The sequence below is a fragment of the Enhydra lutris genome, unplaced genomic scaffold, assembly GCF_002288905.1.
Source record: "Enhydra lutris kenyoni isolate GAN:26980312 unplaced genomic scaffold, ASM228890v2 scaffoldscaffold22, whole genome shotgun sequence".
NCBI lineage: Eukaryota > Metazoa > Chordata > Mammalia > Carnivora > Mustelidae > Enhydra > Enhydra lutris.
The window spans coordinates 17,244,386-17,382,524 of record NW_019154106.1 but is presented as its reverse complement, the minus strand read 5'-3'; the positions used below and the strand labels follow the sequence as shown (position 1 = coordinate 17,382,524).

The 138,139-nt window shown below is 55.8% G+C and overlaps 5 protein-coding genes across 18 annotated transcripts in view; 3 read left to right on the top strand and 2 right to left on the bottom strand.

Annotated features, from left to right (window-relative positions):
* The first annotated feature begins 34,078 nt into the window (after window positions 1–34,078).
* LOC111150050 (cAMP responsive element binding protein 3 like 1) lies at window positions 34,079–68,650 on the top strand. The gene is made up of 12 exons (XM_022507376.1): window positions 34,079–34,286; window positions 52,831–53,059; window positions 55,428–55,612; window positions 58,757–58,835; window positions 60,546–60,703; window positions 61,393–61,542; window positions 61,700–61,758; window positions 61,948–62,016; window positions 63,891–63,990; window positions 64,926–65,052; window positions 67,592–67,859; window positions 68,048–68,650. Exons 1-12 carry the CDS (start codon window positions 34,185–34,187, stop codon window positions 68,082–68,084), a joined length of 1,563 nt encoding a protein of 520 aa, XP_022363084.1. The 5' UTR covers window positions 34,079–34,184; the 3' UTR covers window positions 68,085–68,650.
* A 7,574-nt stretch (window positions 68,651–76,224) lies between these two features.
* Window positions 76,225–117,827, top strand: LOC111149433 (diacylglycerol kinase zeta). Of its 8 annotated transcripts, none has more exons than XM_022506498.1 (31): window positions 76,225–76,436; window positions 105,851–105,959; window positions 106,397–106,492; window positions 106,812–106,886; window positions 107,988–108,044; window positions 108,446–108,514; window positions 109,441–109,512; window positions 109,621–109,737; window positions 109,837–109,908; window positions 110,144–110,239; window positions 110,521–110,603; window positions 110,706–110,766; window positions 110,869–110,982; window positions 111,079–111,219; window positions 111,782–111,860; window positions 112,034–112,089; window positions 112,280–112,342; window positions 112,447–112,520; window positions 112,609–112,720; window positions 113,057–113,256; window positions 113,427–113,527; window positions 113,626–113,705; window positions 113,794–113,863; window positions 113,994–114,034; window positions 114,494–114,633; window positions 115,435–115,466; window positions 115,678–115,721; window positions 116,207–116,327; window positions 116,422–116,455; window positions 116,656–116,755; window positions 117,052–117,827. In XM_022506498.1, the coding sequence occupies exons 1-31, from the start codon at window positions 76,225–76,227 to the stop codon at window positions 117,166–117,168; spliced, it is 2,838 nt and encodes a 945-aa protein (XP_022362206.1). In that variant the 3' UTR covers window positions 117,169–117,827. The 8 variants fall into 8 exon arrangements, with proteins under 8 accessions (XP_022362206.1, XP_022362209.1, XP_022362208.1 ...); XM_022506501.1 differs by lacking the exon at window positions 76,225–76,436 and adding an exon at window positions 85,321–85,496 and having other exon boundaries at window positions 106,400–106,492; window positions 106,809–106,886; XM_022506500.1 differs by lacking the exon at window positions 76,225–76,436 and adding an exon at window positions 87,627–87,796.
* Window positions 117,828–118,505: 678 nt separating this feature from the next.
* Window positions 118,506–121,191, top strand: LOC111149716 (midkine). Of its 2 annotated transcripts, none has more exons than XM_022506951.1 (5): window positions 118,506–118,668; window positions 119,452–119,528; window positions 119,675–119,842; window positions 119,957–120,118; window positions 120,824–121,191. In XM_022506951.1, the coding sequence occupies exons 2-5, from the start codon at window positions 119,453–119,455 to the stop codon at window positions 120,847–120,849; spliced, it is 432 nt and encodes a 143-aa protein (XP_022362659.1). In that variant the 5' UTR covers window positions 118,506–118,668; window position 119,452; the 3' UTR covers window positions 120,850–121,191. The 2 variants fall into 2 exon arrangements, with proteins under 2 accessions (XP_022362659.1, XP_022362658.1); XM_022506950.1 differs by lacking the exon at window positions 118,506–118,668 and adding an exon at window positions 119,060–119,142.
* A 1,265-nt stretch (window positions 121,192–122,456) lies between these two features.
* On the bottom strand, window positions 122,457–123,893 carry LOC111150135 (cholinergic receptor muscarinic 4). The gene has a single exon (XM_022507512.1). The coding sequence runs from the start codon at window positions 123,891–123,893 to the stop codon at window positions 122,457–122,459; it is 1,437 nt and encodes a 478-aa protein (XP_022363220.1).
* A 9,317-nt stretch (window positions 123,894–133,210) lies between these two features.
* The window catches only part of LOC111149427 (autophagy and beclin 1 regulator 1), a 176,429-nt gene continuing 171,500 nt past the window's right edge, over window positions 133,211–138,139 (bottom strand). For all 6 annotated transcript variants that reach the window (XM_022506469.1, XM_022506472.1, XM_022506470.1 and 3 more), the window contains one exon: window positions 133,211–134,782. In XM_022506469.1, coding sequence (XP_022362177.1) covers window positions 134,286–134,782 — 497 coding nt within the window. In that variant the 3' untranslated portion in view covers window positions 133,211–134,285. The remainder of the gene's footprint in view (window positions 134,783–138,139) is intronic.

The window sequence follows — 138,139 nt, the reverse complement described above, 5'->3', positions numbered from 1 at the left end:
GACCCCAGTGTGGCTAGAGCAGAGGGGAAAAAAGGACTGGAGTTGGAGATGATGGGGGTGGGGCATGTGCACAGACCATGCAGGGCCTCCAGAGCCATCTTGAAAGTCAGGTCTTTACCCTATGAGGAAAGCAACAGAGATGGGAAGCTTTGGGTCCCTGAGAGACTTCTCTTCCATAGATAGCAGAACAGGGAAGGCATTCCTGTCAGAGGTGACTCATATCTTGAGTTGTGGAGAATGAGTAAGAGGAAGCCAATTGGGGAAGGAGAAGGAGGGAGTGAGGTGCAAATTCCCTGGAGAGGGACCAACAGCAATAAAGACACTGAGGGCCTTCCATAGAGTGGGTAGACCCAGGACTACCTCCGGACATGCTCAAAAATGGCAGACAAGAGTGTCCATGAAGACAGAGGGTTTGAGGTCCCAGGGTGGGCAGACAGCCTCAAGCCGGGGTAGGCATAGCCAGACATGGGTTGTAGGTGGCTGGCTTTCGTAGTGCGTGGAGGACGGATGTGAAGGAGGCTGGTGTGCAGACAAGGAGACCTTTGAGAGGAATATGTCAATAGCCCAAACCAGGATGGCTGGAACTAAGAAGCCATCCCGGAAGAAGTGGAGAGTGCCCAGAGTGGTATTTAGGAGGGAAGGTGAGACATATAGGACGGTGGGTGGGAGCGCTCCGCCGTCATGGGCAATAATGAGGGCAAGGCTCGGCGAGTTGGAGGTGCGTGCTGGGCAAGTCTACTGGAACCTTCCAGCGAGCAGCGGGATGAGGGCGCGGGGGCCACAAGCTGGGACCTGAGTCGCCTCCTGGGGGCGGCTGCTGACCACTCCCAGCAAAGGAGCTGGTTGGGAAGGAGGGCAGAGGAAGAAGAAAGTGAGCAGGTCTCTCCGGGAAGACAGGGAATGGGACTGGGGCGGGCGGGGGAAGAGAAGGGTGGGAGGGGGAGGACCACGCAGACGCGGAGCGGCCGCGGGGAGACCAGCCCCGTGCCGGCTGGGCGGGCCTGGCATTGGCCTCCGCGGCCTCCCCGCGGGGTGCGGGCGGAGCCCGATGGCGCACCGCGCGGGCAGGAGCGGGGAACAGCCTACCCCGGCCGCGGACTCCCCGCAGCTCCCGGAGCAGCATCGGCCAAAGCCGCCGAAGACAGCAAGGCACCGCGCGGCCGCGGACATCTCCTGCAGCCGGGCGGCCGCCCCGGCCACCCCCCGCCCCCTACCCAGGCTCCCCGCGTGCCCAGGCCGCGCCTCCCCAGCGCCGGGACCTGGCGACGTCACTGCGGCTCTGACGCGCGCTAATGGAGGCACGGGCGGAGGCGGCGCGGCGCGGGTGTCCCCCGGGGAGGTCCCGGTCCTTGCAGCCCGCGGCCGCGTCCTTGGTCCTCCTCCAGGGGAACCTCGATTTTTCCAATCTCAGGAAGGCCGGCTGTCCTTCGGCTACTGATAAGGACGCGACCGCATGGTAAAGATTTTAACAATGCCCGGAAAGACATAGCCGGACCCAAGAAAGAGACTAATAATAGCAGCCCGCTAGCGTTCTGCTCGTGTGCTCAGCGCTCTTACGAACAATAATAACGACAACAACCATAAGAGCCACCATTTATTGAGCGCTTACTCTGTGCCAGGCACTGTGTTAAGCGTTTTGCAGGCAACAACCCTCGGAGGTAAGTACCGTTATTATCCCTATTTTAAGGAAATTGGGGCACGGAGAGGCTAAGTAATTTGCCCCAGGCACACAGCTAGCTGATGTCAGTGCCGGAATTCCAACCCAGGCTGTCGGATCCCATGTAATCCTCATCTCAACCCATAAGGTCGGGATCATTCTCTCCATCTTAAAGATGAGGAAATTAAGGCACATGGAAATTTAAGTACCTTGCCCAAGGTCACCTAGCTGGAAAATGGATGAGGCAGAAAGCGAACCCAGGGCTCCTCTCTGTCCGCAGAACCCGCGGTCTTGGCCATAGGCGATGCCACTTCCAAACCACCTCCAACAGCCCAGCAGGCTTTGGCCCCGGGTCCCAAGAGGCGCAGCCTCTGCGGGGTTTGGGTGGGCTCCCGCAGCCTCCGATCCCCAGGTGAATCGGACGTTTCCGAGCATCGTCTCTGCTCAGCCCGCAGGCGTCTGATAGGGACGCGTCTCCCAGAATCCGGTCGGGACCTGGAGGCGCGGTCCTCAGAAGGCATGCAGCCGGGGCGGAGGCTGCGAGAGGGATCCCTGGTCCCACCTGCAGAGCGGCTGGTCGCCGACTTGCTCTGCGCGGCCGGCAGAGGGCGCTGTCGCACGCGCTTCGGGTCCCATGGTCACCAAACCCCGGGGCGGCAGCCTCGGCCCGGCGGAAGCTTGGACTCAGAACTCCCCAAGTGGGAAGCTTTCTTACCTGGTGACTGTCACCCCTCTGGCCCCTTATCTCAGCCCTGGGCCTGCTTTCCCTGATTACTCTCCCCCATTTTCTGTGGTCCTGCTATCCCACCGTGGGCCTTCAAGGCTTCCCCAAGTCCCTGCCCCGCTGATTTGGTCTCCTCTTGGTGAAAGGCAAGAACACTGATTTCACTCCATTAAAAGGCTCACGCGTTTGCAAGGTCAATCTCGGTTTTGTTCCCCCTCTCATGGGCCCTTTGGTGATGTAAAATGGGGATAAATCATCGACTTGGAATAGATAACTGATTTTCTTCTCCAAAACAGGAGGAGGAGCTTGTTTAAGGAAGGAGCAGATTGGTTGAAAGGATCTGTTTTTAATAGCTACTGTGTCTTAAGAGCCTGTTTTGTGCTGAGCCCTTTATGTGTCTTGACTCCTCAATCCTCATGACAACCCTGGGAGGAGTACACCATTACTCTCCTTTTGATAGAAGAGGCCACAAGACTGATAAATGGTGGTCTGGGCATCCGCCAGGAGGATCTGACTTTAAAGCCGTGTTCCCATCCCCAGAATGTACAAGCCGAGCCAACTAAACAGAAGAGGTAAGATACAAACAGAGCAAAAACAACCCAAAATCTACTCTTAGAGTGCTCAGAAATACCACATGTGAATTAGGGGCTTTCAATTGCTCCCTCAAATGTGTGAGAAGGAAAAAGAAAACCTGAAGGTGCAAAGAGAGAGAATAGGAATAAGGCTTGTAGCTTTCCCTTGGAAGAGCATCACTTTCTATGACTGCGCTCTGAGGAAATAAAGGTGGTTCTAGGAAAATCTGAAAAATATGAGAAGGGGAAAAAAATGCCTTCTGTGGTTTTTTACTTTAACCAAGCCTCATTTCACTATTTGTGTTTTATTTTTAAATTAACGTAGCTCTCCCCACCCTTTAAATTGGCACATAAATAGCAAAAACAGAAGGAAGGCCAGCTACAAACTTCAATCTTGGTGGGTTTCTCAGGAAGGAGATGCATGACTTGAAATGGAAATGAGGACTGAATGAGGTGCTTTAAACATTTGAAAGACAGACTTTCCACAAGGAATTTAGATCATAAGCCCTTAGAACGGGAGCTTTGTCTGGGTTTGGGCTCTGTATAGTGTCTAGAATCGGTGAGTGCCCGAGAAATGTGGAAAACGAATCACACTTTTGGTGTATGTCTGCATCATCTAACCATCTGGGTCACCACTTTGCTTATGGTTTTAGAGTGTGGCTTCTGGGGGATTTTCCTGTCCCCTGGGTCTTAGTCACACACCCTGCCTCAGACCCCTTATTTTCCCAGAAGTTCGCTCTGGGAATTGAGTCAAGGTGAGGCAATTGTTATTGATGATGATGTCACTAGGCTTGGTTAAATACAATGACTGCTCAGCTCTGGAGTCACCAACTGGAGGCCTTTCCAAACAGGGAAACCAAGGCAGAAGGGACCTCGGAAGACTTGTCACTTCACAGTTCTGATTCTCTTGCCCTATGTCTTTGAACTACAAGGACTCCCCTCTTGCACAACACAAAAGAACCCTGGGCATGCCAGGAGGCTTCTTGAAAATTCTTGGACTTCTCCGACCTTACCTCTCTCTGCTCCTTCCCTCATTTTTTCAGGGCATTCATTCTAGAAACATACATTGACAGCCCACTGTGTGTAAGCATTGTGGATGCAGCAGAGAAGCTAACATGAGCTCACAAGCTTACTTTCACCAGTTCCTACCCGGCTCCTGGCCTCATGGCTCCAACGTTCATGCCCCACAATAGTCAATGACTTGCTTCTCTAGGTGGGGGACAGTTGCTCAGGCATATCTGACATTCTGGATAGCTCCAGGAGGCCACACTCTGTGACCCCAGGATACCACCTTGGTGACATCCATTGGGCAGGAGGTTTGGGCCCTGAGATATACCCTCAGAAGCAGGGCCTGGAAATGTACTTGCCCATACTCCTTCCTACCCTTCCCCAGCTGGCATGCCTTCAGCTCATATGATCATTGTGGACGACCTTAATAGCTTGGGCCATATTTATGAAGAATCGGTTACATCAACAACAAAATCCCATAGTGCCATAATACCCCACTGTTCAAAGGACAGTGTTGGCTTAAACAAACTACGGTGACGGGCTGGCAAGTGGATATGTCTTTCAGGTCATTTTGTTATCGAACCTTGGGATTGACTGATTCAAAATAATGAGGGGAAGGAAGAACACTAGCCCTGTTTCAGCTTTCCAGATTATTCAGATGGAATAGATTTTCAACATCAACACCCTAGTAAAGACAATGCTTAAGGTATACATTGTCAGTTTTTGTCTTTTTGGAAAATCCGTTAATACTCAATGAGTTGGTCCTCACCCATTCCAAAAAAAAAGAGTGTTGAACCCCAGGGTTCAGGTGATCTCCCTGGGAATCCCTTTAGAGAGTAGACTCCAAATCACATTCATTCTTCTTGAATTTCTCACCCCCCCCCCCCGCCCATGACTGTCCCCTCCCTGCTAGCTAGCTACAGCATCATTTTCTCTCCCCTTGAGGAAGGCAGAGGCCCAGAGATCAGAACGATGCGGGAGTAGTGAGGAAAACTTTCCCTTACCTGAGTTGCAGAGTCACTTGAAATCTAGACAACTGTTACATTTGTGCTGTGTCTGTGTGAGTTCGGGGTTGTGCATTTTCTGGCTGATGTCCAAAACGTCCATAACACAGGGGCCTGAGAGACTCTAAAACGAAGGCCCGTCTGTGAAGGACGTGTGTCCACCCGCCAAGTTCTTGGTGGTCAGTGTCTGCACGTCCAGCAGCTGGGTGAAGAGCTTTGGAACCACTGAACATTCCTGCTGGGATCTTTCCAAGCCCTTTTGGGAACCGGCAACAGCGCTTGTCTGGGGAAATTAGTTTTGCACTTTCACAGAGTGAGAAATTCCTCAGGGGCATTCTTGTACTTGGGAAGAGAAATCCAACCCAGCTCATTCCTTCAGGGCCCATGCCATTAATAAAACAGGCCGAGTCCGTTCGGTCCGCCCAGCCTGCGGCCGTGGAGTGCAGGCAGAAGCCGCGGGGTTCGAGCGACTTTCACCTGTGGCTAAGGCCCTCCCCGGACTGGCGCAAACTTGAGGTTTCAGGGGATCGTGTTATCAGCGTGTAAACACCGTGAGTGACAGCCAACGCTCCCATTCGACCAGAGAGGACCTCAAACCCTTGCTATCTTCCTAGAAACCCTGGCTGCCCGGCCGGCTGCTTGCTGTCTGATGCAACAGTTTGCAACGCTTAGTTCTGGGAGCCGAGCCTGCCGCTGGGCGCTGGGCGCCCTGCTCACGCGCATGCGCGGGCTGAGGCCCGGCCCGGCGGGGCGGGGGAGAAGCTTTTCACCAGATGTGCTGGGGAAGGGGGGGGAGGCGGGGTGCGGGCGGGCAGGGAGACCTTTGGCAGCTCACGCCGGCGATCTGAGCTTAATTAAACTTCTCCCGAGGCATTGGCTGACTGATTGACCCAGTGATCCAAAAAAATCAGAGAGGCCTGAATCGCCCTGAACGACGGGAGAGAGAAGTTGGGGAGTTGGCTTTCTGTTTTCAGAGCTGGGCCTTTGGATTCTGCCTGCCATCCCCCACCCCAGCCCCACCAGCCACAAATCTATCGGGGTTCCAAGACATTAGGGCGTCAGGCCTCGCTTGTCAGTGCCCTCCTACCGATTTCTCAAAAAGGAAACAACAGTGGTTGGGGGGGCGGGGCGGGGGGTGGGGAGACAACTTTCTGATAGCGTCTTGATCGGTATCTTCCTGCCTCATTTCTTCACCCATGTGCCTTAGAAGGTTTTATTGGCAGAAAGCAGCATGGATTATTTTCCAATTTTTTCAGCCTTTCAGGAATTGCCTGCATGGTTTTCTTCCATACCCACATTCCATCTATATTATATATTTTTAATTGACTTCTTTTATTAACTCTCCTTTTTCTCTAAATTAACTTTAAATCGATTCCCTTTTTCTACATAGCCTTGCCCTAAGCAATAACATTAGCGAAACCACAGTTTGACATGTTAGTCATATATTTTAATACACTTGAAAATAAATTCAGAACTGTTCAAATTTTAAAAAAGAAAAATGTGTATGTTAGCTAAAAAGTTTCTTGCCTACGGCATTTGGAGAAAAACTCCAGAGGTAATAAAAAAAAAAAAATAGCTAACATATGTTGAGTAATTGCCAGTGTCCCAGGCATTTTATTATCCGGCCTTATGACACCTGAGAAGTGGTGCTGTGAGAAGGTTTGGGTCCTGATACATACCGTTCCATTTTACAAAGGGAAAGTACACAGAAGGAAATTACCTTTGTAGTAGATCACAGAGCCAGAATGCAAATCCTTACTAGCCTCACTCTAGAGCCTCTACTGCTGGCCTCCTCTGAAATAGCCAAGTGAGTGACCTTTGGAGATCACCCAGGGGTTAGTATAGTCTTAATTTGAACCTGAGTCAGTCTGACTCCAGAACTGAGCTTTTAACTACTGTATGGAACACTTCCCTAGTTCCCCAAATCTCACCTCATACAGCCTTTTAAAATCTGTCTGCCTCCTTTGGAATTCAAAAGGTGCTTCCAAGTTCTTTCTTTCCTCGCCCCCTACATCCCCACACCCCCTCCCACCCCTGTAGGTAGGACGGAGGTTCTCATTGAACGGTTTCCTTCTTTCCTCTGAACTAAAAGCAACCCATAAATCTCTCGTGATATCCATGAGAATCCCTACTTTAAAAGTCTACCCACTCTTCTCCACGGACCATGGAAGTTCCACCTACCAGCATGGTGAAACTACGTTTCCCAGCCTGCTATTCTCACCTGGAAAGAGAACAGAAATCCTATGTCAAACCATGTGGCTCCTATTTTGGGGTTGGAAAATCTGGTCACTAGCTTGGATGAAGATTGGTATGCCCATAGACTAATTCTTCTGGCCCCAGGCAGCCATGAATTTCCCAGGCCTCGGTGATGGGGCAAGTTATTTCAGAAACAAAACCTTCAATTAGAGGCATAAATGAAGACTTGGCATAAGACTTCTAGAAGATGGCTGACCCCTGCCCAGGAGGTATATTTTCTTTTCTGCGACTGCCCTTACCACCACCACCCCTTCCCTCTCTTCACTTCCTCTTCCTTCCCTTTCTTCCAGATTCTTCTTTTAATTGTACCATTGTGCCACTCCCTTGTCCCCCCCTCAACCCCCATGCCCACACCCACTCTTTAACTGTTTAGTATAAAATCCAGCCCACCAGACTGAGGTTTTCTTCGACCCAAATGTTATTTTCAGAAGGAGCCATTGAGGTTGGGGTGTAATTGCAGCGTTGGGCCTGTGCAAGCCAAGCTGAAAATAATCAGTGAGGCAGATGGGGTGGGAAGAGAGTGTGGTGGCCGCTTCCACCAAAGAGCAAGAGAAACCCAATGGAGTGAGTCAGAAAGGGGCAAGTGCCAGGCTGGTCTGCTGGGCTTAAGGCCGGGAGTTCAGTTAAGGGGAAACTGCCCAAGGTTTTGGGACTTTTGACTGAGGCCCAATCCAAGGTGGTTCCTGGCTGCACATCACAAGTCCATATTTCTTATGACAGCCGCTAAGCTTCTCTTGCTCTCATTCAGTTGGGCCGTAGCAACCAGCAGGCCAGATGGGAACTTAACCATCCAGTTGGCTCCCCAGTCTCTAGAGCGGGATTTCTCAGCGTCAGCAGGATTGGCATGTTGGGCTGCATTAGTCTTGGTTGTCGGGGGCTGTCTGGTGCACCGTAGAATGTTTAGCAAGATCCCTGGCCTCTACCCTCTAGATGCTAGTAACACACACACATACACACGTATGAGTCATGACTATCAAAAATGTCTCTAGACATGCCAAATGTCCTTGGGAGGCAAAAAATGGCCCCTAGTTGAGAACCACTGGTCTGCAGTGATCCAGGTCTTCAACTAGATCACGCCACCTGTCCCCACAGTGGCCTCATTGCCTTGCATCATGTCTCAGTGGGCCCTGACAAAAACTACCGGCCAACTCCTATGTCCAATGACAAGTGTTGAATACTTCGAGCGTGAGTGCCTACGGGGTGCCAGACACTATCCACTGTTGAGAAGGAAGGGGCAAACAGACAGACATGGCCCCTGTCTTTATAGATCTGACAGGCTGAGTCAGGGGAGACAGACATTCAACAACCCCGAGCATGAGGCACGTAAAGAGAAGAAATGGCGGCGTTCCATAAGATCATCGAAGAGGGTTTGTCACATGGGTGGGGTGGGGGAAGGGGGCCAAAAAGGGCTCTTGGAGGGAATGAGGAATGAGCCAGGTGGACATTTGAGGGTGAGGGAACGTTTTGTGGAGTAGGGACAGAGTGTTCAGAAGCCCTGAATTAAGAGAGTATGTCATATATCCAAGGGTCCCAAAGAAGCCTGTCATGAACCAGGCTACAGATGGCGGGAAGCCGTCCTCTGCTCTCACCCCCGAACTTACTTCTCTTGTGTTCCTTCTCCGGGTTTCTAGTACAAGCATATACACTTAGGATCGTGTCTAACCATATTTAACCCCCCCACCTTGTTCCCGCTCAACCCCCTCCGTCACTCAGCTACCAAGTTCTGTCAGTCCTACCCCCAGACTCCCTCTCATCTAGCTCCTTGTCTCCATTCCCAGCACCACAACCCCAATGCAGGCTCTCCTCATTACTCAGCCGAATTTATGAAATAGCTTCCTAACGAGTCATCCTCCCGTCTCTACCTCCGAGAAGGACAGAGACAAAGCCCACATCTCTGCTGGGTTAAAACAACCCTGCATGGCTTCCAGAGGCCTGTCAGACAGGCTGCTTCCTCCAGTGACTTTCGTGACTTTCGGGTTCTCTTCATTCCCCGCTCCCAGCATACCTCCCTCCCACTCTCCAGCCACACCAGACCGCCAGCCCCACCCTGCACGCCCCCACGGCTCTGCGAGTTTGCTGTTCTCTTTGTCAGAATCGTCCTTCCCCAGCCAAAGTCATTTGGGGAATTCCCACCTATCCTTTGAGACCCAGACAAAATGAACTCATTATACTCCCCCACCCCTTCTTAGAAGCCTTCTCTTAATTCTCCCCTCTGTTTTCATTGGGATTTATATATAGCTGCTAGTTTACCATTTGTCACGTTGACCCATAGTTATCTGATTGAAGACATCTCTTCCCCCACCCAGAGGCAGAGGGCCTCCAAGCCAGGTCATGCAGTGTGCACTGCTGGTTGGCTACCCAACACCCACTCTCTCCCTTCCTAAAAGAAGCCAAAGAAATGCAAGGCACAGTGTCTTATTTAGCATACAAGCTAAGCCACTCTAACAAACAAACCCAGAGTCCAGAGGCAAGCCTGTGTGCCTCAGTGGAAGCTGACCCCATGCCTGGCGCCAGGGGTCAGCCCACTGCCCCTTCCAAGAATTAGTTCAAGAACTTGGGCCTAAACTAATCTGGTTTCCCAACATCAACATCAACAGTGCCCTTCTATAATAACAGAACTCCTGAGTTTTGGCTAAGCAGGTGGCTGGCTCGTAAGAGCTCCATTTCCCAGCGTCCCTTGTAGCTTGAGGTGGCCTTGAGTCTCACCACAGACTGTGGGCAGAAATGAGTGTGCCACTTCTAGGCTGTGCCCTCAAAAGGATTGTGTGTGTGGTTCCCTGACCCTTCCCTAGCCCCTCCCCCTGACTAGGAGGTGATGGAAATTAAAGCAGTCTCCCTGGGGCGCCTAGGTGGCTCAGTGGGTTAAGCCTCTGCCTTTGGCTCAGGTCATGATCTCGGGGTCCTGGGATCAAGGCCCGCATTGGGCTCTCTGCTCAGCCGGGAGCCTGCTTCCCTCTCTCTCTGCCTACTTGTGATCTCTCTCTCTCTGTGTCAAATAAATAAATAAATAAATAAATAAAGCCTGCGGTCTCCCCGGACAGAGGGAGGGAAGGCACATTTGGAGGATGGCGGAGCCCTTCTCTCAGTCTTGGATGACTTCTCTCTGAACTCTTACAGGATATCAAAGTGACATAAATTTCTATTTTGCTTACTCTTCTGGATTTGAAGTCTCTTTATTAAAGCGACTTTTCCCATGCTCTGCAAAATACACAACGCTTGGCTTCCCCGGGCCTCGGGGACTCGTTCAAGACAAGCCCTGGGACCCAGTTAGGGCCAGTGAGACAAAAGGCAAGGTTTTCTCTGGGGGGCAGTTCTGGGAAAGAGCTCTCCTGTTGTTATGAGAGAGATCCTGGAGCGACCTTCTCTCTCTTCCTCTGGACATTGCTTGGCCTGGAACGATGGCCGTCCTCTTGCTACCGGCCTAAAAATGGGGCCACACCTGAGGGGAGAGCTGAGAGAATGGCAGAGAAATGGAGTCAGAGTTTCTGGACTGAACAACCCTGAGCCCGCTGTTGTAGTTGGCTTGCCATAACAGAATATCACAGATTCAGGGGCTTAAACAACAGAGATTTGTTTTCTCACAGTTCTGGAGGCTACAAGATCCATCAGGGGTGGTTTCTGGTGAGGCCTGTCTTCCTGGCTTGTAGACAGACACCTTGTCATTGTGTCCTCCCTCTGTGAGCTGTGAGTGTGTATAGAAATTCAGCGCTGGTGTCTCTTCCTCTTCTTTTAAAAGGACACCAGTCCTATTTGGATTCGGCTCCGTCCTTGTGACCTTATTTAGCCTCCATGACCTCCTTAAAGGCCCTGTCTCCAGATACAGTCACACTGAGGGTTAAGGCTTCCACATACCGAATATGGGGGTTGGAGGACCATTCAGTCTGTAACACCCACCCTGCCTCTGGGCCTCCAGTTAGGTGAGCTGACAAATACCTTTTGTCTAAGCCAGCTTGGGTTGGTTTTCTGTCACATCTTACCTTATGGGGTCTCACTCCTCTTCTCATCCCTGCTGGGCCTCACACAGGAGTCAACAATCACTAGTGGAATGAACGCCCCATCTTTTTTTTTCTCCTCTTACCTGTAATGACTAACCACCCCCAACCCCACACAGATAAGCTCTAAGCCCTTCTCTTTCTCTCTGCCCCAGCTTAAACACCTAAAGTAGTCATGTGGACTTCATCTCTAGTAAATTCTTCTCAGAACCTCCGCTCCCCTCCCCCAGCTATTTATACAGGGAGCTGAGGGTTCGACTATAAAATGAGAGAGTTGGATTAGCTACATCTAGTCCTTGTCCTGCTCTCATGTCCCATGGCTCTGCCTGAGGCTTGTTCTGAAGGAGTCATTCCATGCTCAGACTGAAGACCCGTCTAGCACGAGCCACAGACCACTCCTGTGGTCCCCCAGGAGGCCCCTTCCAGCACTGTCTAGGGTTCTGTTTGATGTCTTTTCAAGCCCTGAAGGCCCACAACACTATAATACTCTGCACAACCCAAGAAATTTTTGACTGGCTGCTAGACCTCCAGCCAAGCACAAAAGATAAAGGCTTAGGGAGGGCTTAGACCATTCCAACGTTGTCCTTCCAGATGAGACCAGAAACACAGACAGGCGGCAGGGAGGGGGCCTTGAAATGCTCAGACGTTCAGTAGGTCTTGCCACAAGGACACTCAGCTTCCTGCACCCAATGCCCAAGCCTCCAGACTGCCATTAGTGCTGCACAAAATGGGAGTGCAGGCCAGTTCCGGGCAAAACATCTCCTCCTTCCAGCCATGAGAACTCTGTGAGACCGGGGAGAGAGCTGTCTCGTTCCTCAGCCCCCCAGAATGTGGGAGACTTAGCTCTCAAGGAAAACAACCAGCAATGGACCCTGGTGGCCAGGACCTTGAGGGTCCGGAGGTGCTCCCTCCTGAGTCTGCAGTGACTCTCAACGGTCCCTTCCCATGGTTTTTGAAGTTGCCATGTATAGGACACTCACTGAGAGCCAAGCCCTGTGCTCAGCACTCTTAGTGCATTAGCTTATTTTTTTTTAAGATTTTATTTATTTATTTGACAAACAGAGATCATGAGTAGGAAGAGAGGCAGGCAGAGAGAGGTAGGGAAGCAGGCTCCCCCCTGAGCAGAGAGCCCCATTCGGGGCTCGATCCTAGGACCCTGGGATCATGACCTGAGCCGAAGGCAGAGGCTTTAACCCACTGAGCCACCCAGGTGCCCCTGCATTAGCTTATTTTATCTTCACAGCAGTTCTGCAGGGATGTATTGTTGCTGGTCCCCTTTTGCAGATAAGCAGACTGAGGCCGAGAGAGGCAAGATCACTTGCTTGGAGTCTGTAAGCCACAGAGCTGGATCTGACCTCAGGTTCTTAACCAGAGTGTCTGGTGGGAGACTCTAGGGAGCATCTTCTCTGGGTCTTCTAGGTTGGACAGGCAAGGGGAGAAAGGCAGTCACTGGAGTGAAGGACAAGGCAGATGAAGACCACCCGCCAGTCCCAGTCAGACATGAGGAGGGTGGCCGGCTCCACGGGACCCAACCAGTAGTGAACAGAGGTCTTCTTTGTAAGGGGGAGTATGGTCGTCAGCATCAGGAGCCTGCCTGCCTGCCACCCCGCAGGAGCCCTACAGCGGCTTGGGGTTGGCCACAGGAGCAGGACGTCACCTTGGAAAGGTCTGGGTCCTGCTCGCTTGTTTGTTGTTTGCTGTCACATCTGTTCCTTACCTTTCTCTGTTCTGCTCAACATCTCAGAGGGCAAAGGACACATGCCAGACTTCCCTGCCAATGGGCTTCTGACTAGGTTCACCCAATGAAAGGTGTCAGAGGAAGGGGAGCGTGGGAAAAGAAGAGAAGTCCGGGTGTTTCTCTGCCCCCCACCCCAGCTTCAGGCAACACCTCCAGCCTCGGCCTCTCCGTGGGCAGCCCCAGCCCTGGGCTCTCTACCCACCCCTCTTCCCTTTGAGTTTCCTCCTCCCCACAGCCACGAACCCACATGCCTCCCCACTCCCACACCCTCTTTCCGCACTTCCAGCTCAGACCGGGTCCTCACCTCCTACCCTAGCTGTGGATGGGGCAGTCTCCCTGGGCATAGCAGCAGGGTCTTGGTCTGCTGGGCCACTAGGACAAAAGACCACAAACTGGGTGGCTCAGACACAGAAATGTCGTTCTCCCAGTTCCCAAGTCCCGACGTCCAAGATCGGGGTGCCAATATGGGTCGGCTTCTGGCGAAAGCCGTCTTTCAAGTCGCACCCTGCCGACTCCTTGTCCTGTCCACAAGTGGTGGAAGGGCCAAGGGGCTCCATGGGGTCTCTTTCATAGGGCACTAATCCTATTCAAAGGGTTCCACCCTCGTGACCGGAACATCTCCTAAAGGCCCAACTTCTAACCCCATCACATTGGGCATCGGGATTTCAAATACGAATTTAACCATAGGAGGTTAAATTGAATTCAGGAGGCAGGCAATTCCTGAGCATGGGGGCGATAGTTGAAGCCTATCCTGCAAACCAGGCCACCAGTGAGCAGAACTGAGCAGCCCTCAGCAGGACCCCGTGGATCCCAAACCAGGAGCTCTGTCACCCAACAGGGTCCGGACATGCAGAATGTCTTCCCGCCCAGCAGGCTCCATTCATCCACTCACGTCTTCCCAGCCTTGAGACAGACTCACGTGGGCCACTGCCTCCGTGATGACCGAGTCACTTGACCCCTTTGGATCTCAGTGTCCTCGTCTGCGTTATGGGGACACTGGGGTCAGTAACCCGGAGCCACGTTCATCCTGGCCGTGAAGAACAACGTGAGCAGCACTAGGAGAAAGAATCGTAAGTGGTGAGGGTCTTTGGAGAGCAGGGGCAGAATAGACACGGTCACAGCCACTGTGGGGCCGTCAAACAGGGAAGCGGCGGATTGGGAGTAGTGCTGGACTCCCCGCTCGAAGGACCGGGACCCGTATCTTTGGTACCTCAGACTTGACCGCAGTCAAGTCAGCTCCTCAGACGTGCTAGCTGCCCCAGTCCTGAACAAGGGACTACCCCATGCCTACGAAGGCAGTGGAGGAGGCCTGGGGCCTCCCCGGCCACTCCAGAGTGAAGACTGGATCCCTGGACGGGGTTGGGGGTGGGAGAGACAGAGGGCCACGAAAGTATCAGATGCTGCCACTGGGCATTTGCCATCTGCCAGGCTCTGTGCGCGACACCCAGACACCACTGCGCACTCTTGGGCTTCCTGCTCCGGCCGCTAGAAGAGGAGGTGGGAGTCTGTTATCACCATCAACCAAAACGTCCCCCCAGTCGATTAAGGCATGGAGCCTCAGAGAGGTTAAGAAAGCCGCCCAAGGTCACACAGCCAGAATGTGGCAGAGCCACAGTTCCAACCAACTCGATCTGTTAGAAGCCTCCAGCCTCCCCAGGATGATTTCATGTCTCACCACCCCTGGCTCTGGCACTGAGAGGGGACTAGTCCTGGCATTTAAGTCAAGGAAGTAGGCGATCCACAGAAATGGGCGGCTTGCAGAGCCTGCCCATCACCCAGTGTGGGCCTCCAGGCCTATGCCACCTTTAGGGTGTGTGCCAGATGTCGGAGACAAGGCAATGGCCAAAGAGGATGGTCCACTGGGAGGTTGCCTCTGCTGATGCTTGAAGGAAGGCGTGTGTGTGTGTGTGTGCATGTGCACACGCATATGGACACACCAGCCTAAACTCCATTTTGGTGCAGGAGAGGATCAGGGAGAACTCTGCATTTGGTAAGTGAGGAGAGAAGGGCTGGGTGGCTCCACGGTCATCCCCATCTCCATTCCCAGGGAAAGACTCTAATATTTTCCTGGAAAGCTGGCCACCAGCCTGGAGGCTGCTGGTCTCTACAAAGTCAAGAAGAAAGGACACCAGTAAACTCTTCTCCAAAATCAGTTCCAACTTTATCAGCCCCTCTTACAGAGTGGGGGGTACTCATGCCAAGTGAGGCCAGGCTGTCTCCAAGCACTTCATCCCCAGACGCCACTGCCTCCTGAAAATCAGCTTCTACATGACCCCACGCCTTGCCCCGGTCTCCGAGCAAAGCAGAATGGCTCCCTCGTAATCGCCCCATGGGACTCAGCCCGGCGTGGTGTGGGGAGCATAAACCTTGGGCTCATCTGAATCTCAGCCTGGACCTCAGTCCAGGAGCCATGAGGCCCAGGGCAGGGGACCCAATCCTTCTGAGCCTCTTGCCTCTTCTGTAAAACAGAGGTAATAACTACCCGTGGTCGTAAGTGCAGTCAACATGAACATTCCTGCCACTTCCCTTTTCCCCTTCTTCCTTCTGGATCCCCTTAACCTCCACTGACCACTGTACCACCTCGCTTCAGGCCCCTCATTTCCCAGCATCCTCCCAGCCGCGGCCCAGCTTCCAAGCTTCGCAGGAGACAGTGGTTTTGCCACCCTTTGCTTGTGGCCTGCCATGGGCCAGCTCCCCAGAGAGCAAAGGCCTCAGAGCCCTGTGCCTGGGGGACCCCACCCTCTTTGTAAACACCCGTTGGGCACCAAGTCACCTCAGAAGGGAAGTGCTTCACCGGGACCCTCCTCTCTCAGCCCTGCCTGCTGCCGTATGTTCCAGAGGCAGCGCCAGGCAAATCTGGTACCCTCGCACCCAGGCCACCTCCGTCCTGGAAATAGGCACTTGGAGCCAAACCCTCAGCTGAAGGTGGAAGGAAGTCGGAGTCCCTGAACGCGGCTTCTCGCCTGCCCTCCCACAGCCCCGCCCTGGGCCATCCCAGAGGGGGCGAGTGCTCTCACACGAAATGTTCTTCCAGGATCCCGATAGACATCCCTGAGGAGGGCTCTCCTGTTAATCCTTGTTTCTTAAAAACAAAGACAGGAATTAAATATAATGAAATAGGGGCGCCTGGGTGGCTCAGTGGGTTAAGCCTCTGCCTTCTGCTCGGGTCATGATCCCAGGGTCCTGGGATCGCAGCGTCAGGCTCTCTGCTCAGTGGGGAGCCTGCTTCCCTTCCTCTCTCTCTGCCTGCCTCTCTGCCTACTTGTGATTTCTCTCTGTCAAATAAATAAATAAATTCTTTAAAAATATATATAATGAAATAGTGATCATTTTCATTCTGGGCAGTGGAGATGGATGTGTGTGTTTTACTGCTCTCTGTCACATCTTTTTCTGTATTGTTAAAATTGCTCTCAGTAAAAACATTTTTCTAAGATTTTAAGTAGTCTCTACACTCAACATAGGGCTCGAACTCACAACCCCAAGATCAAGAGGTGCACGCTCTATTAACTGAGCCCGCCAGGCACCTGTAAATCAAAATACTTTTAAGTCAATAAGATTCATGCAGGTTTATTGAGAAATTCAGGGGATACCAAAAGGTAGAAAGAGAAGAGAATCACCAGAATCTCTTCTCAGCAACCAGACCATTTATCCATTTGACTTATATCCTGGTCCTCATATCTGGTTCTTTTTCTAGCATGTATTCATGTCCTTTTATTCTTTTTTTTTTTTTAAGATTTTATGTATCTATTTGAGAGAGCGTGCACAAACGGGGGGAAGGGGCAGAGGAAGAGGGAGAAGCAGACCATCTGCTGAGCAGGGAGCCTGATGTGGGACTCGATCCCAAGACCCCGGAATCACAACCTGAGTCAAAGGTGGACGCTTAACCAACTGAGCCACCCAGGCACCCTATTCTTTTTTTTTTAATTGAAATATAATTGACATATAATATTGTATTTATTTTAGGTTCATTTTATTCTTGCTACCCAAAAAATGCCTCTATATTGTTTCATTGTTTCCCCTTCACAATATATTTTATATATATATTTTATATATATATATATATATATATATATATATATATATTTCCCCTTCACGATATATTTTGAACAGTTTCCCACGCCCTTGGATCTTAATCGTCAGTGCACTTCTCTTCATTTCAGCTTTTTTTCCCATGTAATCATGAATAAGATATATTTCTTATGATTGCGATCTGTATAGATCCCATTAGGATCATACAATTTACAGCATTTATTAGTTTTTCTTACCCGAAAAGTAATACACTTTTGTTGTGGAAAAGTTAGAAAATACAGACAAGCAAACAAGTGAACACACAAAATCCTTACAGCCCGCTAAAAAAACCCTTGCTAACATTTTTGTGTTGAACCATCCTGTCCACATTTTCAGGTACACAGGTAAATATACAGAAACATACATTTTGCAATAACATTGGAATCCTATGATTCCTACTATTTTTAGCTCACATTCTGTTGTTTATTTAACAATACATCTGACATCAATTAGGATTGTTTTAGCTACAAATGACAGAAAACCCAAAGGAACAGTGGCTTAAACATGTTCGTTTCACTCTCTAGGAACTGATGTCTGGAAGTAAGCAGCCCTGGCCGGTATAGCAGCCCCGTGACCATCAAGGGACCCAGGCCCCTTCTACTTGGGGCTCTCCATCGTCAGCGCATGCCTCCCACTAGTGCCCCAGGACGGCTGATGGAGTAAAGAAGAGAGACCCCCCCTTCCTCAAAGGGGCGCTTCCTGGAACTCACATGCATCACACCTGCTCGAAGCACCTTGCCAGAACTAAGTCCCACGCCCCACCACCACCAGGAAATAGGATTTATCTGAGTTGAACTCTTATTACTATAGAAAAAAGGAAGAACAGATTTTGGGGGGCTAACTGGCTTCTCGGCCACATTTTACAAACATCTTCCCAGGGCACCTAGTTGTATATCCCATTTTTTTCTCTTTTTTTTGGTGAACGTTTGACAACATCATTAAATATTCTTCCATTTTCATGGCTGCTTCATGTTCCCTAATACGCAGGTAGCAGTGCTCATAGACCCAACGCCCTCTTCCTTGATATTTGGGTGTTTTGCTCTAGCAAATAAGGCTCTTCTGTGGTTAAAACCTGTCAGAAGAAGAGATCCCAATCTTTCCTCTATACCCTGGGGGTGACCGCCAAAGACATTTTGCTGAGGTGTCAGGATAGTGTCTTGAAAGCTGGCTTACCAGTCTAAATTTGTTTCTGCAAAAAAAAAAGTGAAGCTTTTTGACAACAGGTATACAACTTTGTTCCCCTTGCAGAGGAAGTCACGGTGCAGGGGGCAGAGGGACAGGGGCACAGGCTGGTGGGCAGTTCTGCCCCGGGAGAGAGGAAGATGGGGTGGAGGACAAGGGGGTTGGCGGCTGGGGGTAAGGAGTGAATGGGAGGGGACTGTGGACTCTCAGGAGCCAGGGGTGGACATGTTCCTGTAGAGGCAAGGGAACTTCATGGGGCCCAATTCATTCTTTTTTTTTTTTTAAGATTTTATTTATTTATTTGAGAGAGAGAGAGGGCATGAGCAGGTGGGAGGGGCAGAGGGAGAGGGAGAAGCAGACTCCCTGCTGAGCAGGGAGTCTGTGGGGCTCGATCTCAGGATCCAGGATCATGACCTGAGCCGAAGACAGACGCTTAACCGACTGAGCCACCCAGGCGCCCCCCAATTCATTCTTCCCTCAAGTTCAACCAGTGCCTTTTGTGTCCCTACTCGGGGTCATGCCCTGCACCAGTCCCTGGGGATGTCTCAGGGAAGACATGGTCCCTGCTCTCCAGGAACCCAGTCAAGTCTAAATTTTCAGATGTTAGAGTTCAGCCGGCTGTGTTGCCTCAAATACGGAATCCTCAAGCCCATACCCAAATACCTGAAGCAATTAGTGTTGGGAGGCCTGGAATCTGCATTTCTTCCAGTCTCCCTGGGTGACCAACAAGCGTGATCAGGAACCATTTCGGTGGAGGACTATCAGTCAGTCTAGGCGTTTGGAGGTCTCTTAATCAGGCACACCTGGAGCCTCTGTCGGCTCGTCTGTGTCTTGAGTCTTGATTGAGTGTTAAGCTGTAACAAAATAATGAGGACACCTGTCAGACACACCTGAATCCAAATAGCGGCTCCATCCTTCCGTAGCGGAGTGATCTCGGGCAAATTATTTAAACCTCCCTGAGACTCAGTTTACCCATTTGTAAAACGGGAAGACTCCTGCTCCCCCTGTGAAAACAAATACCGGTGCTTAGCAGAGTGTCTCTGCAGGCAGTAAAAGCTAGCTATTATTAAATTAATTAAAACTGCCTCTAGGTAAGTAGAGCCAGCGACCGGAGACAGGTATAGAAAGCTTTCTTATAGGCTGCCTGGCTCGGATGCTAGGCCTTCAATTCACAGCTGTTATTATTACTATCATCCTTACGTTCGTTTTAATTCTAGGCTTATCCTCACCTCGAGCTGTACCGGCCACTCAATCTTATCCTCCCAACAGAAATCATGGATGGAGCCATGGACCCATGGCTCTGAATTGTGGGCTTCTGGGGTACCCCTAGAGCCTGCTCCAGGATGAAAGAGGTTTTCTCAGGACCTTCCAGAAGGACGTGCAAGCCACAAGCAGTTCGGCAGGAATGGGGACCTCAAGTCCCCACTTTCAACTCCCTGCTTTTTGGGAGAGCCAGGCATAGCCCTGGGCCATTCGCCCAGTACCCAGGATCTGAGAACTGTGCAGCCCAGGGCTGCTCGGAGGCCAGAAGGAAGTGGCGGTGTCACTGTTGATAATTACATTTTCAAGTGTTCCATGGATGGAGCAGTTACCATGGTGACGCTGAGCGGAGCGGCAGCCTCTCTCGAGTTGTGAGTCAGGTTCAGCTTTATTTATTTAAAAAGAAAACCAACGCCCTGACCTGTGAAGGACAAAGCAACACGCAGGTAGAGGCTGGGGCGTCCACTCGGGGCGGGGGTGATTCAGCACGCCACTCGCAGGCCACCGGTGTCCTGACGTCAGTTGGCCCAGCTGGCTCCCGGGGCCTGGAAAAGTCCACAGAGGTAAGTGGGGGAGGCCGGCATTTCAAACTGGCCCAGGAGAGGAAGCACAAAAGGAAGCCACATGGCCAGTGGACCCGTCGGAAACCTCTTAATGGGAAGAATATCCCATTTGCTCAGCTCTGGCCCGAGGGCGGGGCTCCTTCAGGGGACGCTTCCAGCCCTGGCAGGGCAGTCCTCAGGGCCCAAGGAGAGAGGTGAGGGCCAGGGTCTCAGGATGACCCACCCCTCAGTGTGTATACACTAGCTGTGGCCCCTGGGTGGGGGGGCGGGGGGCAAGCAGCAGAATCCTGGAAAGGACCGCAGAAATGTTCTTCCTGGGGCGACGGGGCCTTTAACTAGAACTCCCGCAGGGGGAGAGGGATCCTAATAGCACCCATGCACCAGGGACTCTGAGGATGAAATGCGATAGTATTTGCAAATGTTTAACGTAGAGCTGGGCTGGCATACAGTCAGCTCTGGGGACTGAGGGCTATTGTTAACTTCTGTTCAGGCCCTTATCTTCGCCCACATGGTTAGAACCGAAGCAGCCTCCTAACTCCACGGGCTGGTTCTAGTCTTACGCACCTCTGATCTGTTGTCCACACCACCGCAGAGCGGTTTATTGAAAATGCAACCCGATCATGCTATTTTTCTGCCCCCGAAATCTGCCAGTGGCCCCATTTGCCTTCAGGATAACGCTTAGAATTCCTTGAAAGGGCTTAGGCCTTGAACGATCTGGCCCTTGGCCGCCCTCCCCAGCCCAGTCACTCACCATGCCCTGCCAGCCTCGATAAGTTGGGGCCAGTACCCCAGTACCGGCATTCTCCCCAGGGTGCCAGGCTCTGTCGTACCTCCAGGATCTTTGGCATGCCATCCCCTTGGCCCAGAAAGTCCACACTAACAAACACCTGCTTCTCCTCCAAGACCCACATCAAGGACGCCGTGTATGGGGAAATCTTCCTGTCCTACCATCCAATGCAGAGCAGGCCCCTGCCCACTCTGAGCCCCTTCGGCACCCTCCGTAGAGACATTTCTCACTTTACACTGCAATTCTTGCGACCTGTGCCTGTGACACCTTTCAGCTTCTTGAGAGCAGCACTGATTCTAAATAATGTCTGTTTGCCCAGAACATAGATAGTACCCTAACCTTCACAAGGGAGGACTGCAAATGAATGAATGAATGAATGAAGACAAAAATCCATTTCTAGAGAAGGAAACTGAGGCCCAGATAGGAGGAGTGACTTGGTTAGAGTCCTGAGGCCCTCTGACTCTAGGACCATCTGATTCCAGAGACCAGGGACCATCCATTCATGGCTTACTAAACACCAACCACCCAGCAGATACAATCTTGTCCCTGGAGTAGCCCTGGCCCCCAGGACCCCACAGACAGGTGAGATAGAATGACAGATATACAGACAATTCCCTCACTTTTCACTGTGAGCTGGGACAGAGGATGTAGGAGTGATGGGAATTCCGGGGACCACGATATGGATGGAGGTAGAGGGAGGTCCTCTGGGTCTGTGTCTTCTACTCCCTCTGTGCCCGTTCTGGAGCCCAAGTTCCCACAGACAGCCAGCCCAAGGCAGCAGCCTTCCAGGTGCTGCTAACACAGGTAAACAGACATCTACACGGGCACACACATACCTCAGAAAGGTGACATGGATGCTCAGTCACAAGGACACATTTGCACCCCTCAGCCATCAGGTCAGGGGCCATCCAGGAGCAAAGACAGATGAAATCAGAATGCAGGGCATTCTTGGGTACTTCACACTATGCCTCGCCCTTTCGCACACCAGGTCCCAGTGGATCCCCACCTGGTGAGGTCCTCCGGGCAAGACAGATAAACTGTTTTCTCCCCCATTTCCAGATGGACAAACTGAGACTCCGAGAGATTTAGCTGACTTGCTTCCCACGCCCCCAACCACCACCACCGGGTCGTGGAAGTTCTGGAACTGACCCATCATTCTGCAAGCATTTGCAAGCCTTTAGTCTGTGCCAGGCCTTCTGCGGGGTTCAGGGCATGCCGAGGCGAATTGGCCACAGCCCCTGCCCCTCGTGGGAGATGACAGCCACGTCTAGCCCCAAGATCTGAATCTGGGTGTAGCCAGGTGAGCCTGAGCTCCTATTAGCCTCTGCAACTTAAGAGTTTTGAGTCTCTGATTCAAAACATAAATGAGATCAAACCTGTCCGATGCTCAAGCCCTCCCATCACACCCATTGCGCTCCGCAGTACCAGACCTGACCCAGCTCTCTTCTTATCACCGCCCACCTCTTGTCCCACTGGCCTCCTGGCTGTGCCCACAGCAAAAGAAGGACCTCCGACCTCCGACCTTCGCACCTTCTCTTCCCGCTTCCGGACACGGTTTCCTGCAGATAGTCACAGAGCGAAATCCCTCCTGCTGCTCCCAGTCTCTGCGTCTTCAAGCAGCAGGACACCACTGAGTCCGAAACGATGGCCCCATGCTTTTCTTCAAGGTACTGTCTTCGTATGACAATTATGTGTATTTGACCATTTACGACCTCCTGGTACAGAAGGGTAAGAATGTGCCCACTGTGTTTACTACTATACCCTTAGAGCCTAGAATGGTGCTGGGCGCATAGCAGGAACTCAGGAAATTTTGATGAACAGGAATGTATCAATCATGCTGTTTCCTCCCCTTTAAAATGACGCCTGGAGCACCTAGCTAGGAGGACTAATTATGTTATACACGGAAGATGCCGAGCCCGGCGCTGGGTGCTTCGCTGCGCAGGAGAACGCTGGTATTTGCTTTGCTCTTGCTGTTATCACTGGGGGGCATATGGGGGAGCAATGGGGGTGACGGGCATGAGGGTAAGTCACACGCTGTGGTAACGAAGCTCTTGTTTCTGAACACAGTCCTCCACTTTGGGGCCCAGGCAGCAGCCCCTCCATGGGCCTGAAGATCAGGGACCAAAGCTCCTGCCCTCTTGCCTGCGGGGGTCATCCTCAGGGTCTTGTCCGGATGGCCAGGAGACCTCTGGGCCCCGCCTGGGCTGGGGGCAGTGGGCGGCGTCCCTGACCAGGCCTAGGAAACCCTTGATTTCCACCCCCCTGGGAGCAGGCCCCACATCAAAGCCAATCTCAAAGGGGCGAGGCCTCGAGATAAATGGAAGATTAAAGAAGGCGAGGTCTCCACAGGCCACAGGGAGAGGCAGCAGGCAGGCGACCACAGAGGGGAGGCCCTGACACAGCCGGGGCAGCAGCCATCTTGGGGGGCAAGAGGTGAGAGGGGAGCCCAAGCCTAGGCGAGTGGAGTAGAGCAGGGATGGGTAGCTCAGCCTGGGCCTGGCTGCTCCCCCTACCCCGGGCTTGGCCCTCCCACCCCAGCATTAGACTTGGGCCTGTTCCTCCAATCCATGTCTACTTCTTAACCCTTTCCCAGCCAGACAGCAGCAGGGAAGTGCATCAGAGGAACCCCCAGGCCTCTCTTCAAGAGAGTTTGTTTGGTCATTGGGTTCAGTCATTGGGGTTTGCTCCCTCCAGCAAAGGAGCCTGTAATGAAGCCCTCCTGGTCCCAGTCTTCCTCCCCAGGAAGGTCTGTAATTAGTGCAGGAGGCGAGGCTGGGAAAGCTCAGACAATGTCATTTGAACCAGGATGAGACAGGGCTCAATTGCTAGTCTGCACATTTTTTTTTTCTGGTGCCATTTCATATACAAAACTCCAGCAAGCTTAACCCTTTCCTGGCTGGGCCCTGATGCTGGGGTTTCAGCCTGGCATATCACCCATCCCTGTACCCAACGTGTGCCTGTCGCGCCTGTCCGCCATGCAAGCCCCAGTGCAGGAGAGCCATGATTTCCGGCTTCTCTAATGGCCAACGTGGCCGTCTGACAGCCCATCATCCAACAAGACTTTGCTGAGTGTCACCGGATGCTAAGCACGGAGGAGAGAGGACCCAGAGGGAAGTCTATCATCTTGCCATCAAGGAGATTACAATCCTCTGAGCAGTGGAGGAATGCAGACCAGCAACAGGTGGTAATCGATGCAAGACAGGATAGAATCAGACGGTGAGGACCAGCAAGGGGCAGGGAAGGACGTCGCGTGCAGTCAGAGTGCACAAGACGGGAGGTTTGCGTGTGGTAAGCATTCTGTAGATATGGACTGACAGAACCATCTTCCTGGAGCCGAGCATTTCGGCAATCAGGGTGTGAGGGCTGAACTCACAAGGACAAGGGAGGCAGACAAAGCCTTAGCAGCTCTGAGCCAGCCCCAGATGGAGACAAATGTCAGAGTCTACTGGGAGGCACAGGCTACCGCTTCCTCTCCCATGCCCTGAAGCACTCATTCTGAATCCCTGAACTACAGTTCATCTCACACTGACGTACAACCTGTCTGATTACAGATCTGAGACCCCACCGGACTTTGAGCAACCTAAGGTCTCTGGTGCCTAAGCACTGAGCCTAGCACTCAAGAGGTACTCAGTAAATGCTCATTAAATAAATGACTGAGTTTTGGATGGTAGGATGGAGGTGTGAGGAAGAATCCACCTTCACAGCCTTTCCCAGAGGGGATGCCAGCTGTGGCCTCACTGCCCTTATCAATCGTAGCACAATCTCCCTAACATATAAAGAGCTTCTAAAAATCAATAAGACAAGACCAACCACTAATTTTGAAAAGGTCAAAGAATATGAACAGGGTCTACAGAAAAGAAAACTTAAAGTGTTGTTGGGCATCTAAAATGACTCTCAGCCTCACTAATAGAAGAGAAATGCAAGCCGGAAACCATTCAAACGTTTACTGATACCCTTTATTTCAAAGACAGTAGAGAAAGCAGCACTGCTGTATAGCAGTAGTACATTGCTGCTCCGGGGCGTGAATTGATATGAACCAGTTGACACTATCTATCGACATTACATTCTCTTTAACCCAGTAATACCTTGCCTGAGAATTTACCCTACAGATACACAGTGCTTGAACAAGACTATCATTACAGCATTGTTTGTGATAGTAAAAACTTGGAAACAATTCAAATGTCCATCATCTAGGGATAGATAAGTAAATTATGGTACAGTCATACAATGGGTAGCTATGCAGCTACTTAAAAAAAAAGAATGAGGGGGGCGCCTGGGTGGCTCAGTGGGGTTAAGCCTCTGCCTTCAGCTCAGGTCATGATCTCAGGGTCCTGGGATCGAGCCCCACGTCGGGCTCTCTGCTCAGCGGTGAGCCTGCTTCCCCCTCTCTCTGCCTGCCTCTTTGCCTACTTGTGATCTCTCTCTCTCTCTCTGTCAAATAAATAAATAAAATCTTTAAAAAAAAATAAATTAAAAAAAAAACAAGAATGAGGAAGTTCTCTATGTACTAATATAGGCAGATCTCCAAAACAGATAAAATAAGGGAAAAAAAGATATAGAACAATGTATATAATAACCCTGTTTTCAGTTAAAAAGAGAAAGAGATGGGTGGCTCCATGGGCGAAGTGTCCGACTCTTGATTTCGGCTCAGGTCTTGATGTCAGGGTTGTGAGCGCCGTGTCGGGCTCCACATGGAGCATGGAGCCTGCCTAGGATTTTCTGTCTCCCTCTGCCCCTCCCCACCACTCTCGCTTTCTCTCTCTCTCCAAAAAAAAGAGGGGAAAAAATAGATAGATACATATGCATACACACACACAAACATACACACCCCAAAGAAGAGTACCCAAGGAAGCAATCAAATTGATTGTATGTTGGTTAAAGGGTGAAAATGTAGCCATGAGGATGGAGGATATAGGAAAGGGAGGATTACCTCTTATTGTATTCCTTTTTTTAATGTTTTGAGTCACGTGACATATTATCTACTCAACAAATTCAAAAAGACCAAAAAATAACAATAATAATAAAAAAAAAAAAACAACCCTCCAAAGCCATCTACCTAGATATTGGGGGTTCTAGGCTTTTTCCCAAGTTGCTAGGTAGAGAGCATCCTACCTCACTTTCCCTTCCTGGGCCCTGCCCTATTTTCCCGAGGCCTTGGGTCCCGGTCTGTGGTGGCTGTTGTCCCAAGCGGTACTTCACATAAGGGCAGGCTACGACAGGGGTCCAAGTCACCGTGTGAGCCCCAGGAAAACAGGATAATCCTGGTATCTGCCTCCGAGGGCTGTGATAAGACTTAAATGAGGCTTAACTAAGAAAAGGCAGAGAGGGGCGCCTGGGTGGCTCAGTGGGTTAAAGCCTCTGCCTTCGGCTCAGGTCATGATCCCAGGGTCCTGGGATCGAGCCCCACATCGGGCTCTCTGCTCAGCAGGGAGCCTGCTTCCTCCTCTCTCTCTCTCTCTCTCTCTGCCTAAATAAATAAATAAATAAATATTAAAAAAAAAAAGAAAAGGCAGAGAACTGCGTAGCATAGATCCTGAGACGTGATAAATGTTACTGTAAAAATGTACCAGGCCCACTGTTGGTATTTTTTGCCAATTGTTGGTCTTTGTTTTATTGATTTACAGGGGCGATTTATGGATTCAGAAGATTGAGATCCTCACGGCCAATCGGCAGAGCATTGAAGGGCAACGGGACCAGAATACATGACAGTTTGTGAGAATCCTTATTTCTATGACGATTTCCCCTCCAGGCCATGCAGGCGAGTGTCTGCAGGCATCCCAACTAGAGGCCCTAAGGCTCATCTGGACAGGCCCGAGAAACGAAGTCATTATTCATCGGCTCTGTGTCACTGTGTGTCACTGCCAGTGTCCCCGGGGTTGCTAGATACCGTCATTCTCCACTTCAGCTCTCAGAACAACTCCCCTTCCACTCTCGATCAGACTCATTCTTTGCGCCTTCCCTAGAGGTGCCCGGTTTGTGGAGCACATGCCTGGTGCCGGGCCGTGTAATGACTGAATTCACTAACGGATGAATTAAGGCCTATCCTGGGAATCCCCAAGTCTTCGTGCAGGGGCTCCCCAGGGGAGACAGACTCCAAGTGGACAGGCCTGAAGGGGTACAGCAAGGGATCAGGGCCCCGGACACACACCACTGGAGCCCCTCGCCCTGATCCTCGGGTTTTTGGTGCTTGCTTGCCACAGAGCTGAGAAAAAAACGTGGCTCCCCTGGGCCCACATCCATTCATTTTCTCCAGGGAATTAGTCCGCCCTTCAATTCTGGAGGCTCCAGAAATGTTCCTCAGAGCATCTGGAATATATATTTGCTCTCCCTGGTGATTGCCAAGGCCAGCTCTGCTGGTTTTCTGTTTGTTCTACTCAGCCATGGGAGCTGGAGCTGGTTCCTGCAGATGGGGGATGCCCATGGCCCCCAAAGTCCTCTCTCTCTGCAGGACAGGGGATGGGAGCCCAGACGTGGACCTGCTCTTCAAGCAAAGGAAACTGAATGAAGGCTACCGAGAATTAAAGATTTGAGTCTCCAAAGCCCCCAGGTTCCTCCCAATGCCCCCAGAAAGCCCCCCATTACTACAAACTTGTCCAGTCCTAGAGTCTGGATCCTACCTGGAAAGATTAAGTCAAACAGATCAAATTCCCACTCGAGCTTAATAGCTTGGACAAATAACATAACCTCTCTGAGCCTCACCTTTTTCATCTATAAAAGTAAAAATATTTCTGTATTTACACCTTATCTCACTTCAGGGTATATTAAAGATATTTGAGAAACCCTGCAGACAACAGAATTAGACAGATCTTAATAGGAGAAAAAGGATACAAAGAAAAGGGGGATAAAGACCTAAGATGAAGCCAGGGCTGCAGTCAGTCTGTGAAATGGAACACCCCTGTCCCGACCCCCCCCACCCCCGCCGTGAGATCCTGTTACAGAGGTGTGCCCCAGCAAATTCACCTCTGAGCTTCCTGACAGCCCAGATAAAGGAAATTCAATGAGACACAAAATCTGAAGTGGCCATGAGATTCAAAATAGACCCACAGCTCAGAAGCGACCAGCTTTTCTGTGCCCTGAGGTCAACGAAGCTCTCTCCCCTGGACCTGGCAAAGGGGGCAGGTTGGGGAGGAGGAATGTATATACAGCGAAGCTGAGGCTATCTTCTAGGGCTTTTGTGTGTTTGAAATAAAATAAAATGCCTGACAGTGACCCTTAGAGCAGCTGGCCCATAGTAGGTGCTTAATACATCCATCCTCTCTCCATCCCTTCCTTCCTTCCTTCCTTCCTTCCTACCTTCCTTCCTTCCTTCCTTCTTTCCTTCCTTCCTCCTCCTCGGTCCTCTGTCTCCTCCCAGGTAAGGAGTGTCTGTGAGATCTGTGCACACAGCTCTTCAACCCTTTAGCACATGCTAATTAAATACTTACTATGTACCAGGCTCTGGGCAAGGCCAGTGCAGGAACTGCCCTAAACCTCACTCAATTCTTTCCTGCTGTCCCCAGATCCTTCTTGGTCTCAGAAGTCCTCTCCCTTCCCCCCCACCACCCACCCTTCCGGGTCTCAGGGCTCTGCCTCCCCTCCAGCAGGCCTATAAACCCCAGGGAACCCCACTCCTGTGGCTTGCCCCTCATTCCCCACATAGCTTCAGGCTGCTCCCTCCTGCCACGTGCAAAAGCACCATTAATCTTCCACTCCGTCTCCCCCGGCCCTGCTGCCTATTGGAAGAAGATGGAAACCAGATTTGCGGCCGCACGCGCTGGCGCGGATATGCACAGAGGGGTGGGCCCACTTCTAGGTGTGAGCTGGCGCTCTCTCTTCCGAGGCTTGCACGTGGGTGCAAATGGCAGAAGCCCCCTCAGGTCGGTCGGCACCTCCAGACACAGGATCAGCCGCGCGTGCGGCGCGAGTGCGCACGGTCTCACGGCCGTCCACTGCAAACTCAGCTCCTGGCTGATGGATGCCCAGAGACACAGGAGCTCCTCACACACAAAGCCCACATGTGCTCTCTGGACAGAGGGAGACCGAATCACAGCAGCTCAGGGCTGGTAGGATGGAATCTGAGCGATTATCCTGTCCCAGACCCTCATTTTACCAAAACGAATCTGAAGGCTTGGTTTAACCTTGACCGTTACCTGTCCCCACACACCTGAACACTGCCTGGGTGCATTTTAGCAAAGCTTTGGATTTAAATGCCCGATGCTGCTTCTGTGCTTTCCTGCTGATGGGCCCCTTCAGCCTCGCCAGCCTTGGAGGTTGGGGAAACTGAGGCATAGAAGCAGGCAGGAGGTAGACTGAGCAAGTGCGGCAGTAGGGGGCAGGGTCTAGCCTCTGAACTTTCTGGTACCTCTGCCCTCCCTCTCAGTTCCATATTTCCAGCTCTGCCAGGCCTAGGTGGGGCAGGATTTGCTGGGGAGTGTTCCCAACAACACAAGGGTTCACCAAGGCAAGAGGAAGGCCTGGCTTTGTTGTCTTTTCTCCCCTGGCTTCCATTAGAAAGCAAAGGGGCTAGAGGCTGGATACCTGAGTGTATGTACTCTGGGGTTGGAGCCAGTGGCCTGAATTATAGAGGCATCTAGAAGCAGAGTTGGTACAGGTGACTCGGGGTAGAGGAAAGAAGGGTGAGTTCAGAGCAGGACTGAGCAAAGCAGGAAGCGGGTGGAGCTGTTCCCCAGGCGGCAGGCAGATAGAGGGCCAAGGGGCGGGCCTGCCTCCAGTCCAAAGAAGGGACAGTAGAACAGAAATTCAGGGAAAACGAAGCTTAAATAATTACCAGGAAAAGTCACTGGAAGAGAGGCAAGTGTTTTCTTAGTCCTTAAGGAACTTCAGTCTTCAGAGAATTTGGAGAGGGGGAATAAATCAAGATCCTTTTCCAAGGCAGGGTGGCTGGTGATTCACTAGCTGCTGAGGAAGGCCCTGGAAGGCCCTCCCCTCAGCTCCTGCCTCTCCCTAGTGAGCAAACCCAGTTCATCTGGGGTGAGCGGAAAGGGCCCTGGGTAAGAAGCCTGGAGGCCCGGATTTCATCCCTATCTCTGCCTCCTTTAAATCTGGCGACCTAAGGCAAGCCTCCTATGCCCCAGGCCTTGGTCTCCTGCAAAATAAAGGAGTGGTAAGTCATGAACTCTCTGAGCCCTGGTTTTCTCATCTGAGTATTGGGGATGTTAATAAATCACGTTTCATCAAATCTAATAATCGATATCGATTGTATGATGCACCACTATTTCATGTACATTCAGAAACAACTACCTAAGTATCACATGCCATCGATTATAAGAAACATTCTGATTTCCGCGATGCTGAAACGTACCTCCCAGCATCAGTGAATATGATACCCATTTCACAAGCGTCTTCCAAGAATTAAATGCGATAACGTAAGTATTTAGTGCCTGGTACAATGCAAGTACTCAACAGATTTCAGGTATTTTTATGGTTCAGGGTGAAGCAGGGAAGGAACCAGGCCAAGGGGATGGGTCTGAAGCCCACCCCCACCCACCCGGCAGGGTGCCACCCCAGGGACTCCAGGTCCAGCCCCAGCAGGGGGCACAGGGAAAGCAGCCATGCAGCCCCCTTTAGGAAGCCACAAGAGAACAAAGGGCCCCATCTGTGCCCCGGAAGTCAGCCTAATCTCCAGGATGAATGTGTTTTCATTTCTCAGAAGATCCTGTTAGAGTATGCCGAAGTGTTTTTCCCTTTACAATCCAGGCAAACAAGGCAGGTTTACTTTGGGTGACCTTCTACCCACCACCCAGGGCCTGCCTGCCGAGTGTAAATACCCAGCCTCGCACCCTTCTGGAGGCTCTGGGCGGGAGCCTGGAACATCGGAGTGCCAAGCCTCCTAAGGAAGCAGGTGCTTCGCCCCTTCCCACCTCCACTCTCCAACAAGACCTGTGCTGGTATAGACGCATTTAGAAGGTCATTGGAGAGGACAGGACCCTCTGCGTCATTAACACATCTCCCCTTTTATTGATGTGAAAACTGAGGCCCACAGGAGGACAGTGACTCTCCAGGAGTATGAAAGCGTGGCCATCCCCATCCAAGCCCCCACCCCCTCCACCCTCAGATATACACACACACCATCCCTGCTCACAGCACATCCGGACAAGGAGCCCCTCTCTCCACCTGACCTTCAGGGTCTGGGACAGGCAGGAAGCTTATCTCTGTCCTTTCTCTCTGGTGCGTCATTGCCTGGGATGGGATGTCTTTATGCATTTCGCTTACCATCTGAAACAGGGGCTGGAGAGCAACAACCAGATGTTCCTAAGCCCGTAACGGAAGGGGCTACAGTCTGTGCTTTTCTTGACCTGGACTGCAGGTGTTTGCAGATCCAATTCTGGCCTCCTTCCCCTGACCCTTCAGATGCAGAGAAGGGGCCTGAGAGGGGCTGGGCTGTGGGGCCAGGTCCAGGGACTGGTAGGGAGGGAGCAGACCCTCCCTATTAGGAGACACCCCCAAACCTCAGACCCAGTGAGTTGTCTAATTTCCTCTCCCCAAAAATCAGTAAGAGAAGATACAGAAAGGACACACAGCTACAGAAGGCTTCGGGGGGCCCCTCCAACCTGAGCTAGCACCACTCTCTTCAGTACTTGAAAAGAACAGAGCCTCGAGCCTCCTATGATCATACGTATCAGGTTGGTGGAGGGCACCGGGGTTTCACGTTCGTCCCTCTCGCTCCCACACCAATGCCTGCCTCTCCCACTCTTTCTGTTCTACCAACTGTTCCCTCTGGCTGCAGTCCTTTTCCCTCTACTGTGCCCCCTTTTACCGTTCAGTCCAGGCCTGCGTTCTCAGCTCACACATCCCGTCTTCAGAGAGGGCTCCCTTCCCCACTCAGTTGGATCACACTGGTTTTTTTCCTTCATGGTCCTCCCACTATCTGAAACCATTTTCTTCCATTTTTTCTACCCATTCTTCCCTCATTGACTGTGGAAAAATTCTTAATCACCGCTATATCTCCAGTACCGGGGCTGTTTATCTCGCTCAGTAATACTTGCAGAACATGTGACTAAATTCCCTGCCATACTCGTCCTTGCAGGACTTCGCCATCCCCTCGACCCGGGAAAAAAGAAAGATCACGCTCCTACTATGTGCCAGGCTCTGCACTGCCCATTCCCTCTCTTCTCTCCTCCCTCCCCCCGCCACCCCCCACCCTCAGGATTTCTCCTGGGAGATCCTGCCTCTCAGACTCCACAGGAGGTACCGGAACCAGATTGTCTCCCCAGGATTATTTCCAAAGGTTTCCTGGGGTGTTCACCTGGGTAAGAATCAGGAAAGAGAGGACACTCTAATCCTATTTATCTAAAACTATATAATCTTCCCCAATCATTTAAATGGTGCCTCTGTCTCCAATTACAGAGCCGGCTGAGAGGAACACACACACAATTTCCAGCCAACCTCAGGCAGAGGACAGTTTTCTTCCTCCTGGGGGCCTGCAGGGACTCCAAGCTTAGGGACCGGGACCCCCGACACCTGCTACTTCAAACTGACCTGCCACAGACTGGTGTGTTAGCCCTGCCAGAGACTATGCCCCTCCTCCTGGAAAAGGATCGGCCACATTCTCAGTGCTGGAATGTTCCCCAGGTGGCCAGATGTGAGGCATGTGGGGAACACGCCCAGGGTCTCAGCACCCTAATTCTACCTGTCACTGTTTTGAGAGTCTGCTGATTGCTTTTGGGCCCACCTAGAATGTGGGCTATATTCTCAGCTTCTCAGAAGCAAACTCTTCAGGAAGCTTGGGCACTAATAGTCATGTGACAGCCTGGAGGGTCAGAACCTTATTCTCCAGAACTCTGTCAACTGGGTCATGAGACGGAGGGAAAGCCACGCGCCTGCCTACCTGCCCCAGGCGAGCAAGCAGCTTCTATCTCTGCCTCACCGTGTGTGCCCACCTTGGCACGGAGAGAGAGCAATTTCCGTGACACTCTGGCTTAACCGCAATGACATCTCTGCTTCTTAAAGGATTTTTGGTTCCTGAGCTAATTAAAAGCCCCAGACTGAGAGGACACACTTAATCCTATTAATGACTTCTGGGCAGGAACTAGTGCGCTCAGCCCTGGAATGAGTGCCTTTCTCATTCCCTCCATTTGTTCAGGTGCCTGGTGATTGTTTATCAGCTTTTTCAAGAGATTAAACTGAACTCCCTGGCAGGCCACTTAGGTACTGGTTCCAGGGGGTCTGGGAGTGTTCGGTGACCCTGGGGTGTGCAGACAGCCACACCTGGCAAGCTCCATGGGCTCTGCTGTTCTTCAATGTCTTGCTCTTACGAGCCATTAGAGGGACTGGATGACTGATGAGGAGTCCTCGCCTCATTTCTGCTGTTCACTGCCCCCTTTCACACACAAAAAACCTGGATATGGTCCTTGCCCTGAAGGATCTCAGAGTCCGGTGGTGTCACAGACATGTGAGCAAACGGTGACAGTAACACATCAGACTCACCACAGAGGATGTAAGCACACTGTGTCCCTCGAGTGTATAGGATGCTAACTGCTCCAGCCTGCAGACCAGAGAAGTCTCCCTGGAGGAGGAGACATGTGAACAGATCTCCACCGAGAGATCTGTTGAGGGGCCCATGAGATAGAATTGCCCAACTTTGGATTTGGTTCAGGCTCTAGCATAAGGCTGGAAAAATGGAAATAACTCAGCTCCCTCATCAATTTATGGGACAGTGGTTGGCAAAGCCTCGACGAGATGCCGAGGTTCCAGGAACACAGTTATTGGCTCCAGGATAATTTTGCTTCAAGCCCCTACCTTGATCTTCAGAGAACAGAGACATTGAACAAGGAAGATCAGCTTGCCGTTGTCTCTTTAAAAGAGGAGGGACCATTCCTCAGGCCTCTCCCTCTCCTCATTAATATGAAATTTATCGTGAATATTGATGTGGGGGCGTGGCGCCTCGGCCAGCTGGGCTAACCAGCCAGGGGTTCCCGGTTTCACAGAGAGGAAAGTGACAGAAGCTGTGCAGAGGGAGACGCAGAGAGAGCAGAGCGCCGGGCAGCCACCCAGTCTCGGGGGAGCGCTTAGCTCCCCCACCCCCGGCTGCCACCCTGTCCGGGGGGCTCCTCAAGCCCTCAGCCCCACTCCCAGGCTCCCCATGGAAGCCAGCTGTGCCCCGGGAGGAGCCGGAGGAGGAGGAGTCGGCTAAATGCTCGCGGTGAGCCCGGGGCCCCTGAGCCCAGCCTGCTCCGCGCCGCTGCCTTAAGGCCCCCGCGCCCCCGGCGCCCCCTACCCGGGGCCGCGCCGCCTCTGCCCGCCCTTCCCCGGGGCTTTGCCCCGGACCTGCCCCCGCCCGCTAGCCTGCGCTCAGACAGGAGCTCTGGGCCGGGCGCGCCGCCGCCCTGGAGTGAGGGAAGCCCAGGCGAAGGGGGTCTCTGGAGCCCGCCGCGATGGACGCCGTCTTGGAGCCCTTCCCGGCCGACAGGCTGTTCCCCGGATCCAGCTTCCTGGACTTGGGGGATCTGAACGAGTCGGATTTCCTCAACAATGCGGTAAGACGAAGGGTCTGCGTCCCCTTTCCACCACTCCGCACCCCTCTTCGCGGCGCGCCTGACTCCCCCCCTCCCGGAGGGACGGGACTACACATCACTGGGCAGAAGCGGGGGAGGGGGCTCGGTGCAGGGTCCCCGAGAGACACGTGGTTAGACCTGTGAGATTTGGGCACTAGATCCCTCCATACCCCCGCTAGACCCCGAACCTGGGCCGGAGCCTCTGAGCTTGCGCTAGTGCGCACTCCTCCTGGGGGCTCCGTCCGTGGATACATTGACCTCGGCTTTCTAGGGGGAAGGGGATGTCGAGGAGTCGGGGCCAGCGGATCCCTGAATACGTGCCCGAGGGACACCAGTCCTGCCCCCCCCACGCCCCCCACCCGTTCTCCAGCGGTTCTCCACCCACCCCCGGGGTTCCCGGACCAGATTGGGCGAAAAGTGGCGGCGCCCCTGCCTGCGCCCCCTTTAGGACCTCGGTGGCTCAGCGGCTGGTTCTCCGCTGGGGGGCGCACACGGAAGTGTTCGGAAGGCCGGGGACCCGAAGCCCCTTGGGGGGCCAGAGTCGTACCCCGGTTCTAAGGCAGTCCTGGTAACTGAGGGGTGCTGCCGCGGCCGCCCCGCGGGGTCAGGCCTGAGGTTCCCCAGGGACGGACCTGAGGCTGAGATGGTCAGGGCAGCACAGGGTGATCGGTCAGGAGAAGGGAGATCTTTCTCCCCATCTTTGTGTCTCTAGTTCTGTTCCTCCGTCCTTCGTATCTCCCTTTCTCTGACACTCTCCCTGTGTCTTCGTGACTATCTCTGTCTCTGAGCTTGTGCTTCTCTTTCTCTCTCTTCCCCTCCCTCCCTAAGGAAACGTGGCTTCTCTTCTTCCCTCCCTTCCTCCCTCTCTCCGGCTCAGCCCTAAAACCCTGCTGGGGGGAGGGGCATGGGCTCTGCAAGGCAAGAAAATATTTGGGTTCAGAAGGGCCTGCTGGGTTGAAATGTGGACAGCTTGGGGAATCTGCTGGGATTCCCCCCCCCACCACCACCACCATGCAGTGAACTGCCCATCTCTCTCTCTCTCCCCCTCTCCCTCCCTCCCTTACACACACACACACACACACACACACACACACACACACACACCCATCTGACGGGTCTCTGCTGGCTAGTCTCCACCTCCTGGGACCACGATAAACTTGGCCAGACAAGAGCCAAATGCACAGAGACTTCCAGGATTGGACATCGTGGACTTTGACTTCAATTCATCCCATCTAGACTGATGGTGGGGGAACAAGCCAAGGGACAGGAACCTGAGTCCAGGAGGCATGGGGTGTGAGGTCTCCCAGCCCTCCATTAGGGATATCTGGGTCACCCTGCTTTCTGAGGATGGCCCCTGGTCCCAGGGATAGGGAGCAACACAATTCTGCACACAGGCCAAGTACAGGAGGTGGGGAGGACTTGAGCTGGTAGTGGGGAGAGCAGGGTTCTAGTCCTGCGCCTGCTTCAGCATCCCACTGTGAGCTGTGCCTCTGCTGCTTTGTCTGTAAAGTGGGGAGAAGTTGAATCAAGTCTTTCTAAGGATAGTCTGGCACAGATCCTGGGGATCAAGTGGCAGGGAATGGGGGTTCTGTACACCCCTCCTGGAGTTGGTAACGGATACCAGTCAGAGGGAGAGGAGTTTGGAGTTTGTACCCGTGCAGCAGGGGCGGGGGCGGGGGGTGGTGGTAGAGCTCTCCCCACAGCACCATGAGGTGCCCTCAGCAGCTGAGTGGGTCTTTCTTCTAAATGAACTCTGCTGCCTACAGCCTCTTCCTGATCCTCCATTCAGCCTTGTGTCCCCAGCTGCTCAGCTGGGCCTTGGTCCAGCGCAGGAAAGGAGGCAGGATCAGACCGTGGTATCCAGCACTGGGACTAGGGAGGGAAAGCCCTGCCCGGGAAACTCCTGACCTTGAACCTAGGCAAGGCCAAGCCAGGCAGGGAGAGAGGAAGGGATTTCTAGGAGGATAGACCAAGAACTCCCAGCTAGGAATCTGGAGATTTGGTTCTAGCTGTTCTGCCACCAGCCAGCCGGGCAGTTCAGACAAGTGGCTTTTCTTCCTCTGGGCCTTGGTTCCCTCATTTGAAAAATGGAGGTATAGATCCTTCCTCATAGTGATGAGAAAATTAATTAAAAAAATCAATGGAGGAAAATGCCTGGCAGGTAAGTTTCTATAGTTAACTTGTTCCAGAAACTAGATGGAGTGGTAGTTAAGAACTACTCAACAACGAGTTGCTGTGTGACCTTGAGCAAGTCACTTTCCTTCTCTGGTGCCTCCGCTTATATGTCCAAGATCCCTTACAGCTGGGACCACATACCAACCCTACCCCGGACTCCCTCTTCATTCTGCAGGAGGGTAGGGAAATGTTTCCAAGGTAAGGATGGGAAGGGATGGAGTCTGTGTGTTTCCCAGTCTAGAAGGTAGAGAACAGGGTATTCACTCTCCTTCTTAAAAATCCAGATAAAGGCCATAAGATCATGTGGAAAATGTGTGTGTTCTGTTGCCCCATCCAAAAAGCAAGAACCCAAAATTCTGATGCTCACCCTGGACACAACTCTGTAAGAAATACATGTTCGCGTGGACAGAGACAGAATGAGTTTGCAGTTCAAGTCAGGTACGTTTGGAGGGTTAGGGACATTTTCTTTTTACCTTCTATGAAGATTCCTTCATGCTGTTCCCAGCTTATCCGTGTGATTCTCGGGGACACCCCTCAGAAGGGGCTGTGCTTCCTGACAGATGTGGGGGACTTCTACTCCCTCTCCATCCCTCATTCCTTCACAGTTCCTGATGTGACCACAGGAGAGCCCTTGTCCCCTGTATCCTGTGATCCTTCAGCACCTGGACAGGTATGAGAGAGGGACTGGTGCTCAGAAAGCTGGAATAAAGGACAAGAGGGAGAACAGGTTGTGTCTCCAGACAGAGATACTAGGTCTGTGTGCCTCTTGCCTTCTTCTTCTGGCTAAGGAGAAGGACTGACTCTAGTTTCTCCAGAGAGAAATGGCTTCGGATCCCACAGATGCCCCAGCTGGGAGGGTGTGGGGAGGAGAAGGAGGAAGAGGAGTGCTGTTTTCTCAGAGGGGAGCAGCAGGAAGCTGCAAGGATGTTTGCCCAGTACATTCATTCGTTTACCTCCCAGCAGTTGGGGAGGCCAGGTGTGGAAATGTCTAGGACCTAGGGACCAGCCCAGGGGAAGGGAGGTGTGGGGGCTAAGCCAGGCCCAGAGCCTGGCTTCTCCAGAGCTAAATAGGGAAACAGAGAACCGCCACAACCACCACTATCCCAGCCTTGGGGGATTAGGGAGATTAGAGAAGTATGTGCATTTGGGTGTTCCTATGTCTGTGTGTGGGCCTTTAACAGCCCCTAAAAGGGGAGGGGTGTGTGTGTGTGTGTGTGTGTGTGTGTGTGTGTTTCTCTTTAAATTTTCACCAACAGGAAAGAAGACCCAAAGGCCAAGGCACTCTGGTCTCAGAGTAGAATCCCCTAGAAAAGGACTAATGGAGAAGCTAAAATCTCAGGGCTCCAACTCCGGAAGGGAGATCTCCCCAGACACCTAGTCCTCCTCCAAAACACTGAGTTTGTTTGGGGTAGGGGTCTTTTGTTTTGTTTTTGCTTCCCCCACTGGGATACAAGCTCCTTGAGGGTAGGAGTCTGTCTTGTTCGCTGTGCTATCCCCAGTGCCCAGCACAGTGCTTGGCAAAAAGGAGGCCTCAACCGAGGATGGCTAAATGAAGGAAAGGGGGCCCACCCCAGACCTCATGTATTTTTAGGGAGGAGGAACAAGGGTGCTTAAACCGCCAGCCATCAGGATCCTGCAAGCCATCCTCTGAGGTTCGAGAAGGGATCTCCATGATCCCCAATGAGTTGTCATTGCCTTGAGTCATCCCCATCCTATGGCACAGACCCCTGGGGCCCCAGGACAAGGTTAATGTAAATTAGTTGACCCACAGCAGATGTGAACTTGTGGCTTAGGCCTCATCTTTGAACATTAGCCCTAGGCCTTCCATCTTCCCCAGTTTTCTCTTGTTCAGGTTGCTCTGGGACTCCTGGATCCATACTTTTACCCAGCTTCAAAGGAAGTCTCTTCTAGTCCTGCCGCAGGGCTGTTGCATACGCTGTGTCTGACATCTAGAAAACTTCCCCTCTGGTTCTCTCCATCCTGTTCTCTTTAGTCCAGATGCCAACTCTTTGGAGCAGCCTCCTGACCACCTCAAGTGATCCCTGACCCCCTCTCATTTTCTGGTTCAGCCCTTGAGGCCTTCATAGCCCTCATCCCAGTGTACAGCTATGTTGCTGGCTTACTGTCCATCTCCTCCACTGAGGAAGCAAGTTCCATGAGAACAGAGACCCTGTCAGTTCTGTTCAAGGCCATAAACCTAGCCCAGTGCTCTGGTACAATAGGGGCTTAATATAGTCAAACTCCATCATAAGACAAGAAGCCAAGTCCAAATTTTTCAGTCATGTAAAATGCAGAGTTATGTTATTTCAGGAGCAATGAAAAGCAACGTTCTTCTGTTGGTCTGTACTATCACAAAAAGCCCAAAAGTCAAGATCATGGAACCTGACCAAATCGAGAAAGCTCCGGAGGAGCGTGGGACAGTCACTTCTTTACCAACCGGCCCACCCTGAGATGAGGGTTTTGCCCACCATCACTTGAGGTGGGCTCCAGGCAGAGGACAGAGCCAAGTTTGGGTTGCCTTGTAGTGGATTTTGCTCCATTTCAAGGATTTACCATGTTTGTAGAGAAAATTACTTCAGACTAGAGCAGTCCCTGGAAGGGAATAGGAGAATGGTTTTTTTTTTTTTTTTTTAAGATTTTATTTATTTATTTGTCAGAGAGAGAGAGGGAGAGAGAGCGAGCACAGGCAGACAGAATGGCAGGCAGAGGCAGAGGGAGAAGCAGGCTCCCTGACGAGCAAGGAGCCCGATGTGGGACTCGATCCCAGGACGCTGGGATCATGACCTGAGCCGAAGGCAGCTGCTCAACCAACGGAGCCACCCAGGCGTCCCAGGAGAATGTTTTTTAAAAGACAGGCCTGGGACGCCTGGGTGGCTCCGTTGGTTGAGCAGCTGCCTTCGGCTCAGGTCGTGATCCCAGCGTCCTGGGATTGAGTCCCACATCAGGCTCCTTGTTCTGTGGGGAGCCTGCTTCTCCCTCTGCCTCTGCCTGCCACTCTGTCTGCCTGTGCTCGCTCTCTCTCTCTCTCTCTCTCTGACAAATAAATAAATAAAATCTTAAAAAAAAAAGACAGGCCTGAGTGTTGCAGAACTGTATTGCTAATTCCAGAAGGGGCCCTGGAGTTCTCGGGGTCCTGGCCTGGTTAGCATGGAAGGTCATTGGGATGCTGGACCCCACCAAAATGCTGCCTGTACCCCAAACTACAATGGGGTCCCTCTGGCTTCCCTGGACCAGCTGGGGCTTCGCTTGGTGGTTCTTCAATCCATGCATCCAGTCTTTTAACAAATGGGCACAGAAGGAGCCCTTTGCCGGTCACTGTGTATAGCGACCTCCAGCAACTGACAGACAAGTGAGAGAGAGGCGGGGGAACACAGTAGCAGCACCACAGGTGCAGGGATGGTGCAGAGCAGGGCGGGCCCCCCAGGAGAAGCATCCAGCTGAGATCGAGGTCACGGCAAGTTTCTTAGAGGAGGGGACTTGGCACACTCTCTCCATCATGGCCCCATCCCTCTTGGCAAAGGACTTGCTGGAAGGCACTGTCTCTTTTATTGAGCCTGTAGAGGTATCCTTGTCCCCTGTGCAGGTAAGAAAGCCAAGTGTGGAAAGGAGCCAGGGGTCCCATGGAGTGAATCTCTCTCTCTCTCTCTCTCTCTCTCTCTCTCTCTCGTTCTGGTTTGCACTTTGCTCTCTAGGCCAGGGGAAGTTTGGGCCATCTGATATGAGAGGGACCCCGCCTTCATTCTCTCCCACTGTCAACCTCAGGGAACCACGGATGCCTGGAGCGTTAGGGGCAGTGCCAGCAGCTCGCCTGGCCAGTGAGCCGAGCAGAGGCCCCACGGCCCGTCCCATGCCCTGTCCTCAGATTCGCTTGGGCATGCTGCTCCCCGACCCACCTGGCAACTTGAACCTTTGCTCTCTGTAGCTCCCAGGACTCCCCAGGAGGGTCTATTTATGTCTGGCTGGTCTGCCTGCTGTGCCAGGAGAGGACAAAGGACAGCCCCACCTTGTGTCTTCCCTTCCCCATACCATGTGCCTCCTGCAAATCCTGGTCCAGAGGCCCTCCTGGAGCACCCTCTCTGGGACCTGGCTTGCCCCTGAACCTCCCTCAAGAAACCAGCTCCAGATGCTGGAGAACAAGCTGTTCTTCTGAAAGTCTCTGCGCTCCAGGGGGCAGGATGGAGGAGGAAGATTTGGGTGGAGTTAAGTCAAGACCGTGAGCATTGCTCTGGCTGGAACACTGTGTAACCCCCTCAAGCAGACGAGGGGAAGTCAGAATAAGTGGCAGGACCCTTGACCAGGATGGGCAAGAAGAACGTAAGGGTGGGAGCGTCTAGTTCAGAAGAGGCTGGGAGGCACAACAGATGGTCTAGAACTCTGACCGTCACAGAAAATATGTCAAAGGGATGAATTTCCTTGGAATGTCAGAGAGTCTGATCTCCATGACCTAGATATACCATGTCACCAGCAAAGTCAACTTGACAACTGGGGCAATTACGGGCTTCCCTGCTGCCGACTTCGCCATGCCTCCTCTCCCAACTCTCGTGGGACAGAGCCCTCGCCGCAGCTTCCTTGGCCCTTGGCCCTTGGTTCTTGGCCCAGGAGCCATTTCACCCATCCCAGAGAGGCTGACACATCTGGGCTGGGCTGTGTGGTCCAGCATAACAGCTGGACGGCAGCAGCTGTCCCCCTTTTCCCCTTCCAAAAGAAAAACAAAAATGAAAGCAGCAGAGGAGTAAGGCAGGCTCTTCAGGCCCTCCTGGAGAGCCGGGAGGCGGTTTTAAAGCAGTCACTGAGGGGAACTGCTTCTGAGGCGGGGAGGCCCAAGCCCTTTCCCAAGTGTGCCCCTCTGCCTGGGCCGTCCTCACCTCTCCTAAACTCACTGTGTGACCTTGGACAAATCACTTCCCCTCTCTGGGCCCTGGCTACATCATTGCTGAACTAGACTGAGAGTTCTTTGAGAGCAGGAACGTCAGATGATTATTTTTATCTGTTGCCTAGTTATAGCTATAGGGACTGAGTGCTGAGGAAATGCTTATTTATTGGATGGATGGATGGATGGATGGATGGGTAGAAGGGAGGAAAGCAAGGAAGGAGTGGGGAGGGGTGATGGATGGATAGATGGGTAGATGAACAGACAGTGGAAGAAAGGACACTTCCACACTTCAGCTTTAATGATACTTTTTGTTAAAGTGGACTCTATTTTTTATTGACATAGTGAATGTTAACCTAAATTCCACATCTACCTTTCACTTTACCATACTAGCCTTTTCTGTCATAAAAGAATATAGGTGATGCATGCATATGAATTATAAAGGGTAATAAAATAGATATGTGTGTACTCACTAACCCTGTTAAAGAACTGGGCCCAGCTCAGAGTATCTGGGTCTCTCAAAGCCACCTGAGTTTGGGGGAGAGGTGTTCTAGGGACCCTGAGTCCACTCCACTCTGGGCAGATTCTGAACAGGAATGTCCTGGGACCTGGTACCTACTCCCAGACCCAACCTGACCAGACAGCAAGCCCACAGGCCACATAGCTAATACCTCAAAAACATAGGGGTCCTGAGCCATCTTGAGATGGGGTGGGGTGGCCATGAATGGTCTCCTTTAATGGCTCAGACCTGGGAGCAAATCTTGGCTCTCACTATCTGTCATCTCTGTGAACTTGGGCAGGTGCCGGAACCTCTCCCAGCTGATTTTCCTCATCCATTAAGTGTGACCATAGGACATGGGGTTCTTCGGAGAATTCAGTTAGATAAGGCCTAGCACAGTGCCAGGCACATAGTAAGGCCTCCATAAATTGTAGCTGTTGCCACTGGTTTTATTCTGATTTCGTTGTCATGGCCTGAAAGGGAGGTCCCCAGCATTGGCCAGTCCTCGGAGGAAGGTCCCAACTTCTCCATCCCTGTGATGAGCCCTGGTTGTAGGAATTTTATTTCCCTTATCTGTCTGACCTCTTGGAAGCTGGAAGGCTCTTTTGAGTAAAGACAGAAGAAGATGCCAGACCCCCTTCGCAAGGCTCTTTCTGGGCTTAGCCAGGGATGAGCGACATTGGGACCCCAAGTGAGGACCCAATGCATGGAATTTGGGGGCATAGTTTTTACCTGGCTTTGTACTGGGTATTGGGACAGGGCAGCAGAAAATCAACGATTCCTTGAACAACCAGCATTGTCATGTTTGCTTAAGAGCACGAACTCTGCAATCAGAGCTTGGGTTCAAGTCCTGATTCAGTCTCTTGCTGAATGAATGAACCTGGGGAAACTACTTAACTTCTCCCGGCCTCAGTTTCCTCAACTTTAAATGAGGATACTACCTTATCTTCTGAAAATTAAATGAGATACTACATGGAAGGAGCTACAACAGTGCCTGGGACATAAATATTAGCTATTATTATTATTATTATTTTCATTATTTTCATTATTAGGCATACTATATGCTAGGCCCTGTGTGAGGCCCAGCAGAGGGTTCAAGGATGAACTCCATCCTGCATCCTACCCTCAAGCAAGGAGGTAAGAGTTCAGAAGGAGAGATGGGTCCCATTGTGCCTACTTAGAGTTCAGGACATGATACTAACCAGTGACTCAACAATCTATAAGTGCTGTAGCAGTTCAAGAGGGGCATCAGGTGGTACGGTGGGCGACCAAGGAGGGCTTCCTAGTGGAAGTGGCATTTTAATTGGGCCTTAGGGGATGATAGGAGTTGGAATGAAGAAATAAAGGGCAAAGGTATTCCAGACACTAGGAATGGTATAAGCAAAGGCCCTGGGGCACTGAAGCTCAAAGCAGTTTCGAGGAGCTGGGAGTGGTCATCCAACTGGGATGGAGGGAAGAGAAGGACGAGGGTCTCCAACTACAGTGCTGAGTTGAGACACATGAATAACAAACTTCAATGCCATGCTTAGGAGATAGGAGTTTTTCAGTAGGGAGTAGGGAGCCAAAGATAGTTCTGAGCTGGACAAAGTGGTGGTCCCAGTGACTCTGAACTGTCTCAGTGCTAGGAGGTCTAGGGTCCATTAAGAATCCTCTGTCAGCCTGTCTGGATGCTGAGGGACCCTCACCAAAGGGAGAGAGGATTGTGTTTGGAGTCCGGAGCAGCCTGAGGCTGTAGCTGAGCCCAGGTCCCTTCTCTTCTCTGACTTCCACCCTGTGCCCTGATGTGACTCTCACACTGGGCCAGAGTACCAGTTCTCATCAGGCTCTTTCATCTGCAGCCCTTGGGCCAGGCTGACCTGGAGAGGCCCAAGGCAACTCCACCCTTGCAAGGAAACAGGCTTCGCGCTGCAGGGCTGAGAGCTCCAGCCTGAACCATGTCCTTCCTCCTGGCCCGACCCCAGGGCCCTAAAGGGTTCCCCCACCCCTCCAACAGCTCAGGACCCTCCATTCTCAGGCAACAGCTCAGGACCCTCCACTCTCAGCCCTACAGGGACATGTAGGGTGCTGGGGGTCTAGAAGGATCTGAGCCCTCCTTCTGAGGCCATCCCAGTCTGGCACCCTCACCTCCTTGGCCCTCCCACCCATCAGCTAAGACAAGATGCCCAGAGCCCCTTTCATCATCCTCCCAGAGAAGAGGCCCAGCCCTGCCCTCTGCTGCCCCACGGCCTTCACCCCTTCCTCTCCCAGAGCTGCAAATCAGTTCCACATTTGGGATCTGGCATGCACTATCTGCTCAGAACTTTCCCCTCCCAGTTAGCTCAGGCTCCCATCTCCCCCCACCCCACATGGTCAGCCCATGGGGTCTGCAGAAGGGGAAGGGCTCCTGCCTTCCGTGACCTCTTCAGAGGTCTGAGAGGGAGCTAGACTGTGGCAAGGCACCAGAGGGACCACGGACAGGAGGCCCTCCCTGAGAGAGATGAAAGAGAGATTAGAGGGGGTGGGGCCAAGACAGAGCTTGAGCAAAGTCTATGAGGGGATGAGGGGTTGGGGGTGGTGAGGGAAGGAGCGAGGTAGTTCCCAGCTCAGCACATTCCTGAGACATCTGGACGCGCTGGAAGGGCCCCAGCTGGCCCGCATGGCTGTGGCTCCAGCTTCTTTGCTCTGTGATGTCAGGACCCAGCACTCCCCCTCCTCTTTGAGTCCCACTGGCCTGAGGTCCACCTTGGGGCTGAGTGTTGGGGCCTCCTCCCCAGACCCCTCACTCTCATTGAGCAAGAATGAGGCTGCTGGGGCCCCGTAGGAAACGCCTGCCCCAGAGGAGGGCCTGGGCATGGCGGTAGGAGGCCCACACCAAAGGCCCAGGGGTTTGCCTGTACAACGGACTCCAGGAGATTCCTCTCGGAGGCTGACGCCAGCCCCTCTCTTCTCCTTGGAAGGGAGATACAGAGGAAAGGCTCTGGAAATGGCTGCTTACCTCAAGCTGTGTGATGCTGAGCAACTTCACTGTCTTCCTTGGCTCTCTGTTCTTCTCTCTGTAATAATAATAATAATAATAATAATAATAACAACAACAACAACAGCTCCATGTCAGTGAGACCCTTCCACACATCCTGCATTGTGTTCCAAACTTTACAAATGTCATCATTTATTGAAGCCTCATGGCACCCTAGTAGTTAGAGATCAGTATTCCTAGTTTAGAGCTGGGACTGGGGCCCAGAGAGGTTAAGAAAGTTGCCCAAGGCTACACAGTAAGTAACAGCCAGAATTAGAACTGGGTCGGTCTGCCTCCCTTGCTCTTAACCATTGAACTCCACTGCCTCTGTGAATAAGAGGGGACGGACCTAACGATGCCAGAATTCTTTTTAGCTCAAAAATGGTGATGATTTTTTTTGGCGATCGTGGGGCTCTTCAAGAAGGGCAGGGGCAGGCATTAGTCACACACTGGGTGGGGGAAGGAGAACAGAGGCAGCTGGCTTTGAAGCATCTGATGGGTCAGGAGTCTTTGGAGGTCCCCTCCCAGAGAGGCCCAAACCCTCGAGGCTAGAGACACAGCCTGATCCCCAGCCGAACCCAGGGGTCCCGCACCTTCTCTGAAGGCAAGGAGTAAATAAGGAGAGAGAATGCAGTGTCTTCCAAAAATAAAACCTGAGGACAACTCAGACAGGCCAGGACAGCTGAGGAAGCCAGGGGCCGAACGCTGAGTGCACTGGAGAGAAGGAAGAGGCCAAGGGAATTCCAGCCAGAGCCGGGTGGCAGGCTCCAACTGAGAAGGGCCTTCCAGCTGGCCAGGGGCCGGGAGAGCAGCTTGGCTGGGTGGCCACGGGGCTCTGTTGACACTCTTGGGCCTAGTCAAACCCTGAGGGCAGCTCCAACAGCACCAAATAGGGGACTCTGGTCCCTGAGAACTGGTCTCTCTGGGGCTTAAGAACAATAGGGCCTTGGGAAAGAACCACCTGGGTACCACAGGCCCCACTAGGGAGGAGCTGAGGGAAGGAGGCCAGGAGCATGGAAACTCTGCCTGCAGCGGGAGTAAGCTGGCATGGAAGTGGAATTCAGGTCAGTCATTCCTGGAGGCTCAGCTGCAGAAGAAAGGCCTCAGTCCATTAACTCACTGGCACATTCCTTCATTCACCCATTCGTTCAGTCCATCAGGCAGTCACTCAGCAAACAGCTGAGCACCTAGCATGTGCTGGGACCAGCGCTGGGCTTCGGAGATACACATGAGAACTGGCCACAGCAGACATAGAGGCGATGTGGCTGGATCATCTGAAGCTATACTAAGACACTAGGAAACTATCCTAAAGGCAGTAAGGAGCCATCGATAGATACCGAGGAGGAGAGTCACATAGTCATATTGTGTTAGGAGATACCTCTTAGTGGAAGGTAGAGAATGTTCTGGAGACTGATCAGAGTTCAAGCCTTAGACTTACCTTCCTCAGTGGGGTGTATTCATACTGCTAGTCAGAAAGCCTTTTGTGAGCAGGAGCTGGACTTTGTTCATCTGTATATCCACAGGCCTGGGCACATAGTAGGTGCTTAGTAAATCCTGAAGGAATATATAAGTCATGAATAAATGGATGTGATTAGATGTCCTTATTCTCCAGAGGCCCCCAGTGCCAGCACTGGCACTGAGTCTCCAGTGTCCTGAGCTGTTCCACAGGGATCCTCTGGCCACCGTGTATGGACCAACATCTCCAGCAGCCAGACTGTGGGCTGCTGTGCCCTCAGTGGTGCCAGTCACAGCTAATCCCAGCCCTGGGCGGCGGCACTTGCTGCCACCGCTTCCTCCTGCCCAGACAGTACCTGGCACTAACCCCAGGGCTGGGCCACAGCACATGGGCCGCCTGGTTGGAAGGTGCCAGGGGCTGGCCAGGAACCTGCAGGCCAGCTCTCTCTGCTTTCCTGAGGGGTCTGTGGCCTGGCCAGGGAAGGGTTACCAGTGTCAGGGGACGGGAGCAGAGAGCCACACCAGCAGAGCTGGGGGCTACAGGGGAGAATGAGAACACCACGCCCTCCCCAGACCCTGCTGTGTGCAGGGCAAGCAGCCCATGGTGGGCGCCACCCTGAGCCTGCCCTCCTCTCTCCCTTCCTCTCTCCAGCACAAGCACGGAAAGGGTCAATCCCTGTGTCATCCCCTCCTCCAGTCCCAGCCCTCACTGTCCCAGCCCCAGGCGAGCCTGGGACTCCCAATGCTGCCTCGCTGGGGGTCATATGACTCAGGCGTGTGGGTTGGCGCAGTCAGCCTCTAGTTCTGTGGTGGTGTGACATGTTGTGTGTGTTCAAGTGAGAGGGTGCGGGGCCGTGCCTGACCATCTCTGGGGTGGCTGCGCGCATGTGCGTGTATACAGGAAAATGTGTGTCTGTCTGATCACCCCTGGGGAGTGTGTCCTTGATGGGGCTGTTTGGTGCCTGCCGGTGTCAGCCTAGGGGAACCCCTGAGCGTGTGTGTGCCAGGCTGGATGTGGGATGTGTCCGAGGATGTGGATCTTCCGTTGTGTGGTATCAGAAAAGTGGTGTTTCCCTGTGTAAGAAGGAACCTCACAGCCCACGTCTGTGGAGCACACGCACATGTATGCACACACATACACACACAGAGAAGCTTTTCTGCTTACTTGGGCTTGGGCTCTGTGGTGAATAGTTCCGTAGGGGGAAAATATGAAACCTCAGCAGCCGCCTTCCCTGGGCCTGTGGGGAATGGGGGATGAGAGTGAGGTTGGAGGTTGGAACAATGTGTCCCCCCTCCTTAACCCCCATGCCCTTGCCAGGAAGACTCAGGGACCAGCTCCAGGGACTGGAGAACTGGCTCCATCCCTTCCCAGTCCCCAGGGAGGCCAGGATAGAGGAAAAGAGCCCATTCTCTGAAGACTTGTTCGCTTCACCCTTTTCCTGTCTACCACCCCAGCCTCAGTAGGAACACAGTGTATAAGCGATGGGGGAAACTGAGGCCTGGCAAGGAGATACCACCTGCCCCTGCCCAGGTCTGCCCCGGAGCACAGCTGGATCTTGAACTGGGGACTCCAAAAGCACAGCTGGATCTTGAACTGGGGACTCCCAAGTCTGGGTCCAGGGCCTTTTCCCCTTCACGGGAGGACCTTTGGTTCTGGCTCTAGGAAGGGGCCCCCAAATGCCCGGATGGTGATGCTTAAGGACAGGGAGGGCCTGACAACCAGATACCCAGGGGCCCACCTTCTCTCCCCTAAGTCCCTCCCTGGTCTTTCTTGAGCCTACCCCGCTCCCCACCACACACACACACACACATAGGGCACATCACTGACTCAGACTGGTGGCCCTTCAGCTTGAAATGGGGTCGATTTTCTAGTGACCACGAGGCAAGTAACCGTCCCGGAATGTATGGGTCAGTATGGTGGGGGGGGGGTGCCTGCGGGGGAGGGAAGGGGGAAATGTGAGAGGACTCTCCTCCCATCTCTTCCCAGAGCTAACTCTCGGAAGGAATGTCCGGGCTCGGGATTTCCCCCCACTCCTTATCCCACAGCTCAGGCTGGACCCACTCTGGTCTCCTCCCTCCTTCCCCCAAGCACGGACTGAAACAGCGCGGCCGAGGGAAGAGGCAGAAGTCAAGAACCCGGGTGCATGAGCCGTGGGGCTAGGGGCGGAGGGAAGGGGGAGCTCTGAGGCTGCCCCAGGATGGGGGAAGAACCTTCTCCCACACACCATCTGGGCAGACCGCTGGACTCCCGGAGCTTTCCCCTCTCTGCCTTGAGCCCAGTGAAGAAATTACAGGAGGGGAACTGAGAGGAGCTACAGATGGTCCTGTTACCGCCCCAAGAGCGTTCCCACTCCCCGCAAGGCCAAGGACCCGCCCCCCGTCCCTGTGCCCTATGGTAAGGCTGCTCGAAGAGGGACGAAGGGAGCTGAGCTGGAAGAGCCGTGAAGGGACTTAAGAATTGCGGCTCGGCCTCCCCTGCGAGCCGGGGACGTCCGGCGAGACCCTCCCTCTCCACTTCCCCCGCCTGCTGGGGGGCCGTGCAACTCATAAGGCTCTTGGGACTGCGTGGCGCTGCCGGCCTCCTGAAGCTCGCAGGGCCGTCAGTGCCTCTGCCCCAAGCGCAGAGAATCACGCGCGGTCGGACCTGGCGCTCCCGGCCCTTCCCAGGCCCCGGCGGTCTGCGAAGCGCGGCAGCCTCCTTCGCTCGCTCCCCGCTGCCGGCTGCCCGCAGCCTCCTCCCATTGGCCAGGAGCTCCGCGGGACCCACCAATGAGCAGGCCGGACTCCAGCGCGGGGCGGTCCCATAGCGCGCGGGCGTTAACCTCTGGCGGGCGACTTGTGACTGGCGGGACCCCGTGCTTCTTTACATTCAAAGGGCAGGCGGCTGAGACCCGGCTATGGCTGCGGGTGTCGCCGGGAGTGGTGTGCGCGGGGATGCAGGCAGGACAGTCCGAGACCTCTCCGACAGACAGAGAGAGGGAAGCCGGGGCTAACTGCGCGTGGCCTCCGAGAAGGAGCTTATATTGGCAGGACTGTAGGAAAAAGTCTTTAACGAGGAGGGAAACAAATCATAATATTTCCTTCTCTGGCTTCCCATCCCGGTTGCCTGGCAAGGCACCCCTGAACGCTCACCACCCCCATAACCCTATCCCCCTCTGAACGTTGACCCACGACCCGTTGCCATTTACAGATTTAACACCCCCCTCTCCCCCCACCCCGAATAATTTCTTTCGGATAGTCTTGAAAAAATCTCAGCTTTTAGCGTGCGAACTGGAGGTAGCGCTGGGTGTGGTTGGGGGTTTAGGGGAAACGCGGGCATGCTGGAGCTGAGGAGGCCCGAGATCCCCGGAGTGGGCTTTCCAAGGTTGGGGAAGGGTGGGTACCGTGGAAGAAGTGAGAGGACAAGGAGAAGGTGATTCCCATTCCTGTGCAGCCTTGGAGCTGCAGAGAACCCCTCCCTCACCATGACCAACTCACTGTGTCACCCTGGGTAGGTGGCTTTCCCTCTCTGGACCTCAGTTTCTTCATTAGGAAATGGGTTGGGAGTGGGGAGTGAGGACCGTCGGCTTTCTCTGGTACCTTCTGTCTCTAATGTGATGATACAAACCAGCCATAACTGGGCTGCTTTGAGAAGTCAGGCACCAGGTAGAAATAGGGCTACAAAGCTTTCCGAAGGGAGTCCCTTCTGGTATGTTCCCTTGAGTAGGAGATTGGCCTGGAGGTAATGAGACATGCCCACCATGACCACTGATGGTCCCACCAGCACACAAGGAAGCCCTGAGCAAAGAGGACCGTGTTTTCTGAATGTCCTCCCCCTCCCCCCCCCCCCCCCCGTCTGCCCCTTGGCCCCCCCCCCCCTCCCCTTGGCTCCCCCCCCCCGGAAGCCCCCTCCTGCTGGGCCTTGGCCACTGTTTCCAGCAGGTGGGGGCTGCTCACAAAAAGGGGCCAGCTGAGCTCCCTGGGCAGTATCTGCGGGCAAAAGGGGTCTCTGAGAAGGGCCTATTTCATCTGCCTGGAGTTAAGGCCTTCAGGGACCCCAGCCCAGACTGGAGGAAGCATTTCTCCTCTCCCAGGCCCCAGGAAAAGGCTTGGCAAACCCTTATCGCCTGAGAAGCAGCTGCTGGAGGAATACCTTAGCGGCTGACTCACTGCCCTCCCTTACTCATCACCCCCTCCCACTGGGCCCCACACCATGCCTCTGAGAGACCCTGAGAGAAAGGGCAGGGACAAAGCGCCCCCAGCTGGGCTGGCCCAGTCCTGCAGAGGGTCTAGCTCGCATAGTCACAGTCCTGGGGCGGGCTGGGAGGGGGTACCTTGTAAATGGCCTTAGTGCGGGATCAGTTATTCTTAGAGATGTGTTTAGTACTAGTATCTCCTCGTACTGCCTCACCCCAGGCGCTGATGATCAATTGACATACTGATGGCATTGCCTTCTGGGGTTCAAGGCCATGTCCCTCCACCAGCAGTTACCACAGGCCAGGTGCTGGGATCCAGCAGGTGAACGAGATACAGACTCCGTCTCAGGGAATTTTCAGACAGGCAAACAGGCAATTTGTGAACAGAGCAATGTCTGCTACAGTTGGGGAAGGACTGGACAATGAGGGGTTGTGGACACTTCCTGTTGTACTTGGCTTCCCTGGGACTCAGTTTCCCTCTCTGTCAAATGCAGATATGCAACTTCCTTATCCCATTGGGTGATTATGAGGATTAACTAAAATCATGCATGTGAAAGCACTTTGGAAGGTTAAAATCATGGTAAAAATGGAGAGTAGATTATAAGTCCTGGCAAACTGGGAGAAGGGGGGAGAGAACCTTCGTTGATGGGTTTCTGCATTTATTTTGTCCTTGATTCTTTGATCATTCTTCCGCTCAGCTCAGGCTCAGACAGGCTTTTGGCAGCTGCTATTTTCATACTAATAATGGCTACCAACCACTGAGTACTCACTACACACTAGGCACCATTCTGCTACGTGCATTAATGTGTGTGTGTTCTGTGTGTAAGGGGTATACATACTTTACTCATTTTACCCTCATAATCCTATAAGGTGAATATTAAGCACCTCACAAATATTTGCTCTTCATGACAACACTATGATGTAGGCACTATTATTTCCCCTTTGCAGATAGGGAAACTGAGGCACAGAGAAGTGAAATATTCTCAAGCTTATTCTCAGAGGGCTTCTCTGTTCACCCCTTCAGGACTGGGGCAGGCTTTGAGTATTCCATGCCAGAAAGGGCCAACGGATCCAGACCTCGAGCCACCCCCCCCAGAAGCCAGTCATTAACCCCTCACCAGGCTGGACTCCAGGACCTGAAGCAATCCCCCTCCCACCGCCTCTTCCACCCCACCAGCAAATGTACTCAGTCAGTAAATAATGAACAGCAGTAGTGTTTCCTTACATGTTTATAATACTTTAAGAGAGAAAAAAATAAGCACCTACTACATACCAGGCACAGGGTGTTTTATGAATAATAAGAGGCAGTGTTTGTTGAGTATTTGTTATGTACCCAGGATCATCCTCACAACAATCCTGACAGAATCTGTTATCATCCTCACCATACAAAAGAGGAAATGAAGCAAAGAGACGTTAATTAACTTTCCCAAGATCTCAGAGACGAATATTTTTCAACCTTTTTTGTTTCTAAGAAATGTATTTTACTTCATTACTGAGTACACACACACACACACACACACACACACACACACACACACAACTGGGACGAGAACCTCACCAGGTATTTTAGCTCCCTACATGAAGGCAGTCTGGTATTTTCTACTCTTCTTCCTGTTTTATTTTTTCTTAAATCCTGGTTGTGACCTACTAGATTGATTTCACAACCCGTTCATGAGTCCCTGAGCCACAGTTTCATCAACACTGAGTCATAGCTCCAAGTATCAAGGCCAGGATTCGAACCCATGTAACGTGGCTTTGGAGCCTAATCTCCTGGCATAAAGTACGTCTGGAAGAGCAGAGTCTGGAGGCGCAAGGACAGGTGCAGACTATGCTAATGAGGGGAGAAGAAGCCTTGATAATCCCCCACCTTGCACTCCAGTGAAAGATACCAAAGTCACCAACGCGTCTCTAGGATGCAGACTTGCTGGTGTAGACACACCCTCTTTATTTAGTCTTCCCATGAAGTAGGGTGGATGGAGAATCAGTCTAAGCGACTGAACCAAGGTCCTGGAGCCAGAACTGAGAGCCTGGTATCCTGTCACCTGGTCCAGAGATGCTACTGCGCCCTCCCATTAAGGATAATGACAGTGAGGCGGGAGATGGCAAACGGGGAGGAGGGTGGAGGGGGGTGGAGTGAGAGGTAGTGGTGACAGCGGTGATGGTCATGACAGAACCCATAATATTTGGTCCTGGGTACATGGGTAGTGGGGAGAGTGGTGGCGTTACTGATGGCAAGAAGAATAATGGGGAGGTTGCAGTGATAGTGGCAGTGGTGGCAGGTTTGGGAGCCCCACTACAACAGCTTGTGCGCCCCCTTTCCAAGCAAAGCTGACTGCCCCCTCCCCCTCCTCCTTCCCCAGCACTTCCCGGAGCACCTGGACCACTTTGCGGAAAACATGGAGGACTTCTCTAACGACCTGTTCAGCAGTTTCTTTGATGATCCGGTGCTGGACGAGAAGAGCCCTCTACTGGACATGGAACTGGACTCCCCCACGCCAGGCATCCAAGCTGAGCACAGCTACTCCCTGAGCGGTGACTCAGCGCCTCAGAGCCCCCTCGTGCCCATCAAGATGGAGGACACCACCCAAGGTAAGAAAAGGTAGCAGGACCCAGGGACAGCCCAGACCCCAGGACCCCCAGGAGGGTTTGATATGAGAGAGAACAAAAAGGCAGGGGGCCTCACTCCTCTGAGAGGTGTTTGTGGGTGACTCCTCCAGGAAGCCCCTGGGCATCTCAGCCTGCAGTGCCCTTCTCTGCTCCCTTGAAAGCTTCCTCCCCACCTCAGAAAAATGAGGCTTCAGGAAAGTTCTTCAGGAGAGTTTTACCGTGTTCACACACACGGTAAAATGCTTGGTAGGGACATGGGAGCAAGCAAGCCCCCCACCCTTGCCACCATGGCATCCTCCAGCCTCGAGGGCCCGTGTGCGGGGTACAGGGTGCGAACCAATCTGGCTTCGCTGTGCGTTCGGATGCTTCTCCCAGCTGCCGTGTGATCTTGAGCAAGTTGCTTTATCTCCCTGGGCCTGTTTCCTCAGTTATAAAATGAAGATAATAAATGTGTCATAGGAATTCTGGCCAGGGTTTTTAGATCTATACATAAAATACCCAGTTGAGTGCCCAGCACATAATATATAAAAAGAATTAGTGGCTATTTTCACTGTGAGTGTTAAAGTCTTGTTAATACTTCAGCGGCTGGCACAGGGACCAGTGTTTTTAATTCCGCTTTCTCTTCTGAGGACAGTGGTCTTGAATGAGTTTCTTAATATTCTCATCTATAAAATGGGAAGAATAATAATGCCTGCCGCATAGGAATATTGGGAGGAATAAAAGACTTCAGAAGTAGCGAGGCCTGAGAGCCTCACTCAGCTCAAGAAGTGTGTGCTGCTTCTGAGGGTCTTTGAGATCCCCCCAGGGGCAGAGATGGGACTCTGCATCCCCACCCTGCTCACCTCTGTGGGGCCAGGGACACCGCCTGGGGTTCAGATGGCTTCAGGGCTGGGGCTGCAGAGGTCTTAGCATCCCTGCATGCCCTGGCCTCTCGGGGAAGCTTCTGGAAATCACATCAGCAGGTCCTCAGGCCCCACCCTGGGGAGGGGCAGCGTGTGGGGTGGACCTCCTCCCATGGCAGGTTCTCCATCCACCCCCACTAGGCCAGCCCAGGCTGGCCACCCCAAGTCTATTTTTAGAGCAATTTGTCTGTGGGCCCTTTGCAGGGGTAGCTTCCCGGAGGCCGGACAGCTGGCCCTGTAATTTAGGAAGATTGTGGGTGTTCCTGGAGCCCTGAGGCAGGCTGTGGCCCAGAGCTGGGGCACTCAGGCTCCCAGCAGGGTGGGGCCTCGTCTCTGAGGTGGGACCGGGCACCACTGACCCCCTCTCTCTACCCACAGCAGGCCCCAAAGGCCAGAGCACCCTGGTCCTTCCCTTGCATCCCGGCTCCCTTGCATCCCCAGACCCCCGCCTCATCTCACCACTGCTGGGGGCTCACAGGGCTGACTTGGAGTGCAGGACTGTAGGCACTACTCAGGATAAGGGGTGATGCCTGCCAGCCCTGTGGCCCAGGTGAGGCCAGGAGCTCCACTAAGAGGGCAGGAAGTGGACATCCCCTAGGAAACCTGCACATCACACCTCACCACCCACGTGCCCTCCCCACCCCTACCTCCTTACCACCCTCCCCAAGCCCGTCCCCAGGTCCTGTGGATTCTCCATAAACTTGTCTCCAGTATGTCCCTTCCCCTCCATCCCACTGTCCCTTCCTTTGCTCAGGCTTCATCTTCTCTTGCTGGACTATGTCACCAGCCTCCTGCGAGTCTCTTTGCCTCCATCTTGCCTACAGTCAGGCCCTTCTCCATACGCACGCAGCATGATTTTTTTTTTTTGACATTACAAATCTGAGCATGCTTAAAACCCTTTGTTGCTTCCCCATTACCTTAAGGACAAAGTCACAGCTGTGAGCCCAGCCTCCAAGGCTGCACTACCCCTGCTGGCCTCTGTGGGCCCACCTTCCCCTTCCCTTTGCATTGCAGCTGCTCTAAACTGCTTGCGACTCTCACAAGGTCCTGAAAGCCTAGCACAGTGCTCAGCAAATGTTCACTGAACAGCAATCATTCTATTAACAATAGCTAGCATTTACTGAGCATTTCCTTCTTGCCGGGCACATCTACAGATGAAGAAGCTAAGGCTCAGAGAGGTTAAGCAACTTACCTAAGGTCACACAGCCAGTCAAGAGGGGTCCAGATCTGTTGTCCATGCCTGCTCTGTGAACTGCTGAGTAAAGTAGATGCCTACCCCCCCAAACTTTCTGGCCCCAGCCTGCCTCACAAGTGCCCCACTTTGCCCTTGCCTGCCTGTACCCTAGTCTCTCTCCTCAGCCCAGTCTAGAGCAGCTCCTAGGGGGAGGAGGGCAGCAGAGCCCTCTGCTCAGGGAGTCCCCTGAGCCTGGTCCTGCCCCCTTCCCCAGACGTGGAACATGGAGCATGGGTGCTGGGACACAAACTGTGCTCCGTCATGGTGAAGCAGGAGCAGAGCCCGGAGCTGCCCGTGGACCCTCTGGCTGCCTCCTCGGCCATGGCCGCTGCTGCCGCCATGGCCACCCCCCCGCTGCTGGGCCTCAGCCCCCTGTCCAGGCTGCCCATCCCCCACCAGGTGAGCCTGAGGACTGTTCCCAGGGGCTGAGGGAGGGACGCTGGGGTTGGGGGTAGGGATGGGCCTCTGTGGGAAGAGGCCTCAGAAGCCTTGTGTAGCCCGGGGCTGTGTGAACTGGGAGCAACGTGATCCTGGGGCTGAGGGTCAGAACTCATGCACCAGGCCTCTGCCGACCCCTTGGGCTGCCCCTTCCCCATCCTAGAATGGGAACAAGCTGTAGCACTCTCGGAGGAAGCTGGGGCCCCTCGCTGTATGCAGAAGGCAGCTGACAGGGACCTGGGCAGGGCTGAGCACCAGGGGCCTCAGGGATGGAGAAAGCCCTGGCCTGAGGTCCAGGTCCTCAGGGATGGAGAAAGCCCAGGTCAGACAGCTCCCTCAAAGTGTTGGGATTTTAAAAAAGAAAGACCAAAATGAGAATACAACAGTTGCGCTGTATTTCAGTTGTATATGTTTGTGAGATCAATATTTTTTACCTCATACACTCAGGCCACTCCTCCCCCCACCACCCCCCATGATATGCATTCAACTCTAGATCCAACATGAACATCTGAAGAGCCTCCTGGGAATGCGAGCCCCAGACTCTGGGCCCTGCCTGGGTCCCAGCTCAGCTCTCATTTGTGCTCTGGGCATGTTGCCCTTCTCTTTCTTCCTCAGCTTTCTGATCTGTAAAATGGGAGCATGAACTGCCTCTAAGGGGCTCCAAGCCCTGAGTCTACAATGTAAGGGTCTGCTTGAAATCCCTACATTTGGGGTTTGACTGGCTCTGCCCCCTGCTGGCCACATGTCTCACCTGATCAAAATGTATGTGGCCCAAGGCCAAGATTAGCCCCTTTCTACCCACCCGCCCCCCACTGACCCAGAGGACCAAGGGCCCCTTGCAAAGATGGAAGATCTTTTGTGACCATCTCCAAGATGGCTCAGCGACTCCTCAGGCCTTGACAAAGCAGGAAAGGAAGGCGCAGCAGCAGCGCAGCAGCAAGAGCCAGTCTCGGGAGGCTGGGCACGTGCCTCAGAGAGGGAAACTGAGGCTCAAGGAGCTAAGCGACTTGCCCAGAATCACACAGTGAGAAATAATGAGCTGCAGGGCGCCTGGGTGGCTCAGTTAGTTAAGCATCCCACTCTTGGTTTCTGCTCAGGTCATGATTTCCAGGTCGTGAGATCAAACCTGCTTAAGAGCCTCTCTCTCTCTCTCTCTCTATCCCTCCTCCACTTCTCTCCCCCTCTCTCTAAAAAAACAAAAACAAAAATCCCACACGCGGAAATAATGAACCGCATTCCAAAATTGGCCTCCAAGTCTCAGAAGCCCACACTTTCCACTCTAGTAAGAGCATGATGCCCTTGTGGAAGGTCCAGGAACCAGAAGCTGGCATTGTTGGTAATAGGCTGCATGACCCACCCTCCTGCATCACAGTGCCTTCTCTGTCCCCTGAGGGCTGAGCTGGGATGTAGACCAGAGACTCTCCAAGGTCCCTGCCAACTTGAACTTTCTGTGATTCTTACTCATCTGCCTACATTGGAGGCTCTGTGTCCCACCCACAGTGTCATGGCCTCTCTCTGCTGGCTGTGGACCCAAAAGAGACTCAGTCCTGAAATCCAGCACCCAAAAACATGGTGCCTTCCACAAAAAGAGAACCAGTTAGATGCATATTGAGAATCGTGTGTAGGAAGACAAGCATGTTCTTTTTTTAAATTCAATTAATTAACACATAATGTATTATTAGTACCAGAGGTAGAGGTTGGTGATTCATCAGTTGCATGTAACACCCAGTGGTCACTACATCACATGCCATTCTTAATGTCCATCACCCAGTGACCCCATCCTGTCACCCCCTCCCCTCCAGCAGCCCTCAATTTGTTTCCAGTGTTTAAGAGTCTCCCGTGGTTTGTCTCCCTCTCCGATTCCATCTTGTTTTATTTTTCCCTCCCTTTCCCTATGCTCCTGTTTTCTTTCTTAAAATACTGCATATGAGTGAAATCCTATGATAATTGTTTTCCTCTGATTGACTTATTTGCATAGCATAATTCCTTCTAATTCTATCCATGTCGTTGCAAATGGCAAGATTTCTTTTTTTATAGCTGAGTAATACTCCATGATATGTATGTATGTGTGTGTGTATATATACACACACATATATATCACATCTTCTTTATCCATTCATCTATCAATGGACATCTAGGCTCTTTCCATAGTTTGGCTATTGTGGACATGGCTGCTATAAACATTGGGGTGCACATGCCCCTTCAGATCACTACATCTGTATCTTTGGGGTAAATACCTAGTAGGTCATGCATGTTCTTGGTGCCCTTTCTGGAACAGCAAGTTGGGACATAAAGAAATAGCAGTGCGTGTTTGTTTAAAACATAAATCTAGTTCTGTCAGCCCCTTGCGATACACCCCATCAGGGACTCCTTATTGTTTCAGACTTCTTTGCCTGGTCCCTTTCTACCTTCTGTGAATCCTACCACCACCCCCACCCCCACCCCCCGGCCAGGCCTTCCGGTCTTGTTTCCTACCACTCCCCCCTGGCACACCCCAACACTCTGGACACCCCAAATACCTGCAGATTCCAGAGCCAGCCATGCTCTCTAGCCCCTTGGGCCTTTGCAGTTGGGAATTCCTTTCATTTCACTTACCACCTGCCTTGTCCTTTATCTGGAACGTTCCTGTTTATACTTCAAGGTTCAGCTGCCTAGAGAGCTCACCCCGCGCCCCCAGCCAGTTCAGGCCTTCTTCATCGGCGCTACTGTTGCCATTCACTGAACAGCAACAATGTGCCAGACATTACTTTTCTCCTCTTGGCAACCCATATTCCAAGGCCTGTGACCTTCAGAGTCAGCAAAGAGCAGCTTCCATTAAAGAGATGGCCTTGCCCTTGGAGGCTGCAAGAAGCCCTCCTTCTCCGAGCTTAGGTCTAAACTACACTAGCTACTTAGCTATCATTCTCTTCTCTTAGGTCTTACTTGACTTCTCGAAGCCTGAGAACTTGCCTCTCCTCCATCTGGGCTGTGCCCAGAACCCTGGGTCTATCCACCTCCTTAATTGTGCAGAGCAGACCGCCAGCTCTAGGGAGGGTGGGAGGTTGAACGGCACGGTGGGGACAGCCCCAGGGGCAGCTGATGGAGCTGGACCTGTCTCTTCCTCAGGCCCCAGGAGAGATGACTCAGCTGCCAGTGATCAAAGCAGAGCCCCAGGAGGTGAATCAGTTCCTCAAAGTGACACCGGGTAAGTGTGTCCAGAGAGGGACTCTTTCTTTCCAGTCTTGGGCAGACAGCATCCTTTGGCCCAGCCCATCCATCTCCCTCAACAGCTCCCATATCTCCCCAGAATATCCTTTCCTCCCTGCCCTGTGCACTTTCCAACCATCCAGCTCCCTTTTTACCTAGTCTACAACTGTCATCTCTGTTATTGACGCCCTCACCCTGTTAGCTAATCCCCCCTCCTGTCATTCACTAATGGAAGCCCACTCTATGGCCACCCATCCATCCATTCATCCACCCATTCATCCATCCATCCATCCATCCATCCATCCAAAAGAGTTCATTGGGCATGTCTAGGGAAGCAGAGACAGAAGACAGGTCCTGTGCCCAAGTAGATCACAGAGTAGTGAGAGCCAACTTCATAGCACACATAGGGGTTAAAGATGGCAGATTTTCCAGGAGGCTGTGGGGGCACATCCCCAGATCTGACAGGTGAGAAGGGAACAGAGAAAGCTTCTTGAACTGGCCAGAAGAACAGGCTTACCGAATATTTCCAACCCTATCTCATTAATTCATCAAACATTCATTGAGTATGTACTGTGTATCAGGCTCTGGGCTGAGTAGCACAAGGTTTAGAAAGATGAAAAAGACCCAAGCTTCGCCCTCCCATTGCTCACTCCCTCGGAGAGAAGATTCACAGAAGGTAGGAAGGGGCCATCGTGAAAACACGTCATGTTGTAAAGCGCCCTTCAATCCATAAGGCATCTTCACAGACATGAGCTCATTGTGTCCTCACGGATCCCTGAAGTCCATTCATTCCCTTCCAGCAGGGAAGTGAGGCTGGGAGGGGTTAATAAATATGACTACAGGTCACACACCTGGGGTGCATGACAGCAGAACTTGAACTCAGGCCCCCTGACTCCATATTCCAGGCTCTTTACATTATGGCATTCTTAAGAGGCAAATGAAAGTCCAGGGAGGGAGAGAGGACTCCTCCAGGGGGGCAGCTTGAGGCAGAGTCTGGAAGGATGCGGCTGTTCCTCCAGAGCCTCAGCCGGCTCTGCAATGATCAGGGCTTTCTGTGCTGTCCTGGGAGCTCTCCCTGCGCTTGGGCTCTCGGTCCTCGTGGCCCTACCCAGGCCTTTCTCTGACCATCTACAGCGTGTCAGTCTTCCTGATGCTGTGGCCACAGAGCAGCAGTGGGGAGGGGAGGCTTGGGCCCACAGGGCTCCTGGCCGGTCTGCTGAGAGCCCAGTGCCTGCTGTCCGGTCACGCTCAAGTTGGAAGTGGAAACCCTGGGATTGCTGTGGCTGATGTTTGGCAGTGGGAAAAAGGAAGTGACAGAGGCTGTTGCTTGCCCCATCTAATCCCCATGGATCTGGCTGTGGGCAAACTCCAGTCCCCTCTGGGGTTACCAGTGGAGGCTCCCAAGGGCCTGGACCCTGTGAAGTCAGGGAGGGGGAGGGACTTCGAGAATCTGGCCTCCATGATAGTCACACCAGGGACCGGGCTTAAAGGAGCCAGGCTTCTGTGGCGTCGGAGACGGGCTGGCATTCAGAAATGAACTTCCGGGATGTTAGCTTAACTTCCTGACATGGCAGAGGAGCTTCTGGGATAGCTGGTCAAGACCCCAGTATTCCGTCCCCCACAGTGTCGGGGGGACCTGGCTGACCTCTGATCTGCAGCAGAGGTGGGCTGCAACCCTCCTAACCTGGATTCCCCCTGCTCTCCCCAGAGGACCTGGTGCAGATGCCTCTGACGCCCCCCAGCAGCCACGGCAGCGACAGTGACGGCTCCCAGAGTCCCCGCTCTCTGCCCCCCTCCAGCCCTGTCCGGCCCATGGCCCGCTCGTCCACGGCCATCTCCACTTCCCCCCTTCTCACCGCCCCTCACGTAAGCAGATGGGGGCGGGCTGGCCCTAGAGAAGAGGGATTGAGTAAGTCCACCTGCACGCGAGCAGCGAGGAAGGGTCTAGGACCTCCAACCCTGATGGTCCCCGTCCCCACAAGCATTCAGAGAGGTGTGTGCCCGGCAGATGAGAGTGAGAATCTTTTCATCCAGCTCTGGGGTAAAGAGGAAACAGGTAGAGAAGTCCAAGAGGCTGCCGCATCTCCACTGTGGCAGGGACTAGAGGCAGGACTAGAACTCCACATTACCGGAGATGGCTCAGGCCGGCTCCAAGGAGCACTGCTTGGGGAGTGGTGCTCAGGAGGCCCAAAATTGCCCCGGGAAACATGGAGCTGAGTCCTGTGTGGAGCCTCCCAAGCAAAGATCATAGTGCAGGTAAAAGGGTTGCTGTCTAGCAGCTCCAAACAAGTAAGTTTTGAGGCTGTGGATTCCAGGATGGGGTCTGGGGGGCCCCCACGCCCACCCTGCGATAATATACTGAGTACCTAACATGCTGGGCTCCAAGCACTGTTGCTACATGTTAGCGGATTTAATCCAGGTCCACCCTATCTCAGATTAGGAAACCGAGGCTGAGAGAGTCAATGGCTTCCTTGAGTCACGCAGAGTCTATGGCAGAGCTTGGATTTGAACCCAGGGCTGCCTGGTTCCTAACCAGCATGTCTGACTTCCCACAGAAACTACAGGGGACATCAGGGCCACTGCTCCTGACAGAGGAGGAGAAACGCACCCTGATTGCTGAGGGCTACCCCATCCCCACGAAACTCCCCCTCACCAAAGCCGAAGAAAAGGCCTTAAAGAGGGTCCGGAGAAAAATCAAGAATAAGGTAAGGCATGAGCTGGACCCTGGCCCTGCCCCAGGGCTGCTTCCTTGGTGGATGGAAGCCTCTGCTCCCCTGGTGATAACAGCCCTAAAATTGTGGGAGCTCCCCGGAAATGGCTATGTGGCTGTGGTAACCCCTGTTTTGGCACCTCCCCCTCTAGATCTCGGCCCAGGAGAGCCGCCGTAAGAAGAAGGAGTACGTGGAATGTCTAGAAAAGAAGTAAGCATTCTGAGCAGGGTGGCGGGCCTGGGACCCACTCCCCACCTGCCCCTCTCCCCAGTGCTCACTCCAAGGGCACCAGAGCAGGAGTGGGGATGGGGGGGTGCTCAGGGAGGGGTGGGCGGTGCAGAGGGGGCAGCAGTGAGCCTGGGGACTGCCCCTGAGCTTGTGTCTGCTTGGCCCCCTCAGGGTGGAGACATTTACATCAGAGAACAACGAACTGTGGAAGAAGGTAGAGACCCTGGAGAATGCCAACAGGTAGGTAGTGCCCCCTGCATTGTCCGTGATGCCCGTCCTTCTCCAGGCAGGGCCCGGCTCTGGCATAGCTCTGGGAGGCAGGAGACAGGCCAGATGGCTGAGTTCAGGATGACAGGAACCCCAGAAACATGGAACACTGCAGCTTGGGACCCCTGGCTTCCCATCCTTCTTCATCCACACATAGGTCTAGACACCTGACAGAGCAGGTGAGCCGCTTAAATGAGTTGGTGTAGGGCGGTGGCCTTCAAAGTGGAATTCACCAGGCCTGGGAACCATTGGAAATACTGATTTTCAGGCCTGGAGCTGCCTACTGAATCAGGAACTCCCGGGGAGGGCTCAGCAATCTGTGTTTTACTAAGCCCTCCAGGTGATGTTGACGTACCCTAACGTTAGAGCCCTAACGTTAGAACCCCTGGCACGGGTGCTTGCCACTCCAAGCTCTTCTCACCAACAAGCAGCATCCGCACCACCTGGGGGCTTGTAAGAACCACAGGATCTCGGAACTCTCCCCACCCCCAACCCCAACTTGCAGAATCAGAATATGCATTTCACCAAGATCCTTCCATGATTCACACGCACTGTTCCCTTTGAGAAACCTCAGTACAGGGCCCAGCGCGTAGCACCTACCTAAAGTCACAGCCTGGGTTTTTTAATCCCACTCTGCCATTTTTGTGATCCTGCGAAAACCATTAAAGCTCTCTGGTCCCCAGTTGCTTTATCTAAAAGGGGACGATAGAAGCTCTATCTCCCAGGATTCTTAGGAAGATTCAATGACACGGTGCAAGTAAAAGGCCCAGCACTGTGCTTGGCATTTAGGAATGCTCAATTCATGTTAGCTTTTCTTCTCCTCTTTTTTTTTTTTTTTTATGGTTATTCTGAATTCTTGATAGTGCCTCACCATGAGCCCACAGTAGGTCTCTGATAATTATTTGCTGGGGTAAATTGAAATGACAAGAGACGACAGCTGGTACTTAGCCAGTGCTCAACAGAAGGCTTTCTCCTTCTTTCCTTCCTTCTCCCCCAGCTTCTCCAGCAGGATCCAGCCACTCCCCCTAATTGACCTGGGATCAAGAATGCCCCCCACTCAGGGAAGGGGGGCGGGGGCCCACACCCCTCACCCCTCTACCTCTGGCCCAGATTCCTCTCTCGGCCCAAAATAGGGCCAGGCCCTTGGAGCTATTTCGCCACCTGCTGTACATTCTGGTAACTGCAGCCCCACTGGCCAGCTAGGTGGAGGAAAGAAAGTTAAACTATAGTTGGCCAGGCACTGGCTGAGCACCCCCTGTGCGTGCCCAGAGGGCTCCACGTTGGGTGGGACCCAGTCCTAGCCCTCAGGGAGCCCACAGTTAGTGAAGGAGACTGACATGGAAATCCACGAACAGAAATAAGGTGCTACAGGTGCCAGGATAAAAGCAACAGTGACAAAATTAACCAAAATGGTACCTACTATTTACTGGACCCTCTCTACACACTAGACACCTGCCGGACATGGATGGCTTTCTTATCCATTCTGGCAGTCGTAGGGTACAAAGGAAGGAAGGTCAATGTAGCTGTGACTGGTGTAGGTGAAGATAAAGGTGACCTCAACCCAGGTGGGGCAGACCTTCCAAACCCACTTTGGCGAGGAGCACCACAGAGCACCCCTGAGCTCCCATAGGGTGACCCAGGAAATTCACCCCAAGATAGGCCCCAGGTTCCCCAGGCCACACCACAGAGGAGCCAACCAGGAGGTGACCTTTTCTGTCTTGACCGAAACGGGTACCTGGTGTGGAAGCCAAGTGTGGGGCCAGCCCGGGGGCTCCCTGGGAAAGTTCCAGGAGGCAGAGATGCCTGCTGGTGCAGAGCCTCCTGGGTGACCACAGTGCCTTCCTCAGGACCCTGCTCCAGCAGCTGCAGAAGCTCCAGACTCTGGTCACCAACAAGATCTCAAGACCTTACAAGATGGCCGCCACCCAGACTGGGACCTGCCTCATGGTAGGTGCTATTCCTTCACCACAGGGCCACGCAAGGACAAGTGTTCCCCAGGCTGGCTTTCTAGGAAGGCAGGCAGAGCTCTGAGGGTTGGGCAACACCACCAGGATACACCACCCTAGTGCCTGCTGGGCCGGCTCTTGAAGACCCCAGCCTCTTTCACCAAGTGCATGGAGCCTTCCCGAACATGACCTTCCCTGACCAGTTCTAACACAATGTGGATGTGCAGCGACACACATGAACCCAGTTAGGAGGTAGGGCAAGTCCCTTGAGGAGGCGGCTTCTATACCCTAAGGGGGAAAGGGCTTAGGGAGACACAAGGTTGGGAGACATTTGGTTCTTTCTTACTGGAATGAATAGTGAGTGAGGAGAAGGCTGAGCAAATCTCTAGAAACCCAAAAGAATGTGCAGGGTGTAGTTCAGGCATCTGCAGGTTCGTCTTACACGCTGTCCTGGGAATGTGCAGCCTGGTACCTCCCGGCTGATCACTCCCTGGGGCCTCTGAGATCCTCATGCTGTCTGGTGTCAGGCACTGCATGGGCCCGGCTTAGTTCCAGATGTGTGACTCTTCCTCGTCCTGCTGCAAATCTGGTGTGATGCTCTGTCCCCCTCCTTTGTCCCCCACCCAGGCCCCCCCCACTCCTTTCTCCCGATCCTGATCTCCCACCTTACAGGTGATATCCATGTTGACTACTTCCCTCTTTTTCTGACACTGCCTGTGGTGGCCCCTGAGGGGCTGAGATGGCCTGAGCAGCCTCCTCCACCTTCTCCAACAAGGGGAGAAGATCGCACATCTAGGAGGTGGTTGGCTCCGGGTGCTGCTTTCTTGGAAAAATACCAGGCTTTTTATACCTATTATTTTGGGGGAAAAAAATTGGGGGTGGCAGGCATTGCACCCTCCCCCAACCCGCTCTGACCCCCACTCTCTCCACTACCAGGTGGCAGCCTTGTGCTTCGTTCTGGTGCTGGGCTCCCTTGTGCCCTGCCTCCCTGAGTTCTCCTCCAGCTCCCAGACTGTGAAGGAAGACCCCGTGGCTGCTGACAGCGTCTACACAGCCAGTCAGAGTGAGTGCTCTCGGCCAGGCCATCTTCCATCAGTCCCAACGTCTGGGCATCAGCCAAATAAAAGACAGGAGCTGGGCAGGTTCCGGGTTGGCAACATCTTATTCTACCTCCTGGTTTTGCAGATGGAAAAACTGAGGCCCCCAATGGGTCCATGATTTATTCAACATTAGTTGTAGAATTGGGGCTACACTGCAGGCTCCCTGATCCCAGCCCACCCAAGAGTGGCCTGCAGGGGTTGGGGGGGAGGTTTAGGGGACAGCAGGAATGTTCCCACCCTACTGCCGCTCCCCCCCCACCACCCGGCCCCCATGAATTATAGTGCCAGTGGTTAAAGGGCATCTGCCAGGAACAATTAGCATTTCAGGACTGGGATAGCACCTGAGTTTGGGTTCGAGGGCACTTTTTTTTTTTTTTAAAGATTTTATTTATTTATTTGTCAGAGAGAGAGAGGGAGAGAGAATGAACACAGGCAGACAGAGTGGCAGGCAGAGGCAGAGGGAGAAGCAGGCTCCCCACAGAACAAGGAGCCCGATGCGGGACTCAATCCCAGGACGCTGGGATCATGACCTGAGCTGAAGGCAGCGGCTTAACCAACTGAGCCACCCAGGCGTCCCTCGAGGGCACTTTTTGATCAGACAGTGGTGGCTGAAGCATCGTGTTAAGGAATGCCAGGATGTCAAGCATGGGCAGAGGAGGGGCAGCCATGGTGGGAGCTCAGGTAGTTATCTCCCCGCGGGGGACCGATGGTGATTAAGAGCATGGGGCCTCAAAATTCGTCATGTCTGCCATTGCCGCTTGCTAACTGCTTGACCTTGGGCACATGTCTTGAGCTCCCTAAGCTTTTGTGTCTTCATCTGAAAAACAGAAGTCCCAGTTCTGCACTCCCCGAGCATGGCAGTTGTCACAACTAAATGGCACAGGGAACACACACTGTTAGCACAGGGTCTGGTACACAGCAGGTGCTTACTCATTGAGCGCATCCCCTCCCTTTTTGAAGACCTTGCCAGGGGGGGAAGAAAAGGTACACTAGGTGGGTGGCAAGGAGACAGCAAAGAATAGTCTGGACTGCCAGAAACAGAAGGTGCTTCAGGTAGACCTACAGAGGAATGTTCTCACGGTTCATCGTCTACCAGAAACGAATCATCAGGCAGGACAGGAGGAGGAAGAGGAAAGAGATGGGGGGGTCAGAGAGGGAGGAGACGGGGAGGAGTAGGATTCAAGAAGGAGGAATAGGCAGGGAGAATGAGCTAGACCATCGGGGCCTTGAAAGGAGGAAGGGGTGGGGAGGGTTAGGGGAAGAGGAAGTGGATGTGGCTAGCCAAAACCACTCCCTGGACAAGCGTGGCCTGAGAGGAGACAGGACAGTTGCAGAGGGAGGTGGACCCTGGGGGTGTGAGAGTCGAGAAAGTCACTGAAAGTCACATATCCGTTTTCCAAGGCCAGGGGCGCCCTGGGGTATTTGGAGTTTGGAGGTAGAGGAAGCAGGAGGAGAGGAAGGGAGGGAAGTGGGGGGTGGGGCCAGTGTGGATGAACAAAGGGAGTCCGAGGAAGCAAAGGAATGAATGAGCCCCTTGGAGAGAATGCAGTGGGTGGCAGGCCCTGTGTGTGTGTCTGTGGTAGGAAGTGGCTTCTGGAGCCGGCTGGCTTTCCGGGCTGCTGCGTTGCTCAATGGCAGGGAGTGTCCTTCACATACTCTCTTAGGTCAGGGCCTGAGGGCCGGGAAGGTGGTGGTAGATCCTTGAGGCAGGCAGCCCTGGGTCTGCCTCTCCTTTCCAGTGTAGGCCAAAGTATCTGATAGGCTAGAACCTCAATTACCTGTTCTCTGGAACAGGCCTAAGAATATCCCCTTTCCAGAAGTTTCTGTGAGATGCTCGTTATTTGATATACAGGTCAAAGGGCTTTGCACAATGCCTAGCACAGGGTAGATATCCAACAAACTGTTTCCTTTTCCTTCATTTTCCTGAAGAGCACACTAGGGCCTAGAGCAGGGAAGAGGGAGCCAGGGTGGCTCTGGGGGTTAAGCCTCTGCCTAGCCCCCCTCACCACCCCCCACTCGGACTCCCTGCTCAGGGGGGAATTTGCTCCTCCACATCCCCCGCCCAAACCCGCCTTGTGCTCGCTCTCAAAAAAATAAAATCTCCAAAAAAAGAAAAGTGGAAGGATTTTGATTCAAGGTCTCAGAGGAAGTGAGTAGTGGAAGTAGGATTAGAACCCAGTTCTCAGATGCCCCACCCTGGTACCCTCTGCTTGGGAAGAACTACTTTCTCAGAGTGCTTACTGAACAGTTTCAGTCACTTTGTCCATAACGCTCTCATCAAACCACATCTACACGAGCTCGACCCTAGTATGCCTACTTTATGGAGGAGCAAACTGAGGCTCAGAAAGGCTAAAGCAAAGCCTAAGGCACCAGAGGTCATACCCAAGGGCAGTGTTAGAGTTGGGGTTCTGACTCAGGCCCTCGTACTTCACTGCTGGGCCAGGAATGTGGCTGGGAGTGGGGAGGCTCGGCCCAGAGGCTCACCATCAGCTCTCTGTCCAGTGCCCTCCAGGAGCCTCCTGTTCTACGATGAGGGGGCAGGCTCGTGGGAGGATGGCCGCAGTGCCCTGCTGCCCGTGGAGCCCCCAGACGGCTGGGAGATCAAGCCGGGAGGGCCAGCTGAGCAGCGGCCCCAGGACCACCTGCAGCATGACCACCTGGACAGCACCCACGAGACCACCAAGTACCTGAGCGAGGCCTGGCCGAAAGACATCGGTGGAAACGGCACCAGCCCGGACTTCTCTCACCCCAAGGAGTGGTTCCGTGAGAGGTAGGTGGGCGGGGCCCCTTCCCTTCCGGGGCCCCAGGCTCCACCCATTCTCCGCGGGAGGGGGGCTGGACCCCATCTCAGCCACGCCTCCCCAAGGCCCCATCCCACCCGCATTCTGATCCAGCGTGCAGAGTGGTGAGAAGGTCCTCAATGGACAGACTCACCCCAGACTTCTGTTCTCTCTCCAGGGATCTCGGCCCCAATACCACCATCAAACTCTCCTAGGCGCATCAAGACCCAGGACACAGGACGTCCCCTCTGGCACCCGGAAGAGGGGTGGTCTTGCTCTCTAACCCGAATCCAGCTTGTCCCCCTGCCCCCTGGGCTCCCACCCCAGGAGAAAGGGTTCCACTTCTCCCCAGCCCTTCTTTGCCTACCAGGGCCTCTCCTTTCCCCATCACATTTGGACTGTACCCTTGGGCGGACCACTCTGTTCTCACCTCTCCCTCCCACAGCCATCCGTCCTTCTCAGATAAACCACTCACTGAGCTGACCCCCTCCTTTCTCATAATGACCGACTGGACCACTGCCTCCCTGCCCCCCCCCTACAAACACACCCATCAACACACCAACACACACACCCCCTCACCCCCCACCCCACTGTACAGAGACCAAGAACAGAAATTGTTTGTAAATAATGAACCTTATTTTTTATTATTGCCAATCCCCTAAAATATTGTATTTTACAAGTTTCCATCCTCCCTTCACCCCTCCCTTGTTTTATATTTTATGAAGTTAGTGCGGGCTTTGCTCTTCCCCCCGGCCCTCACCCGGCCTCCCCCTGCCGCTGCCCAAGCCGCTGGGCCTTTTTAATTGCCAAACTGCTTCTTCCATCAGCTCAGCACAAGCTTTAAGAAGGCAAAAGTAAAAAAAAAAAAAAAGATGCAGCATCAATTCCTGACTTTGTGCCTTTCTTCATGGTGGGGGGAAAGGACTTTCTTCGTGGCAGGGAGGGGACCAGGACTGAGAGATGGGGAGTGAGAAGGGGAAATCTATCTTATATTCCGCCAGGGGTTCATTGGGGGTGTGGGCATGTGGGAGGGCATTTCTCCCTCTTCCAGCCAGGTGCAGGATTCTGACTAGATGCTCCAAGGATTCTGCTGGAGGCTGCTCCTCGGACTGCTGACAATGGAGGCAGAGAAGCAGATCAGCCACAGTCTTGGCCTTTGGGGATGCGAACTGCTAGGATCAAACCTATCCTGTGGACCAGACGCTGTGCCAGACACGTCCCATGCTCTACCCAGTGTGGTCCTCCTGACATCTGCCAACATTTCAGCCCTCGTGTCCTCTGCCTCAGCTGGGTCAAAGGTGCAGGCTCCACAGTCAGAAGATCTATGTTTAACTCCTGAGGCTGCCGCTCCCTAGCTGGGCATGGTAGCCAGAATTCTAATGCCACCTCCAAGCTTCCTGGCCCCTACTCTGCTTCCCCGCTGCTCCCCTCCCCCTCCCATACACACCTATTTAATCCCCTCCCCTGGAGTGTGCAGGAGACCTGTAAATACAAGGGGATGTCATGCCCATAATTAGGTGACCTTTTACGGCAAAAGTAAAGAGGTTCTGCAGCTGTAATGAAGGTCCCAAATCAACCGATTTGGGGTTCATCAAAAGGGAGATGATCTTTGGTGGGCCTGGCTTAATCAGGTGAAAGCCATTTTTTTTTAAAAAAAGGCACTGAGCCTTTCCTGAGAAGAAACAGTCCCCTGTTGGCCTTGAAGCAAACAACTATGTGTGAAGTGCATGGAGGGGGTGGCCTCCAGGAGTTGAGGGCCAAAGTGGCAAAGCACTGAATTCCACCAAAACTTCAACATGCCTCATCTCAGCTCCAGATGAGACCCCCCCCCGCTACACACACACAGGGCCAGCAAGGCTGAGCTGACTATGGGCCATGGAAACTGAGATCATCCATATGTCATCTTAAGCTGCCATGTTCATGGTCATTTATTACACAGCATAGGAAAGTGAGATATTATATAACCCGAATCTCTCTGAGCCTCCATTTCCCCATTTGTAAAATAGGACATAACACCCAAGGAATGAGGTAGTTGTGGAGTCAACAAGGTAAATTATGTAAGGGGCTTAGAGAAGGTCCTGGCCCATGGTGACTCCAAGAAAGATGAGCTGTGCATTTAGAGGCAATATTGAGCCCCCTCCTAAGGGCCAAGCTAGAGCTTATTGTCATAGCACAAAGGAGGGCACCTCACCCAGACTGGAGGGCTTCCTGGAGGAGGCAACATGGACTGCTGGAAGTAGGCAGGAGAGAGGAAAGGGGCATTTCAGAAGAAGGGGAGCAGCCCGAGCAAAGGCCTCTCAGATGTGAGAGAGCAGGAAAACTTCAAGGAAATTCAAATCATTTAGAACAGCCCAATGGTTGAGAGCAAAGAAGCAGAGAGCTGAGGCCAGGTGGTGATCAGGGGCCAGATCCCAAGGGGACTCAAATGTCTTCCTAAGCAGGACGTGGTGGTGGAATGTGTCTACACCAGCTGCCCACCAGCTGGTGGAACCTTAGAACCTCAGAACCTCAGAACTGGCCATTAGGCCATCCTCTCTCCCTCTTCCTTCACAGCCTCGTCTTGACCACTGGATAGGGACTCCGCTGCCTGCTGTTGGGCATCAGTCTGAGATGCTAGGACATGCAGGCCTCTACAGCAAGGCCATGAGAGACTGGGCTCCTGGCCCTAAACTCCAGTCTCATTAACAATAACTTTTAGCAGACCTCTTTCCTGACATTCATCTGTTCCCTCTGTTAGTCACTCAACAAACTGTCTTCAGAGGTGCTAGGCTGGTGGTGGAGGCTGGGGAGTAAACCAGCCATCGGGGCTGGTGTGATGGAGGGCAACGTGGACTTCATAGACTTCAGACTGGGTGAATCAGGGAGGGTCACTCAGAGGAGGTGGCCCTTGAACTGAGTCTCAGAGAATGGGTAGGAGTTGGTAAGGTAGAGAGAGGTAAGGGTGTTGGGAGTGGAGAGATTGGCCAAGGGCAAAGGTGTGGAGCCATGAGAAACAGGGCCAGGACTGAAGTGAGCCAAGGAGGGTTAGGGTGCCCTATGCATAGAGGTGCTTGTACAAACAAGTCTGAGAACGAGCCCCTCCTTAAACTGTACACCCAGGCACTCAGCTAGCCTCACCTGAGTCCTGGCCCTGGTGAAAAGGATGGCCTTTCTGGGGATCTAAACCAAGAACATATCATTCTGAAGGTGATGGGGAACTACTGAATGTTTTTAAGCCAGAGAGTGAGATCATCAGATTTGCCTGTCCCACAGCTCTGCAGGTGGTATACAAGGATGAGACAGAGTCCAGAGATAATCAGACAGAATTAACAACAGCTCTGACATCAAATTAGCTGTGGGCTGCAGGAGTGAGGGCAGAGCCTGGATGACATTGAAATGTCTGACATGGAGGCCATGGTGGCTGATGAGATCATCAGAGGGGACAGAGAATACAGGAGGAAGAGCAGGTTTGGGGAGAAAATCATTCATTTGAGCACATCTCGAAGTTGAGTTGCCTGTAGAATGTTCCCGTTAACATGGAAGTCTAGGGCTTAGGAGAAAGGGATCCCTGGTGGAGATAAGGACATTGTCTGCATCTGGTGTGTTAAAGTCTTAAGTCTACATAAAGGGAAGAGAGGTGAGGGCAGAACTCCAGGAATATGGACATGAAGAGACAGTAGAAGGTAAGGAGTGCACAGGGAGGCTGAGAAGGAATGATCGGAGAGGGGGAAAAAAAAAAAGGGAGAAGAGAGTGGCCCAGAAACAGACAGAGGAAAGCCTCCAGGAGTGGAGATCAGTGGTCTCAGATGACATCTGAGAGGCTGGGAAAGATGAGAAGAACACAAAGCGTCTGCTCGCTTGGACAATGAGGAGGTCACCAGTGACCTTGGTCAGAGCTGTTTTGGGGAGAGGTGAGGTGGAAGTGAGAACAGGAGGGATGGATGGGAAGGGGACAGGGGGACCTGGGGATGCACTGAATTCTTTTGAGGAGCTCTGCTAGGAAGGAACAGAGAGTGGCACCTGGAGGGCAGAGGTAGGTGAGATCAAGAGCAATTTGGGGGCTGTTCATTTTTTTAAAGTTTTTATTTAAATTCCGGTTAGTTAACATACAGTACAATTTTAGTTTCAAGTGTACAATATGGTGATTCTTTTGGATGGGAGAAAGTTGACCATGGTTATTTCTAGAAGACAGGGAGCCCACAGAGAGGGAAGAGGATTAGGCGGGTGGGGCAAGCGTTCATGGAGTGGATGGAGAGGTCCACTCTGGACCAGAGAAGCCCAAACAAAGGGAGGGCATTCTGCAGATGGAGAATGTGGGGAGACAGGAAACTGAAGCAGACCCCCATTCAGTTCAGGTCTGATTTCAGGGTCATGAGATCCAGGCCCCCAACAGGCTCAGCGCTCAGCACAGTCTGCTTGAGTTTCTCTCTGGCTCTTCCTCTGCCCCTCCCTCCCAAATAAATAAATAAATCTTATTTAAAAGGTGGGGAGGGGCACCAGGGTGGTTCAGTTGGTTAGGCGGCTGCCTTTGGCTCATGTCACAATCCCAGAGTCCTGGGATCCTTGGGCTCCTTGCTCAGTGGGGAGTCTGCTTCTCCCTCTCCCTCTGCCCCTCCCCCCCACTTGTGGGTGCACAAGCGCACTCTCTATCAAATAAATAAATAAAATATTTTTTTAAAATCCAAGGACATTGGAGCTACCTAGAACAACTAATCCAGAGAGCTCAGGGCTTGGTGAGGTAATCCAAGTGAGGCCATCTGCGATCACCACCCAATGTCTGTCCACCCAGGGCAGTCTCTCCTGCCTCTGTAAGGATGCAGGGTTAGTCTGCTTGCACATGCCACCTGTTGACATACGACCTCCTCAGGGTCATGCATCACATCCCTCACGTGTCCCTGGTGATGGACCTGTAGATTCCACGCTCTGCCAGCAGCCAGCTTGGCCACGCACACAGCTGATGGCTGTCCCAGTGCCAGCCATCCCATCCAGATTGCCACAACAGACCCTAGGTTACAACTGGAAACCGAAGCCCTAGAAGCAGGGAGAACAACTGTGGGCAATGCCTGGAGATGGAGTAAGCCAGAGTGACGCTCCAGTTCCAGAGGGCTGGATGGTCCCAGGAGCCAGCTGGCTAAATTGGGGTGTAGGTAACAGGTGCTCCTTGGGTCGCTAGGGGAGCCAGGCTGGGAACTCACCTCCAAAGGAGGCTCAGTTGCTTTGTCAACAGAGTGGCAGTTAAGGGTGGAGGTCCTGACGTCTGCACTGCACTTGACCTTAACAAGTCACCCAGCTCTCAGAGCTTCAGTGCCCTCATCTGTGAAATAGTCCCCACCCTCCTGAAGGCGCTGTGAGGGGCAAGTGAAAGCTTGCACACAAAGCTCTTAGCCCAAGGTCAGCTGCGCAGTAAACACTCGAAAAGGCATTAGCTATCATTTTCTGGGTGCAGACACAGTGGGCTGGAGATGAGCAGAGCCGCTACCTGCAGCCGGGAGAGGCTGCAGAAGGTCCCCGGACTAGTCAGGGGAGAGGGCCTTCATTCTTCCCTTGGATTCTTGGGAAGTGAGCAAGTGCCACAACTCACCCATAACACAGTCAACAGCAGGTCCTAAGGCGGGGCGGGGTGGGGGGGGGGGGAGGTGTGAGGATGAAGGGGAGATGCTTTAGTTTAAAAAGGTTTGAGTGGGGAGAGCTCCGGCAGGAAAGAGCTGAAGGAAAAACCAACCTGGAAACCCAGCAGCTAGGCAGCTGGTGAGGGAATGTCAAATCTAGCCCAAACTACCATAATTCATGGTATAGGAGGTTACCTTGGGCCAGGCTGCTAGGAAAATTAGCAAACCCAAAGGCACATTGGGAGGTTGGAGGTAGGGGATGGCTCCCAAGTACCCTGCCTCACCCCCTCCAAGGGTGGGCTTCTTTAGAACTTGGATTTAGGGAGGAAGCTACCCTGTGGCCAAGAAGCTTAAATGCACTTCCATTTATTCCATTCACCCAACATGGGAGGACTGGACCAAGAGAAAGGTGGGAGGCAGAGCTGAGGGAAGCTGGGTCCTGCCCTTTGGTAGTTTTGTTTATTAAATAGTGATTTATTTGCTTGAATCACTTGAATGACATCTCAGTGTCCTCGTCTGTAACATGGAGGAAGTGATAATATCTACCACCCAGAGTTGTGGTGAGAATCAAATGAGATGTTAGTTATTGTTCGTGTGTGAAGGGGAGGGTGCTGACAGAGGCCCAGGAAATAGTTCTAGGGCTAAAGGAGAGAGACAGCATCTGTAGTAGAGGATTAGGGAAGGGTTCCTGGGGGATGTGGCACTTGAGAATGGCCTTGACTAATGGACAGGATTTTAGAGAAGAGGACACACTCCAGGCCACGGGAACAACCTGTACAAAGACACAGAGGAGGGGCGCCTGGGTGGCTCAGTGGGTTAAGCCTCTGCCTTCGGCTCGGGTCATGATCTCAGGGTCCTGGGATCAAGCCCCACATCGGGCTCTCTGCTCAGTGGAGAGCCTGCTTCCCCCTCTCTCTCCGCCTGCCTCTCTGCCTCCTTGTGATCTCTGTCTGTCAAATAAATAAATAAAATCTTTAAAAAAAAAAAAAAAAGACACAGAGGAGGACGGCCACTGTAGGACCGATTAGAGTTGGAGGAACCCTAAGTAGCTGTCCCCCTTTGTAGCCCATTCTCTAGCTCTGGGAATCTGGTGCTTCCCACCTCCCTGGGCTCACTGTCAGTGGCAAAAGATAAACCCTAGACTAGACTAGAACACACTAGATACCTGGTGAAGAGGGCAATAGGGTCTGGGAGGAAGGAGCATGACTTTCAGCTGGAGCCATCCAGGAAGACTTCCTGGAAGAGTGGGCATTTGAGTGGAGCCCTGGAATTTGAAATACATAGACAGGAGGAGATTGGAGATGAACAATGCTATACAGGCCTGATGCCAATTCCCAGAATAAGGAGCGCAGATGAGTGGAAGGAAATTGATGGAACCTCAGTATAGCATGTGGAAAGATGGAGGCAGGCCTTGAATGCCAGGCTAATGTATAGGCAAAGGGAGACCTTAAATTCCACAGAGGGGGAGTAAGTGCTATGATTAAAGGCCAGCTTCAGGAAGATGAGTCTGGGACAGTGAAATGGAGGTGTTAAATCTGAGAAGTCAACCAGGGTCCTATCATCAACCAGATGTGAGGTTCAGATGATGAACATCCCAGGGACAAGAGGAGAGTATGCAAGGGGGAACCATGGTATTTGGAGGGGGAAATAGAGGAGTCCAAAACGGACTCCAAGGAGACCTCTCTAGTCCTTCCTTTCTGAATTGGTTTCCTCCTCTCCCATCAGCGTCAACTGACCCAGGAGGATGACTGAACCTTCTGGAAGACCCTAGCCCAAGAACCTTAGCGGGGTAAGGTCATAGGAAGCAGCTAGCTGGGCCTTGAGACCTCGGCTCCAGGGTCTGGACGTTCTCTGCCCCACCCCCACCCCCAGCTGTGGGTCCCTCTCCTGGAACAGTCCGGAAGAGCTCTAGGCCTAGAGAAGGAGTTACCGGCAATCAGGCCCATCCCCGAATTTAATGCACCCCAGAGCATTTTCCCCTTACTGTGCTCTTTCCCAAATCTAATTGGGTCTCTAAATTCTCGTGGCGCCGACAGGGTTAAAGCCAGCTCCTGTCACCGCCCCCGACCCCCCCCCTTCTCCCCACCTGCCCGCCGCAACGGCGAATGCCGGAGCCGGAAAGCGCGGGACAAGGGCTGCGGGGGGCGGAGGGGGGGGGGGCATCGCAGCAGCTGATTGACGGGCGGGGCTGTGATTGGCAGCTGCCGGGAAGCGGGGTGCGGGGAAGGTGGTGCAGGGGTGGGCTCTGCCGGGCGCCCCACACCCCCAGCCTCAGCCCCGGGCAGGGTTCGTGCCCGCCGCCGGCTGGGCCGGGATCGCTCCTTCCGTGCCCCGAGCCGGCTGGCTGGGCGGGGAGGCGCCCTCCCCCTCCGGACCCCGCGGGCTGGCGGGTGTCTCTAAGGTGACACTCTGGTGCGCGGCAGTGGCGGCGGCTGCAGGAGCGCGCTCGCCGCCCGGGCTCCGGCTCGGTTCAGGCTCGGGCTCCAGCCGTCAGGGGAGCGCCCCAGCGCGCACGACGCAGCACCCCGACACCTACCAAGGACCCCCAGGGGCGCGGGACGATCCCCGCCAGCCTTCCCCAGGCGCGTCGCCGGGCAAATCGCCGCTCCCGTCGTCTGAGCCTCGGCGTCGGGAGGGACGTGCGGGCCCCAGGTCTCCCCTCCCTCGCTCCCCGCCTCGCGTCCCGGGGCCCAGGAGGAAGGGAGACTGAACTTTAGCGGGCAAGCCCGAAAGGCCGCAGCAGCCGCGGGAAGAGGACGGCCGCGGGATGGCCGAGGGGCCGGGCGGCGCAGGGCCCCGCGGGGACGGGGCTGGCGGCGGCCGGGCAGCCGAGGAGGAGGTGGTGCGGCGGCGCTGCCGGCGGGGGGAGGAGGCCGAGGTCTCGCAGCTGTGGCCCGAGGGACCCCGGGGCATGGCCGCTATGCCCCCCGTGGAGGAGCGGTTCCGCCAGCTGCACCTGCGCAAGCAGGTGTCCTACAGGTAAGGAGAATGGGGGCAGCGGGAAGCTCAAAGCTGGGGACCACCCCCCCTTCAGTCAACATTCATTGAGGACCCGCCGCTTGCCTGGCGTTGCTCTAGGCCCTGGGGATTCAGAGATGACTACCAAGGGGTCTCTGCCCTCCGTGTGCAAGGGGAAGGGGCACTTCTGGGAGCCCCTCTCCCTATGAACTGCCCTATTCATCCGACATGGGATTACTGATGCTAACTGAGTACCAGACATTGTACTAGGCGCCGAGGAGAGAAATAACCAAGACATCAAGCCTCTCTCTGCTGAGGAGAGCCCAGAGATGGCCCCTGGGCCCTTCTTCTGGGAGAAGAAGGACCCAGGTTCAGGCAATAGGCCCTACCTGAACTTTCTCGTGGGTTGACTGTGTGCTAGGCACTGGCTTGTAGAAGTGACTAAGGTGCTTCCCGACACCATGGCTGAGACCCTGCTGCCTAGAGATGAAGCAGGAATCTCCACCTGGACCTCTCTGCCCTGTGGGGCCCTCACTGGCATCCCCAGTGGTATGGTGAACCTCTCACTTCCCTCGAATCTTCTGCCTGTGAAAGGTTCCCAGCCTCTGGGGTCCTGCCATCTCCGCCCAGGAGGTTTCCTGGAGGAATTGGCTGGACTCGGTCCCAGAGACCACACTTATGACTTAGAATGGAGAGAGGAAGGGCTGCCCCTCCAACAAGAGTGGGGAATCTACCCCGAGGATAGGTATGAGGAGTGGGTGGGGGCAGGGCAGGGGCAGCCCTCCCCTTTCTCTTCCTCTCCCAGACCACAGCCTCAACTTGGACTTGCTGCCCCTCTAAATCCCCTAGACCAAAGTGACCTCCTCTGGAGGGTCCACAGGGACACTGAGGCCTCTGCAGTCCTTGAAGCCATCAGCCCCGTTAGAGAGGACAAGTTTCCTGTCTGTTTACAACCTGGGGACTTGAGGTGCGTCTCACGCTGACCCGCTTCTCCCTGGGGCTTCTGGGAGGGGGTTTCATGAAACTGGCCCAGCCCTGGGAGCTTGAAGGACTTAAATGGATTATGATAGTACCAGACCTCCATCGCTTGAGGGAGAATGGAAGAGAAGGGCAGAAAACTTCACCATCATGAAGTGAGATACTCAGAATAAATACGAAGTAGGTTGGGTTCACGTGGGCTCTACCTTCACTTTCTGGGGTATGTAAGGAATCAGGGGGATCCATTTCCAGTTCTTCCAGGACACTAGGTTGGGAGGAGGTCGTCATCTGTCCCCTGCCTTCTGGCTGCAGATAACAGAGCCCCTGAAAGTCCTCTGGGGGGAGGAGAGAGGACCAGAGACTGACGGGCAATGGAACAGAGAATGTAGAATCCTGGAAGAAGTAGTAATCTGGGAGTCCAGAGGCCTGGCCTGTACCTCACTTCTGCCAGGGCCTGACTATATGTGTTTGAGCTGGGCAATCTCTCTGTCTCTGAGCCTCAGTTCTTCATCTGTAACATAAGGGGATGACCCCAAGATTTTCCTTGGCTGTGGAACAGGGACACACAGCATCTGAAGCTGGAAAGGAGGCCAGAATGGGGTTTAAGGCTTAGAGGATTGGAACCAGAGAACAATGAAAGGGCTGAGATGGGACACGTCCTTGCGAGCACGCATGCGCGTGCCCCCCCCCAACCCCGAAGCAGTGGCAAGGGCTGGGATCTCCCCCAGGCTGGTTCCTAAGTGGACACCCCTCCTCAGCCCAAACTCGAGGCGTCTAGTCACAAAGGACACAGGGTGGCCCAGCTGTGGCTCCTTTCTAGCTGTGAAGGGATCAGGAGACCTCCATGTCCCCTGTGTGAGGGCTACAGGAGACAGCGGGGTGGGGGGGGGGGGTCCAGCTGTCACACCTAGAGAGATCACACCCTGTAGTCAGGCCAGGAGCCCCATCTTAGGTCCAGGGCAGCACAAGGCATTAAGGCAAGAGCTCCCCGAGGAAAGGGCAGAAGCAGCCCAGGAAAAGCACAGCCCTGGGCTTCTCAGGGCGACCCCAGTGGAATGAGCTGGGTTTCAAGCTAAGCCCTACCGTGCGGCAGCAGTCCTGCATGGTCTGGTGACTAATGCCACCTTTCCTGGTACAGGTCGCTTGGGGGGGGGGCGGTGGCAGCGGTAGTGGGAGGGGGCTGGTAAGCCTAAGACCCATGGTGGCCTTTTCACATCCTCTGCCCGCCACAATTCCATGCTGCTCTAGCTCGCAGATAAACCTCCCACCCCGCTGTGAGGAGTTGCTAAGAAAAGCAGTTGAAAGCCCTTCACAGAGAGAAAAGGCTTTTAGACAGAAATGCGGAGGCACAAAAATCCGAGGGCCGAGGGGTGGAAGCAGAAGCAGGATTGAAGCGGGGCTGTCTCTGACGTAAGTGAGGACGGGGGCTTTCAGCAGGACACTAGAAGCTTTTAGGGACATAATGGCTTCTGGGAAATAGGTTCCCACAGCCCTACTGTGGGCTGGATGCAGCCCTGGCAGCTACTTTAGGAGGATGGAAAGATGGCAGGTATGGGCCAGTAGTGACTCTGGGTGGGCAAGGGGAGTGGGGGGAACTCGTATCCACATCTGGGCTTGAGGACAGCTATCTCCCCTATACTTGAGAAAGTCCTGAATGCTCAGGGTTGGGCTCAGGAGACCATTAGAGGGCAGCGTCCAGCCTGGGAAAAGCCAGAGGGGTACCAAGGACATTAGGTTTGGTCTGAAAGGGTCAGGAGATGCGGAGCTGGGGCTTCTGGAGCTAAGCCCAGTGGTTACCACACCGCATCACCTGGGGATTTTTTTTTTTTTTTTCCAAAAACCCTTTCTAAAGTCCTATCCCTGGAGACCCAGCTATAGGTAGTCTGGGGTTGGACCTGAGCATCTCAAAAGGTGATCTGGGTAGAGAAGCACGTTTAGAAACCTGTGAAGAAGCTGAAGGAGAGAGAAAAGGTAACATGTGAGCTGAATCACTCCCGTGTGGCTGGCAGGGTCTCCCCCAAGCTGGGCACTCCTGTGGCCCCAAAAGGACCCTGAAGGAGGACCAGCACCTCCATCTATAGTTCCGGCCCTGGGCCAAGTGCTGCATGAGATGGAAGGGTGGGACATGGTTCCTTCCCCTGCCAAAAGTAAGATTGGTACGGGGCCAAATAGTAAATATCTTGGGCTTTGCAAGTCCCACAGTCTGCCATTGTGGCGCAGAAGTGGCCACAGACAATATGTAAATGAATGAGTGTGGCTGCATTCCAGTAAAACTTTATTTATAGACCCTGAACTTTAAATTTTATATCATTTCCACTGTCACAAATATTATTCTTTTGCTTTTTTTCCAACCATTTAAAATTATAAGAACCATTCTTAGCTCACAGCCATCCACAAACAGGCAGCAGGCCGGATATGGCCCATCAGCCACGGTTTGCCCATCCCCAATGCAATGGGATGCTATGGGACAAACACACAGGAAAGACAATGATGGTTGGCATTGAGAATCAACCTGGGCATTCGGGGAAATGGCACTCACATTCCCACCAAGAGAGGGCTTGCACACACACATGCTGTCTTTGGGGTCAGAGAGACCTGGGTGCTAATTCCTAGCTGGTTGAGTCACTTTCCCCTCTGACCCTGTTTCCTCATGTGGGAAACAGGAACAGTAATACCCGCACAGGAGAAGGGCTGGGAAGATTGAAGAAGATAAGACATGTAAAATTCCTGACTCGTAGCAAGGATGAGACACAAGTTAGGAGATCTTTGGCTCTCTAGAGCTGGACCTCCGGGGCGGGGGCTGGGGGGGGGCGCGGGTGTCCAGGAAGACCCCTGAAGGAAGTCGGCCCTGAGTGATGGATAAGAAGACCTGGGAGTGGCAGAGTTGAATGGAGACTAAGCAAGAGCTGAGCACGGATGCCTGTCCCAGACTGCAGCTCTCCCCCTACCCCCTCCACCCCCAGAGAGGGGCTGGGAGGAGGGGAGCGACTGGGGGCACCAACTGGCAGGGAAGGGTGCCCCTCCTGTGGGCACGGGGCTGCAGGGACAAGGCTCCTCAAGGGAGGGGCACCTGATCCAATTCTCCCTGCTGCTATTTACCAGAAGCTAAAAATAACCGAAGAGTGACAGGGAGATGGGGCCGATTTGTAATTTAAATAGCAACAGGATAAAGCAAGGAGCTGCAGGAGATCACATTCTGTCCTGAATTAAAAATGCAAAAACCGGGGGCCGAGAGCTGAGCTGGAGCTGGAGGAGGGGTCTGCTGCCAAAGGAAGCTGGAAGCTGGGGGGGGGGGGGTGTCTGTCTATTTTCCTTCCTTTGGGAAGGGCAGGGACCAGGCCCGGCCTGGAGATCCTTCCTCCCCTCAGGGACCTGAGGTTCTTGCTGACTAGGGAGTCAAAGGCCATGGAGGGCAGTGCCCAAAGGTGGGGCCAAGAGCAGTGCAGGGATTGGGATCCCAAAGCGGGGCTTCTCCAACCCTATTATGGCACACAGTGCTTGGGACATCCCCCTCCCCCCTACCCCAGTAGCTCATGTCCCCACCCTGGCACCAGAGGGACACAAGCCATTTGGGCATTTCGGAAGGAAGCTGGGAGGACCAGTTTGAAAGGGCGATTCTCTGGCGCGCTGCTGAAAATCCCCGGCCAAGCACCGGGAAGCCTGTCTTGGAGTCTCATTTTTGCTTCAATTTCAGAGTGAATTTCAGAGCAGAGCATTCAGAGGCCCCTGAAGGGTCCAGATCCCAAGGGCAAGGGTTGGAACAGGCTGGGGAAGACTTCTCTTCAAGGATATATGAAGCGGCTAGGGAAGGCATTAGGATGAGATTTGGCTTCTGCTGAGTTTGACTGTGCTCGACCTGTGCTCTTGACCTACAGATGTTTGCAGAGGGAAGGCTAAGCAGTGTTCATAGAGTAGGTGGGGATTCGAGGGCTCCTGGGCAGTTCACTCCAAAGCCCTTTTTACTCTGTCAGGTTTCCAAGGGCCTGGACTTTCATCTTTAAGGATCTTTTCTTTTGGCTCTAAATATACATTTCTCTAGGAGGGATAATAAGACAGGAGGCATGAGGACTAAAAGGTGCTTCTGCAACTACAATGTATGACCTGATAGATGGGGGTGGGAGGCTCTGATGGCAGGAGGTCTGCTGATCCTGCCCCAGGGGCTTGGCTACAGCAGGGGTGGGAGGGAACACCTTTGGGCAGATCCAGCAGGTCCAGAGTAAAGAAGAACCACCCAGGCTCCTCTCACCTCCAGCCTGGGGACCTGGGAGGTGCCCAGGGACAGTTTCCAAGAGAGATCGTGGTTTGAGGGACTGTCCTTGAACTTCCAGTGCTATCCCCACAGTGGGGGAGGATCCCAGCTCCCCACTCCCGATTTCTTCCTGCACATGGCTTTCATGAGGCTGCCCAGAAGGAGCCTAATCAAATTTCCATCTGTCACTAGCCAGGGGCACCTGCAGCCCTACTCAGGTACATCTGTCTCCTCTGTGGGGGCAGAGGCGTCGCACCTGGGCAGAGGCCAGCGATCCGATCAACAAGTGCTGTTGGGGTTTGGATGGCCCCCAAGGGCTTCAGCAGGTGCCTGGAGGACAGGCTTAGTGGGTGAGGAAGGACTTAGATTCAAAAAGTTCCCCAGGTCTCACCACAGCCCCTTGTGCAAGCTGGAAGCCAGTCTCCCTCCTTCTGCTCTCAGTCTGTTGGGTACCTTTATTCAGCATTTCTCCACTTCCATGGGAAGTTACTGAGCCCATACTGTGCGCTCAGCGTAGAGCTAAGAGCAGCGCAGGGGTCAAGAATTTTGTAAGGAGACAAAACTGATGTGTACCAAAGGTCTCCTGATCTAGGAATATTTTGGGGGACAGAAGTAAATGTCAGAGATAAATCAGTGGAGTGAGAATGCTGGCTCCAGGACAACCTTCGAGACTTAGGTATTTAGAAAATATTTTCATACAAATGAATAAGGAAAAACCTGGAGGCTGGGAAGGAGAGCCAAATGAATCAGGACAGAGAGATTTCAGAAATCAGCCAGTCCAACCCAGAGATGTTAAGGGACGTGCCCAGAGTCACACAGCGAAGGGCTGGAGTTCGAACCCGTAGATTCTGCATCTGGGCCTCTTTTCACTTTCCCGCTTTTGCTTCTTGGGCCTGGGTTTGGAAGGATGGAGAGCTTGGCTCGTCAAGCCTGATGGTCAGACAGGCCAAGGAGAGCATCAGAGGCAGAAGGGATTGGCACGGGTGAGGGTGGCATGTTAAGGCAAGTGTGAGGAAAAAGAGAAGCGATGTTTATTGAGCACCTACTGTGAGGCAGACACCAGCATGGTGTGAGCTGAGAGAAAATCTCCACAGGGAAAGCCTGGACAAAGAGGCAAAAAAAAAAAAAAAAAAAAAAAAGAAAAAGAAAGAAAGGAAGACACTGGGAACCAGAGCATAAGGAGCCTCGAAGGTCAGGCCAAGGAGGCTGGCTGGGCTGGTTTTGAGAGCAGAGGCTGTCCAGATCGTGGGTTGAGCATTTCGTGCCCTGGTACATTTCTTCTCCCCAGCTCCCTCTTGCTCATCCAGGCCACTGAAAGTAGAACACCTTACCCTCTGGGGCCTCAACAAAGCCCAGAATAATTTTCTTACCCAGATTCCTCTTCCTGTGTGTATCTGGGTGCATTCTGAGGGGTCCCCAGCTCCCCAGTGCTGGCACATGTCGTCCTAGGAACGGTAAAGGGCGTCTTCCCCAGCACCGTGCACCTGTGCCTTCCAACCTTGTTCTCCCAACTCCACCTGGAAATTACTGGCTGCTTAGAGGAGCACAAGCCCAGGGGGATCCTGGTCCCATAGTCAGGACTGCTCTGCCTCTCAGAGCCTCCAGCCTGTCTGGTTTCCCCTTCAGGAGTCACATTTCCTGCTCTCTGTTGCTCCAGGGCTGCCAGAAGCCTCAGACTAAAAACAAGCCCAGCCCCATTTCCTCTGTTTAACTGCTCAAGCTCCTTGCAGAATCCCTGGGAGAAGAGTAAACGGCCCTGCAACAGTCGCCTTCTAGAAGAGGCCTTGGCCTGGCTGGCAGAGTCTCTGATGAGCTACAGCACACAGGACCTGCCCAGAGAAATTCAGAGATGACAGGTTGGAGGGAGAGCTGCGGAAACGGGAGTGCCGAGCCTCAGAGTAATCACTATGCTATGTCTCAACCCCAGAGAGGCCAGGGATGTCTTACTGAAGGATACAGACTCTGGGGTGAGGTTCTTAATTCTACAGCTTACCACCTGGGTGACCTTGGACAAATGAGCTTAGTAGTTCTGGGCCTCAGTTTCCCCATCTGTAAAAGGAGGAAAATAACAGGATAGGGTCATTGTAAGGATTCCAAAGCTTCTGGCACAGAACTCTTCCAAGAAATATTAGCCATTGTTTTATCACTACTGGGTGTTAATTATTCATGACATAGCATGATTTATTAAACAAATATTTATTGAGAAATATTATGTCATGAGGGACACAAAGGTGACTATAGCACCAGATGGAGGTTTCCAAGGGCTGGGATGGCATCGTGTGCATTCCTGTGTCTGCAAGTTCTGTAGTGTAAATGTTTATTGAACTGAACTGACACCATTTCTGTCCTCGAGAAATTTACAGCTTTTCTGGGGTAACAGACACATACAAAGCTAGAACTAATTACAGAGCAATGTGATTTAAAGAGTGCTTGAGGAAGGGACGATTTCCCTCCCAGAACCAACCCTAACAATAAAGAGTAAGTGTATGCCTTACTATTTATTTACCAAATCTCCAAAAAGGCCTCAAAGTCCAGCAGGCCTTTTTGCTATTTTTCAGACATATCAAGTATTTTCCTTACTCAGGGCCTCTGCCGCATCTGTTCCTTCTACCTAGAATGCTGTTCTCCCAAATAGTCATGTCATTTGCTCTCTTGATTCATTTAGGTCTGTTCTGAAATGTCACCTCCTCAGAGGAGCCTTCCCTGATCTCCTACCCAAGTAGGAGACCAAACTCTTTCCTCCTCATCAAACTCTTTCCCCTGCATTTTAGCTTCATTTTTCTCTATAGCACTTGCGACATTATTTCATGTATTATTTGTCTCCTAGGTGTCTTCCCCACTAGCATCTGAGCTGTGTGAGGTTGGAGCTCTTGTTCTTCGTTCATTATTATATGGTCTGATACAGTGCTTGATGCATAGAAGGCACTGAATAAATATTTACTGAACGGTTTCATTTGTAAACCCTTTACCTCTTATTTAATCCTCACTAAACTCCATGAGCCCCATTATTACTATCACGCCCCCTTCCATTTTACAGATAAGAAAACTGAGTCTCAGAAAAGCTCCCTGACATACATTCATCAGTCTGTCTGTTTATATCCTACCTTATTGGGTTGAAGATGACTCAGAGAAGTAACCCTCTCTGACCTGATCCAGTAAGTGGCAGAAACAGGACAGGAGCCCACATCTTCTGGCTCTGTTCCGGTTACTCCTTCCACTCCGCCGCTGTCCCACGAGCCCGGCCCTGCATTATATGGTGTGATGCTCGCAGAGGTGTGAAGGAGAGAGAGGAGTGTGGGGGCTGTCCACTGCCCGCCCGTTTACCCTCATAGTTGTGATGAAGCGGGAGATCTTAGCAGGACCAAGAGGGGAAGAGCACAGAGAGTCTGAATGGAGAGGAAGGCTGGACTGAAGCTTGAGGTTCAGATTCCAGCCCAGGCAAGCCTGGCGGCTGATGGGCAGCCTCTGACTCGGGCTGTCTCCTGGCTGCTGGGCTGGGCTTGTCCTTACCTGCCTCCCGCCCTCCCATGCAGCTCCTCTTCCCAGCCAGCCTCCTGCCCCAGCCAGCGGAAGGCGCCTGCGAGGCCTTGGTCCTCTTCTGGGGCAGCCGGCCGGCCGGCCTCTTGCAGGGCCCCCCGGTCAGGAAGTGCCGAAAGAGGAAGAGAGTCGCCGGGCAGGATGAGCGTACTGGGGGCTGGTCACAGTACCGGGGGAGGCTGCGATGAGGCCACAGCTCTGGGCCCCGCGGAGGCGCTGGGGACAGAAGAAGGGGAAAAGCCAGGGGCACTGAGGCAGATGTGGCGCTACCGCTCCTGGGACGTGCCACAGATCCCAGCTGAGGCCCCCCGGACACAGTAGGTACTCGAAGTGGCCCAGGAATGGGCACGGGGACCTCTGGCCCTCTCTGAGTCCTCTTTTCTCTTGGCTGGGGGTGGTGGCAAACGTGAGCTTGCCCACCTGTAGTCCAGTGGCTCTGCAGAGGCTCAAAAAAGGACAAAGGGGCTCTTGACGGGGTGAGGGGATTTCTGATGTTTGAGTTGTTGGGGGACTGTGTGCGGGAGGCTGGGTTGTTGAGGGAGCTAACAGCAGAGGGGCTGGGAAGAAGAGCCCCCTGCGGGAGTGTGGTTTTGGGCGTTGTAAGGCTGTGTAAGCAAACTCAGTGGGGTCTCCAGCTGCCTCTCTGGTTTCCTCCCTCGGAGCTTGGTGTCAGAACCATTGGGAAACTTCCTCAGAGGGACCCATGCACCCCAGAAGGACAGCATCAGGCCCACTTGGGGATTTCACTGCCCTCCTCCTGGCCCCCCCAGGCACGTCTGCTAGCTGGAAGGCTGTGCCGACCTCCCTGGTCAGACCTTCTCCAGGCCCACAGGAATCTTGAAGGATGTTGGGAGAAAGTTCTGAGCTTCTGGGTGCCAGCTATTTCTCAAAACCACAGGCATGCCCATAGGTCACAGCCCTGAGCATTGGTTATATGTGGCTGGGTAAGGCTGGAAAATGGGCTGCCACGAAGCCCACTGGAGAGGGTGAAAGTGAAGGTGACACAGGATGTGGCTTTGCAGAGAGGAGAGCTAACAGAAACAGCGGGCAACTGATGTGGGCATCAGGGTGGCAGAGTTTGGGAGGAAGAGGACCATGTTCTCCAGGTTCCTGGCCTCCGTTGGTCAGCCCTGCAGGGGCTGTAAGAAGCTGCCCAGCTGCTGGTTTCCAGCACGTGTCCTGGCTGTGCCACCCCCAGGGGACTCCTCTGGTTCCAACTGCGTTCCTCATCTCTAGAGGGTGATGACCTCTGCTGCCTTTGGGGCTGTGTGTGTGTGTGTGTGTATGTGTGTGCACCCTCGAGGTATGTTTCTGGGTGGATGGTACGTGTACAAGAGGGACGTGGCCACCATAACTGTTCTTCTGGGGGGGGGAACTGTGAGCAGGAGAAAGATGTGTATGTTCCCTGTGGGTGTCTATCTTGGTGAATGAGAGTGTGGTCCTTATGTGTGCATCTGTATGAGTGTGTAAGAGGCATGCGGGTGACTCCCATAGTGTAAGAGATGGACAGGATCTATTGGATATTGTTGTGGGAAAACAACGATTGTGTTAGGCGTGTCCAAAAGGGTTGGAAACAACTGTGAACAGCTGAGGAGATGAATTTGTATGAGAACCGTGTATGTTCTCTGTTGGCGTGTGCTAGGGTCACTAAGTGACTTTGGTCCTGGTATGTATATGTCTGAGTGTGATGCCGCGGTGAGACGTGTTCTTAGTTTAAGTAATGAGTGAGCAGAAGTGTGTGTGAGAGGCGTGTGTGTTCTGCGTGTACGGGGAACACTATGTGACTTATGTTCCTGGGGGTGTGATTTGGGAGAGCCAAGGGGGTAAGGGCGGAGACTGTATGAGTGGTTGTGAGCAGGCACGGGGTGTGCAAGAGAGGTGTCCGCACCGGTGTGGCTGGGGCAGAGTGGTGGTGACAGCTGCCCTCGCAGGGGTTCACTCGTGAGCGTGTAGGTTGTTCAGGGCGGGGCTGAGGGGAGGAAAAGATCGTGTGTGCCTGGGTGTGCTCAGTGCCCGCGTGTGAGACCCCAGGAGATACTGTAGGATCCAGGGGGACCACCCTAGGGGTGGGGAGGCGGGACCTCCGGGGCCCCGCCCCTCCCGGGCTCCGCCCTCTCCTGGCCGCCGAGGCGTGTGGTGGCGCGGCCGGCGGCCGGCAGAGGGCGCCGCGAGCCGGTGCCGCCGTGCAGCCGAGGGGGCGTGCTCGGCGGCGGGCAGGCAGCGGCCCGGCCAGCTATGCGGGGTCCTGCGGCCGCGGCTGGCGGCACTTCCTGGAGCGGCGGCGGCCGCTTCCCGGGCACCTGGGCGTGGGACGCGGGGGCGCGCGGCACGGGGCGGGCAGAGCGAGGGCGCGCCATGGTCGCTGCAGGCGGCGCGGAGCCGGCGTGCTAAGCCCCGGCCGCCGGCCCGGCATGGGCGTCTCCCGCGGGCCCGCCGCCGGCCGGGGCTAGGGCCGGATGGAGCCGCGGGACGGCAGCCCCGAGGCCCGGAGCAGCGACTCGGAGTCGGCCTCCGCCTCGTCCAGTGGCTCCGAGCACGACGCGGGTCCCGAGCCGGACAAGGCGCCGCGCCGCCTCAACAAGCGGCGCTTCCCCGGGCTGCGTCTCTTCGGGCACAGGTGAGCGCGGCGGCAGCGGGGTGGGCACCGCGGCACCGGTCGGACACCGCGTCGGGCTCCGGGAGGAGCCGTCTCCGGACTGACAGCGAGTGGAGGTCTCCGCCCGGCGCCGGCCGGATGGGCTGAGTTGGCTTGGCTCCGCGTCGGGGTCAGCTCCTAGAGTCCCGGCACTGGCACCGGGTGGGAGTCATTCGCTGGCACCCGCGGCTTAGCGCGCCTCCTCTGTGGTACCAAGGCAGGGTCTGCTTCCAACTTGCCTGCGGGGTAGGACCAGCAGGTAGGGTCCCCCCTGACTGGCCGCTCACCCATTCTGGGCACTGAGAGAACAGGGCCTCCTCTGAGCCCCCTGGCTGCAGTGAAGTGGGGAAGGTGTCACGGCCGCCCCCAACCCCTGCGCCTCGGTGGGGCCGTTTGCCTACCGCCACTGCACGGCATCTGCAGAACATGGCCTCTGTTGATACTGGCTGTCCCAGAACACTGGCAACTGAGCTAATTGCTCATCACTGTAAGCCTCTCCTTGAGGTTGGGGGTGCCTGGCCACCTGCTCTATATTGCTCTTAGTCAGTGGAGAGACCCTACCCTCTACCTCTGCTAGGCGGTAGGCATTGCTCCTCCTACCCCCATCCCGCTCTTGCTGGGTGAGGGATGGGGTGGGCAGCAGTCTGAAATCTGCGCTGTGGCTCTTCAGGCTCCGTGCTGCCTCCTCCTCCTCCGGCACACCAAATGTCACTGTATTATGCCTGGGACAGGGTTGACCAGGACTCTGGTGAGGAACTGGGGGAGGGTGTGGAAAGGTGGAAGGCAGGCAGCTCATGGCATGTGTGCCCGCGTTGGCTGGGAGTCCTTCCTGCCATGCAGCCCTGGTGTAAGGTGAGGGAAGGTGGAGCCCCACGAGGACCCCACCTGGCTCCTTGGGCTTTTTCCTGACTGACCCCTGCCCTTCTCATTGGCCACGGAGCTTGCAGCCAATCAGCTAAGGACCCCAGAGCCAACTCAGGCTGGACTCTGACCACTTGGAGCCTGCCCAAAGCCTCCCTCTCACTTTTCTTCAGTTGCCCTGGCTTTGTGGCATTCGGCACACCCCCTCCCTGAGCTTTGCCCTGACCCTTCCCAGGGTAGACTTTACCCACCAATAACATGGGCAGTTTTCTCCTGCTGTGCGCCTTGGCAAACCTGTAATGCTGACCTATGCCCTCTGCCAGCCTTACCGTGGCCGGGGCCCTGTTCTTTGTGTCACCAAGCACACCCAGAGATCAGGATTCTCACACTGCCAGATGGAGCTCCGTGGGCTCTTGGGAAGCCACACAAGCTTCGGTGCCATATAAAACGGGGCAGGGTGCAAGGCGTCCAGTACCTCATTCTGTCACCCACAGCCCTACAAGGTGGAGCAGTTTACACCCAGCCCTGCAGGATGTAGCCTCCAGTGTTCACAGGCTCCGGAGGGGGAGGGAAGGGCTCCGCCAGAGGCTTCCTGTCCCTGCCCACAGGGTACCAAGTGTCGGTCTCTTGTGACCTGTAGCTGTGCCCCTCCTGAAGGGCACAGGTTAGTGCAGGTGGGGTGAACCTCAGGCACGTTCAAGGGGGAAAGAACAAGAAGCAAGAGAACCAACAAATACCTTTACGTAATTCTCTAAGCAGGAGAGGTGTGACTTTTCCATTTTTATAGATGAGGAAAAACACAGGCTCAAGGACATAAGTGGTTTGCCCAGAATCACACAGCAAGGAAAAAGGAGAGATAGAGTTTGAACTGCAGTCCAAAACCCTTTCTCTAGACCAGGTTCCTGAACAGAACATCACAATGACCTAGGGAGCTTTAGGAAATTCAGATTTCTAGATCTTATCCTTAGCATGCCTAACTCATCAGGGCTGGAGATGGGGCCTGGGCGGGGTTTTTTGTTGTTGTTGTTGTTGTTTTTAAGCTTCACAAGTGTTTCTAATATGCTCCTGGGTTTGAGGACCAAAGTATGACATCACTCTGGGGATGGTAAGTGATCTGATAGGCGCTTAATGGGAAGAAAATGAAACAGCGATCTCTGGAAGCATGTAAGGAGTGTCTCTGTGTAGTAGCTGTGCTGGTCAGTGGGGCATTCAGAAATGAATATATTTGGAGACCCCATAGCCAGGGAGAGGGCAGTGAGGGAAAAGACTCTCCTGATAGGCCTGGGAGCTCGGAGAATCAGATGCCCACTGGGGCTGACCCCCTCCGCCTTGCTTGGGTTGGAGGGAGGGGCAGACATTTGGAATAGTACACTTGTTTTGGGCCTTGCGCCTTTAATGTTTTTTATCTCATCCAGCCACCTTTGCTGGTTTCCGTTTTCAGGTGAAAGTCTCCAGTGCTCTAGCTGAAGCCAGCCCCTCACCTCCATCTTTTCCTCAGGCTCCATGTTCGTCCTTAACCAGGCTCTTGCTTCTCCTTGGGCTTCCACCCTCTGCATTTAGGCCATCCTCACACCTTGGGGCTGAGGGACCTGATAAGTGAATTGACAGCGGCTAGAAGGGAGGACCAAAGATAACAAATAGATTGGTGGTGGCTGCTGCATTCCGATCTTGGCTTGGTGGTTGAGTTCTATAATCAGCACTCTGCTGTGGGCTTGGAAGGGGTAGTGGTGGTATCCAGGCCGCGCGTTTGCCATCCCCGAGCTGGGCAGGTAGAACAGTCTCTGAATGGCAGCCTCTTTGTCATCTTCCTTCAAGAGGTTTTTCCTTAAAGCTCATCTCAGACCCCCACAACTGGTTTCACCCTCTTGGAATCTGGGGAGTGGTAAGAATCTCTTCTCTCTTAGCATAGCAAGACAAAAAGCTAGGCTATGATCCAGCCCTGTTCCACCTCATGGATCCTTGCTGGGAACCATCAGCCCCTCCTGGAAGAGTCCGTATAGGCCCTGCCCTAATCCCAGGACAAATGGGTTTTCCTCTGTCCTTATCCTTCAGATCCTATTGGCCTAGGGGGTAGTCAGTCACAAGTGGGAGGCAAATTGACTCCTGTCCCCTCCTGCTCTTCCAGGGCACATCTAGAGAGAGGACTCACTTAGCCCCTGGCCTGGTCCCAGCAGCCTGACCCTGGGCAGGTCGCACAGCCTGTGGATTAACTGGTTTTGCACCTCAGGGGCATCAGAAATTACTTGGCGCTTCACACACCCAGACATAAGGAGCCTGGGCCTCCAGAGCCCCTGGGAGCCTGAGCATTGGCTCTGCCACCCCTGCCCTTCCTTAGTGCTCAAAGTCCTTAGTTCCCAGAGGGCATGAAATGCACCTGTGGAACAAGTTTGAGACAATAGGTCCCATTGAGAGGTGATGCCGCATGGCCCCAAGTGAGCCAGGCCTTGAAGTCCAGACCGGTAGAGGGTGCCCGCTGGGCTGCCTGAGCTGAAGTTTGGGTTGGTTTCTGCAGTGGTTGGGCGGCACATGTTGAGGGACGCCTCTTGCAGAGCAAGAACCCCTGTCCGTGGTGCCAGGATGTCTGGGAGCAAAGGGGCCCCTTTGAGTGGTTTGTCCTACTCAGGCAAATACTGGGAGTGGCCCAGGTGCAAGTCAGAGTCCCTGGGTTCCTGCCAGCTGGAGAAGAAAAAGCGACCCCAGTGGCTGAGCTATGTGTCAGTTTACCCCATTCTGCTGTGCATGCCCCCACCCCCACCCCCACTAGTAATGTCATGTGCGAGCATGGAGCTGGTGGAGGTCAGGAACTGGAATGGGTCTCTCTCTCACTCTCTCTCTTTCTCTCTCTATCTATCTTCCTTTGCTGCCACACACCCGCCTGAGTCTCTGGCTTACAAGTCAGGGGAGGGGATGGGCAACTCTTGTCAATTTCTGTCTGCCATACTCCAAAAAGGTCAGATCTCAGGATGTGGAGCTGCCCCAGCTCCCAAAGAGAGCAGGAGAATGGTGTCCTCCCAGGCAAGGATGGAAGAAGGACTGAGTGACCCTAGTCAGAAAGCCTTGGCCCTGGGCAGCTGGAGGTAGGGGAAAGAGAATCAGACCCGCCTTCCTCGGCTTCCTGGAGCCCTCTCCAGAATTTACCAGTCATTCCCCCCAAGCAGAGGAGAAGTGAGTGGGCTCACTGGCTCTGAGACTTGGCCTGTGCTGGGCTCCAGGAGAAGCAGAGGTCGGGTCCCTATATCCCTGCAAAGGCTGGAGAGAGTTTCAAGGTCCAGAAGCTGAACGGCAACTTGTCCTTGCAGTATTGCTAGAGTGACACAGGGGGGCGACAGCTACCATTGTGGAGAGGGAGGTGGAAGGGGAGATTCTTCCTGGAGCCAGTCCACTTGTACCAAACACCTGCTGTGGGTGGACCCACAGCCACCGCCCACTGGCCAGTTACCTGATACCCCGCCTGCCAGGACAGAGTCGGTCAGAAGGAGGCAGAAGGCAGGCCCTGCAGGAGCCTCCACAGCACCTGGCCCAGCCCCTTCCCTGCCCTAAACATTGAGGCCCAGTGATGTGGCCCTGACTGGGCCAAGGTCTCACAGCCAGCTAGGGGTTATCTGGGACCCCAGCACCAGTCCCCTGACTCCAGTATCAGGTCAGTTTGTACCACATCTTAGGACCCCACAGCCTTCCTTGTGTTCCGAGGAATCCTCCCCATCCAGCACATTCCACCCCACCTCCACCTGTCCTCCTCCCTGCCCCCTCTGCCTCTCCTTCTGGAGGCTGCTGCCACCACCTGAGTAGTTCTCAAAGTCATCACGGGAGACGGCGTGGGTAAGAAGGGGAAGCTGTCGCACCTGTGTCTAGGCTTAGCAGTGGCCCTTGTTCCTGGGTGAGATGAGTGGGTGGTGCCAAGCACTCATTTCTTGCTCCCCTGGACTGCTTCCTCTGTTTCCTTTGTGGAGACCTTGATACCCTTAGGGCACCCCCAGAGTTCTCAGCATGGGACCTGCCTGGCACTCTAGTCAGGGCTGGCAGCCTTGGAAGGTAGTTTCGTGTGGAGAAGAGTAGGCCAGAGCAGTGACGAGGTGACCTCGAGGAACTAGCTATCCATCTGCCCTCTTTCCTTTTTTGCCCCCTTCCTCAGCTGAGACACAAGGGACCCAGTCAGGTGGTGAAGAGCAGGTTTGGGTGAGACCAGGGGCTCTGTGGCCCAGGGAGAGGAGGGGGAGGCTGAGGACACGACCACTCCTGCCCTCCCCCACACTCCCCTGCATCCAGGCATGTCATGTGCCAGCTCATCTTTGCCCGTTAACAGTTGTTTTCATGTACTCCTTAGAACAATCTCGTAGTTGGTTTTATTCCCATTTTACAGATGAGGAACAAAGCCTCAAAGAGGTCAGAGGCCTGGCCTGGGAATCACTCAGCTCCCACTGGATCTTTTCAGAACACAGGCCATCCTACTTACTAGCACCCTTTTCTTCTGTTTTAGTTTCCCAGGCCCAAACTGGTAGAACCCAAAAAGGGGCTTGAGTGCTCCGTGAGATGAAGAGATTTCTGTCTTGTGTGGGAGTGAAGACCCATGAGACGTCCTGCTCCTGGACCCCAAGAGAGAACTGCCACCAGGATCCCAGCTGCAGGGGGAGCAAGGCTGGGCTAGGGGGACCCTTGGGTATGGGACTACAAGAGAACGAGGGAGAAAGGGTTGTGAGCGGGTTGTCCTGGGCTCCCCGGCTGGGTGCGGAGTGGAGGGGCAAGTCTGTGATCTTTTGTCTTGCTTTCAAAGCACAGGTTGCAGAAGCCTCGAGACATGTGCAGAGGAACCCTTGATATCACCCTGAGGTCACAGGTGGCCTGTGGCCTGGGGAGAGGTGCTAGGGAGGAGAGCACAGTGCACTGGGCCTCACTTGTACTCAGCGCCTCATGGTGAGAGGTCTGAAGAGAAAGGAAGGGCCCCAGAGCCCTCTCCCTCCCTTTCAAAGACCTCCTCCCCCTTGCTCCTGGCAGAGCGCCAGTCCAGAGCTCCCACGCAGAGGCCTCTCCCCTGCCAGGGCTGAGCCCGATCCCAGCACATGCCAGAATAGCTGTCTGGGAGCCGGGGCCTGCGCCGCCCACGCCCAGCATCGGCATCTCGCGGGTTAACAGCTTGCCTGGCTCTCCGCCCCCCCTTCCCCAGCTTGCTGACATTTTACTAAGGCGGGGGTGGTTGTGAAAGGGAGCAAGCTGGTTCCTGCTCCCCAGCCCACACAGACACCCCACTGACACAACCTGCCACCCGCTCACCGCCACTCTGGAAGGCATCCTTTGGGGGGAGACCTTCCGGCCCCACAGACACGGGGTTCCTACTACAAGACAGTGTAAGGAACACAGTTGGGGTCCCGTGCTGCTGCTGAAACCCATCCTCGGAAGACGCAGGGCAACCCCAGGGAGCCGTTCTCCCTCGGGGGCTGGGGAGGGCGTTTTTTAAGAGTTATTTTAAAAATCTTTTAAAAACCACAAAATATTTTACAATTAGAAAAGCGTACAGAATCATGAAACACCCACTGCTTCGGTCAAATCTTACCGTTGTGCCGTATCTGCTTTAGATGGAGGTAGAGGCCCCATGTGCCCCTCCCCAGAGGAAACCGCAATCCTGTGTTTTGGTGTTTGTATTCTCGGGCCTTTTAAAAATGTTTCCTACATAGGTGTCTGTCTGTAGCAACAGGTAGTACTGTTCTGTATGGTTCTGCACTGGATTTAAATGGCATGCTATACCTATTCGGAATTCAGGTTTTTTTCCTCCATATCATTGTGGAGATTTAGGCGTCTTGAGACCTGAGCTCTGGTGTGCCCATTTGGGCTGCAGTGTACTAATCCTTTCCGAAACTGTCGGACAGCCTGTTTGCCCAGTACCCTGCTGATGGACAGTCCGGGCGCTGGCGGGGTCTTTGCCATGGAAGCAGTCCTTCAGGGACTGTTCCAGTCCACAGCTCCTCGTGTTTTCGGGCCGCTGGTGCTTGGTGACAGGGTGGTGTATCTTCCCTCTAGACAGCCATCGTCAAGCTATGCTCCAGAGTGGCTGTCCTAATCTTTAGGCCTCTGGAGTTAATTTCCTGTCTTGAAAGTTTTGGTCAACTGAGGGATGGGTTGCCATGAACAAACTTTCCAGCTCCCGTGAGCAAGACAGGGAGTTGTTAACCCCAGGTATCAGGTGAGGAAATCGAGGCTCAGGGTGAGAGACCTGACTTGAGGTCCTATAGCTGGTCAGAGGTGGAACCCCTCTGGACCTTTGGGTCCACATCCTCGCAAAAGCTCTTTGTCTCCTGCAACTTCTCCAAGAGATTTTAGGCACAGTGTCTGCCTCAAAGGCAGGAAAAGGCCCCGTGAGTGGTGCATGGAGGCAGGGCTGGGGAGTCGTGGGGGAGGGGTTGACAGCTGATTCTGAGAAGATCTAGGGGATGGAGGAGGGAGCAACATGGACAGAAAGGTCAGAGAGGGAGTTAAATTTTTTTTTTTTTAAGATTTTTATTTATTTATTTGACAGAGATCACAAGTAGGCAGAGAGGCAGACAGAGAGAAGGAGGGGAAGCAGGCTCCCTGCTGAGCAGAGAGCCCCGTGTAGTGCGGGGCTCATCCCAGGACCCTGGATCATAACCTGAGCCGAAGGCAAAGGCCTTAAACCACTGAGCCAGCCAGGCGCCCCGGGAGTTAAATTTTGAATGAAGGATGATGGGGCGTGCTGCTCTGCGCAGATGGGGAATGGGAGCCTGCTGCAGTTACAGGAGAAGGCAACAAGAGGTCTCAGCCACAGCCACGAGAGAAGAAGGACCTGGGGGCCAGCAGGGTGTTGGGAGACACAGAGAGATATGGGCAACCCCGTCAGGGATCAGTTTCAGTGTGTGCCTCTGAGACACAAGAGCGCAGCCCAAACCAGCAACTTGTCCCCCAGTGCCGGCGGGAAGGCCTCGGGAGCTGGCCAGCCTCTGGATCGGTGTGCCCGAAGCTCTGTGCTCTCAGTTTCATCCAGGCAGCAGAGCCTGGACCATTCACTTTTTCCTCCATTTACTCTTCGGTCCTCGTCCGGCACTTCTAGACCCTGGCGATGCAATTACAGGCAATTCCTGGTCTCCAGGGGCCCACAGTCTGGTGGGGGATGCAGGCTTGCAAACTAGCGCTAATGGCTGAGAATAACAGGGAGAGGGCCCAAGCGTGGGAGCAGCTCACCACCCTGCCCCCCCGGGAGAGGGGGCTGGGAGGAACTTTCCAGCAGAGCCAGTGTCTGAGCCAACTCTGAAAAGACAAGAGGAAGAAGATGAGAGAGGTCACTAAGCACAAGAGGGGAATGGCGTTCCAGATAGACTACTGGGTGCCAGAGGCCAAGCGCAGAGAACTCTTCCAGAGGTGGGGAGTGAGGGGTTTGGAGCATGGACCTAGAGCAGACTCCTGGGTTGGAACCCAAGCTCTGCCACTTCCTAGCTGTATGGCCACAGGCAAGTTATTTAATCTCTTTGTTCCTCAGTTTCCTCACCTATAAAATGGGTATAATGCTACTACTAATTTTAATGAGGTTCAATGATTTTAAATTTGTAAAATGCTTAGAACAGTGCCTGGCACATAGCGCGTTATGTGTCTGTCAAATAAAATGTAAGAAAGTATGGAAGAGATGCGACAAGAGGCCGAGAGGTCAGTCGTGTCCAGGCCAAGGGCTTTGCGTTGTGCTCACCTGACAGTGGAAGGCCATTTGGGTCGGCGGGCGCTCTAAAACGACCTGTGGTGCCGGTGGCAGGATGGCTTGGAGGGGAGGCCCTAAAGGAATGAGCCAGTCATTTCACAGACATTTCTCCCAGGTTTTGCAGGAGCCGGACCATGAGACGGGGACTCGGGACACCAAGGAGAGACCAGGGATGCTTCCGCAAGGAGCTCAGAGCAGGGGCTTGGCCCCAGCCCCAGCCCCCAAGCATCTGAGTCACCCTTCCTCTCCCCTCCTTGCCCACAACCCTCATGTTGCCACGTCCCACTGTCCAGGCTTCACAAGGAAAGCCATGGAGAGCGGGAGTGGGCAGTGGCACCCAGCCCCGTCCGGGGTCTCTGCTGGTCACTCTTCGGGTCCTCTGGAGCGGAGAGGAAGGTAGCTGCTAGAACAAAGGCTGTTGCCATCTCCTTGTGCCCAACAAAGAGAAGTGGCCTGGGCTGGCCTGGGCCGGCCTGGGCCTTGTGGTCAGCCCTTGGGTGCGGTACCCGAGGCAGAGGAAGCCCTTCTCTTCCCTCATGGCTCTCGCCCCTCCCCCACGGAATTCCCTTTTCCTTCCTCCTGAGCCGATCGGTGGTAAACACTGGACTCACTGCCAGGCCCTGTGCTGGCCAGGCCCCGACAACGCACGGCCCCTGGGCCCTGGCCCCCAGCAGCTTGTGGCCTGGTGGCCTGTGGGGTTGGGGGAGAAACAAGGCATATGGATTTGAAAGAATGAAGGCTCCAGGGATCCAGAGACAGAGAAGAAGCCGAATAAGTAGTGTGAGGTGACTGGTGGGAGTGGTGCTTCTTGGCTGGGGCAGCTGTGAGCAGTGGGGAAGGGGCCGGTGTTCCAGGCAGAAGGTAGGCTGTGCGCGGCCAGAGTGCGGGACAGAGGAGAGGATGGCTGGGTTAGAACCCGGTTTTTGTCAGCATAGGAGGCTGAGTTATCGCTGTACCGAAACCACATTTGCCAGGTCGGAGGATTTGGAGTTCCTTCTGAACTAGTGGTTCCCAAAGTACGGTCCTGGGGGTGCCCTTGACCCTTGCAGATGGTTGGCGCTATCAACACTATTCGCATAATTGTACTTTCGGAGCTGCCCTGGCTCGTGCTCTTTTCACCACATTAACAGTCGTACCCACGGTGCAGAGGCGAGGGTGGCGTGAAGCAGCTTGGAACTTGGGCACAAACTGAGGCAGTGGCCCCAACATAAACTGGAAGCCGTTGTGTGCCTCCCGCTCACGACAGCAAGATGCAACAACAAGTATTGACTTTACAAAGTCCAGACCCTCGAGTCTACCTCTTTCCACATGTTCTGCGTGGAGGAGGCAGTTTTGCTGCAATCCGGACTGTGACGGTTGTCTTGAAAAGCAGGTTTGGGGTTTTTTTTTTTAAGATTTTTTATTTATTTATTTGACAGAGATCACAAGTAGGCAGAGAGGCAGGCAGAGAGAAGGGGAGGCAGGTTCCCTGCTGAGCAGAGAGCAAATGCGGCCTCAATCCCAGGTGGTATCGTGACCTGAGCCAAAGGCAGAGGCTTTAACCCACGGAGCCACCCAGGCGCCCCTTGAAAAGCAGTTTTGTAGCTGAGTTGCAAGCTCTGCGAGTTAACGTGTTTTAAGGAACACCGTTTTAACGTGAAAGAACACCTGCCAGACAGAAGTCTTCAGACTTGGGTATCTGGCAGACATTTGCTCAGAAATGAATGAAGTGAGCTTGCCACTTCAAAACCAGTATCAGTATTTGTTGCTAATGGTAAACTTTGAGCCTTTGAAAAGCAAAAACTAGAATTTTAGAAACCTTGTATCCACTGTCTAGGGCCTGACAGCTTCCCAGGACTTTAAGGACTTTTCTGACTAGACCAGTGGTGATGTTAGCAAGTGTGAGTTCTTGATTTTGTATAAGGAAATGTGTCAACATTTGGCAGATCTGCATAACTCAGTAAAATATATTTTCCAATGCTAGATGTTACAGAATTCAGAATACAAGAGTGAAAAGTTCATTGATGGGGCGCCTGGGTGGCTCAGTGGGTTAAAGCCTCTGCCTTCGGCTCAGGTCATGATCTCAGGGTCCTGGGATCGAGCCCTGCATCAGGCTCTCTGCTCAGTAGGGAGCCTGCTTCCCTCTCTCTCTGCCTGCCTCTCTGCCTACTTGTGATCTCTGTCAAATGAATAAATAAAATCTTAAAAAAAAAAAAAGTTCATTGATACGGTTTCAGACTCCATGTAGCCACTAACCTTTAAGAAACAACCACTTGTCATATTGTGATATAGTGGCAAAGAAGAACATCCATCACTGCTTGAAAAGCACATTAAAATACTTCTCTTCTAACGACATGTCAGAGGGAGGCAGAATTTTCTTCACATGCTCCACCAAAATGTATCACAACAGACTGGCTGCAGAGGCAGTTGGGGAATCCAGCTGTCTTCTATTAAACCAGAAATTAAAGAGATTTGCAAAAATTAAAACAATGACACTCCTCTAGCTAATTTTTTTTTTAAGAAAATACAGTTTATGTTTTAAAAGAAAAGTATGTGTTATTTATGTTAACACAATGAGTTTATTGGGGGGTTTTTGTTTTGTTTTTATTTTTGTTTTAAGATTTTATTTAGTTATTTGAGAGGGAAGCACGCGAGAGAGAACACAAGCAGGGGGACAGGGAGAAGCAGGCTCCCTGCTGAGCAGGGAACCCGACGGGAGACACGATCCTAGGACCTTGCGATCATGACCTGACCCAAAGGCAGGCACTTAACAGACTGAGGTACCCAGGAGTTTATTGTTTTTAGATGAGTCCATATATTTTAAATTTCTCAGTTTTAATTTCTTTTTATTTTATTTTATTTATTTATTTGACAGACAGTGAGAACAGGAGCACAAACAGAGGGAGTGGGAGAGGGAGAAGTAGGCTTCCCGCTGAGCAGGGAGCCCGATGGGGGCTCGATCCTGACCTGAGCCGAAGGCAGAAGGCAGCTTCTTAACAACTGAGCCACCCAGGTGCCTCCTCAGTTTTAATTACTAATACGGTAAATAGCAGTAGCTCGAACCCCTGTAAACAAAATCTTTTGGGGATCATCAGTAATTTTAAAGAGTGTCAAGGGGTGGTGGACGTTTGAGGGCTGCCAGTCTCGACCCTAGAGAGCCAGGAGTGTAAGCTGGAGAGGGGTGGCATTCTGGACAGCATGAGTGTGACATGGGCTGGCCTCTCCGGGACACGAGCCAGGGCAGCTCTGGCAGGCCCCCTTGGCAGGGCCAGGAGACCCGGGTTGGACAGCCCCAGCTTAGCCACTTCTGAGCTCGGACAGCCCCGGGCCTCCGGGAGCCTCAGGTGGCCCTTTTGGTTTAGCTGGGACAATAATGCCACCCGAGCGGGAGAATCATAAGCATCCTGTCTGATAATGCTTGTGATAACATGCTTTGTAAGTTGTGAAAGCCTTGACACATATGTTTTTGTGGTTATTCTGATGGGTGCCAGTGATTAGCTGTCTCATACGCTTGCTCCAGACCCCAGAACACCTATCCTACCGGATGTCCAAGAGGACATACGGTGGCCAGAGGGGGTGCGACCCACCCCCCACTTCTGCTTCCCCAAACCTCCAGGAGCCAAGGCAGGGGCTGTGTGTGCTCTGCCGGGTGCCGGGTGGAGGGGAGGCCACCAGGCTATTGCTCAGCCTGGCTCTGGGGACTTTGGGAAGAGAAGCCAGGAGGCAGGGCTGATGCGTGTGTGCCCGCCCGCCCACCGGCCATGGGCCTGCTGCAGGGCCTGGAGCCGCTGCTGGGAGAGGAAGTGCAGTTGGTTACCAATGGGGTTATTTTCATAACGGCTGCTCAGGCAGGGGGGAGGAGGGTGGCGAGGGGGAGGGGGCAGAGCAGCAGCCACAGCGGCTGGCTCTCCAAACTAGGACTTGCTCAGCCAGAGGCCAGCAGCCTGGAGCTGGAGCCAGAGCCGGGGCTTGCCTGCCCAAGGGACCCCAGGGCCCCACCCGCTCGCCCACCTCCTGCCTGCCACCCTGCCTTCTAGATCAGGTCAAAGGGGACTCCCCCCCCCCCCAACCCTTCCTTGCCTTCTGCTTCCTCCTTCCTGTATCTGTCAGGGTGGGTCCGGGGAGGAAGGGATCTGGGTGGGTCCATGCACCACCATTTCTGGATGAGGCTCTGAAGCTGACGGAAAAGGGAAGGGAAGGGAAAGGAAAGGGTGGGCTGGGCTCCTGCGCCCACCAGACTCTGGAGGTAAACATTACTGCCTGCTTTTGCTGCCCTTCTTGTGCAGCGCTGGCCCACCTGCTCCCCGCTGTGTATTTGTTTTGTTGTGCTAGGAGCAGGCTCCTCTCCGCAAGTAAAGACCTTCAGAGAGGAAGACCCTGTCTCAGCAGCCTCCAGGTTGTGCTCCCTTCCCACTGTCCCCACCTCCTTCCCTCTGACCTTGGGGCTGTGGGAGCAGAGCAGCCAGAGGTGGCTTCTGACCAGTATCCCCCTGGGGAGGCCACTCCAGGCCCTTCCTCTGGGGCTGCTGGAAATGGGGCCACTGTGCACCATTCCCAACCTTCCCTGAGGGGAGGAGCCTGAGGGAGTGAGAACCCCGGCTGCATCCCATGGGGTATCCTGTGCGAAAACCTCTGGGGGCCGGGCCTGGTGCAAGGGGCAGAGTGCATCTCTCATAGCTGAGCAGATCTCCAGGTGACTCTGGCTGTCAGGCTCTATTCTTCATGTGGTGGGTGGCGACCACCCTGGGTTCCCCTACTTCCCTTTCTGGGTTCCCACTTTGGCCTCGGGCAGAGACAAACCCCAAGAGATGGCATGATCCACAGGCCCTTGTGTCTGTTGACGGTGTAGGCCCTGCCCTCTGCCAGGTATCACCAGGTACTTTATTGGCACCTTCCTTACGCCAGCCTTCTGAACTAGGTGGTACCCCCATTTTGCAGAGGAAAAAGTTGAGGGTCAGAAAGGTTAGTTGATCCATGGCCGGGAAAGCAATGGCAGATTAGGATTCCAAAGCCCTTGGGCTTTTCCACTTGAGACTAACATAGGGTATGAGAGAGTCTGGGCTGGGAGGTAGGGAGTCTGGTTCTTTCTAGCCAGTAGCCAGCGAAGCCAGGGCACGCATTCCTGCTCACCCCCTGGCAGGTGCCTGTAGACACACTGGGGGCTGGTCATCCAGGTCACATGGCCGGATGCCACCATGGGCGTCTCTCCTGTAGCATCCTTTGTCCTCCCTCCCTAGGCTCTCAGCAGCCAGCTGGAGGTTCATGGAGCCTTTGAGTCCTTTCCCATCCTGTCCCCTTTGGGTGTGACAGGCTTCTCTCAGGTCCGTCACGAGAAGGCTGAGGGGTAGACGTTGTGCTCGGCTCTTGGTGTCAGAACGCCGTGGGGCCTCCTGCAGTGACCTCCCCACGTAACTCGTGCGACGATGGAGATGGGAGAGCACGCAGTGTGAAAATACCACCGCCCAGGGCTGTGCTGTGGGGAAGGGCTGGGACAGGCCTGAGGCCAGCCAGGGCTTCTCATTGGACCCACGAGAAGCCTCAGCAGAGATCGGAAGTCTGGTATCAGGCTGTTGCTGACCAGAGGACAGAGGTTTCTATGGCGACCAGAGGAGCAGGAAGCATGGGGCCTGGGAGGGAGGGGGCACTGGGAGCACAGACGCATGGGTGCCTTGCTGGACACCTTCTCATAAAAGATCAATTTGGCCAGTCTCACAGCCTCCTTGGACAAACAAGGAAACTGAGGCCCGTGTGGGGACGGTCACCCAACACCGGCCTGGCCTAGCCTGCCTTGCTCCCCACTCACAGGGACCGTGCCGCCAGGCAGCCTATGAGGCCCCAGGACGCTTGCACTTGGGGTTGTCCAGCAGCGTGTGGGCCAGAGCGCCGTGGGAGCGCCTGTCGGCTGCCGCCCTATCATGAGGCGGCCTCTGCGCCCTGGCCCCTCTTGTCGGTTTGGGTCTGGGGCAGCAGGCAGGGCCCAGACCTCATCCCTGTTCAGAGTGCCTGCAGCACCTCCCCCCTACTGACTGTGGCCTTTTGTTTTCTGGGTGACACTGGCATCAGGCGGTGTATCCGGGTGACTAATCTCCTCCAGGCTGGGCAGCTGTCACAGGGCGGCCTGACCGGACGGCTGGGGAAAGCTGACACCCTGGGGGAGCGCTGGCAAGTCAGCGCCCGGGCAGCAGTGGGCAGCCAGGCCTCCAGGCTTCTCTCCCCAGGTGCTGAACAGACTGGAGTCAGGCAGCCCTGGGTTTGGGTCCTGGTCCTGCCGCTGACCGGTCTTGTGACCTGGGCCACATGCTGTGCCTGTCCAGGCCTCACAGGGTTGTGCTGGGGATCAAGTGTGACGGTAAATGAAAGTACTTAGCTCAGGGCCGTTCCACTGCAGGTCTTCAGTCAGTGGGGCTGTTGTTGCTCTTATTAGGGCTCCCCTCCCTGTGCTGTCCCCACTCAGCTCCAGCCCTGTAGCCTAAAAGGAAGGAGCCTATTCTCCACCGCCGCTCTGGGGTACAGGCTTTGCCTTCACGCAGACTTGGGTTCCATCACTGGCTCCCTATTGACTCGCTGTGGACTTCAGGCATGTTACCGCCTTGTGCCTCAGTTTCCCATCAGGAACATGGCAGGATTCAGACCTATTCTTCTGCTTCGCTCTGGCTTATAAAATGACACGTGTGTTTGTGAAGGGCTTAGCAGAGTGCCTGGCACATGGTGAGCTCAATAAACGTTAGCTGTGATGATACTGATTGCATTAGGAAGCCGGGAGCTCTCTGCCCACGCCCGTCCTCTTGCCCACCCAGCTTAACTCCTGCCCTTCTCCCTGTCCCCTGCAGAGGTGGTTGCCTGTAACAGGCGGTCTCCAACCCTGCTTCCCCAGGCACCCTGCCTCCCCACACCTTGGCTCCGTGTGCCCCTCCCTGGATACCCCCGCACCCATCCGGGGCTTTAGCCTGGCGTTGCTCCCCCAGACCACCGTGAGTGGGCGGTGGGAGAAACAGCCAGTAGACTCGCAGCCCGGGCCAGAGTCCTCGAGCCTAGCGTCCACCCCCGTTTGTCCAAGGCTCGCACCCGCCGTGCCTGACTTCTGCCGGGCCCTCAGCAGGCAGACGTGTTTCTCTTGTCGGGCCTAGGCAGGTGTCCCATGACTGTGGCTCGGACCTCTCTGTGGCTGCAAGGGCTCAGGAGATCACCCGATGGTGGGGCACAGGCATCCCTGAAGGCATTCTGAAGGCATTCCCGTCCTCTTCCCCCACCCAAGCCTACCGGGCTTCCCGCCCTTCCCCACCGTTCAGAAGTGAGGGTGCAGGAATCCAGCAGCCTGTGAAGAAGGGGCAGCCAGGAGTAGGTGAGCTGGCGAAGGAAGCTGGGCCCATGTTCAGCACAGGTCAAGGGAGGATGGTTTGAGGAAGGATCGTCCTGTGGGTCCTGCCTCCCTCAGGAGGGAGCTCTGGGCTGAGCATTAGAGCTTCTAGCTTTGGGCCGGAAGGGTTTGCAGACCTCACCGGGGGGCAGCCGGTACTTCCACACGAGGGAGATGAGGGAGATGCGAGGGAGATGAGGGAGATGCGTACTAGGCCTCTGCAGCGCGGTAAGACAGAGCAGTCTAGAACAGGAAAGTTCTTTCTTGTAGCCCCTCAGAGCTAGAGATGCACAGCCAGAGCGCTTTCCTCTTGGCTCGGGCCTCTCGTTGCTCCCCATACAGGGTGCCCCTGTGTGAGGCCTGGGGTGGCTCTCCCCTGGTCTTGAGGGCCTTGGTCCCCAGGGCCCTTTGATCCCTAAGTCACATCCTCTCCGCATCAAGTGCCCTCTCAGCCTGACCCCACGACTTGCAGCTGAGAGAGTCTAGGGGCATAACCGGACTGAATTTCTTTTCAGAGAGCCTCATTTTATTATCATAGCTTAGTTTGTGCCATGTCCTGGGAGGGGACACCTAAACCCAGGCTGCCCTGAGTCGGTAGCCAAACAAAGGCCCAAAGAGAGGGAAAGAAAAGGCTTTTCCTTGGCCCCTCAGTCTGAGGAGGCCAGCTGCAACCTGGGACCCAGGACTGCGGGCTTCCAGCTTCCTTTTTTCTTTTCCATCAGCTTCAGGCTAGGGAGCCAAAGGCCAGGGTTTTGTGGTGTATGGTGCCTGGACGGGGAGCCGCATGGGGAGCCAGAAGCCCTTCCCCCATAACTCCTGGGGCGGCATAGGGTATAACTGGGGAGCGTGTTAGTGCTTCCCCCTGTGACAAAGATGGGCCCCCTGAGGATTCCGTGGTACCCTCAGACACCATGTTGATGGAGGTCAGAGGCCGTGGACCCTCCCCCTTCCTCCCTGTGTCCCTTGTCCACTCAAGGGCAGAGGCTGTGGCTGGGCGCCTGGGCGCAGGGCGGGCCCCAGCCTGGCACAGCCCCTGATGCTCCCGGTCTCTGCCCCACAGCTGTCCGCCTGCCCCTGCCATGGAGACCTTCTTTAGGACACACTTCCAGCGGAAGGTGCCTGGCCCTGGGGAGGGCCAGCGGCAGCCCAGCGGCGTGGGGCTGCCCACAGGCAAGGCCCGACGCCGCTCCCCTGCCGGGCAGGCGTCCTCCTCACTGGCACAGCGGCGCCGCTCCAGTGCGCAGCTCCAGGGCTGCCTCCTGAGCTGTGGGGGGAGCGTCCGGGTTCCCAGCCGCCGGCGCTCCAGCACTGTGCCCCCTGCCTGCAACCCCCGCTTCATCGTGGACGAGGGGCCCACCCTGCAGCCTGCCGCGGCCGGGCCCCAGCTTCTGGGCACATGCCTGCTGTTGGCAGGGCTCGTAGGCATGAGCGAGGAGGAGGATGTGGCCGTTGCGGCACCGAGTGCCACCCAGCCAGGCACCAGGAGACTGGGGCCCTCCTCGCACCAGGGCACCCTCGCGCCCATGCTTCGCTGCCTGCGCCGGCGCCGGGCCTCCTCCCACCTGCTCCCGGCTGACGTGGTGTATGACCGTGCCCTGTGGGGCCTGCACGGCTACTACCGGCGCCTCAGCCAGCAGCGGTCTCCAGGCCAGCACCTCGGCACGGGGGGCCGAAGAGCCTCGGGCACCCCCGCTGGCGCGCCGATGGCCGCCTGTGTGCGCCCACTGTCCCGCAGGCGTCAGGTGGCCCTGCGGCGCAAGTCGGCAGGACCCCAGGCCTGGAGCGCCCTGCTTGCGTAGGTATAGCTGCGGCCGGCAGGGCGAGTGTGCCGACCCCGAGGGGGCTGGCCTGCAGGAAGGACCTCCAGGCTTGGCCTGGTGCGAGGGCACCCCCTCTCTGGGGAATAGTCCAGACAATGCCTGGAAGCCAGCGCACCCCACAGGGGCTGTGAGGAGGGCCGGCTTTCCTGGAGGGAACCTGTCAGAGTCCTGGGCTGCCGCGGGGCGTCCCCTATCCTCCTCGTTGCCATCCCTGGCTGGGCTAGGGGTTGAAGTCGCAGCAAGGACAGACACCCCAGGTGAGGGGGGGAAAGAAGCAGAGTTTCCAGGCGTTCAGCTGGCCTCAGCGATCTCCTTCTCTGTAGGAAAGCCATCACCAAGTCAGGCCTCCAGCACCTGGCACCCCCTCCTCCCACTCCTGGAGCCCCATGCGGTGAGCCGGAGCGGCAGATTCGGAGCACTGTGGACTGGAGCGTGAGTGGCAGGGTGCTGGGAGGGAGGGACAGGAGGGTACCGGCCCCTGCTGGGCTTCAGGGCAGCTGCAGGAGGAGCCTATGGGCCTTTGGGGTCAGGGCCGACCTGCTGGGGTGGCCACGTTTGAGCCAAGCCCTCAAGAGCAGGGATAGTGGGAAGAGCCCCCGGCCGGCTCCGTTGGTGAAGCTTGTGGCTCTTGATCTCGGGGGTTGTGAGTTTTAGCCCCACGTTGGGTGTAGAGATTACTTAAGATTTTTTTTTTTAACCTTCAAAAAAAAGAAAAGTAAGGACAGTGGGGAAACAGGATGGAGCAAAGTAGATTGTGGTGGCCGGAGGAGGTTTGCCTTGGGAGGATGGTGAGTTGGTAGGGCAGGGCGGGGACTGACTGATGGGCCAGGTAGCGGGTTTGCGCTGAGCACGCTCGTCTCATGGTCTAGGAGTCCGCGACGTATGGGGAACACATCTGGTTCGAGACCAACGTGTCGGGGGACTTCTGCTATGTTGGGGAGCAGTACTGTGTAGCTAAGATGCTGGTGAGTGAGCTCTGGGTGGCAGGCTGCCCCCTGCTGGTGGGGCACGTCTAGAAGCCCTGGGTGGACCTCTGTGGGCCTGGCAGTGGTAGCCCTTGGAAGGGAAGGTGGGAACAAGACACTCACCTGCGCGCCCCTGCTGAGGGCTGCCCGAGGACGGCAGGACGAATGGGGGCTCTGCTCTGAGGCCAGAACTGGGATGTCCCAGTGAACAGAAGGCAGCCGTGGGGGCACATGTAAGGCTCTCTCTTCCTGCCCTGGGGCAGAGTCCTGGACGGAGTTACCTGGTGCCTCAGGGCCCTCTCTTCGTTTTCTGCAGCAGAAATCAGTGTCCCGGAGAAAGTGTGCAGCCTGCAAGATCGTGGTGCACACCCCCTGCATCGAACAGCTGGAGAAGGTGAGGACGGGGCTCAGCCCCTCCCGCCCCTCCCTTGGGTGCCCAGGGCCTCTCAGAGTGCACACGTGTGTGTCTCCACATGCATGTTCACGTGACAAGCCTTGCCTGCCAGGAATGTCCCAGCCCGCGTGGTGGGAAGAGCCAAAGACCCCGGAGCTGGAATGCCTGCTCTTGAATTCTGTCTCCCCCACTTTGTATCCACACTGTCCCCACTGCCCTAAACAAACCTGGCACAGAGTGGGGCTTACTTTTACTCAGTGGGATGAATGAATGAGTGACAGCCAAGACACCATTTTACCTGTGCCTAAGTTCACATGTAGAAGGGGCTGTTGTCTTGCTGAAGTTTGGCTCTGTCTGCCCTAAGGACTGTTGTCCACAGTGTGTCAACAGCTGGTGGCACGTGTGGGCCCTGTGCTTCCAAAGGGAAGTAGAGGCGGCACTGGGGAGGCAGGTCCGGACAGAGGGTGCTAGGGCTCCCCAGGCAGCAGAAACCCCAGCAGCACATGGGAAAGCCTGTAGGATAAGAACAACATGAACACGGCTAACATGGGCCACTTGCCCCTGCCCCTGACTCCTAGAGTGAGGTTTCCCCATTAACTGTGCTAAGGCTGAAGCAGGGACAGTTGGGAAAAGAGAAACAAACATAGCCCTAAGCGTTCCAGAGCCCAAGGTGGAAACCAAAGCAGTTTCCAGGAATGAGCTAATGGTCTCCAGGAAGCAGCCCGCACCAGTCTGCAGGCAAGGAGCAGGGTGCCTACACCAGCCTAGGCCGGGAGCGCTGGAGGACAAGGGAAAATCTGGGAGGAGTAAAGCATGCTGCCTTTTAGTGGGGGAGGTGGGCATAAAACTCCCAGTGTCCCCCATCCCCGGGTAATAAAAGAGAAGGGAAAGGTCCTTCTGACTAGTGGAGAGGAGGCAGGGGATGCAGGAGGGCTTACTGAGAAGAGATGTCTCATATTCTGAGGGCTCCCAGGATGATTTGGGGCTATCCCTGCCTTGCGAGGATGACTCTGAGTGACACTTTCCTGGAGGAGGTGGCTAGATGCCTGACCCCGTGAAAGGAGGTTCTGACATTTGGGGGGTCCTTGCAATGTTTCACAGATAAATTTCCGCTGTAAGCCGTCTTTCCGTGAATCAGGCTCCAGGAACATCCGTGAGGTAAGTGCCCAGGATAGTCACTGGTAAGGAGGCCCCAAGTTTCCTGAGTGGACTTTGCAGTGTCTCCAGAGTGCCATTGGGGGACTTAGCCCCTTTGAGGCTACTCTGGGGCCCAGGGAGGTGCAGGGCTGAGGCTCAGAGAGGGTCTTGATGGGGAAGGGGTGGCTGGCCCTGCCTGCAGAGAGGGGGAGGCACTGCCTGCCTCATGCACCTCCTTGCTCTTCTGCCCCCACCTTGAGGCCATGGAGGGAAGTCTCCAGCCACTCTCTCCTCACATATGCTTCAGAGAGCTTCCTGCTGCAGCCCCACACCTCACGTTAGTGTGTTGGGGTTGCCGGCCACACTCAGGCCTCGCGCCTGTCCACCCCTCACTCCAGTGATGCTCTCTCCTTCTCCACCAGCCAACCTTTGTGCGGCACCACTGGGTACACCGGCGACGCCAGGATGGCAAGTGTCGGCACTGTGGGAAGGTGAGGCTCTGCCCAGGGAGGTGGGCCAGCCCGCGGCCCCCCAGACCTGACCCCTGCAGCCCCTGAGCCTCAGGCCGTGTGTCCAGTATGACCTGCCCATTGCTGACGGTGTCTCGTGCGTGCAGAGTCCTGGGGCTTACTTCCAGCCTGGCCGAGAGGCCCAGTTAGTCCCAGAACACCCAGGTCTCTGGACGGAGTAGGAGAGCAGGGAAGAAAGCGAGTTTCTGGCGCAGTGTATCTGGACTGCCCAGAAGCCATGCGAGCACCCTCTGAGAATTGTGTAGACGGCCTCGTTTGGTGACTGAGCACAGTATGTGTCGAACCCCTGTTGGGTGCTGAGCCCCAAGTCGGGTTGTGAGGTCCCTGCCTTCCTGGAGGAGGATGTGGCTTGAAGACAGACTCTGTGGGCAGTCTTCCTGAGCCCAGTCCACAGTGTGGCGGTCACTTATTCATCATCTGCTTCTGCTGTGTTTCCCTCAGTAAGCGTAGGCTCTAGAAGGTCTCAGGGCCTCGCTCCTCTTTCCTCTGCTCACTTCAGTGCCGCACACAGGGCCCGGCACACAGCAGGCCCTCAGTAAACGTCAGTAAACATGGAATGAACAAGGGAACGAATGTGGCAGGTGCTGTTAAGAAGTGTGAAGCCCTCTAAGCATATACTGGGGGGCCTCAGGGTCAGCAGCGGGGGATTCCCACTGGCGGGAGTTAGCTGTGACCCCTTCTAGCAGATCGGGTATGGGCACCCAACTCCTTGGAGTTGACTTCAGAGAATTACAGGCCTCCCTGCTCTGGGGGCTCACTCGACACTTGTTTCAATTTTAAAGAATGGGCTCAACTTCCCTGGGTGGAGAGTGTTAGCCGCGGAAGGGGGGCTGGGCCTGCTGCTCTGGGCCCGGCCACTGGTGCCCCAGCTACCGTCTCCACCCTAGGGCTTCCAGCAGAAGTTCACCTTCCACAGCAAGGAGATTGTGGCCATCAGTTGCTCCTGGTGCAAGCAGGCCGTGAGTGGCGCCCGCGGCCCCGAGCTCGTCCCCTGGGCGGCCCTGGGTGGGGGCCCCCCGGTGTCAGCTCAGGCCCAGCTCAGGTGCGCCCTCCACCCCGCCCCCCAGTACCACAGCAAGGTGTCCTGCTTCATGCTGCAACAGATAGAGGAGCCGTGCTCCCTGGGCGTGCACGCGGCCGTGGTCATCCCGCCCACCTGGATCCTCCGCGCCCGCAGGCCACAGGTGAGTCCCGCCCACACCCGGGACACCGCCTCCACGCGTGGGCACTGCCGGCCGCCCCCACCCACCTGCCTGTTCCCAATGCCCCTGCTTCCCTTCCAGAATACCCTCAAGGCAAGCAAGAAGAAGAAGAGAGCATCCTTCAAGAGGAAATCTAGCAAGAAAGGGCCAGAGGTTGGTCCTGGGGCTGACTGAGCCTGTTTCTTGAAGTACTGAGCTCCCTGGGCCAGTGCAGCCACCGGTGGGCTCTGGGCCCCGGAGGAGGGTGGGAGGCTGGATCCAAGGTGCCTCTCGGTGGCCAGGCCCACCTTAACGTCTGCCCAGGAGACAGAATGGAGGGGGCACTGCCGAGAACGGGGGTGAGGTCTGCCAAGCTGGGGTGGAGCCTTACAGTCTCTCTGTCTCCAAGGAGGGCCGCTGGAGACCCTTCATCATCAGACCCACCCCCTCTCCCCTCATGAAGCCCCTGCTGGTGTTTGTGAACCCCAAGAGTGGGGGCAACCAGGTACGCATGGCCGCCCCGCTCCACGGAGAGCCTGCAGGGGAGGAGGGGGCTCAGGCTCCGCACCCCTCCTCCTCACCACCCCCTCCTCACCCCTGCCCCCATCCCCAGCAGCTGCTCCCAGGTCCCATTGCAGCTCCTGCCCCATCCCTGTGACCCAGAGATTCTGAGGAAATAGGAGCCTGTCTCCACCCCTTGGCCCTGCTGGGCCTGGTTCCTCCTTCTCGGGTGCTGCTCTCCGCTGCGGCCCGCAGGCCCTGACTGACTCCCCCGGTCCCCTGCAGGGCGCTAAGATCATCCAGTCCTTCCTGTGGTATCTCAACCCCCGACAAGTGTTTGACCTGAGCCAGGGAGGCCCCAAGGAGGCGTAAGTGCTTGCTGCGGCCCTGTGGAGATGGTGGGGAGGGCTTGCCTGGCACAGAGGCTCAGGCCCACACACCTCGACCCTGTTCCCATCCTCTGACTCCAGGCTGGAGATGTACCGCAAAGTGCACAACCTGCGGATCCTGGCATGTGGAGGCGACGGCACGGTGAGTCCTGTGGCCGCTCCTCGGGCTGCTCGGGCCGGGGGGCCGGAGCCTGGACCACACGGGTCTGACCCGGCCTCTTCTGCTCTGCCCCTCTCCCTTCAGGTCGGCTGGATCCTTTCCACTCTGGACCAGCTGCGCTTAAAGCCCCCACCACCTGTTGCCATTCTGCCCCTGGGCACTGGCAATGACTTGGCCCGTACCCTCAACTGGGGTGGGGTAAGAGCCCATAGGCGGGGAGCGGGGCGGGGGTGGGTTGAGCGGCTGGGGGGCCCTCTACCCTGGAGAGGCTCAGTTCCTGCCTTGTCCCACCAGGGCTACACGGATGAGCCCGTGTCCAAGATCCTATCCCACGTGGAGGAGGGGAACGTGGTGCAGCTAGACCGCTGGGACCTCCGTGCTGAGCCCAACCCCGATGCGGGGCCGGAGGAGCGCGACGAGGGCGCCACTGACCGGGTAGGCCGGCCAGGGCCAGTGTGGGGGCGGCCGCTATGGGGGCAGCAGGGGAAGCGTTCTCTCCTACTTGCCGGTTCTGGGGCTTTGGACAAATCTCTTCATTCCCCTAGACTTTCATCCTCTCCTGGGCAGTGGTAACAGTGGTACCCCCGCAAGCTAGCCGTTATTCAGCCACTGGGCAGATAGTTCCTGAATATCCACCACATGCCAGGCACCATTTTAAGCACCAAGAAAACAAAGTCCTCGTCCTCATGGTGCTCCTCCAGAATGTGGCACTTTGGGAAGAAGTGTTGGGGGGTGGTTGGAAAGCCAGGGAAGAGAGTGCCCACAGAGCCCCGGGTGTTTTGTATACTGGGCACTTGGAGGAGCCCCATGGATGCTGGGAGCTGAGAGGGCGGACCCTGAGGCAGGCTGCAGGCTAGAGGGAAGAGCTGTTAACTGGGAAAAGCTTCCAGAACTGCATGGACTGAGCCAGCGTGGTGGCCCCTGGCCCTGAGCAGGCCAGAGCAAGGAGGTGGCTGTGAGGTCCAGCCCTCATGCTGGGCTCTTGACCTTTTTCCAGCTGCCCCTGGATGTCTTCAACAATTACTTCAGCCTGGGCTTTGATGCCCACGTCACCCTGGAGTTTCATGAGTCTCGAGGTGGGCAACCACTTGCTGGGAAGGCATCAGGAGGCTGGAGAGGGGGGCATACAGGAGGTTCCCCGAGAGGGTCAGAACTTGCCCCTGGGCAGTTCCCAGCCCTCAATCCTACCCCAGCCTGGGAAGCCCCAGCAGGTCAGACTGACTGTCCCCTATTTCTTGTCGCCACCCAGAGGCCAACCCAGAGAAATTCAACAGCCGCTTTCGGAATAAGATGTTCTATGCCGGGGTGAGTCTGGGGTCAGCTGGCAACAGGCACCCTCCTCCTCACCCCTGGCCACTCCCACTCCCTCCCCATGCCCACTGTTCTGCCGCCTGTACACCCTGTGTACCTGTGTCTGCTGGGCCACGGGACCCCTGCCGGCAGTGGTGAGAGAAAGTCCCTGTCACCAGATGGTGACGCCCTCTGTCTCCCACAGACAGCCTTCTCTGACTTCCTGATGGGCAGCTCTAAGGACTTGGCCAAGCACATCCGAGTGGTGGTAAGTGGGCCAGGCTGGCAGGCAGAGTGGACGGGCCTGGCGGGGAGGGAGGCCGCCTCGGCACCGGTACACATCCTACACCCGCTCCCTGTTCCTGCCTGCAGTGTGACGGGACTGACCTGACCCCCAAGATTCATGACCTAAAACCCCAGTGCATCGTTTTCCTGAACATCCCCAGGTGAGGAGGGGAGGCTCTGTGTGCGCCCCGATGTACGACTGCCTGTACGACTGTCCTCTGAGGGTCCTTGTGTTGCCGTCCCCTCCAGGTACTGCGCAGGCACCATGCCCTGGGGCCACCCTGGGGAGCACCACGAATTTGAGCCCCAGCGGCACGATGATGGCTACCTCGAGGTCATTGGCTTTACCATGACGTCCCTGGTGAGTAGGCCGACATGGGACTTGCCTGGAGCCCTGGCTCTGTCCCCACAGTGACCAGGAACACTGGCCCAAGATGGAAAGGTGGGGGGACCACGAAACTTCCCTTCATCAGCCAAGATGGGAGAATTCATTCTCATCTCCCTGGCTGGTGTCTCCCCCTCTTTCTCTGACCAGGGTCTCTCTCTCCCCTCCTGTCTCTGACTGGAGTCTTGTCCTTCTGCTCTCTGGGGGGTTACTGTCACTGTGTTCCCTGGCTGGAGCATCCTTGCAGGGAATGGAGCCCGGGGCCTCACTAACCCTGCCCCGGTTCCTAACCTGAGCTTTCTGCGCCCACAGGCAGCACTGCAGGTGGGCGGGCACGGCGAGCGGCTGACACAGTGCCGCGAGGTGGTGCTCACCACGTCCAAGGCCATCCCGGTGCAGGTGGACGGTGAGCCCTGCAAGCTTGCAGCCTCACGCATTCGCATCGCCCTGCGTAACCAGGCCACCATGGTGCAGAAGGCCAAGCGGCGGAGCGCCGCCCCCCTGCACAGCGAGTACGTTCCCCTCCCGGCCACCGCCACTCTGCCCCTCTCTCAAGCCGTGGTTTCCCCAGCTGGACAGGGACCTCCGCGTCACTGTGCTGCGGGGAGGTGGGGTGGGGCCCCTGGGTGCGGCGCCCAGCTGAGGACCCTTCCCGAGTGCCCTCTTGCCGCCCGCGCCCTAGCCAGCAGCCCGTGCCCGAGCAGCTCCGGGTCCAGGTGAGCAGAGTCAGCATGCACGACTACGAGGCCCTGCATTACGACAAGGAACAGCTCAAGGAGGCCTGTGAGTGGCAGGCGGCAAGGAGCCGCTGAGGGCCCTGAGGGCTGGGCAGGGGGCTGAGCGGGGACGGCCAGCTGCTGACGGCCTGCTCTGTCCCCCAGCCGTGCCACTGGGCACTGTGGTGGTCCCTGGAGACAGCGACCTGGAGCTTTGCCGCGCCCACATCGAGAGGCTCCAGCAGGTGAGGGGGTCGGGAGCTGGCCCGGTGTGGGCCCACCCACCCTAGTTTCTATTCTCTGCCGACTCCTGGCCTCGGCTTCTCTCGGCAGGAGCCCGAAGGTGCTGGAGCCAAGTCCCCTGCCTGCCAGAAACTGTCCCCCAAGTGGTGCTTCCTAGACGGTGAGTGCCGGCTTCTGGCAGTCCTGGGCTGTGTGCTGCCCCTCCCAAAGGGCTCCTGGTGGGGTAGCAGACTCTCAAGGCCTGGATAATGGCCTCCTCCCACCTCAGACAGCTCTCTGCTTCCTCACAGCCACCACTGCCAGCCGCTTCTACAGGATCGACCGGGCCCAGGTGAGCAGCTTGCGGTCGTTTGGGCCAGCCCAGGGGCCCCTTTGCCTCTGGCCGGCAGCTTCACAGATGGTCCGCTTGTTGTCCTGCGGGATGGGGCCCGCACACCTGCTCCCACCCGCGCACAGGGTGGAGGCACGCTGCGCACAGGCACAGGGAGCTGTCGTGCCCAAGAAAGTCTGGCTGGGTGGGGGCACGGGCTTCGGAGCACAGGGGCCACCCAGTGAGCTCCAGAGGTGGAGGCACTTCTGGCCAGGTGCTAGGTGATCCAGGCAGAGGCTTAGCATGGGAAGGAGCTGGGTAGGCAAGGGGAAGAGAGACTGGCAGGGCCCCTCACCCAGCTTCCACCTGCGGCTGTCTGTGCTCCTGGCGGAGGCCTTTCCGGCCTAGCTGCATCTGCGCTGCCCGCATCGGCGACCCTGGGAGGGCCTGACTCTCGGCCCCTGACCTCCCCACCCACAGGAACACCTCAACTATGTGACGGAGATCGCACAGGACGAGATTTATATCTTGGACCCTGAGCTGCTGGGGGCATCGGCCCGGCCTGACCTTCCAACCCCCACTTCCCCCCTCCCCACCTCCCCCTGCTCACCCACACTCCGGTGAGTCCTACGTCTCCTCCAGCCCCCTGGCTCGAAACCCCACCTACAAGCCGGTGCCTCCTGACCTCCTGCCTTCGGCGCCAGACATGTGTCCGGTGTCCTGCTAGATGCTGGGTCCCTACAGACCCGCCCTGGCAGAGTCACTGGCGGAGAACCAAACCTTCCCAAAGCTCAACTGGCCAGCCCTCTGCCCCCCGGGGCAGTGCCGTCACCATCCACCCTGCTGCGCTGGCTGGAGACCCGGGCTCCCCCTCTGATCTCTCTTCTGCGAGTCCTGTGTGCTGTCCCCCAGGATTCCGAGCACAGCAGCCTGGGCTGGAGCCTCTAACCTCACGTCCTTCCCCACTGCCCAGTGCTGTGCTCTTCCCGGCCCTTTGTGCCCGGCCCTTTGTGCCGGCCTCTGCCCTTTTCTTGCCACCTCAGAAAGGTCCCCCATTCCTCGCCAAGCTCCCTGCTCCACTCAGGCCTCAGCTTGGGGGTTCCCTCCCCAGAGAAGTCTCCCCAGGAGCCCCAGCTGACGCTGCTTGTGAGATCATACCACCCCAGCGTCTTGTGCTCTTCGTAGCCCTTCCTGCTCTGAGAAGGCCTGATTTATGTGTTGACTTGTGTGTCCCCCTGACTAGAATGTAAGCTCCGCGAGAGCAAGCTCTCCGTGTGTCGCGTTCTCTGCTGTGTGGCTGGCTCCTGGCACAGGGCCTGCTCTGTAGGGGGCACTCAATAAACTGGACGGAACCCAGGGCGCTCCCTGGTGGGGGGTTGACAAGGGTCCCTGGGTCGCTTCTCATCCTGCTCTGCTTGCAGGTCGCTGCCAGGGGATACGGCGCCCCCTAAAGGTGAGGCCTAGCCCTTCTCCCTGGTCCCGGGTGGGGGTGGAGCCCACACACACGGCCTGCTGCAGCCACAGCCCTCCAGGGCTCTGGGGTCACCCCACCCCGAGCCTAGTGTGGGCGCCCCAGGCAGACCCACACCTTGGCCGGCACATCTGTGCACCCACGCAGGGTCGGGTCTGCGGCCCCCGAGTGTGACGGCAGGTGTTCTGTGCAGGTGAGGAGCTCATTGAGGCTGCCAAGAGGAACAACTTCTGTAAGGTACTGGCCAGGGCTGGGCTCCTCTGCCCGATGGCCCCGTGGCCCCGCAGCCGTAGCCGGGAGGTCGCACCCAGGGAGGTCAGGGCCTCTGGGTGGGGCCAAGTTAGCCTGTCCAGCTCCTGTCATCTGTGATTGGATGCCCCTCCACGGGGTCTCCGTGGTGATTGCCGTATTCCGCCTTGTCCCTGTCTCCCTCACAGTGTCCCTTCATAGGGGCTTAGCACAGTCTGTCTTTCCCCAGTATTCAGGAAGGAGCGAGTCTTAGGGGATCCACCGGCCCCGGGGCTTGAGGGTCCGTGCTCCTGAGGAGTCCAGAAGCCCAGGGTCTCTCCCCTGCACTCCAGAAAGACCCCCCCCCCCAAGGGATGACGTGTGTGAGCGCCGTAGTGTCAGGCCTACGACCTTTGTGCACTGGGGGACATTTCTGTGGCTGGCAGGAAAATGGCCCTGAGGAGCCCCAGCCCTGCTCTGTCCCCTGCCCTCAGCTCCAGGAGCTGCACCGAGCTGGGGGCGACCTTATGCACCGGGACGAGCAGAGCCGAACGCTCCTGCATCATGCCGTTAGCACGGGCAGCAAGGATGTGGTCCGCTACCTGCTGGACCACGGTGAGCTGGGCCACCAGGGGGCCCGGGCTAGGGCCAAGGCGGGAGGAGGGGAGGCTGCCAGTCTTCTCTGACTGCCCCATCCCCTCTCCTCCAGCACCCCCAGAGATCCTTGACGCTGTGGAGGAGAAGTGAGTATCTGGGCAGTGCCAGACCCTGGAAACTGCCCCGTCTTCCAGCCCCTCCCACTCAGCTGGCCAGAGCCTAGAAACCCTTCCAGGCCCCATCCCTTGCCCCTCAGCCCCGAGCTCCCTTCTCTGATCGCCCACTGGAGGCGGACAAGAGGACCCCGAGGACAGGACGGGGGTCCACAGCCAGCCCGTTTCCACAGCGGGGAGACCTGTCTGCACCAGGCGGCAGCCCTGGGCCAGCGCACCATCTGCCACTACATCGTGGAGGCGGGGGCCTCCCTCATGAAGACGGACCAGCAGGTGAGCAGCCGTGCAGAGCGTCCACGCGGGCACAGGGCAGCCCTGTCTCCAGCTCCTGCCCTTGTGAGCGGGAGCCATGGAGAAGGGCTGCCTTTTAGGACTGGAATCTGTTCTTTAACCAACGCCGTCTGGATTCTGAGAAACCTGAGCCCGTGGGGCGGGCGGGGGGGAGGGGCCCATGACTGCCTGTCCTTTGAAGCTTTTCCTTTCCTCACTGGCCACCTGGAGGGGAGGTCCCCGGCCCTCTCCTGAGGCCCCAGAAGTGATGGCCGCTGCCCACGCTCCCCCCCACCCAGGGCGACACTCCCCGGCAGCGGGCGGAGAAGGCCCAGGACACGGAGCTGGCCGCCTACCTGGAGAACCGGCAGCACTACCAGATGGTCCAGCGGGAGGACCAGGAGACGGCTGTGTAGCTGCGAGACCCGTGGCCACCGGAGGGGGAGCCCCCCATCGCCCACCTCACTGCCACATTCCAGTCGGATGACCACGGGGGGACCCGTGCCCCAGGGAAGGAGCCCCGTGCTGCCCCCTGAGGAGCTGCCCAGGCCTAGGGCTGGACTCTGAGGAGCTGGGGGATCTCACCTGTGGCCTGAGGCCTCAACCTGACCCCAGGCTGACAGGGGGACAGGAGACTGCACTGGACGGGGCAGGCCTTTGAGGGGACTGGGGCTGGACCACTTCAGGGCGGCCCTCGCCCTCCCCGCCATGGGTGCCCTCCCTGGGCCTTGGGGTACACGGGGAGGGCAGCGGGGCCGGGGACCCTATCAGGGAGCCTTCGGGAAGAGGGTTCCTAAGCCACCCGGTTGGTGAGGGCCCTGACTCTGAGCCTGGCAGCCTGGGCCCCCTCTCCTGCCCCATCCCACCCTCCTGGGGAGCTTCCTCCTGGAAACACAGAACCTGCCGCGTTTGCGCCCGCTGCCCCGCTTGGTGCCCACCCCCAGAGACCCTGTGTACCCAGTCATTTCATCACCGCCGACTGTGTGGCCTGGGGGTTGGAGTGGGGGCTCTTGTGGTGACATGTTTACAGCTGGGTGTGACTCAGTAAAGAGGATTTTTTTCCTTTCTGCTCTTCTTTACTTGCGGAGGAGGTCTTCCAGAAGCAGCGGGGTCTGGTGGTGGGGAGACTGGACACCGCGGACCCAGACCTTTTCTTGTGTGTGTGGAGGGGGGGGTTCCTGGTTCCCGTTTGGGGGTGGGGTCTCAGGGCCTGCCCCGGACCTGACCTCTGCCTGGCTGCGCGGCTCGGCGGGGCCGGGGGAGGAGCAGATTTCCTCTCGCTTCCCGCTTCCCGCAGGGACGACAACAATGAAAGTGAAAGAGAGGTGGGGCGGGGGGCGAGGCCTGGATTCTTCGGCCCCTTGCCCTGTGGCCCTGGGCAAGCCCCCTCCCCTAGGCATCGGTTGCTTTTGCTGTTTAGGGGATCGGGTGAGGTGATCCCCCAGGCCCCAGGATCGGAAGGGGTGGGCATCTGCAGCCGCCGCCTTGTTTGGGTCTGGAACTTCTCAGAAGGCTCTTGTCAGCTCCCAAGCCTCACCAAATCCAAGCCTGAGGGCTCCTCCTCCCCCAACTTCCCCCAGCTCCCGCCCCCGAAAACCTGCGCTCCTGAAAGGAGCGGCGCGGCCCGCGTCCCCCGAGCCCGAGCGCTTTCTCTGGGGCTCCCAGTCCCAGGCTCCCCGAACACTCAGCGGAGCGGCTCCCTGCACACTTGGTGAAGCGACCCGAGGTGGGGCTGGCGCTCTGTCCCCAGCACCTAAGGGGGCGCAGAGAGCCGGTCCTCGACGGGGTTAAATAGTCATCCGGGGACGGACCTTCGCACAGGCTGGAACGCAGGCCCCGGGAGCGCCGGTACCCGTGACACCCCCGGAGCTCCGAGCTCCCTCCCGAGTCCCCATCCGCCCGGGCTTCCCTCCCCGGTAAGAAGGGCGGGCGTCCATCGGGGAAAGAGAACGGCCCCAGGCGAAGGGGGTAGAGTCGGCGGCGGAAAGCTGGGGCTGGGGCAGGGCCCCGGGGAGCCTGGGCAGGACAGGGGCCTGGGGCCGGGAGACCCCGGGCTCGGAAAATGGGGGGCAGGCAGAGCCCGCCGTCTGAGCATGGACTGCCCAGGCGGAGCGAACGGGGGGTGCGGGGACCCGCGGCGGGAAGCCGGGGGTAGAAGCGCCGGGGGGCGCGGGGCGGGAGCGGAGGCGGGGACGCCAGGGTCGGGGGCGGTGCGGGTTTGAGGGGAGGGGGCGGGGCGGGTCCTTCCTCGGTGGGGGTGGGGGGGGCGGGAAGGGGGCGGGGGCCCATGTGACCGGCTCAGACCGGTTCTGGAGACAAAAGGGGCCGCGGCGGCCGGAGCGGGACTGGCCCGGCGCGGGAGGGAGCGCAGCACCGCGGGCAGCGAGCGAGTGAGCGCGCGGGGGCCCCGGCGGACTTGCAGCGGCGGCCTCGGCCCTTCGCCCGCTGGGCCCCGGCCGACCCCGGGCCCCGGGGGCGGGGTGGCGGTCCGAGCTGCGTCCTGGACTCCAGGCCGCCCCCAGCGAGACACCTTGGGCTGTGCGCCCCGGCTAGCGGCGAGGGGCCGACCCCAGAGCCCTCCCGCCGCCGCCGCGGCCCGTGGGCCTGGAGAGTGGGGCCGGGGGTGGGAGGTGCGCGCGTGCGGCGCCCCCGTGGGGAAGGGGGCGGCCGGGGGACGCTGACCCGACATCTCCCCGCAGGATGCATCACCGAGGCTTCCTCCTCCTCGCCCTCCTCACCCTGCTGGCGCTCACCTCCGCGGTGGCCAAAAAGAAAGGTGATACGGGGTGTGGGGGACTGAAGGAGGGCTGGAGACCGGCGGGTGAGGCCGGCAGCCTCGGGCCTGGCCGCCGGCATTCCGAGGCCGGGACCCCAGGAAGCGGTCCCGGAGTGAGTCTGAGCTCCGTTCCCCGTGCGTCTTAGACAAAGTGAAGAAGGGCGGCCCGGGGACCGAGTGCGCGGAGTGGGCCTGGGGGCCCTGCACCCCCAGCAGCAAAGACTGCGGCGTGGGCTTCCGCGAGGGCACCTGTGGGGCCCAGACTCAGCGTACCCGGTGCAGGGTGCCTTGCAACTGGAAGAAGGAGTTTGGAGGTGAGGTGGGGCGCAGGCGGAGGGAGGGCTGGGGGGGGCAGCCTCACTGAAACCTGGGCAGGTTTGTGGCCACCACTGGGCCCCCAGATCTGACCCAGGGCGCTCTCCCGCCAGCGGACTGCAAGTACAAGTTTGAGAGCTGGGGGGCCTGTGATGGGGGCACGGGCACCAAAGCCCGCCAAGGCACCCTGAAGAAGGCGCGGTATAATGCCCAGTGCCAGGAGACCATCCGCGTGACCAAGCCCTGCACCCCCAAGACCAAAGCCAAGGCCAAAGGTCAGGGAACTGGTTGGGGGCTGGGGGTGGTCATTGCCGGGGCCTTCCACAACCTGTGAGAGGGAATGGTTAAGCCTAAAGTTCTGGACTGTGGCGGTGACTTCTTGACACCTCTGCCCTATGCTTTTCCTGTCCGTAGAGATGCCTTAGATGGGCAGGTACTGAGGGTGAGCCACAGAAGGTGCTCAAGGATTATCAAATCCTTCTGGCCAGAGTGGAAGTACAAACTCCTTTGGTTCTGTTGGAGCATTTTGCTTGGGAGTCAGGGAGTTGTCCCAGAAGGGCTTGCCTTTGTCACCTCTCCAGCCAGAGGAAACATTTGGTCAGCTTGGGTCCTTTCTAGTATCAGGACTTCCCAGTCCCGACTTCCACCACCCCTTAGCTCATTGCCAATTCACAGCAGCACAGAGAGGCCATCAGGGCAGAGGTGAATAAGCCCACCTTGCTAGGTGAGGAGGTGGAGGCTGAGGGCCCCTGGGACCAAGAACTTGAAGATTTCCTGACCCCCAATGAAAGTGTCCCGAATCGGTGTGGCGGCCCTTTCAGCATCAATATGGCTGCGCTCTCCTTCCAGCGACCCGGCCCGCAGATCTGCAGCCACTAGGGGGCAGAGTTTTCTCCCTAATGTATATACAAGGGGTCTCTACCAGGTCACCTGAACTTCAGGTGACTCCGATAACACGCTATTTCTTGCTTGTTTTACAGCCAAGAAAGGGAAGGGAAAGGACTAGCAGCCAGGTCTGGATGCCGAGGAGCCCAGGGCTGGTGCCCTCCCTCCCACAGGCCCAAGATCTAACCTACCAGTGCCTTTTGTCTACTCATTAGCTTTATCAATCATACCCTGCTTCTTCCCTTTCAGTCCTCTGCCCCCACGCCCAAGTGTCCCAGATGGGGAGGGACAGGGGATTGTGGACAGCTTGAGCCTCCTGCCCCAGAGGGATGTGATTCCCGGTACCCCCTTTTCTTCTTCCCCACAAAGATGCCATTACTGAGAAATAAATAAACAGTCGTGTTTTTGTTTTGTTTTTTTTTTTCCCAATAAAAGCTTTTCATTTAATATATAAAAGCCCCAACCCAGGGAGTTTGCTGTGGTAATTTGTTGGGGCAGAAACTTGGGAAGGAAAGGGAAGGCGGTAGGGATGTGGCTTTCAGGGGGCTGGGGGACTTGGCGGTGAGTGCTCCCCAGAGCTCATGGAAAAAGCAGAATGGTTATGAAAAATTGCTTTCAGGGCCCTGACTGACTCCTGAAAGGGTGCCCCCATCCATCCCGAGCCTTTCAGTCTGGTCTTTCCGGGGGGGGGGGGCGACACACCAGAGCTGGGAAGCCAGAAGGCTCCCTAGAACTTGACACTCCGCATCTCAGCCACTCTCAAGCAAAGGTCTTTTGGTACAACCCACTACCAATAGAAGGTTCTGTCCATTGGGAGAGAGGAGATGGGAGCTGCTTGCCTGAACCCTGTGTGGGTCAAGTTGGCCCCCATTCTCCCGGGCAACCCAGGCCTCCCTCACATGCTGCAGAAGCCTGCTGGGGGGGCTCTTCAGAATCAGGGGGGCCTCTCTGCTCAGCACGGGACCGCAGGAAGCCAGACCTCCGCTCCTGAGCATGAGATGCTGACCTCCTAGCTGCCCCATCCTGACCATGACCAGGACAGTGCTGGGGTGGGGAAGGGGTTGAGAGGGGAAGGGGGGTGCCTGAGAGCCCAGAAGGGCCTGGCCTCCAGCTAGCCCACCTGCCCACCCAACCAGCGCCTGGCCGAGTAGCTGCAGCAAGGAGAGCGCCCTGCCCCTGGAACGGGACCTGGGAGGAGGGGCTGGGCCTACATGCGGGGTGCAGCAGGGAGAAAGCACCAACTACAGCAGAATGGGGGGACCCTACCCCTCCACTCCCTTCCCAAGCCTCCTTTCCCCAGCATCGGCTCCCTTGCTCCTCCCACGGGGATCCCGGGCTTCTGCTGCCCCCCAGATGTCCATTCTCCCAGCCGCGCCGGTTGGTCACAGTGGGCCGGGTGCCCCAGAAGCCCAGTGCCTCCCAGCAACCTGAGGAGGGCCAACGAGGGAGGGGGGCAGGCAGTCTTGCTCCAGACGCTTCTGGGGCTGAGCCTCCTTCGGCCTGTGCTGAGTGGAGATCTGGTCTGTCTGCGTCCCACCACAGCTGCTTCCTGAGCCTCACAGGGCTCTCGGGGACCTCAGTTCTCTTCAGTGAACAGGAAGGCGGAGAGACGCTTCCAGATTTCCAGACCTCTCCGTGACCGCCACGGGAGGGACCACCCCCGTGACCACCCCCGCAGCTCAGCGCACACACGCGACCACCAGCACCTCCTGTGGCGCCTCTGCCCGCCTACCTGGCTGTGCCGATGTTCCTATACTGGCACAGCAGCAGGTGCCGGAAGGTCTTTTTAAAGGTGGCGTTGCAGAGGGCGTAGCAGGCGGGGTTGATGGTGCTGTTGACGTAGCAGAGCCAGTAGCCGATGGACCACACCGTTTCGGGGATGCAGCTGTGGCAGAAGGTGTTCACCAGGACCATGACGTTGTACGGCGTCCAGGTGAGGATGAAGGCCAGCAGGATGGCGAAGATGGTCCGAGTCACCTTGCGCTCCCGGGCCGCCATCTGGCGCTTCTTGCGCACCTGGTTGCGGGCAATGCTGGCGAACTTGCGGGCCACGTTGGCCGCCGGACGCATGCCCGCAGGCGTGGCCGGGACGATCTCGATGGCTGTCACACACTCATTACCAGTCTGCTTCGTCACAATCTGGATCTTGGACCATTTGGAAGCGGGGTTGAGGGCCCGTGGCTGGAGGGGAGGGGCGGGCATGGCCGGCGTGGTGGCCTCCGCGGTGGACAGCTCCGTGGGGGGCCGTTCCTTGGTGTTGTGTGTGGCGCTGCCCGAGCTGGACTCATTGGAAGTGTCCTTGTCGGCCATGGGGCGCGGCGGGGGCGGCAGGGCCGGGGGAGGGGCCTCCTCCAACTTCCCGTTGCGCAGCTCCTCGGGGCCCGCGTCCCCCGGCGGGGCCTTCTGGAGGCTCTGCTTCATCAGGGGGCTCTTGAGGAAGGCCAGGGTCTTGGCCTTCTTCTCCTTGGGGCCTTCGGGCCGGTGCTTGTGGACTCGGCTGCGACTGGCCAGGGAGATGTGGATGTAGAGCACCGTCATGATGACCACAGGCAGGTAGAAGGCCGCGATGGCAGTGCCGAAGGTCACCGCCGGGTTGGACAGGAACTGGATGAAGCACTGGTTGTCTGGCACCGTCCGCTTGCCCACCACGAACTGCCAGAACAAGATGGCGGGCGCCCAGAGCACGAAGGACAAGACCCAGGCGGCGGCGATCATGAGGCCTGCCATCTTGGTGGTGCGCCGGGCTGGGTAGGTGAGGGGCTTGGTGACGCAGAAGTAGCGGTCAAAGCTGATGATGAGGAGGTTCATGACCGAAGCGTTGCTCACCACATAGTCCAGGGCCAGCCACAGGTCACAGACCACGGCGCCCAGAGGCCAGTAGCCCTTGATGATGTACACGGTGTAGAGGTTCATGGAGAAAGCGCCGATGATGAGGTCGGCACATGCCAGGCTGAAGAGGAAGTAGTTGTTGACTGTCTGCAGCTGCCTGTTGACCTTGATAGACAGCATCACCAGGATGTTGCCCACGACAGTCACCAGGCTCAACGAGCCCGTCACCGTGGCGATGAATACCATTTCCACAGTCTCGTAGCGGTTATGCGTGGACGTGACCAAGCGCACAGACTGGTTGCCCGAGCTGCCATTGACTGGTGTGATGTTCGCCATTTTGGTTAGCGGGGCAGCCAGGCAGTGTCTGGAGGAGGAGGGAGAGAGGAAAGGGTGAGCTGCTGAAGGTTTAGAGAGGTAATGCGAGGTGACAGAGGAATATCGTCCTGTGGGACCTTGGAGAACTCCGCCCATCACTGGCTCGTTTCTTCACCCATTCTTCACATATTAAGCGCCTACTGTGTGCAGGCACCGTCCTGGATGCAGGAGTCACGGAAGTGATTGAGACACACAAGATCCCCACCCTCACGGAGCTTCCAGTCTGATTGGGGCAGACAGACGAACGTGCAAACCACACACACACACAAAAAAAAAGCTAGAAGGAAAACAAGAGGGCAAATGGTATATAGTGGGTGAGTCAGAGGACAGACAGGGATGCTCCCTCGTTGGGTGATCAGTGAAGGCCTCTCCAAGGAGGGGATCTGAACAATGGCAAGGAGACAGACATGTGAAGAGTCACAGAGGTGGCTTAGTCGGGGCAATAGCCAGAGCAAAGGCCCTGGGGCACATATGGGGCAGAGAGAGAAGGATAGTGTGTGCAGGCCCCAGAGAAGCAATGGGGAGGGTCTTCAGTGGTCCCAGACGTCAGCATGTAGCTCTGGTCAGGAGCGTTCATTCACTTCCTCAGTCATTTTGTGATCAAACATCCCGGGGGACCTGTCCTCCATCCTCCTAGATGGCACTGGGGACACAGGCAAGAATATATATTAGCAGCTAAGACTTCTCATCTACTAAGTGTCGGGCACTTTACTTTCTACCAACATTAACTAATATCTTCCTCACAACACATCTGTGAAGTAGAAACCTTTATTTTTCACTACTTCCAGGTGAGGAAACTGAGGCACAGAGATACTAAATAACCCGCCCAAAGTTCCACAAGTCCTTGACGTCCTGCTGCTGCCCCAGAAGCCTAAGGGTTCTGGCAGAGGGAGACCTGAAGAGCCACAAGAGCCCGTGAGGCCACTTTGGGGAAGGCTCCGGGGATGACCGGGGTGGCCTGGAGTGGGGAACCACTGAGAACAAGGAGAGTGCCATGTAGAGGGCCCAGGAAGGTACATACCAACACAGCCTCCCCTCCCCGAGCTCCCCATCCCAGCCCCAGGGTGTGGGGGGCACTCAGTGCAGGGGTGGTAGGGACCATCCACAGCAAGGGGCTGAGGGAGGACCAGGAGGAGTCAGAAGCTGAGAGGGCCTGTCAGCCAAGGAAAGACACACAGGGCTTCCAAGGGGCCGGCACCAGCTCTCGGCCCAACTGGGGACACAAAGGGGCTCAAAGTGTCCCAGAGGGAAAGGGGGGACGCTGCAGGGGAGCCTGTGGCCACCCCGAGGGCACCTCCTGGCCCGCCAGTACACATGGAGAGCATCCCGGCTAGGACCCCCCAAGCACACGGCCCCTCCGCTGAGCCTGTACCCAGCTCCCACCCAGGGCCCTCCTCATCTCTCCCCTGCTTTCCTCTCCCATACACGTGAGGGAGGCCCACGCCCAGTGCGCTATGCCAGGGCAGCCGTTCAGCCCAGCCTCCTTCACACCCGCCAACACACGCACCATAACACACGCACACGGGCCCCGTCCCAGCCCCGCCAGCCCCGCGCGCTGTCGTATACACAACGTCTGTGTGTGACAGAGAGGAAGAGAGAGGGCGAGGCAGCCAGTGTGGAGGAAGGGAGCACTCACCCAGCAGCCCGGGCTCCAAGGCCAGCAGGGTCCTGGCTCTAGACCAGCCACCTCACCTTCCCACCCGTCTCTTTCTCATTTGCAAAATAGAGAGGACCCCGCCCCAGACCCCTCCCAAGCAGCTATGGGGACCAGCAACTGAACTTTCCATCTGCCGCAAGAAAATGCGCCAGAGGCTAGAGGCAAGAACCAGGGTGACCCACCCCCACCCCACTCCTGGCCTCAACCCCTCTCATTCCCCTCTGCAGACCCAGCCCCCTGGCCTGGCAGTTCACATTCGCCTGTCTAAATCCTTGGTTCTCAGGAGGAGAGGCTCAAAGAGGGGTGTTGCCATTTCCAAGGTCACACATGAGTCAAGGGCAAAGGCTAAAAATCAGCCTCTCTGGGGTCTCTGACAGCCCCATTTCATCTTGGAGAGTTTCCGGTGTCTCCCTCTGAGCTGGTAGGGCAGAAGCACCTAGCAGGGAGGGCCGGCCCTCCCCAGGCAGGTGCAAGCCAGTGCAGGGTGGGCAGGATGGATCTGTCCGCCAGCTCCAAGGAAAGCCCCATCTCAGCCTCCGGGGGCCAGGACACAGGCCAGCGAGATGGGAATGGGGCCAGAAGTCCCAAATACGAAAAACATAGGAGCCCTGGTTTATTGAGTGTTAACTAGGAGTCAAGAATCCTTCTGAGCTTTTTCAGCAGATTACCTGGTTTAATCCCTACAGAAGCCTGATAAGGCCGGTACTATTAGTATCCCCATCTCACTGATGTAACTATCTTCCTACAGATGAGGATAATGTCAATTAACTTGCCCAAAGTCATCCCATGTGTAAGGGGGAAGGGCTCAATTAGAACTCAGGAGCCACCTTCTCAACCTCAACCTGTCTCAGGTGGATTTCCTGCCTCTGCTGTCCACTGCTCAAAATCAAAGAACTAAGGGTTCCCTCCCGCTCCCTGCCGACTCCCCCACTTAGCTTTCCCAGAAGAGAAGAGACCTCTTATCTCCATGGGGGACAGACATCTTGTCTCCAAGGAGGTGACAGGTGGTTTAGTTCCCCTCTGGGTCCGCTAGGGGAAGCTGCCAGCGGCAGAAAGGGTGAAGCATGGTGCCTTGCCGACTTCTGCCCCAGCATCTTTCTGAACCCCTCGGTCCCCCCCCCACCCCCCCGCACACATTCTCACAGCAACCCTCTCTGGGGCCTCTCTCTGCCATCCAGGCCCGCCGGGAGATCCGGAGATCCGGGAGTCGAGTAGCGGCTGCCCAGGGCTGTGCACACCGCTAGATGGCAATGTCGAGCCCTGGGTGCCGGCTCCTGACTCCCGGCGGGCGGCGGCTCTTCGCCGCCGCCCCCAACTCCAGTGCGACCGAGAACACAGAGGCTCCAGGGCAGGGCCTCCCAAGGGTAGGACGTGCCCGCACCCCCCAACCCCACCCCTTTGCCAGGCCCTGCTCGCGAGCTGCCCTCGGCGCCGCGCGGGTTCAATGGTGGGAAAGTTAAGGGCGCCGGGCTTCCACCCGGCCCCGCCGAGCAATGTGTGGGCGGGAAGGCGAGTGCGAGTTCTGTTTGTGTGTGATTACTGGGGAGCGCGAGTAGAAGCGAGTAGCTGTCTGCATGTGCGTGTGTGCGCGCTCGGCCACGCCTGGATACCAGTGGCCCGTGTGCGCGTGAGCAGGCCCATGCCATGTGGACACGTGCTTGTGCATGCGTGCGCGGGCCCGGGGTGCTGTGGTCTGGGGAATGCACACGATTTGGGTATGCCTGTACCTGTGAGTTTGTGTACAAGAGCAAACGCAAAGCCCACAGTAGGTGACCTGCCCGGATTCAAACCGCCCTGCCAGGAGACCTCAGTTCAGACTTCCGCTGTCTGAGCGCAGAGAAGATCCCGTCTAGAGCCAGTGTCTGAATCGTGCCCGTGCCCCGCTCGTGGGTGGGAAGGGGTCGCGGCTAGACTACAATCTGGGCTGCGACGGGCCTCCTGACCTTGGGGCATCGTCTCAGCCAGTGCCCAGTGGTGTATGGGTCCCCAACGCTGTGGCGTGGTGTCCCAGCCTGGGACTGACTTCTGTCGAGGGGCCTCTGCTGGAGTCGCCCCACTGGCCTTCCAAGACACCCGGCTCAGCTCAGTGTGCTCAGGAGCATTATGGTCAAAGGGTGCCCAGTCAGCTGGTGGGAGTATACCGGCAGCACCCCCAAAACGGGGAGGCCCAGCCGGGGTTTAGGTCAGTTGAGTGTAAGATTCATTCCCTCCCACATGTCTAACCCTATGCCCCGCCGGAGAGGCACCATCTGGCCCCAGAGGCTAGAGTGGGCTCCCGGTTTCTCGAGCTCTGGGCCTGGGTGGACCTCGAGGGCCGGGTTGGGAGTTATTATTGGGCTCTCCTGGAGGCTCCTCCAGGTCCCCTTCCTGGTCAATGGGGCCCTGCCTCTCCGGTGCCCCGCCCTCCCCCCAACCCCCTAGCACGCAGTTCCTGCAGCCTCTGGGCGTGGGCACCGTGCTTTCCCGGGTTCTGGAGCCCCCCCTTTTCCGGACGAGAAGGGAGCGCGTGCTCTGGACGCCGTGGGGAGGGGGTTGGGGTGTGGGTCTTGGTTCTTAGGCATTCACTTTAAGGCTCCGGAAAGGCTGTGCCCCTGGATCCGTCCCTGGGGCGGGAGAAGAGACGCAAGAGTTTACAGGAGGGAAAAGGGGCTCAGGGAATTCGCCGGGGACACTGCGCCTGACACTTCCGCCACTGGGCCCGGGGCTTGGCTCCGGCTCTCCCGGGCTCTCCCGGGCTCGGAGCCTGGACAACAGCAGGGGGTAGTCCTAGAGTGGGGGAGGGGCACCGGGGGAGGGTAGGGGTATTTCCGTCGGGGTTCAAGGTCGCGGATGGAGGACTTCATGGACCGGAGTGGGCTGGCAGCGCCGGGGGTTGGGGGCGGGGAGACGGGCGGGAAAAACGCTCCTTAGGGCTCCAGAGCCTGGCGCCCTCCAGAGCTGCCCGTGGGAGGGCTGGAGTGCGGGGTCCCGCCCCCGACGGCTGCCCCTGGCGCCTTGAGGGCTGTGGGCGGGCACCCCTCCCCCGACCTCCTGAATGTCCATTCCTTCCCAGAGGCGCACCTGGAGAAGCTTCCGAGACTCCGGGTCTTTCTTCCCGCGGGGCCCCTCACCCTCGAGCTCTGTGCAGCTCCAAGCACCGCGCTCGTCCCCAAAAGAGCCTGGGGCCCCGTCCCAGTGGGACCCGTCTCCGGGGAGCCTCAGAGGGTCCGGGAGCCCCACGTCCTTCTCCCCCAACCGAATCCCCCTGCCCCCGCGCCGCCGCGTAGTCACTTACCAGACACCTCCGCCCCGGTCCCCTCGCACCTGACAGACGGCGGGACCAGCGGGCGGCCCGCGGGCCAGCGGGCGGGGCGCGCGGCCGGGCCGCGGGCCGGGGGCGGGGACGGGGTGCCGAGGGGCGGCCCCTGCTCCGCCCGCAGCTCCCGGCGCTGTGGCTTCGACTCGCGCTCACGCTCGCACTTTTCCCCGAGCCGCGTGATGTCACGGGGAAGCAGCCAATCCTGGTGGGGCCGCGCCGCCCGCCCCGGGCCGGCCACCCAACTGCGACGCGCGGGGGGCACCACCCGGGGCGTCGGGGACCCCAGCTACGCGCGCCCCTCACTAGAGCCGGCCGACAAGCTCCCAGCTCGGCCACTGTGGGGGCACCGCCCCCGGCTGGCAGTACTGCTTAGCAGGGGGCGCTGCCCTCCCGGGAGGCTGGGGTGGGGGGGGGTGGGGTGTCCGCGTTGTCATGGGGACGCGGCGCCCCCTCGCGGGCTGGGGAGGGAGCTGGCAGCCCCGTCTGGCTGCGCTCTCCGCCTCCGCTCTGACCAAGCACCCGGGACCTGGAGGTGGTCTCGCACCCCGCCTGGACCTCCCTCCCTACGGGGCCCCGCTCACAGTGGGACCTCGGAGGAGCGAGTGTTTGACCCCAACAAGAGGTTACGGGTGGGTGGGGTCGGCTCAGCCGTCACGGTTCCGTCGGGGCAGAGAGCCGAGGGCCGGAAGCTTCCAGCCTCAGGGCCGCTTGTCGGCCGCCGGACTGCCAGAGAGGAGGGGCGCCGTCGGGGCCTGGGAAGGAGCTGGAGAGAGAAGACAGGCAACAGTCCGCCAGGGAGGGAGGAGCCCGCCCATCGCACACAACACTTGCCCGGTCCCCGACCACCGCCGCCACCCGGCTCCCGGCTCCCGCACTCCAGGCCGGGGAAGGGGTGCGCATCCCCTCTCCGGCCCCGGGATGGGACGCGCCGCTCAGGCAGCCGCGGCCTGGAGGGCGAGTTCACCGATGCCTGTGAGGGAGAGCTGAGTGCCCAAGGTCACCTGGGGCGGAGCCCGGAGCGAGACCCCAGAGGGCGAGTGGTGTCTTGAGGTTTCCGGGAACCGCATGGGTCGGGGCCTGGAGACTTGGGGCCTTGCTTGTGCGGAGCGGAAGGGGAGGGCCCGGGAGTCCGCGGCTGGGGCGCCCGCGAATGGGTCCGGTGACTTCAGCACCTCGGAGAGCTCCACCTCTACCCTGACCTTGTAGGCTCCGCACCGCAATACAGGGCACCCACATTTCTGACACGACCTTTCCTGGGGCCAGCCAGGGTCCGACTAGTTCCTCCCCACCCCCACCTCACGCCCAGGCCCTGATGCCTGTTACCCCAAACTCTTTGAGCACAAACACCCGATTAACCTTAAGACCGCGGGTTCCTTCTCTTGGAAAAACAACTCAGGCCCCGCCTCTCCACCCTTCCCCAAGGACGGGGGGAGGCGGGGGGCCGTGAGGGGGGCGGTGGAGGCGGGTAAGGCAGTAGAGGGGAGGCGGCAGGAGCTGTCAGAGAAGGGGCGGTAACTGGGGGAAGAGCCGGAGCTGCGGGGCTTTTGGTGTGTTCTCCATACTGAATGCGAATGATCTGGTCTTCCATGAGCCTCATAACCAAGGACGAAAGAAGCTGTTGTTCTTGCCCCCACTTCACAGATGAGGAAACGGGCTCAGCTGGTTCATATGACAATCAGATGATAGTCCTGCCCTTGTTCCACTTTGCCATCTCTCTCCTTAGGGTCTAGGAGAGGAGGGTGCTCCTAGGAAGGTGAAATTATGGGGTGTGTGTGTGTGTGTGTCTATGTGTGTGTGTGTGTGTGTGTGTGTGTGTGTGTGTGTGTGTAATGAGGAGACAGGGGAGGCCAGATACTTATAAAGTCAAATAGGGGAAACAAGCCAGGCCAAGGAATGGGGGCCACAGAAATTAGAAATGTCTCCAACCACTGCCTTGAGTTCTTCCAGAATCAGTCAGGCAAAGTTGCTCATTTCCCTGAAATCCTTACCATGGGGTAGGTAGGGTTGACCCCTCCAATCCCAAACCCAACAGTGAACTATGGAGAGCAGAGTTGGTTTTGTCTTTGCTCTCTGCCTTTGACTCAACTGGATTCACTGACAACTTGGGTGTATAGAACTCCTCTGAACCGAACTCATCTCCGCCAAGCTCTGTCCTGCTGACCCCACAACCTTGTTATTAACAGGCAAGGGGCCCAGAGGCTCTACTACTGGTAAGGAGCTTCTTTTTTTTTTTTAAATGATTTCAACTTTTTTCTTTTTTTTTTACATTTCTTTGTCAGAGAGAGAGAGCGAGCAAGCACAGGCAGACAGAGTAGCAGGCAGAGGCAGAGGGAGAAGCAGGCTCCCTGCTGAGCAAAGAGCCTGATGTGGAACTCGATCCCAGGACGCTGGGATCATGACCCGAGCTGAAGGCAGCGGCTTAACCAACTGAGCCACCCAGGTGTCCCTGGTAGGGAGCTTCTATACACCAGGCAAGGGCTTTGTAAAGAAGGAAAGGGGTTGATGTGGAGATAAAAGTTTTGACAGGTAGCTGCTGGGCTCTTCATTGGCCAGACAGGATAGAGGCAAGGCTGGCGGGACCAAAGTTGGATGCTCTCATCCACAAGGCCTCTTCATAACCCTGTTTTCCAAAATAACAGCAAGTCGGGTCCTCATCTGGGTTCAAACCCTGGGTCAGTTAGTTGTTTGGTTTGGGGGGTGGTACCAGTTCCCATCTTGGAGGGTTTCTGTGATGAGGACAGAGATAATACACATTGAGTCCTTGGCACATGGTTTACACTAAACAAATTCATAGTCCCTACTGTCAGACCAAGGAATTCTTCCTCTCCCTGGGGGTTGGGATATGTGGGTAGAGGGCAGGGACTGCAGTGGGGCAATCCTTCTGCCCTTCAATGAGTAATTCAAATCCCACATCTTCAAAGAAGGCTGGCCCTAACCACTCCAGTGCTCTCTGACCTAGAATGAAATTACAGAGTTCCAAATAACTGTAAGAGTTTACATAATACAAGCTCTGTATCTTACTACAGGGCAGGAAAGTGAAGCAGATAAAAGGCAAGTGGCTTGCCCAAGGTCACACAGCTGGCTGATGTGTCTTAGTCCAGAACCTACTGTTATGTTCCAGAAAATTCTAGCATTCGTAACTATGTAATAGCTCTACACATTGTTCTGTATTACTTGCTTGCCTGTTTAATCTTTTGGTTTTGTCTCCGTTGGGACAGTAATTCTACAAGCTCCAGAGCACCTGGGACAGAGTCAGACACACAAGAGATAGTCAAGAAATAGCCGTTGCTTGGGCACCTGCGTGGTTCATCGGTTGAGCGTCTGCCTTTGGTTCAGGTCACGATCCCAGGGTCCTGGGATCGAACCCCACCTCGGGGTTCCTGTTCGGGGAATCCCTGCAGGTAGGGAACCTGCTTCTCCCTCTTCCCCTCTAGCCCCCTCCCCGACTCATGCTCGCGCTCTAATAAATAAAATATTTAAAAAAAGAAATAGCTGTTGCTGGCAAAAACCCCTGGGCTGGCTGCTTTCTTGTGTACGTCTGTAAGAGTTGGGGCAAATATCCTCCTCCCACTTTCTAAGTGGCTTGAAACGCAAACGTGACCAAGGCCCACAGCTACAGCAGGCCCTTCAGCCAGGACACAAAATAAAGGGAACTTAAGGGGCGCCTGGATGGCTCAGTGGGTTTAAAGCCTCTGCCTTCGGCTCAAGTCATGGTCTCAGAGTCCTGGGATCGAGCCCCGCATCGGCCTCTCTGCTCAGCAGGGAGCCTGCTCCCCCCCCCTCCGCCTGCCTCTCTGCCTACTTGTGATCTCTGTCTGTCAAATAAATAAATAAAATCTTAAAAAAAAAAAAGGGAACTGGAGCAGCCAGCAAGTGGCATCTTAGAGGGATGCCTGCAGACCAGCCCAGGCCCCCCTGGCCAGCCCAGACACCCATCACGGGTGGTTTCCGGGCACCAGCGAGGATCCAGCTTTTTGGTCAGTCACATTCATACCTTCATTCTAGACCCGCAGTTCTGGATAGGGAGCAATCAGGCTGAGGGCCTTTCCGTCATTCCGACCTACCCCCCGTCACTGTTAGGGCTGCCCTAATCCTTAGCAAGCCTGGGGGAAGCAGGAGGCGGTGGGGCACAGAGCCCTGGTACCATGCACACGTGGCAGCCCATACCTGACTGGCTTCTTCTGCTGAGGCAACAGACAGGGCTCCCCACATAGGACAGCAGCACCAGAAACTGCATGACAGAACCCGGGCCCCCTCTCCCCCAACCCCCCAATCACCACCCCCTCCTCCGTCCTCCATGGAAACAAACAGAGAGGAGCCTGGTGAGGGGCGTGTCATCATTTTAATGATGTAGATCTTTGGTGTTTCCCTCATTTAGCAGTCAGACTATCCCCTCTCCTCCCACCACAATGTTTCTATGATGAGTTACAAACAGAAATCACATTTTCATACTAAAAACAAAATAATCAGAGCCTTGATTTCTTCACTAGAAACTACACATACAGTTCAAGATTCCACATGCAACACCTTAAGTCACAGACCGAGACCTCACACTCTGACCTGGAGTCTCATCCCCTCCCCCAGCCTGGGGCTGGCTTTGGCCTGGGCTCATGTAATACTGCTACCCACAGGTGCTGCTCTGAGGGCCGGGGGGGCAGGCGGAGAGGAGCCTGGTGGACAAGCCCCGGGGGCTGGCCAGCCTACACCCCCCACTCCTGAGTGAGGACCTGCCCACCATCCCTTGACCCCATCCTGTATCGGGCAAGCAGGCTGCCCCCTTCACTCCATGGTTGTCCCCCATCACTAAGTGCAGGAAGTCCCTGTCTTCAGGAATCCAGGAGCCTGGCCTGACCCCCAACTGTGGTCTCTGTGGGGTAAGATCAAGAGAGGCTGAAGCTCTGGAAGGCTCAGAGATGGAGGTGGCTCCTGGGGGGGCCAGGCTGCTCCTCCTGCTCTTGGGCTCCTAGTGGCTCTGCCCATGCAACAGGGGGACAGGGCAAAGCTGTCCCACTGGCCACTGTCCTGGATGGTTTGGCCCAGATCTGGAAGACAGTTCACCCTTCTGAGCTCTCTGCCCAGGGGTGAGTCTCTTTAGCCATGTTTCTGGGAGAAAGGGGGGGCTCATGGCAGGGTACCCACTTCCTCCTCCCTTTACACGGAGCACAGCAGTATGGCTCCCCTGGGCTCCAGATCCTCCAGAAGGTTCTAGTCCCGAGGCAAGCCTTGCCCATTCGACTGCCTCAAGCCCACTGCCTCTGACCTCACTCAGGGCCCCCCCTCTTGCTCCTGTTCCCTGATGCAGCCCGCAGCTCTTCCGCGTAGACAGTTCCCAGTCAGCTGTGAGGTCCAGTTTCTGCTCAGCGGTTCCAAGGGGAAGCACCAGTGCACACATGGGTCTCTACCTGTTCCGTGGCTCCCTGCTGGGGCCCGCGGCCTCCCCCCTGCTGCTGCCACTGCCTTCAGCAAGGTGGTTGTTATTGGTCATGTCGCAGTGCAGGGTTGGTCCTTCGGTGCGGGGAATGGGGAGAGGGGCGGGGACCGGGGATGAAGGTGGCAGGGGCGGCTGGGGCAGCTCCCGCCCTGGAGCACTAGGCTGGTCCCAGGAGGCTGTCCGGGGGCTCAGGCCCCGCTCTGCCAGCTGCCCGGGCTCCGCAAGCAGTCCCCGAGAGGCAGAGGGCCGGGGGGAGGACGCGCGGGTGGCCGCGGGCTCAGCACCGGTCTGGGAGCCGCGGTGGATGCGGTGGCTGACGATGATGCTGTTGCCGAAGCCACCCATGGAGGCCATGGTGGTGCTCTGCTCCCGCTGCACCACGGCCGTCATGCCCCCTTCCGCCATCAGCCGCTGGATCCTGCTGAGGGCGTCTTCCCCGCTCGCACCAGAATCAGAGCCTTCGCCTGGAAGGTAGGGAGCACAGGACAGAGGGAGTTCATGGCTGAGCGGGACCACACAGGCAAGGAGGCCACCGTGAGGAGGAGCTGGGGGATTCTCCGCCAAAAGCAGAAACGAGAAGAGTCCAACTCCTTTGGAGAATCAGTCAGAGACTTGAAAGCTAGACAAGACCCCCCAAATGATCCTAATTCCCATTTCTGTTCTACTGGTCGGAAAACTGAGGTGGAAGATGGCATGAGGTGGCCAAGGCCACTCAGCCAGTTAAGAGGCAGAGCTGGACCAGAAAATGGGCATTTGGCTTCGACCCTTCCAGCACAAGTGGCAGGCTAGTCACTACATGAATGAAGGTGGCGGGGTGGCCACAGATGGCTTGCTTTGTCTGCCTTCTCCCTGTCTGGGTAACTGGGGGACCCAGCCTGGAGAGAGGGCGTGCTGCCTGGTCGGTGGAAAGAGAGGGCGACCTGCAGAGTGTGGCCTGAAGGCAAACAGTCTGCTCGGCCTCATTTCAAAGCTGTGCTGTCTTCCCTCGGTGTTGTTCTGTTTACTTCCTAAAAGCTCACAAGGAAGACTGGATTTTTAACTGTTCCCTAGAAGGCATTCTGTCTCCTCTCTTCCCAAAACCACCAGATTTCCCAAGCTGTTTCCCATTTACTGTCCTCCTTGGCTTGGGCAGGATGCCTGATACCCTCATCCTTCCTTGGAGACAGCCAACTGCCCAGGCCTGAGGCTTCAGCGCACATCTCCAGGGAGGGAGAAAAGGTTCTGTTCCTTCCCCAAAGGCCTGGGCATCCCCACCCCTCTTGTGTGGGAGCAGGGGAGGCTCTTGCTCAAATCTGTTCTGTACTAGCAGTGTGACCTTGGACAAGTCTCTTAATGTCCACCTTGCACAGTGCCGGGCCGAGAAAATGAGACAACAGGCACGGTGGATGCTTCGCGGCGGCTGTGCTGATGAACCTGGGGTCTGGGAGGAGCGGGGCTCTGTCCTGAGCTCCTTCCACCTGGGCTACCCCACAGCCAACCCAAGCCTGCGGGCCGCCAGGACCGGCACTACCTATCAACTTAGCTGCTGTGGCTACTTGCTGGCCGGTCTGAGATTTCGCAGACTTGGGGGCACGGACGGTGAGGGTTTTTCTTTTTTTGGGTACTTATTGTCAACAGCTATTTTTGTAAGACTTTTTTTGCTCCCTCCCTGTCCAGTCCCTTTTCTCTGCTTGCCTTGTGAGAGCTGGATTTCCAGCCAGCCAGCTTCACAGCTTCACGGTGTCTGAGGCCCCATTAGATCTCTCCCTCCTGGTTGGTGCTTGGCAGCCTCATGCCATGGGCCTTCGCCAGGTGCATCTCTCCAGCACCAGGCAGTGCAGACTCTGCCTGAGCTTTCCCTTCCCTGCCTGCAGTTTGCTTTTCTCCCCATCAACGCTACCCACCCACCCCCCGACCCCTAAGGCGGCTGCTCTTCCCCGCTTCCCCCTCAGACAGCTCAGCGCCAACTCCCAGGGCAGAAGGGAAGACACTTCTCTCAGGGGACAAAGCCTTCCAACGGTGGGGCAGAGGGTAAGAGGAAAGGTCAACCTAGGGCCGCGGTGCTGGCACAGCTCCTACCCTGTAAGCCGAAGGGGCTGTTGGCGAGGCCCCCTGGGGACCTCTCTGTGCTCGCTGCCACCCCCACTGCTTTCCAGGAACTCTGTGCACTGAGGGCCTCCCCAGCTGGATCTGGGATGTGCAGGGGGCCGGCCCGAGGCCTGCTGGCATTGGAACTCATTGTGTTGGGCTCTGTGCCTAGTGAACTATCAGCTCTTTTCACGAAGCTCACTTCCGGGGGCAGGACAGGGCTGCCTTGGGGCCCCAAGGGCAGTGATACAGCCAGGTCCTCGGAGAGGCCCTCCTGTGCTTTCCTGCTGCTCCCATGGCCCTGGCCTGGGCCACCTCTCACCACGACTGTGGCTGTTATGTCCTGACTGGTCTTCATGCTTCCTACCTCTTCCCTTTCCACCCAGCCTCCACGCTGCTGCTATTACCATTCTAATTAAGCTCAGACTCACTGAGTTCTAGTTAAGTCCCTAATCTGTTTAAAACCCAGCAGCTCCAAGGGCTCTCAAAGTTGTCAAGACACCTTAGCAGGGCATTTAAGGGCCCTCTGGTCACGTCCCAGACACTTCCCCAAACATCCTCCCTTCCTGCACCACTGCTCTTACCAAAGCTGTGTGGGGGCACTGCTGTATGCATGCCTGCCCCTGCTCACTCACACTGGGGACACCCTGGGAATGTCAAGGTCAATGTAAATACCACCCCTCCCACCTGGCCTTCTGTGGACCCCAGCAGGAAGTGGCTGCTCCCTCCCTGAGCCCTCCCAGTGCCCCATCCTTCCACAGGTGTTATTTGTGGCTGTGGTATCTCCCTCCTGGGCTGCAAGTCCCCGAAGGTCTCAGAGTGAGTTTTATTTATCTTTGGGTCCGGTGTCTAATGCATGGCCTTGCACTTGGCATCTATCTGTCACGTGAATGTGTGGCTGAATGAAAGGGCTACCAGGCTGATCACCGGTGCTCCAGACTTAAGGTACTCTGTGAAATCTGGTCACACGTCACCCCTCTGCTGTATGAGAAGTACTTAAGTGTTTGTTTCCTTTCTGAACTTGCTTTTGAAGGAAAAGGCAATGGTTTCATCTCGGATTCTGCTTCTCTCTGCACTGCCTTTGGATTCATGGTGCCTAACACAGTATCAATCATAAAGTCAGTGCTCAAACAGACTAGATGGAGAAGTTAAGCTGTGTCCGTGGACGGCTTCCTCTCGGCTGATGCACATAGCTGTGAGCTGTGCTTCTCCTTCCGGGACTCCAAGCCACGCTAACTCTTCCCCTGGCACATTCTTCAAGAAGAAAACACACTGGAGCCTGAGGGAAAAGGCAACCATGGCCGGGAATCCAAGCTATTAGCTCTAGGAGCAGTGGTGGCCATAGAGGTTAATTCTGCTGTCTCCACCCCCGGCAAGAGCATTTCTTTTTGTCTTTGAAAAATGGGAAATTGGGTTACTGTTGACAGGACATCTTTTCCTTGGCAAGTTCTAAGGTACATTCTAGATGCAGACGCCAGGATGGGAATCAGCAAGTTCCCATAATGCCCTGTAACTACATTTAATTCTGGGGCTTTCGTTGCCCAGAAGAGGGAAGTGAGGCTGAGTAGAAGGAAGAGCTGCCCTTCCTGCCCTCAGGGAACACGCTGGCCTTCTAGCCCCTCGCTTTCCACCTTTGCTTTTCCCTGGCCCCGGGCTACTGCGGTGGGGCTCTCATCTTCACCAGCCAAGAGGAGGCCTAGGCAACCTTTCTCCAGCGGTCAGAGGAGAGGAGTGCAGTGCAGCCAAGTTCAGGG

Excerpts from the sequence above, each read along its gene's own strand:
- LOC111149716 (XM_022506951.1), top strand. The coding sequence starts at position 119,453 with ATGCATCACCGAGGCTTCCTCCTCCTCGCCCTCCTCACCCTGCTGGCG. Across the intron at positions 119,843-119,956 it reads CTGGAAGAAGGAGTTTGGAG|CGGACTGCAAGTACAAGTTT; the intron begins GTGAGGTGGGGC and ends CTCTCCCGCCAG. Across the intron at positions 120,119-120,823 it reads GACCAAAGCCAAGGCCAAAG|CCAAGAAAGGGAAGGGAAAG; the intron begins GTCAGGGAACTG and ends CTTGTTTTACAG.
- LOC111149433 (XM_022506495.1), top strand. The coding sequence starts at position 104,787 with ATGGAGACCTTCTTTAGGACACACTTCCAGCGGAAGGTGCCTGGCCCT. Across the intron at positions 106,493-106,808 it reads ACTGTGTAGCTAAGATGCTG|CAGAAATCAGTGTCCCGGAG; the intron begins GTGAGTGAGCTC and ends CGTTTTCTGCAG. Across the intron at positions 111,861-112,033 it reads GGAGTTTCATGAGTCTCGAG|AGGCCAACCCAGAGAAATTC; the intron begins GTGGGCAACCAC and ends GTCGCCACCCAG.
- LOC111150050 (XM_022507376.1), top strand. The coding sequence starts at position 34,185 with ATGGACGCCGTCTTGGAGCCCTTCCCGGCCGACAGGCTGTTCCCCGGA. Across the intron at positions 62,017-63,890 it reads ACCCTGGAGAATGCCAACAG|GACCCTGCTCCAGCAGCTGC; the intron begins GTAGGTAGTGCC and ends TGCCTTCCTCAG. Across the intron at positions 63,991-64,925 it reads AGACTGGGACCTGCCTCATG|GTGGCAGCCTTGTGCTTCGT; the intron begins GTAGGTGCTATT and ends CTCCACTACCAG.
- LOC111150135 (XM_022507512.1), bottom strand. The coding sequence starts at position 123,893 with ATGGCGAACATCACACCAGTCAATGGCAGCTCGGGCAACCAGTCTGTG.